The 144,179-nt window shown below is 43.0% G+C and overlaps 2 protein-coding genes across 2 annotated transcripts; one reads left to right on the top strand and one right to left on the bottom strand.

The window, feature by feature from the left end:
• Window positions 1–25,453: 25,453 nt before the first annotated feature.
• LOC132317034 (kyphoscoliosis peptidase-like) lies at window positions 25,454–44,653 on the top strand. The gene is made up of 8 exons (XM_059817777.1): window positions 25,454–25,483; window positions 28,562–29,238; window positions 31,934–32,051; window positions 32,741–32,858; window positions 33,258–33,449; window positions 34,738–34,928; window positions 39,383–39,699; window positions 39,913–44,653. Exons 2-8 carry the CDS (start codon window positions 28,600–28,602, stop codon window positions 40,699–40,701), a joined length of 2,364 nt encoding a protein of 787 aa, XP_059673760.1. The 5' UTR covers window positions 25,454–25,483; window positions 28,562–28,599; the 3' UTR covers window positions 40,702–44,653.
• A 14,519-nt stretch (window positions 44,654–59,172) lies between these two features.
• Window positions 59,173–141,363, bottom strand: DNAAF9 (dynein axonemal assembly factor 9). Its single transcript, XM_059817859.1, has 37 exons — window positions 141,278–141,363; window positions 131,059–131,138; window positions 124,587–124,706; window positions 123,617–123,741; window positions 119,384–119,480; window positions 117,738–117,844; window positions 115,213–115,290; window positions 112,875–112,973; window positions 112,216–112,271; window positions 110,952–111,087; window positions 109,233–109,314; window positions 108,165–108,201; window positions 105,395–105,482; window positions 104,904–104,980; window positions 104,569–104,613; window positions 104,063–104,108; window positions 103,611–103,725; window positions 103,073–103,143; window positions 102,257–102,307; window positions 101,346–101,433; window positions 95,743–95,846; window positions 92,153–92,299; window positions 87,599–87,687; window positions 87,269–87,367; window positions 86,887–87,004; window positions 84,922–85,010; window positions 83,524–83,682; window positions 78,283–78,408; window positions 76,217–76,254; window positions 70,665–70,800; window positions 70,219–70,305; window positions 68,981–69,087; window positions 68,191–68,265; window positions 67,826–68,028; window positions 66,055–66,120; window positions 65,306–65,399; window positions 59,173–63,775 (listed from the first exon to the last, which is right to left on the bottom strand). The coding sequence occupies exons 1-37, from the start codon at window positions 141,361–141,363 to the stop codon at window positions 63,663–63,665; spliced, it is 3,534 nt and encodes a 1,177-aa protein (XP_059673842.1). The 3' UTR covers window positions 59,173–63,662.
• Between the last annotated feature and the right edge of the window lie 2,816 nt (window positions 141,364–144,179).

The following is a 144,179-nucleotide window of genomic DNA, read 5'->3' as shown; positions in this document are numbered from 1 at the left end:
AGCATCAGGAAAGGGAAGGGGGTCCTGGAGGAGTTTGTTGTCCCAAAGCTGTTCACCACATTCAACATTTCCTCTGAAGCAGCTTTGCTCCTAAGAGCTATTTAAATCATTGCGCGGAGAACTGGGACTTCTCCTCTGCCATGTGCTGCTCTAAACCCACTGTCAATACTTAATAAATAACGGAGATGTATACTGAAGGCATTCCTGCCATTAATCACTAGCAAACCCACATCCCCAGTAAGTGCATTGATAGCACATCTAGAATCCAATTTCTGTTTCAAGATGCTTTAAAAAAATCAAACTATAAGGTTTCTTATTTTTCTGGCTTCTGCCTGACTGGTTGGGTTAGGGGATGCTTAGGAGACCGCTGCAAAATTACTTTCATCAGCTACTGTTCAGTTGGTCTCAAAATCTATTTTCCAGACTCCAAAGCAAAATTACAGTCATTCAATATTAAAGTATTTGCAGAGTGGCATTAAGCAGGGGTGCTGCTGTATTATTTACCATGGCAACTCAGGATGCTAATTTATCTTTTCCCTAAATGGGGAAGAGACAAGACACTCGGAAATACTCTCCCCTTAATGTGACAAAATGCATTTGTGTTGCATAAAGCATTTTACCTAACCAGAGGAGCCTCCCTGTCACACCAGGAGAGGCAGGGCTGGGGATGGGAAGGGTGTTTGTCCACTGATTAGATGACACAGGATTGCCCGAAGGAATCAGGCCATTTCATTCATTATCTTCCCTCTAGGACGGGGTGGAGAGGCCTCCAGGAGGATCTAGATGTCTTCTGCAGAATAACACGGGTCAGTTCTGCAGGGAACCTCTCCCTGCATTTTGCTTCAAACTGGGTCATTTTGAGTATTTTACAGTGGGTGTTTTCATACTCATGATGTTTTTATGAGTTCTCCTCAGCTCAGGCATGTCCTGAAACAACACGCTCCAACGCCTCAATTTCCTTTCATTTGATTTAGCTCTGCCAGCTTTCAATTGCATCAAGTGATCTGTTGCTTTCCACGACTGCTGTCATCACTGGTGGTGCACAGCAGTACTTGTACACATAGAAATGCTGACAATCTTGCTGAAGGAGGCAGTAATGTCCCTGTTCTACTGAGGTGACACCATGTGAAATAATTTATTCAAGTCTGCATGAGGAAACTTTTGTAGAGCCTAGGAGTCCCAGCCTGGAGGTTGAACCAGCCTTGTGTTATCTAAATATAATTTACCATTGACCCGTGCACTGTTTTGGAGCCAACAAACTTCCCATTACTTCTTCATCCTAAGCAGTGTTAGTGTCTCCAGCATCTTCCCATGATGGGCTTTTCCCTACTCTTGTCATTCTGGCGGTCTATGTTACAGGACAGGAGCGTGTCCTAGCTATGTCCCAAGTGTTCTTTAGGGTACACCTTACGTCCTTCCCCTAACAAACCCCACTGGAGGATGAACTGCAGTGCACTGCATCTCATTCCGTACCCATACACCAAGATCTCCCTTAGAAACTCATCTGGACAAGTCCCTGTCTTGTGACACAGAGTCAAAGTATGGCCAAAATGTACTGAGGAGCCTGGGGACTTTCATGGACCACTTATGCTCCGTAGAGTCAACTCAAGTTTCTGTTCACTCCTCCCAAGGAAGGAGGTCAGGACAGCCTGTTCTGTGGGAAAGAAACACATTTTGCAAAAATGGCATGATAATATGTGATTATTAGCAGAGATCTTGTCCACTCTAAATATTTGGTGTGGTTTGTGTGGTGTTCTCCTTCCCTTGGCCATTGGTGTCTGAGGATTAGGCTGACACGATATTCTTAGCCTAATTCAACATTTACTTTGGATTTGCATTGTTCATTCAATGCATAGAGAGACACGTGTCCACAGCCCAACAGTTCATGGCACTGAACCTTGCATATTCCTCTGACAAAGCCTGTGCCAATTTCTCAGCCCTCCCTTGCTGGTTGAGCCCAACATCTTCTGCTGCTCTATGATCCAACCACCACCACTGTCTTGCTGCCTTCTGACCAGAAGCAAAACACACAAGAGCTGTCAAATCACATCAGCTTCATCAAATCTTGGACTTTTCCTTCAGCTGGGGCCAAGCACAGATCCCTGACTGAAAGGTGGTTCTTTGCCACTCCTGCAAATCTGGTGGAGTTCCTTGTGGTCATGAATGCCCTGGGCTCATTACATACTCCTGTCAAACTCATCACCTCTTGTCCGTCAACATAAAATTCAATCTCCCAGGAGTTATTCAACTGATTCCCCACTACCTGACATCCAGCATTAATCCAAACACCTTATTGCTTCCCCAATGCCCTCAAAATTTTGAGATGTGGAAACAAAAAAAAAGAGCCTGGGGTTTACTTGTTCTGCAGTTGTGAAACACACACAGGGTCTGGAGGGTGGGTGAGGGATGGGTTTGGGCAGGTAAGTGCCAAACAATTCAAGAGTCCATTGGCATTCTCCTGGCTTTGGAGGAAATCTTCAGGAGAGAGAAGAAGTAGGGTTGGTGTAGTAGGAAGGCCTGCTGTGGATGAGAGCAACTTCTGTAGGGTCAAGCAGAAAGGACAACCCCTGCCCTGAGGGTGGAGGACTGGTCTCTCCAGCTCTGTGGGAAGGAGAGTATGGAGGCAACAAGTCCACAGTGTTTCTGCAGCATTCAACCCATCCCTTCTCCCTATAGCCCATCCCATGCTGGCCAGGTCAAACGCAGACCCTTCCCCAGCTCCCTCCTTTTCTCACTCTCCTTTACCTTAGCCTCCTGCAACAAACAGCACTGCCTGTTCCTCATCACTTCTCCTCCAGTCTCCACATTCATCTCTCATCCAGCCTCTCCTTTTCTCCAAGGGTCTTTGCCTCAAGTCCCTTCACCCGCCTCTCTTCTCTTTGCTGTAACATCTGTCACTTTGACACTACAGCCTCTCTCAAACCCTTCTCCTCTCACCCCTCCTCTCATCCTCATCATCTTGACTCAGCTCTTCTCACTCATTCCTCTTCATTTAACAAGCAGCCCTCCTTCTACTCTGCATTTCACTATTTCACTGAAGAGCTCGTCCCCTCTCCCTCTCCAGCCATCTCCATCAGAGTCCCTCTTGGTCACACCTGGGCATATTAATGACATCTCCCCCACCACACACCTGTGCCCTTGGCTCCTTTGATGGCCTCAAGCATCACAATCATCTGCTCAGCAGCCCTGGCTCGCACTCTGTATTCATCCTCTGCTACTGCCATCATTCCACCCATATGGTCTTAATCCTGCCACCAGGATGGCTGTCTACTCAGCAAATCCATCTTCCTTCCTCCAGCTCTTCTACCTCCCTCACTAGACTGCTCCACTTCCAAAATTTCTTTTTCACAAGTCACACTGCAGCCCCACGCTTCTTCACCAGCCTAAATAGCAACCACCTTTGCACTGCTCCTTCTCTACTGCCTTGTCTGTACTGCACACCGACCTCGTCCGTGCCCTTTTCAGTCTCAGCTGAAGCGTTCCTGCTGACAAGCAACACAAAGCCCTTTTACATCACTCCATGTGGTGGCCAGGAGGGACTTGCTTGGGAGAAAGGCAACAAAGTTCTTCTTTATGGGATCTGCATACACATGGCCCTCACAGCACTGCCAAGCGAGTGATCTGAATGGAGATGCCCCTCGCTGAATTACAACGGCACTACCAACCCCAACCCACAATGTGTAATGTAGTATAAATGTAATCGTCTCTGCAGAATGAAAGGCATGTTGCCAGGCCGCACACGGCTTGGCCCTGGACAATGAAGACATAATTATGGCTTCAGTGGGTTTGCTTTGCTTTGAGGTTTCCCCCAGTGATGAAATGTTGTTCCATCCTAACCTTAGGGAAGCAGATGATCTCATGAGCTGAAACTGCACAGGCCACGCTTACCAGAGAGCCTATCGAAATGGGGTAGCTCCAGTCCCCTTCCAGTGGGCTGGAGGAAGGCAGTCTGTGATGTGCCTTGACCTCTGGAGGAGCCTGCTTAGTCCTGGATTTATTTGCTAAGGTGCAGACTTCTGGCTGTGGTTTTTGATTTTCCCCTAACCTGGGAGGTCATGAAAATCAGCTTCCACTCTGCACAGGAATAAAACCAGAGGATGGTTGCAGTTCACCAGCAGTGTCATTGCAAGATATCGTTTCGATCCTGTGCGCATTCCAATAACAGTGGTCCCCTGAGCATGACAGCACTGTCTTCCCATCAGACAATGTCTCCATTAAGCAACAGGTCCATGCACACGCTGTGCTCAGCACCCAGTTCTTGTCTCCGATTGCCCAGTACAGCTCCTTTCAGGTTTCTGTGCCCAGGTTTCCCTTCTGCAAAATTCAGCACAGAAGGAAAGAAAATACACCCAGGATGCAGTAGCAGCCAATCTTTGTCTCCCAGGTTAAACAAAGACTTGCTGCTCAAAGTCAAACCCTGCTGACGAGCGTAGGATGAGGAACAGCACTGCAAAGCTTTTCCCTTTGGAGGGATGGGGGAAAAACCAGGCAATAGCAGGGCTGGCATGAATGCCTGTGTCGCCTCAAGCTCTTTCTAGCCACTACTCAGATCAGCAGACTGTTGACCACCTCATGGTTGGGGTGTTAAAAAGCCACCTTCTAAACCTCATCCAAAATTTATTCCTCCACTGTTCATACCACAAGTGTTTGTGCAGACAGTCTGTTATCCTCTATAACTCTGCTCCTTCCCTGTTATTCACCCCAAACATACCCTCTCAGTTCAATCAAGCTCTATAAAAACAATGCGTTAGGCAGGGCAAAATGTTGATTAGCAAATTAAACAGGGCCAAGGCCTTTTCTCTGGCCCTAAAGACAAGTGGAGCAGCATGGCTTGCGATCATAGTCTTCCCCTTTACTGCAAAATAGGATCATTTTTTCCATATTTCCTACAGGTGACAGCCCCTGACTCTTCCTGTCCCCTGCAATGTTTTCAGGCTTTGTTAGGGAGAGCACTAGCTGGCACAGACCAGACCAAAACCTATTGGGGAGATGAAACCATTTGGATGATCATTTGACAGTTTTTGAACCCATTCTCCATCCTATTTTATTATGTCATTATGTCTACTTAGCGGCACAGCGCACCTTGTAGAGCAGCCAGCTGCTGGGATCTCTCTCATGGCTTTCTGTTGGCCAGCAAAGACTCTCGTCTTTTTTTTTTCATGGGGTTTTTTGGGTTTGGGGTTTTTTTTGTAGAATAGGCTCCCTTTAATGTCATCCTATTACTTCCTCTCTGTGCCTCTTTCCATTTCAGTTCATCTTCCTTGAACATGAAGAGGAGGAAGAAAAAGGAGGAAGCCAAAGCTGATGAGTCTATCTAGATGAAATTCCTCCAGGCCCTTGCCAGCTACCTGGCTTGGCCTGGTTAGCTATCATTATCATTTGTTTGCCGGTAATTGTTCATGATGGATTGCTACTCTCTGCAGACCTACCAATGTTTCAGTGAGTCTTAACCTTTTTTCCCTGTGCCTTCCCTTGCAAAGGGAGAAGGTATGAACCGATGGCTTGGAGAGCCGTGAGTTACGCTGTTTGTCTCTATTGCAGCCCAGGCTAAGTTTTGCACTGTCTCAAGATGCCATGGGATTCAGCTGAGCTTGACTTCATGTCACTGACACATTCTGCTTTCCAACTCTGCAGCTGCTGTGACCTGCCTGAAGTAGTCTCTTGTTCTCCCTGCAGGGAAAATTGGAGAAATTAGTTGGATTACACTGCCTGATCCCTAAGGTATTGCGTGGAGCCAGGGTTTTGAGTCCAGTTTCCTCTGCCATGTAAGGATCCTGAAAAGCGGGATGGTGAGACATGCTGCATGACAAAAGTCATGGTTTTGTAACCCAGTTCAGGCAACACCAGCTTGTTTCTAGGCTCTACATTCATTTTCAACTCTGCCGTAAAAGACATGTTTTGTTGTAAAGCCTTTTTCTTTATAGGACATTCAGGGATTTTAAGAGACTACAATTAAACCCAGCTTTTACCAGCAACAAACTATTCCAGCAGCACATTCATATACTCCAGCAAACATTCCCCAGCTCCAGCCCTCCTCTCTGGCTGCTTAAATTTACTCTGAAAACAATGTATTTGTCATGGTAAACCATTCGCAAGCTCTTCCCTTTCCATGGATTTGAGTACTCAAAAAACCCCAAAATAACAGCATCAAAAACCCTAAACACAAAGTGGGCTGAACAGAACATTTTAAGACCATCAGTCTAATGAGTACATCTCCTAACAAAAAAGTACTTTTTTTTTTTTTCCCTACAAACTCAAACTTCACATCTAAACTACCTAGGTTGGTGAGGAAGAAACCATGGTAACTGCACATTTTAATTGGATGTTTGTTGGCTAGAGAGAATGGGAAAGATTGCATAATTGGTGCTTGGGAGTCTACATAAACATGACACGGTTTGGAGAGCCGAAGGATTCTGCTAAAGGGGAATGTGATATAGCACATCTGGCACTGGGGTGTATCTACTTTATGTAACACAAAATCAGAGGGTGTCAGGAGCTCCGTACGGCTCCTGCAAAACAGCACAATGCCTGATAAGTCAGCCATCCCTCACCGCTCCATCAGCGGCCTGAACCTGGGACCAGACTGGGAAACAAAAAGCAGCGGCTTCTCCCAGGTCCTCCCCTCTCCTCTGACCCCTGCTCACTTCCCAGCAAGGAGGAGCGGTGCATCGGGCAGCCCCCCCACTCAAAACACAGCTGCTTGGGAGTTGGATCTGAGTGTGGCCAACAGACCTCAAATTTCCCACCTGTGCAAGATGAACCGACAAGTTTTGGGCTGGCTTAGTGCTCTTCTCTTGCTTCCTATAAATTTCTTCTTTTCCCTCTGTTTCCTTCTGTTCAACATACAGGCTTCAGCCCCCATTTCTCAGTCTCCCCACTGAATAATATCTTATTGCCCACTTGGCTAAAATACAGCATTTACCCATCACTGTAACACTTCTGCTACAATTCTTTAGCTTTTTATACACCATCATCTCATTTGCAGCGCACACCAATAAAGAGGGCATTGCCTTCAGCTTGGTCTTCACCTCTAAGTTGTGTCTAAACCTTGTAGATTAGCTCTGCATAAAAGATCTTAAAGATTATGTCTCCAGTGCTGGTTGGGCCGCAAGTCCCAATGGACTTAGTGAGAAGCTGGTAGCTGTCTGTACCACTGCTGGAGCTCTGCACAGAAGACCTCCCAGTCTAAAAGGGCATCTGGGACTTATTTAGGCAGTGATCAGGTGAAGTCCAGCAATAACAGCTCCTATTACTCATCGTCTGGATGCTGTGTCCCTTCTTCCCATAGCTGGTAACAAACCCATAAGGAGGAACGAGAGTGTTTCCAAGCAGGGCTCTGCTGCTGGAACCAGCAGCACAGCAAAGGTGGCTTTAGTGCAGCACTCCAAATAACATGCAGCGGGAGATGGCAGCACGTGCAGCTCACTATGGATGAATGGGGGGGTTGGACTAGATGACCTTTAAAGGTCCCTTCCAACCCAAACTATTGTATGATTCTATGTTTCTAATGTGATCCATCCAAGCTGGCCCTAGATATCCATGTAGATCTTCTCAGAGCTACAGCCTTTCATCTCCACCTTCACAACCTGAATTGCCTTTTGGGCTCTGAGGGTCTTCACTGAAACAAAGGTTGGACAAATGCAACCTACTGTTGCTGATAGACCCGGAAAAGTTAGGGAGAAGGCCAAAACGAAATGAGGGTTACACGAGTCGACAGACGTCTCCAGAGTCATGAGTGGAACTGAGAGAGGGGAGCTGATTGCGGCAGGAAGATGAACTACAGCACACCCCTGACCTTGACACAAGAATCAAGCCCGTTCTTGTTCCAGGATATCTCGCAGGTGCTCAGCCCCGCTTTAACCGGCTTGTGACTCTCCCGCAGCGCTCGCTGTGCTCAAGGAGCCGTCAGAAACGAGCTGGCGTGCTCGTAGCCAAGCCTTGCGTGTTTGGGGAGTGAGCAAACCCTGCTAAGTGGAATCTGGCTGTGCTGTTTGTGTTGCTAAAGAGCAGCACATGGGCACGGATTCACTCGGCTCTGCCAGTTGGTGAGGAAAGGCTGGAACCCAGCTGCATTTCGAAACACGAGACGTAAACAATGATTTGCCAACGAGAGTAAAAGTAACTGCCTCTCAGCAGACGCTATAAACAGTCTTGCACATTGTATCCGGAACCATAGGGCCATTAGCCTTGCTATCGATACACCAATAATGTGAACCGGGGAGAAACTGCTGCCAAATTGCTCTCCTCCACGGCTCTCCTTGTACATCCTCCTCTTGTAAAGGCCGCTCTTCTCCTCCTTGCCATCGGCAGAAATTGCTTTTTTCTGCTTTCTCTGGTGCCTGGGTTTGGCTTCTCCAATGTAGTTAAAAACTCATTATAAGATCTTATTAGATATAAAGTGAAACTGAACCGAGCAGAGGCACCCAATATCTGTCAGTGGAGGATCTGTCCTATATTGGAGAGGAGGGGGCTGAACCCTTCCACAGTACAGCAGATTTTAAGACAAATTCTAGCCTTGCAAAATGGCTAGGTGCCTCCTGTCTTTCCTGCAGCACTCAGACAGAAATCTCCACACTGCAGCCTTATTTATTTTTGCACGTGGCTGTACAGGACAGATGGACTTCCCAAGACTCATCGGTCTGTCCATGAGGGTGACAGAGCAGGAGGGGATTTCACAATCAGGTGTTCGCCTCCACGCCAAGCCCATGTGCTGGAACTGAGGATGACCCTGAGCTAAAGGGAGTTGCTGACTAGCCCTGATTCCTGACAGCTCCCCTTTTGTTGGCCTCTCCTCCTTTGTTGAACCCTAGATCACGGAATCACTAAGGTTGGAAAAGACCTGTAAGATCATCAAGTCCAACCATCAACCCAACCCAACCATCAACCAAACCCATCAGATCTTCCCATCCAAGTGTGGAAGCATCCTCCCTGCTCCTCACCTCTGCCTCCTTGTCAGTACTTCAGCCTCATTTCATTGCTTATCCTTGGCGTCCGGCCCCATGCTTCAGGGCAGGGTGGGGAGCACAGAGGCAAGGACTGCTGACAAGGAGATGTTTGGCTGATGGAGACCACCAGCATGGTGCACCTCAACGGATGCTGCTGTCCACCTCCTGCTCTCTCTTTAGCAGGTTCTCCATCAGAGCTGGTGCATTTCCAAGCCTGGCAGAGAGCACGTGAAAGTGAGGGCTGCAGATGCATTCAGGATACAAAGGAGCAAAGACCATATTTCTAATAAAACAACTCACTATAGAAAGACACACATCAGTAAATCCCAGAGCTCTGAGCAGCTCTGAAAGGGGTGGGTAAAGCTTGCGCAGATTTACTTATGACCAAGCGCATCCATTCTTCAAAAAAGTTTGCTTTTAATTCTTTGCAGCAGGGCTTCAATTAAAGAAGAAAGAAAAATAAACAGCAAACCAGAAATGGCTGAGGATTATCATCTGAGAAGAGGGAGACCTGCACAAATGTTTCCTCTCGCTGCAGGATGTAATGCTTTCTTTTACCTAGCTTAGAGGGCAAAACAGGTTACAGAGAAAAGCCACCTATTTCCCATGGGAGTAAGGCACTTACCCCTTGCTGAAATCCCACGGGTTTTGGTTGTCTCAGTCCCCTTGTGGTTCCTTTAAAGTCCTGTTCAGCAACACAACATTAACGTTGCATCAACTCTGAAAGTATAGGCCCTGCATTTTCTTGGAATTTGTAGCTCCAAATGAAGCTGACACAACTGTTGCACTCACAACTGATACCCCAGGGAGATATGGGCTGCCTCTGCATGGGATGAAAAGAGTGGCCTTGAAGGTCATTTGTGTGATGAAGATACTTTCTACATTACCGGGTCTATCCTACAGGCCTGGCTTGAAACAGCCATGTCATTCCCAGGAAACTCTTGGGATGCCTGTGGAATGTGCAGAGGAGGCTGACAGTGAGGACCACATATATGAAAGTGGCCTACAGAGATGGTTCTTCACATCTGAGCCATGTATCTCCTTGCCACAGGATCGTGAGGATGTCGACAGCTTATGTGGGCTCATAGGGAGACCAGACAAATTAATGGAGGAGAAATTAACTGAGAATTGCTAAACGCATGAGGCCACTTTCAGCTCAGGAAGTGTCTGAGACAATGTGCCTGGGGGCTGGGAGGATCTTGCTTGGACTTGCACAATACAGGGGGCTTTGCTCTTCTGCGCTTCTCTAGGATCCCGCTTTTGGCCACGGTGAGACACAAGGCATGGGGTTAGACGGATGTCCTGTCCAACCCAGCGCTGCCCCTCGTATGCTCCTGTGTTACATAGTCCTGTCCCTGTCCAAGTGGCTCAGGCAGGATAAATGAAAGTACAGATCCACTTGGGCTTTGCTTCTACGAAGGACTTCGGAGATTATAATGTATATAACGAATAGCAAGACAGAGAAAGGGCTTGGGACTGCATTTAGCCAGTAGCACAAACACAGCCCCTGGGATTATGGTTCTGAGAGGCCTCAGAGACAAAAGACAATTGCAAACAATCAGTCTTAGGCTGCTGGTGAGGAAGCAATGTGTTTGTCAGCTGAGTGAAGGCAGGAGCAGGCTCAGCGCAGAGCACTCTGCCTGACAGACACTTTGCAGTTAGCAGCGGCTGGACCAGGGAGAAGAGTAAAGCAAGAAGTTGCTTTGGAATGTTGTGGAGGTTGCCATCAGAATCCACACCCAAAGAGAATTCCGTTCATTTGGAGGGTTACCTCTGTGTCTGTGTCACAAGGCACCTCTTGTCCCCTCCCTTGCCCCGACGCACTCCTTGCCTCTTCTCTCCCAGCTGCTCTCTCCCTGCAGAGCCATGGTCCTGACTTTGGGCAGTGGGTTTTGGTCTACAGATCAGGAGGAGAGGGCTTTAAAAAAAATGATGATGTATCTGAAAATTGCATGTTCAGATCTCCATTTCTTGACATGAGGATGACTTAAGTGGCCCTAGGTCACCACCCTGATCCCACCTTCCCACCTGAGCTGCCCCACCTCGCACATACAAAGCCTTGCCAGCTTTTTTGGTCATAGCATCACATTGGGCACTGGGACTTAACGTGTCAAATCCTTTTCAATCACTGCTTCCCAGACAGCATTCCCCAACATACAAACATGGCTTACCTGATGTTTTCCTGGATGTCCAACATCACAACTGACAGTGTGGAAATAAACAAGTTTTGGCCATGAGCTTGTATTTCAGTGGCTTTTCTGAGGTCTCTGAGGCCAGTCTTCTGCACAACATCATCTGCTGCTTTGTAGGACACCAAACTCTTTGCTGAAGAAACTTGTTTCGCTCCCTTTGTAGCATGCACCTTCTTGGGCTAGCACAGGAACCTGTTGGAAATAGTAGGACCACTACACAGACGCTATGGAAGTCCAAAACGTCTCATGATTATTATGTATTTCTTCTGATTCTTTCCTTCTGGGGTGGAAGTAAAGGAGACAGAACAAGATAGAGATATGCTCTTCAAATGGAAGAATCTGACGAATTAAGGCAATTGCTACTTTTATACCTGAGCTCAGATTATCCTCTGTACATACAGAGCACATGCTCATATTTCCTGCCCCTTCCATGTGTTTTCTCTTCGCTCATCCCTTAGCAGATGTACCTCCCGCTCAGCAAAGGGTTTTCAGTCCCCAAAACATGCAGCCAGAAAGACATTTCCCCAAAGCCACATCTGTTCACAGAGAAACCCTGCGTCTCCCGCTGACAACAGGCTTGCATTGCCAAACCCTGGGAGATGCTGCCCACTTTCAATGAAACCCACCCTGACCCTTGGGCTGAGCTCATTTTGGTACCCCAGAAGAGTGAAAGGATTGTGCAAAGAATGAGGATTGGGGAAAATCCATTCATCTATTTCTCCATCTAAAGTATTCAAACCCCTGTGGCAGCTGGGGGTGCAGAACCTCACAGGAAAGGGAGAACTTCAAGTTCCACTTGCTGGAATTTTTCATTGTTTGTTCGCAGAAAAAAATGAAAATAAAATATGTTATTTTCTTGCAAGTGTTCAGCCTGAATAATTACAGTTCGGGTGTATGCTCAAGCCTTTCTGTCCTGGGTGGAGGCTGTGGGGGCATCCTGCCCTGGGTTTTCTTTTTTTTCTTTAGAAATATCCATTGCTTTGTGATATCTGGGAGCAGCAACAGTGCTCGCCCTTGGTGGGGGCTGGTACAGACCCTGGGGACTGCTTGCTCTGTAGCACAGATGTTGCAGAAACTCTCTGTCCTCCACTTCCCGCTGACAGCAGGTGCCCAGGAGAGCGCTAACACCCTGCCGATAGTGGCACAAATTCATCAGCGGTCTGTTAATTAACTGACAACCAGCCAAATTCATTCCCTTATCTCGCAGTACACAAATGAGACTGGTGAGGCAATTCTGCCTGGGAGTGGGCTTTGTTAATGCAATGCTAAGAAGCCAGCAGCGGAAGGAAAGCATCCAAGGAAATAGAAAATATAAATTCTCACCCTGCTGTCTGCATCCTTTCCACCTGGGGTGACAAAATACACCTCAGCCTGTGTCTGAAAGATTGTATAGTTCAAGAGATCAGAGATTTAGGAAAGTTCCTCTGTCTTGGAGACCCTCACAAACATGTCAGTGTGGAGAAAACGCCAATTAAAGAAAATTCAGTGCTCTGAGAAATTTAGTCTTCCCTAACTCTCATCTCACCTTTAGCAAGGGGTTTCTGACCCTATACATTGGTTCATTCCCCAGCAAATGTTTTACCTGCATTTGGCACACACACATTCAATATTTTCTTCTCTTTCTGGGGCTACAGAGCCTTGTGGGAAAGTTTATCTGGGGCCTTAGTGTTAGTCTAGAATTGCAGTAGAAAGGCAGAGGCAACATGCGGCTACAAACATTGAAATGCTGTGGGGATGCAGGAAAACATAAAACTACAGAGCACATTTTATAGGCATTATGTTCATTTATAATGGGCATCAATAAAACCTGCAGGGTTTTTAACTCCCTCATTCAGCAGAGACTGGATGAAGAATCTGAAGAATTGGATGATACGATTAATTCTCCAATACCCAATAAAATGTGAATTCGTTCATGTGAAAAACCACCAAGGTTACAGAGAAGGCTGACTTTGGATAAGGATAGTGACACTGGATGGGCTGGGCTATGAATTTCTCTGCCTGTAACCTCACAATATTCTGATCCTTGGCTGTTTCAGTTCTACATTTTATTTGTTGAGCCCCCAGTTAGGACTAACCGGCCACAGAGTCAACCTTGTGGGTTCGTGCATACCTTACAGGCTGCAGATGCGTTGTGCTGGCCACCTCCCATCTCATGTCCTGCCAATATGTAATGACTGGCTGGTGCTTGCATGCTTTGGGGGTTGAGTTTTTCTGGAGTTAAGTAATCTTTAAAATGTTCACATCCCAAGATATTTGCCAAGACTTAGCCTGGAACAGTTCTTCACAGCAGCTGCAGCTTTAGTGCTTACAATGCAGGGGATAGATTAATTTCTGGCATCGCATCAAGAAAATCAGTAAGCGACGCAGTGAGTCCAGACCTGGGCCCTCAAAGACTTTGCTCTTGGAAGATCTCTGAAAAGATGGATATCCTGCGGCTCGTTGTCAGGTCTGCTGTGCAAAGCCAGGATAGAATTCTGCTGAGGAGGAAGGTGTTTTCTACAGGGGGTTGAGGGATTCACAAGCTAATCACAAGATTAAGGTTTATCACGACATTTCTTCCTTGCATGCAGCTCATCAGACCTACTGCTGCCCACTGGTACCTGCCTTCTCTTCTGAGCATGAGGGATTCGAGGTGGCTATGTTGGATCTTGCATCCGCACCGTAGACATCGAAAACCATGTAGGATGAACCCTACTTGTTGTGGTAGGAAATCAGTTGTTGCTCAAGACAAGCACGTGTTACCTGACAGCAGGAGCTGCCACAGCTGCTTTCCTCCTATACCTCCTTCCCTAATTTGTTGCCATAAAACAGTGTTTTCCTAGAAAACTGAAATATGACAGGTCTTCTGTCTGCAAACCTCAGTGATCTATTTGCTGAGATCATCCTGCCATCTTATTTATGCAGTGATGTCCTGAGAAGGATGTTTTTGGAACCTGTGAAGATGAGTGAGCACCAAGCTGAGGACAGGGTGGAGCCATTACCAAGTTTTGATGGGAGGAGAACTGATGGGTGGGAATAAAATTTCTAATGGAGTTGAAAGGAGAGACATTGGGCCCCTTTTCAAAAAAACTGTATTTTCAGTAATAGTTTGACTAAAGGAAGAACAGGGAGCTGATGGTTGCTGTGGGTACAGAGATAAAGACTCTACAGAGGGAAGAATTGGAAATTATCATAAAAGACAAAATGCCTGAGCCTGAGAGCTAAAAAGGGTGGAATTTAATAAGGTATGAAAGTGTACTGAGGGGATCTAACAAAAAGTTTGACTAAAAGGGAAAAAAAAACCAGTTTGGAAATAATGGGAGAGGAGAAAACATGGAGATACGGGATATTTATAACCTAAGTCATTGAGGCATCTGTGGAAAAACATCATCCTAGGATGTGCTGGGCAAGGAGTTTAAATGCTGGTATGGATACCTTAACGTCATTGTATCAGACACTTGTGAGCCCACAACTGAAGCATCCTGAATAGTTCTGATTATACTTATTTTAAAAGGCTGAACCCAAACTGCCAAGCTTGGAGGAAAGAGATGCTGGGGTGGTACTAAAGTGAGCAGGAAAAGCTAGGGGACTTGGAGGAGCCTAAACATGTCCTCCCTCCATCCCAGGGTGTCTTCAAGGCAGACTCCCAGCCTGGATGACCACGGGTCATCCCAAGCCTCCCAAACAACGACGTAGAAAGGACTGTTTTTATCTCAAAACCATGCAGGGAAGCAGTTCGGTGTCAGCTAGGTTGAAGGCTTGTTTAGCTGGGGGCAGGCGGGAGTGCAGTATGTTAGCAGGATGGGAATCTGCTCAAGGGTAGAATATAGGCAGGAATTTAATTAGCAGGAATTTAATCGGGATCTTACATCGAGGGGAGTGAGGATCCTTAGCTGCCCTCCAAGCTCAGTGCCTGTGGCATGCCCTGAGTTGCTTTCAGCTATGGCGTGATGCCTTTAACTCTGTCCAGCGCATTTATCTATGACAGCAGGGTCTCATCCAGACCGACATAATCCAGTGGTTCCTGTGCCAGGGCGCAGATATGGGATCGCTCCCTGCTGCCTTGAATTGCAAAGCTGTAACTTCGGCATGGTGCTGCACCCATTGCCTCCATTACCTGCCTTGGTCACAGCTCTTAGGGGCAGTAACGGCTTCTTTCTAGGACTTCATCTACTCTGCGGATGGTTTGTAGGGATAGCGCCCATAACAAGGCTTTGCAATCACAGAATCACTAAGCTTGGAAAAGACCTGTAAGATCATCAAGTCCAACCATTAAAAAAAAAAAAAACACCACACCAAAAAAAACACACACCACACAAAAAACCACCCACACCACACAACACCATGCCCATCAAGCCACGTCCCACAATGCCATGTCCACACACTCCTTGAATAACTCCAGGGAGGGTGACTCCAGTGATGCGTTGCAGAGACCTATCCTCATTCCCATACAAACAGCGCTGTTTCTAGCTGCTGTGTCAGTCTCCACCACAACAAGGCTCTTTCCTCTGTCCCGTAAGGGTATGATTTTTGCAAATCAATGAAATGGAAGTGCATCCCACGCCTCGGTGCCTGAACAAGGCGCTGGTAACAAAGGTTAAGCAGTACCAAACTCCACGGTTTAGGGTCCAGGCAGGGCTTTTTTCCAGCACAGGTATGATCTATGGAAAAGGATGCTTTCTAGGAGAAAGACATCTCTGAGCTCATAACAGCTGGCAAAGGGTCAGCAAGAAGACAGACTGTTGAGAAAGTGGTAATGCTGCACAAGCTGAGCTTTTACAGGAGAGGAGCTGCCAAATCATCCCAACTCACAAAACAGATAGATAGAAACTGGAGATCGATTTTTTTTTCCTCCTGCCATGAAAGACAGATGCGCAAAAGGGGAACCCTGTAAAAACCCCTGAGAAGAACTGGTCAAAGCTTAAATCATCTGTTTGGGTAGCAGTTCCCACAGGCAGAACCACAGCAGAGGACTCCACAGGAAAGGCAACAAGATAGCTCCCTAGGAGTGGCAGGGAAGAGAGATTACAGATACTTCCTCTGTTTGTTACTCAAACAATATAAAGAGACTTGGTTTCACTCCTAGCAGCAATGCACAACTGCCCTCTATTTATCTGCGGTGTGCACCCCGCTGTCCGAGGGTCCCTGGCTGTCCCACAGGGACAACACCGAGCAGGGGTGAAGATGACTGTAGTGACTTATGGCCATTGCTGATTCAGCAGAGAGGGACACAGAGCCCTCCGGTGATAACAGCTATCCCTCAGACACCAGCACTTCTGGGCCAAGCATCCTACAGCAAACCTGTCTACGTCTGTCGGACCTGGAGCAGCTGTAAAAAAACCCACTCAAGGGAGGTAGGAAAACTCCTCACCTCCTGCAGGGGAGAGCTCTCCAGCTGGCTTCCCAGCTTCTCCCATAACTTCCAGCCAAGTAAAAGATGTCTGTGCTGCATTCTTCTACCTTTTTTTATTCACCCAATCTGTGTGCCAAAACCCCTCAGGCCCTTGCTGCCCACATTCCCTGCGCAAGCAGGTAGAAACTATTGCAGGTTGGAGTAGATCAGAAATCCCTCAAATAATTTTCGTCAGAAAACCTCAACTCGTCCAAAAAAAATTAGCTGGGAAAGTGTGGTGCTGAGCAGAAGTGCTGTCAGGCTGTGGGAGCGTTTCGGATCCATGCCAAAGGTCCAGCCTCCCTCTCCCAACTCAACCCACGGCCACCTCTGACGGCTGGAGCAGTCACTGGACACCAAGGTTCAAGTCCCACTTCAGAGCAGAGAAGTAGTCCAGGTCCACCTTAGCAGGCACACACTTAAATTACTGTTTCAACACGATATCTACCTTATTATCCTGTTTTAGACATTTTTCACAGCTATGTCCCTATAAGGATGGAGTCCTGCTTGTCACCTTAGGGACTGCATGCAAGGTTTGGAGATGGTGTACCTAATTCAGGAATACCCCTAGAGTCTCCATTCATTTGCTTGCCCATAGGGAATGATGTTGTTTTGTACATAAATTGCTCTTGTTTTAATCCCTGACTACGTTTAAATTAAACTGGGAATTTTTTGGAGCAGGGATTGTTCTCTTTGAGTGTTTAGAAAGCTCACGCTCCATAGCAGGAACCGCAGTTCCTATGAGCCAGCGATTAAACACAGGTGAAGACTTGGACCAAGTCACATCTGGTTTGTTGCTTTGTCCATAAAATGGGCAGAAAACGGCTGGTCCTATCCATCTCCTGGGGGTCTGCAGAGGAGCTGCATGTACTTCACTGCAAACAGTTTCCTTGTTGGCTGCAGGTTTATCAGGACTGCAGCTGCTCAGGAAAATGAAGTTTTGGCAAGACTGAAATTTTCTCTTGGAAATCAATCAATTTGCCAGGAAAAAAAAAAAAAAAAAGAAAAAAATGCACCTAATGGTCTGGCTGGGAAAATGGCTGGGTGCTAACTTCATCTAGGATTTCTCCTGCCTGCCTGCCAGTCTGGCTCCCTATTTTTCTGCTTTTATTTTAGCCTGCGATCAGTTTTCCACAATATTGAAAGCAGCTACTGCTCTAATGAAACATCTTATCTCCTTGTCTGAGGTGTGTCTTGCTGCTGGAAGGGAATTGTTTGACATTTTGAATTAGATGGTAAAAGAAGCTGTTTCACTCAATACTAATTAGAGTAGCAGCTGGTTTGTGGGGTTTTTTTTAATATAACACTAAGAGTAAATTAAAAGAAAGAGAGAGGCTGATCTCTCTCAGAGAAGCTGAACATGCAGACAGTTTTTGAAATAGCCGAGAAAGAGGATTTCTGAACTTTTATTTCAGGATTCTTGTTTTCTTCGGAGCGGGTAATTCTGAATCACTGTTTTCCAGAGAATCGGATTTTCCGGCAAAAAGGAATTTCTGAGTTTTGCGCGGTGGTAATTGTAATGCATAGGCACTGCTATTAATTTTCATGTACTCCAGGGATCCTACAGATTACAATGGGGTTTAATGGGTCCGTGGAGATCCATGAAGAACAAGAGTTATGATTACAGTGCTGCTTGTTACACCAGCAACAATAATTAGGCCAATGAAAATAGTCCTGGGGTGTGTATATTGGATCCCTAGCTGATGCCAGCTGGAATCAGTCTATTGCCTTTAAGCACGAAGTACACACATAGTCCTTCTAAAGGGGGCAAAACCCCTGGAAAAACTAAGCAGCATCCATGGATCCCCATAAACCCTGCACGACCCAAGAGGAAAAGAACAAGGCACTACAATAAACTGAACCTTATTGTACGTATGAACAGTAAAAGCACCCCTCTGCTCAGGTTGTTGGCCAGGAGTTCTCTGTCCCTGATCTCCTGGACACTAATGGGACCATCAGGAGAACATTACTTTGGACACATCTCAGTCCTACACCTCAGTCCCACAGTGTCAGTAGCATGTGTGCTGTCCTTGGTCACCAAACCAGGAGAGGAACAAGTCTCTGGTTTCAGAACAAACAACAGCCCCACAACTAAGGCCATGGCCATTGCTCCTCTCCATTGCCCAGATACATCATCAGCAAACCACTCACTGCTAAGAAATTACTCTATTTTGTTGCTATAGTCCCCAAGAGGGTTTGACTGAGATGATGTTTACGTTGAACATCCCATACTACAAACTGTACTTTTGCCTTATTGCTGTACAACAGAGACAAGACACTTTATTACCCACCTACTCCAGATGGAAGTGAATTTCTGAGCTGAAACAGCCAGTCTGTTTGCAGTGGTGTATCACCCACGCAGATGAAGCCAGCTTGTCTTCTCCCTTCCTATACCTCTCCAACAGATGGCATCCAAGGTCCCTTCTCTGCTATTTTGGGACCACCAGGCCATGAAGGAAACTGTAAGTCAATGTTACAGCCCAAGCACAGCCAATGCCTGCCGTGTTGATGGCCAGGTTCCTGAGGAAGGTGAATCCCTCCTCTTAACTCTTGGAGAAGGGCTGCCTACTTGTCTCAGAGCTTTCTCCTGCCTGGTGATTGTGCCAGGGACTGGAAGCTGTCCATTTTTCTTGCAAAGTCACCTCTGAGCCAAATCAAGGCCTAAAATCCAGGCTTGCTGGTTTTCAAATACAATCTTGCATTAAAATATGGTTTATTTTTTCCCTCCCTTTCAATTTGCAAGGATAGATCATTCGTTCTTCCCACAGACTCCATCCTTGCAAAGCAGAGACAACTAAAAATAAACAGCAGCAGCACATTTCTGGGAGTGCATCTCTTGTAACAGCCTGCGCTGTCTGCTCTGACTCAGACATGACCCACGGCGGATGAAAAGGAGACGAGAAACCTGCTGTGGGGTCCATGTGGACCCCACGGACTCTCTGCCTTTGTCCAGCAAACAGATCTCAAGGACTCGGAGGTTTGGTCCATAAGTTTCCCCACCTTTTCCCTGAGACTCGCATTTGGAAATTTTCTCAATGCTGAGAGCCTTACTAGATACCCAGAACATCTCATATCTTTTAGGATACTGCGTAAACATGAAGTCTTTTGTGGTACACCAGTTCCTGACTGGGACCTACAGCTGGAGATGAAGGACAGTCGTTTTCCCTGGCAGACCTGCACGCAACCTTAGCATGTCTCTATGCATCAGCTGAGCCATGGGGACTTTTTACATCACCAGGCAACCAACCACAGCCAAAACCAACCCTACTGCTGTGTATATTACCAGACCGTCAGGAAATCCTATGGGCCATCGTGTGCTCTATATGGTAAGATACGCTATAGGGTAGAGAAGCATGGAAATGCCCCAGGGAACGTGTATGCTCTAATCCTTGGCTGTGCTTTCCCAACTACTCCAGCCTCCTCTAAACAAAAAGGTCACTTACATTGTTCCTTCACTTTGTCTGCAGCAGCCTGACAGCTTCTGCACGATGATACTGGGCCAGCTCAGTGATGTCAATTAAATACTTGTCCAAGCTTCAAAGATTTTAGCGTCAGATTGGTGCCAGGAGGCAGGCTTCAAGAGGGGACAGCTCTTTGCAGCGTTATTAGGGGCTCATCAAACACATCGTCGTTGTTGTGAGATGCCAGCGCTGTGAGTTCAGAAAGCAGAATGTGCCTAGTCTCTGCGGGGTATTTTGTGCTTTTGATCAAAAAAAAAAGTTGACTCATTTCTGGTTCAAGTATTCACCTGAAAGAAATAACAAAACAAAACAAAGAAAAGGAAAGGAAACTATGACGGAAGGGAACTGTCAAAAGCCCTGTGTTCTTCCTCAGTCTGTGAAAAATAACTATTCATTAAGAGAAAGCACTTGAAAAAGGTCATCAAAGACAGTGATGCATAAGATGAGACAACTTGGTGACAGACGTGTCTGATGCATTATTTCCTGTATTGTTCCTTAAAACGTACCTTTGCACCACAGCAGCTCCAGCTCCCTGTCGATGCTCTACCAAACCGGAGCTCACTCCCATCGAAAGGTCTTTCCACAACGCTGTAAATCTGTTCCCTGTGCTGCTGCAACAGCAGGGAAAGTTCCCACCTGAGATTGGGTCCCATGTGCCAAGCGGTCAAAGGCACAAGCAGGGCAGGAGGTTGTGAGCTCAAGTCCCTGCAAGCGTGGAGCAAGAGAAGCTGAGAAACATGGGCATTTTGACCTGTGCTCCTCGGTTGATTAGGAGACACCAAGTCCGTGGTTTATCTTACAGCCTCACATGATAAAGCAGGAATCCCAGTTTTCAATTTCCTTTTTCTGGTCTCCTAATTTCTTGTCTTCATGAACATTGCAAAAAAACCTCTAAAATACAGTGCTAGAGAGACCTTCAAATCAGAAAACACCCTGAAGCATCACCTCCTTGTCTCTTTTTTCTGTTTTTTAAATCTCATGCTTTCAAAGGCCACCCCAGAACAAAAAAATCTTTCCCCAGCTGGGATTGCTGTAAACTTCTTAGACACGAGAAGCATCACTTAGACACTAACCTCAACCCAGCAGGTATTCTGCAAACAGAACAAGGTGGTCCTGACTCACAAAGAATGCACATTTTGGCCAACGGCTTTTGAATCAAGTAGATGGATGGGTAACCAGTGTCCAGCAGCTGTCCCTTATAAACTGGAAAACTGCAGACTCCAAGTAAATCATAGAATCATAGAATCATTTAGGTTGCAAAAGACCCTTAAGATCATCAAATCCAATGGTTAACCTAACCCTGCCAAGTCCACCACTAAACCATGTCCCTAAGCGCCTCATCCACTTGTCTTTTAAATACCTCCAGGGATGGTGACTCCACCACCTCCCTGGGCAGCCTCTTCCAATGCCTGACAACCCTTTTGATGAAGAAATTTTTCCTAATATCCAGTCTAAACCTCCCCTGCTGCAACCTAAGGCCATTTCCTCTTGTCCTATCACTTGTCACTTGGCAGAAGAGACCAACACCCACCTCACCACAACCCCCTTTCAGGTAGTTGTAGAGAGCGATGAGGTCTCCCCTCAGCCTCTTCTCCAGACTGAACAACCCCAGTTCCCTCAGCCGCTCCTCATCGGACTTGTGCTCCAGACCCCTCACCAGCTCCATCGCCCTTCTCTGGACACGCTCCAGCACCTCAATGTCCTTCTTGGAGTGAGGGGCCCAAAACCGAACACAGGATTCGAGGTGCGGCCTCACCAGCGCCGAGTACAGGGGCACGGTCACCTCCCTGCTCCTGCTGGCCACACCATTTCTGATACAGGCCAGGATGGCATTGGCCTTCTTGGCCACCTGGGCACACTGCCGGTTCATATTCAGCCGGCTGTCGACCAACACCCCCAGGTCCTTTTCCGCGGGGCAGCTTTCCAGCCACAGGACCTGGCACTTGGCCTTGTTGAACATCATAATCAGGGTTTTTAGTTGCAAGAACAACATGCTGGTAGTTTCTGAGTGGCTGGGTTGAACTCAGCCCCTCCTAGATGCTTTGATTTGAGTTGGGGTTCCCTCCTGGAAGACACACTGTTGTTCAAACACAGCTGACTGCTGGTTTCAAAACCAGCTGTGGATTTCCTTGCTTGCTCTGGGCTTAGGATCTGCCAGGCTAGGAAGGCTGCTGGCTTGAAAAGCCAACCCAGACCTACATTAGGTGAAGGTGCTTGTCTGGAGGACTTTAAAACACTGCCTTTGCTTTATTTCCATGTATTCGTCCCCTCTTTCCAGGGAAATAAACTGGAAAAGCGGCTCGCTGCCAATATTTGAAGAGTGAGCAATTCTCTCTCGTCTCTTAAATTCTGGATTCCTGCTGAGTGCTTTATAAAAAAAACCCCAAAAAATAACCCAAAAACCAGCTCCCAGCTTTTGAGCCAAGAGACTCCCTGAGTCTGGAAGGCTTTACAAGTAAAATAAAAGATTACAATGAAAATTACTTTCTCAACCACGCTCTGCATGAGAAGACTGCAGAACTGCTGCCACGATCCGTACGCCTTGGTCGGGAGCCCACGGCCAGTCCCTCTCGGAGGCACCGTGTTGGACTCCAGTCCTTTAAATCCCAAGTTGCTCATGGCTCTGCAGAGATGAAGCAAACAGCGTGAGACCAGCCCCAGTTTAGAGATAGATACTCCTCTGCCTGAAATTTCTCCTTGCTCTGCAATATTAGCAATGTCGTGGCTCAGGGACGGGTATGGCCTGGGGGCTGTGTCCAGCCCAACGGGGCAGTTTTATCTGCTCTCCACCATGCCATGCAACCAAGGTGGGGACAGCACAGATATATCTATCTTGGCCTGATCTGCAAACACCCATCTACAGATACAACTGAGTATAGAAATTGGCCCTTCTTGCCATACGTGGATAATCAGAATCAAATCTATAGCAGCCTTAGTTGGCATGGGCAGTTTTTCTTACATAGCTGAAGCCTGCACCCTTCCCACCTGGCATTTCAAGGCAATGCCCTCCCCTGCCCACCCACACAGCCCACCAGCTCATCAAGGCCCTTGTCTCCACACAGGGTTACTGCCACAGCCTGGGCTGTCTGATGGCTCGTCTGGTGGCTCGTCTGATGCAAATTTGCCTTCATTGCACATGCAAAATACCTGTCTGCAAGAGCATTTTTAGCTCCTTGCCTTGGTCAGGTCAACTCTTTCTGTATCCGATTCTCTTTGCACTCTCTCCCCCTGCGGAAGGAGGGAATAACTGATTTGCCTTTGTTATCTAAGGCCTCTATCCCCCTCCCATCTCACCTCTGATCCCAACCCCATCTCCAGGTTCACCTGGTTCATCCTTTACTAGCTGCTGAATCTCCAAGCAAGCAATCTTGTGCTATTTTCCCCATCTGCACGCTGAGAAAAGCCCCCAAATACAATCACAGCAATGTCTCATCCCTCTGCTTCAAACCTTCCCTGCAAGCTCACCTTTTCCTGCAACACCTGCAAAAACCCTTTGCCTCTGTTAGATAGTCAATAGAGCTGCCCAGCCATGGCAACTGATATTAACTCATCACTTTTTGGTGAAACCCTTGGTCTGTCTGGCGTGGGGTTTTTCCTTCTATTTCAATTGCAAAAGCTTTTGTTCGCCCTTCAGACATCATGTAGAGAAAGGGTCGCACGGTAAAGACAGTGACAACTTGCTGCGTATCAGAGATCAAAGTTCAACTTCACCTTAGCTGCCTCATTGGATGTGGATGGGCTGAACCTGTTTCTGTAGTCAGTGACACTCCTGGAAGGGATGTTGCCAGCACCCAGGTGAGATGTCACTGATTTCCCAGGCTAAAGAACCAGGGTCCCATTGATGGTGTGCTCCACCATGGCCAGACTGCTGTCCATAGGTCTGCCTAGAGGCTTGAACTCATACCTTGCTCCAAAACGACATTAGCCAGGGGGGGATAATGCCTTACAGAGCCTTTTGCAGCATTTCAGTAGGTCTCTGGATTGGGTAAAGACCAGCACAGGGTCAATAATTGCAAAATAGACCCATTAATGGCCACACGTAACTGGAAACATCTTTAAGCTGTGGCGTCTCGTGCTCTCTCCCCAAAGACCCACGACCTTCCTTTGCCAGCCTCCCGCTGCCAAAACCCACTCGCTGTGAAAATTTCATTTTGAAACCATTTTCTGCAAATTAGGAAGGTCTCGTTGCTGGGACCCAAATGACACGTTGTGCTCTCCAGCAGCCGGGTGTGGTGTCCACTGCATCCAAAACCGAGCCAACCCCGCACTGAGAGGGGAGCTGGGGAGAACCTGCAGCACAGAGAGGCTGTGGTTTCTGAACCCTGGGTAAAGGGAGCCAGCCTGGGGGGGTAAGATCTGGGGGAACTTTAAATGAAATGTTTCTCTCCTCTTTTCCAAAGTAATCTTTTTCTCCTTTTTTTCCCTCCCCACTTTCAGCCAAAAACTGGGAAAAATTCTTCCAAAAATACATTTCCATTCAGTTGGCAAATATTTTTCCTCACTTATTATTTCCTTTCTGTTTGATGAAGAAAATTTTCAATATTTGGAGACAGAATTAAGATGAGTGAACAGAAACAAGGGATATGATGCCACTTAGTGGAACATAGTTAGATAATAATAAAGAACAATACTCCAACATCTGTGTTTCAAATTTTTGGTTGCCTCTATGAGATAGTATACTTAGTCCTGATGCGCACTGGGGGCTTCCCAGGGTACCAAGCTAAAGACAAGGGCTGCAAAGCCGCCCGTGCTGTGCAAAGCCTGGATAAAAAGTTCCCCTTCCAATCCTGCAGATGCAGCCCGATGGCACAGGGAATTTTGCAGAGGAGTGGAAAAATCAGGGGTGCAATAAGTTTGGGGCAGATGCAGACGATTGCAAAGGCGTTGTGAATTGCTCCATGAGCATCTCACAAGACAGGACTGTTCCTGTGCTGCCCAAGCGGTGCTAACAAGCGGAGGGAGAGCGAGGACAACGCCACCTCTGCTCTTGGCTTTCCCTACCAGCTCCCCACCAGGGTAAATCCAGGATGGTGAAATTCAAAGCACTATGACAACACAGTGAAAGGTGCCCAGAAAAAAAAAAAAAACCCAAGGTAGGAGCAACCCTGCAGAAACACCCAAAATGATAGGCTGCACTACCTCCCGCAGGCAGCTGCCCTCCCCAGGCAGCGGGGACGGACACGAGCCAGCCGGGCAGAGCCAGCCACTGCTGCCCTGCCAAAGCCTGGCCGCTGATAAGGGAAAGCCTCTTATCGCTCCCCTGTCCCTCCTGTAAATACACCCTAGCCCCTACGCTCTGCAGAAGTGCCAGGCCTGCAGAGGCTCTGGTTGGCAGCAGCAACGTTAGCATGTTCGCCAGCGCTTTACGGTATTTTTAGCTCTCCTGACATTAGCAAGGTGCAAAAATAAAAAAAAGACGGTCCTGATTTGGCACATGTATAAAAGGGATGGGGGGCCCTGGCAGTTGCCTGCCTTTGGCAAACGGTGGGGAGCCACGGCTGTGTCGCGAGCAGGGTGAGTAGGAGCAACTCCCTTTTCCAAAGGCTTTGCTGGCTCTGCTGTTAGCCCCCGCGCACGCACTGGCTCTCTCCAGGGACACCCGCCACCCCACAGACCCACCGGAGATCATTTCCCAGAGTTTTGTCACCCTTCTGCCTTTATTCCCTTAGCTCCATCCATTTCCTTGCCTGTGCTATAGCAGGACAAAGTGCCACCTCCCTACCTGGGGTGGTCAGGGTCCAGCATGGCTCTGCTTTGGTGGCCTCTTTATGGCCCCCCCATCTCCTGACCACCTCCACCTTCCTCACCCCAAACCCTCCGCACCCCAACAGCTCTTTTGCCAACTCAGTGTTCCCCACTGCCTTTCCCTTCCCCTCTCCACCCCCTGCCAGGCCAGTTACCGCGGGAGGGATGCTGCAGGGATGTCAGACGGTCTCTCTCTGCTCATCTTGCGGAGGTTTTCCACTTGACCCATTACACCTCTAAGCTGCTGCCGTTACGGCTCGTAGAGGCAAAGCCATTCCCACACTCCCAACGTTGAAACTGCACAGAGCTGCCGACGATAACGTTGCCCAGGGTACTTTAGAATTGCATTTATCTGCTCCGAGCATGGTCAGGGCAGACCGAAATGCCTGCCTGGGAACCTGAGTCGAGAGCCTGCTGATAGCACAACCGTCCCTGGGAAGGCACGGGGTGCTTCTCCCGTTCAAACCCCAGCAACAGCCAGCCCTTCTCCCACCTCTCCCCGAGCCCTCTGCAACAGCCCCTCCGGGCTGAAACGTCCCCTCCAGAGCTGGTATTTCATGGATTAACGTGTTATCGTCTCCAGGACGCTACGGGATTTGGGGAAGGGGCTGGCCACCCTGCGGGTGCAAGCGGAGGTTGCACAGCACTCTCCGAGATCGGTGCTCTAAGACCCGTCCTCTCCAGCCACAGATGAAATTTGTGGGGGCAAGTACGAAAGCAGCAGTCCCCTATTATCCTCTTCCCCGAGTGATTTGCGGACTTCTGAGCTAGGGGTTGTGTATGAAGCGTCGTGTTTAAGGCAGGGGGAGAGGAAACTGTTTAGGCTAATGACAAAGCGGTGCTTTCGCTTAAATTTCTTTTGAAGCCATAAATACGGAAGTGACATTGAACTGAAATAAAACATTTGGTTTGAACCCAAGAAAAAGTGCTCAGATTAAAAAATAAAAGTGGGTAAGTGAGGATTTCACATTTTCAGTCATCTGGAGAGAACCCGGTTGTTCCAGTATTTCTGAGGTTGTGGCTAAGCGCCAAGGGTGCATCTTCCACCCCAGTCCCAAGCTACTCCCCTCCCAAATGCCATGTGGGAAGGCAGCAGAGAGACTTGTGCTCAGAAAGCACAGCTGTGGAAAAATTGGGCTTAGAGCCCACCAGTCCCTCCAACGTAGGGTACACTTTGCAGGAGCAAGACCTGCCGCATCAAGAGGAGAAAGGCTGGGGTTCCTGGCATCTGATGGGATTTATTTTTTTGAGTTACCATGCCCCGGTTCATGTCAGGTAACGACCGTGAAGGGTTCAGAAGTGGCCTCTTGTTGCTCACTTAGAAAGTGGCAGGCAAAATCCCTCTCCGCCTGTGACAGCGGGTGTCTGCGCCTGGGGACGGGAGAGCAGCCCAGCAGCGACCGCAGCTCACACGCACAAGGACAACTTGAACGTGTCAACAGCTGGGCACAAACAATTCATCTCTTTGGGCTCAGCTGTGGTCCGGGAGTAAATAGAGAATGTATGGCCTCATCAGGCCGTGCAAAAACCCCACGGCAGTGGGGCGGTCTGGGCTCCGGTACGGATGTCCTGCAAAGAAAAGACATCCCATGCACTCAGGACCTATCTAGGGGACATTGGGGTATCCAATGATATCCAACTGAGCATCCAGCACTGGATTAACTCATTGGTGCTGTTTGCATCCTCTCAATGTTTGTCCATGCATGCATGCATTAATAAAAAAAATTGGCAAGCCTGGAGTGGTCATGATCTCTTATGCCTTGTGGACAAGGCTGTCCTACCTCTACAAGCCTCGATCCCAAGTAGGGAGGAAAAAAACAGGGTGGCAGAGAGAGGGATGAGTGACATCCCGCTTTCCTGGAAGAGCAAGGCCAGTGCCCCAGCGCAGCTGTTGAAAACCCAGTCTGCCTCCGCATGGGAGAGGCTGGATGAATATGGAGAGTGACATTTCTGGGCTACGCTAAGTGGCTCACAGCAGGCTCTGCTATTTGCATTGCACAAATAGTCATTTTATGATTAAAAACAACAACAGCAAATAGAAGCTAAACCAAGATAAAACTAGCGAGCGCTGTGCAGATGTTGAGGGCATGCAAGAGTTGGCTCTACCCACAGCTTTAACCCAAAAACCTCATCAGTCCTGGATTGCACCTTTCCTTCCGCTTTTTCATGTATTTTCTCCCGCAAACTTCTCACTCAACACAGCTACATTTCAAGTGCAAAGCAATAATACAAAGAATGACGTTTTTCTGCAGAATCTGAATGGCAGAAGTGAACCTGAGCAAAACAAAAACATACTGGGTAGGAGGTGAAGGTCCTCCTAAAGGAAAGATTTTTCTGGCAGGTGTACCTCTCTGGAGCACCAAAACACTAATTTTATTAATTCCTTGTTCTCCTTCATTCCTGGCTCTAGGGGCAAGGAGAAATGCTACGTGATTAGTCCTAGTTTCATGTAGGGAAACTGAGGCACCCACCTATTCCCTGCACCTGCTTGCAGACCCTTCCAACACACGTAAATGTCTCCTTGCCATTTCTTTGTAAAAGAAACAACCCTGATTTTTCCATTCCCTTCCAGTGTAGAGATATAACTGCTGATAGCCCACTACTGGATCTCCAACTATCCAAAAAAAAAAAAATTTATTTGCACTTGGAAACGGGCCAAGGGCTTCCCTGTGGCATTGCCATCCACCTTACTTCTGGAATTAGGAAAGAAATCAGTACTTTTGGCTAAACCCAGCTGACCGAAATCCTGATTTGCTGTAATTAACCATACAGACAGGCAGGCTCTGAAGTAATCGGTGCAGCGTACATTCTTCTTTTGAAAAAAGTCATCTGTCTTTCCATCCACAGACCTCCGTCGTTTCTTCACCCCCTTACCCACTGCACGGATGAAGACAAGCTACGAGAGAGGCAAGTCATCCAAATCCCAGACTATCAAAGCAAACGAGCCGATTCCCTCCCATCGCTCCAGGAATGGCAACCACCATGAAAAACAAACCACCCAAAGCACATCGAGACGGGTCCATCCTAGGAGCCACAGAGAAAACGTGATGCCATCCCGGGCAGAAAACATCTTGCCTGGCTGGAGGGAAGCTCAGATGTCAGATGTTTGTAATGGCAACTTTCCCCTGGGACACGTTTCTGAAGCGATCAGCTGCAAGACCTCAGAGAAAGTCCCCCACCGAGTCACCAACGTGAACAGGAACAAGGAGGGAGTGCTAAAGAAAGTCTCAACTACACAAAAAGTAAGAAATGAGCCTGAGGACTCCCCCTCCAAGGCGGTTTTCACATTTTGGGCAAACAAAGTTAACAACAGCAGTCAAAGGACTCCCTTGCAAAAGCTACTGCAGAAGCCATCCGTGACTGCGGGAAGCTGCTCTCCAGCCCCCCTTCCCAAGGACGGGCTTAGCAGCTTGGAAGAAGAGAAGCAGGCTAAAAATCCCCGGAGAAAGACCAGGAGAGATCTCTTCTCTGACTCAAAGGTTTTCAGCCACGTAGACACCCATGTCCTACACGTGAGCCAGCAGGTAGGTCCTGGTGTCCTTCAGTAGGAACACAGATGGTGCCATCAGCAGACAGTGGCACCAGCAGATCCACATCCAAACACTCAGCTTTTCTCACCGTATGCTCTGCTGACAGCGGTGACAAGGTGGTGCCTTACAGCAAACCTAGGAGATCTCACACGGCCCTGGCCTGTGAATTTGCCCTAACCACGGCCAAAGATCACTGTCCTACCTCTGAAGAGCTGCTGCCTGTTTCCAGCCAGCACCGGTGTGTGGCTGCAGTACGCAGCGTTTGCTGCAGCTCATCATGCAAAATGGGAAGAAGGGCTGGTTTCATCATGGGACAGGATTTTTTCAGGGTCCCAAAGAGGATTGCAGTGGGGTAGAGGGATCTTGGAAACCCTTCTAGGAAGGGTGCAAGCGGGAGAGGAAGAGACTCAGACCACAGGATGCCCTGAGGCAGCACAGGCTGTGTTTAGTTAGCCTGGGAGCTGGTGAGCCAGCGTGCTTCCTGCATAAAAAGCACACAGAGCTGGCAATAACCATATGGTCTGGCCATGTCCACCAACCTCTTCATATCTGTGGCAGCCCAAGCTCTGCTTTTTCTCAAGCAGGAGGCATCGGTTGTGTCCTCATTTCAGGCTGTCTGCCGTTAATACGATGCTCCCACTTTCTGGATGCTCGGGAGCCCAGAAGGGGAGCACTGAATTTTGTAATTCCTTCCTGTTACCTGAACCACATGCTGCTGGTGTAATTTCTGCCCCAGGTTCAGCACAATTTGCCTAACCAGTGAATGCTGAACAAATGCAGGGTTTGCAGCTTACACATCAACTTGTTAGTGAGAGCAAAGAGGCACAAGGAATAATTGTGCTCTCCGTTATTGTTGAAACCTGTAATTTGTACCTAGCCTGAGGCTAATCTCCCTTGGGAAAAAGAATGCTTGAGGATTTCAGTGTCTACCTAGTCTATTAAAAAGAGAATAGAGGGGAGGGAGTTGGAAGATAGGAAAAAGAAGGCAATAAACAACCAAAAATACCTCCGAGGCAGTGGGGAGTCATGGGAACAACTTGTTTCCCTGTTTATTCAAAGCGCTAGCTGCACTAAAACCTGGTGCACTTCGTCTCTTCCTCTTAGCCGTGAATTCTTGGTGCCAAGAGCAGCAAGAGAGCAGTTTACTGACCACCTATGAGTAGGACATTGCACCTCTGGTGACGGCTGCTGCTCGGCCATCAGTGCCATGGGGTTACAGGATTGTCCCCTCTCCCCATGCACCAAGCCCTGCTGCCGGTCCCCAGGGAAAAGGTGGTTGATGGCAGAGCCCCAGGCAGTGCAGCCACAAAGTCGAACCTGTTTCCTGGTCATTTAGGAGTAGTCTGGGGACTGCTTGCGTGCATCCACCTTAACCACGTGAAAAAGTCTTGGCAAGGTCATTGCCTGGGTGGTTTTGGAGAAAACGGCTCCATCCTTCAACTCCAAGCACTCTGGTGGGGCCAGCAGCTAATGCAACACAACATGCTCTGACCCCTTTCTTCAGGGTCCTCAGGCATTGTCTGGACCAGGATTACTTGGGAACATTGCAAGTCTCCATCTAGGACCTGCTTCTTACCATCTCTGACTGAAACAAACAATAGGATGGACTCGGGCTGGATTCGCAAGACGTGTCAGCAGGGAAGCGGGTAGCTAGATATTTAATGACTGAGTATTATTTTTTTTTCCTTGGGAATAATTCATATTATTTGTTTGCCTAGCAGCTGCACGCTCGTAACAACCTCATGACAGAAATGCAGGGGACCAGCAGGAGCACCATCATTTTGAAATAGGTGCTCTCCTGGCTGCATTGTCATTTTTAAACCCACATCCCAAGGAAAATGCCACATTTCCCACAAGCAAAAAGAAAGAAATTTCCATCTATGTGAAACTGTCTTACAGATGGCTGGGGCAGGAAAGTCATTGAGGAATGAAATAGCAGGGGCAGGAGTTTGGAGAAACGAGCTAGGCTAAATTTAACTCATTGAAAGAAAAGCCTGCTGCTAAAAGTGCTTTTTTCTATCACAAAGAGGGGAAGAGCCCAGAAATGTAAATGCGTGAATGGGAGGAAAGGGGCAGAAAGGCTTTCGCTGGGGTCAGGTATGGATTAAAAAGTTAGTGAAAATTTAGTGGGTAGGGGCAAAAATCTTCTGTCCACCCATTCTGGAGCATGGGTTTGAATGAGGTTTCACAGCCTCCAGAAGAGCATCTGAGCCACAAGTCTGCTCCTCTTCTGCATAAATACACTGAGATGTTAATCGGTGCGGGGCTGGCAACCCGCTGTCCCTAGTTAAGTGTTGCAGAGCAGCACCACTGGAGAGACCCACCTCTAGGACAAGACCTTCTGAGCCAGAGGACACACTGGACCGAACAGAGAGGGCACCAGAGCAATGACACTGTGCATCCCAACCAGCTGCTCCAAAGGAATGGGAAAAGCCACCTTCATTTCCTCCAGCTTGCAACTCCAGCCCTCAGGCTTTCGTAAAACCATGCCTAGGAAAATGGGAAAAACACCCTGTTCTACCACAAATGGTATTTTTGCATTTTAAATTCTGTGGGGAAAAAACCACAGCTTTGGGGGGGGGGTTGGTGTACATTTTCTTTCCAGAGAGCCCGCCACGTGGAGCAGTCACCCACCCGCGCAGTGGTGTCACCCAGATTCCCTTTAACTCACCCGTCCTCTCCTTTGCAGCTCAAGTCTGGGCACACCAGGTTGTCCATCCAGACCATCGTTCCCCTTATCACTGCCAAATCCCAGAACAAACTGGAGACGGTGCGGGCAATATGGTTCTGGCTCTGTCACAACATCGGTAAGTCTGGTCCCACTGTTTTGCAGAGACGTGAAAAGCCCTTTCTTCATATGCCACCTCCTGGATTGAGGCTCTTCATGCCCTGCAGAATAGCGACTCCACAGTATTCCTGTTGCAGTCATGAACTGAAATGTCCGCCTTCTGAATTCAGGAAAATGCCAGGAGTAGGAGCTGGTTCCCACCCCGGGACCCTCCATCCTGGAAATGACACCTGCTTCACTGGCATTCGGGTGCCAGACCTCCAGAGACACTGGTAAAGCCCACCTGCCTCTGGTGCACTCAGCTTCAACGCATCGCAGGCTGTTTCCCTGATAATGCAAATTCGATGAGGCTGAGCTATGCCTGGCAGCAGTCATCTGGGGACACAGGAACCACAATGCACTCGCTTCGTGCTACTTTACCCTACTACATCCATGTGTGGGAGACAATATGATTGTCACTCTACCTCACTTGAATGGTGCAACGGCTGTTTACATACACTGGGAACCCAGCTCCCCCAAGGCTTTGGCAATTCTTTGCGCATATGGGGAATTGTCAAACTCTTGAATAATGATGGATAGAAGAGCTGTCATGGCTTCCAGGGCGGGTAGGGAGAGAAACAGGGTTGGGCAGGAGAAGGAATGGGACCATTTGGGAAATAATAAGCCCTTACGCTGGCCTCAAATTGCATGGTATTCTCCCTTTCCTAGAATATGACGTGGATGGCTTCTTGGGGCTGTCTCAGAAGATCCACATGCCAGAGCAGGTCCTGCAAACGGGAAGAGCTGTGTGTTCTGGTTATGCCCATTTATGCCAGGAAATGTGCAGGTAAAACTCACCTTGGGCTTTCTTCTCCTGCCCCCTTGAAGATCTGAGGTAGGGACATACATCTGGCATGGGGCTTGCCACACAACCAGCATCATTTACCCACCACCTCCCCGGGAACAGCAGCTGCCTCCCTCCTCCTGTGCTTGGATGGAAGAGTATATATGGCTTTGACAGATTAACCGGAACCAGAGATACGAGGGATGAGGGTTGGGAGTAGCTGTAGGGAAAGCAGGGGGCTGGATAAAAGCTGAATTTGGCCAACCGCTTGCACAAACAGGGCCCTGGCTTTAAGAAGGAGGAGGTTGTACTTACCATGCGGGTTGCGTTTCTCTCCAAGAAAGCAAGCACAAAGCAGTGTTTGGTCTGCAGTTATCTCCCTTGCTGGCTCTCCCTGGACAGGGAGGCGGGTTTGAGCTGCGTGGAGGTCCCAGGGTTTGGCCGGTGTCCGGGCTCCCGCAGAAGCCGGTGGTGCCAGCAGCAGAAGAGCAGCCACATGTGGAACGCGGTGGAGCTGGAAGGACAGTGGTGCCTCCTGGATGCTTGCTGGGGTGCGGGGACCGTGGATGCAGAGAGCAGGTTGTTCATGCCCAGGTGAGACACCTCTTCCCCTGCCATCACTGGAGACATGGTCCCCAACACAAATGGACAAGGCTCAACCTGACTTTGGATACATCCCATAATGGCAATCCCAACCCTGCCCAGACTCCTTAAAGTCTGGGTTGAACAGGCCTTGAGCCCCTATTTTCAGGTACACACCCAGAGGCTACTTGCAGAAGGTCCAGAGAGCTATTCTGCTCATCCTCAACTATGGTGGGTGCTCAGGGACCTCATGCAAAGGTGGAACATGTACACGTAAACATCTACATTAAGTGCCTTATTCCCTGAGCTGGGGCAGTAGATTTTCAGATGATAACTTCCCTCCACAACTTGTTTTTAATCTGTAATGAGTGTCACTTATGAAGTAACAAATCCTCATTTTCACAGCAACTTTGCTTTTATGTGGTTCCATATGTAATTACTTGAGATTTCTCAGCCCATGCTAAGCAAATAATGATTCTTATGAAAGTTATTTGTACAATTTAATAATTTCCATTAACTGTATTATGGGATTGTATTTTTAATTTTTTTTCCCTCTAATAATGCATAATGAAATAATTGTGGCATTTCTAATAGGCAATTATCTTGCTGAGAACAGTTTAAAACACCAGTGAGTGTGGGTTGTTTATAGCTGAACATGGGGAAGAGAGAAGGAGGGGGAATGAAACATCACCTAGAGCAACAGGCAGAGATAATAACTTCTTGTGGGTCCAACACAGTATTCTCAAAACCTTCAGGTCAACAGGTGAAACAGGGCTTCACAGGATGAGCCCCGGGCCAATACAGGGCTGAGGATGCATCTGCATGTTGACCCACTCAGCAAACACCTAAGCAGGGGTGATGTTTGGAAAGTCAGGTTAGGCACATTCAGATTGGAATCAAGATGCATTTTGTTTCTTAAATCACACGTAAATTCTTGGAAGAGCTTTAAACCAAGGTCAGATGTCATATTGAAATATATCCTCAAGTAACAGGCATTGGTAGAGGAATCACTCAGCAAAATGATCTCTGCAGCTCATAGGGTCATCTTAACTGGTTGCTGGAAGAGGTCTCTGGGAACTGCAGTTTCAGCGCTGGGCATCTCTACAGGAAAAATAGAGAGAAAATAAGGGCAGCAGAAAATGAAATGCCAAATGAGAGCTATGTCCTCCCTTACTGAAGTTGGGGCAGCTCTGATGGTGTGGAGGAAGCTCCCTTCCCTTGCAGCAGTGCATCATGACCACTCAGGATGCTAAGGGTTTTTTTCGCTCCTTCCATGGTGTCTCCTCCTCTCACCTTGCAGGCATGACGATTTTTTCTTCCTTACTGACCCTGAGCACTTCATTGAGACCCACTGGCCAGAGGACCCCCAATGGCAGCTTCTGCAGCCCCCCGTCTTGCGGGAAGACTTTGAGCAGAGAGTTTTTAAAACTTCAGAGTTTTTCAGACTTCAGCTCTCCCTCCTTTCTCCAAACACTTCCCTGCTCAAAACAGGTAAATGCAAAGCGAGGGCTAAATTCTAGTAATATAAAAGCTCGCTTGCTTTTAAGAAATAAGTTTGGGTTGAGGAAAACATTTCTCCTTCAAAAATGGCCCATCTGTCTATTTTTATGCAGATGTTTAACATCTAGCAGAGCAGAGGCACATATTTAAGCAATTTCTGAAATCATGGCTATTGTGTGATACTGTGATTAGTAAACTGGGAATTAAGATTCATGAATTATAGTTAATTGAGCCAAATCACTTAAGCCCTTTTGTGCCTGGCTTTTCCCATCTAAATTCACCAACAGTAGCAAACTAGCATCAACGTACCTGAGACACAATCCTCATTGTGTTCATAAGTGGGGGAGGGAGGATCCCAGATAAAACATGGCCTGAAACGTTCATGTCCCATTTTTTGAAAATGAAGGGAGGGGCGTGGAGTTGATCTTCCTCGATTGTAGTTTTATGACGATTTTTCAGGTTGGACACAACACGATCTTCTTTTTACCTGGACACCCTTTGTACATACATTCCCCTGGATAGTCCCAAAAGTACACGGATTTTTCCTGCAATTTATTTTATTGAGACAGCAAGCTAGGAGATAAAGCAATCTCAGATTGAGGGGAGTTGTCAGGCTTACAGAAAATGAATGTACGACAGACAAGGCACACTGTAAAGCTTTTGACAGAGGAAAGTTATTGCTTACCCAGAAATCAAACTCCTGCAGTATCTCCAGGATGCTGGGGCTTTGCCGAGATGGGCTATCATGCACCTTTTGAGCAGTGAGTGGCCTGTGCAAATCAAATTAAATTTGGAATAGCTGAAAGGTCAGTGCTGCCTTTTATGCAAAGCTCTCGTGGTGCTTCGCCGCCACAGAACCTCAGAGCATCCTGGGGAGGGGACTTTGTCTACCTCTGCCCAAGATCACACAGCACCTACGTGGCAAATGCAGGAACAGAGACTTGGAGAAACCCCTTTCAGGTCCAGGTCACCAGGGAGGCTCCAAGGCAGACAACCAAACAACACAACGTCTGCGGTCTGAAAGGAAAAACGGGGTATCAATAGTCCAACCAGCCCTTTCATCTGGGTGCCAAAGCGATAAATTGCAAAACATAGACTCTCACCAGATATCATTAGTGGTGGTACAAAAGCCCAAAGGGAAGAATGAGGAAAAATAAGTATTTCATTATTCTCTCCCCTCCCTCCCCCGGTTTTGGTAGCCAAAAGACATAGGGATGGAGCCTAGAGGCAGCTCAGGGCTTTGGGTCCTCACTGGCCACCAGCTGCCATAAGCCAAAACGGACCTGGAGATGTTAGAGAAGGAAATCTGCCTGGCACATCCCAGCTACATCACTCCTTTTCACCCCCTTGGCTGGAGGAACTCCTGTCCCTCAACCACAAAACTCACTGCATGACCTGGGCTACAGACACAGTTTTCTTTTTTTCCTCCAAAACTGAGATGAAAGGAGATATTTTCCATCAGAACGGGGGAAAAAAGTGCCAATTTTTTTTTTCCCCTGTGAATTTCTCATCTTGTGGAGGGAAAGAACTGTATTCCTGGACCTAACCTGAACAGTTTCACCACTGCAATTAGCCTCAACAGCCAGCCCCATATCAGAAGTGTGCTTAAAACACCAAACTGCAGACCCAGATTTTGAACCAAACCAGATGTCTGCTTTTGTTGATGCAAAATTATAGTTATATTGATCTAGATTGATGGAAGTAAGCCATCACCTTACGGGGTACACTTAAGCACCTAAGGCAATCTCAGTGCTAAAACACTCGAGATCTTCGGTGCAAAATCAGCCTATTTTCCCTTTTTGGCTACTGTCGCTCAATTCCTGCTCTATTATATTTGAGCGGCTCCCATCTGCTTAAAATGCTTAAAAGCTTTCAGCCAAGATTCGTCCCACAAATCACTGTCTGATGGGAGCTGAAGGTGGGACACCTTGCAAAGGGACATGATTTGTGGAAAATACCCGGCACCCAGCCTCTGAAAACCCAGCCCTTTTAATTGCTAACATTGCCCGGGCCGTTAGGCTTGGTAACCGCAGCGATGAAGGGCATTCGGTCCTATGGAATTAAGACTTTATTTATTTTTTTTTAGAGAAAGGCAGTTATTGGTGGCATGCTGTAGATACAATAGCTAGGGTGGGAGAGGGGAAGGGAAGCCTTTTAAAGAAGGCTTTGAGAAATTAGAAACATGCCTGTACTTTAATGGTGGTTTTTTTCCCCCCAAACAATTAATGCATACATTGACCTCCTGCAGCACTGAGCGTGCTGACATGGGAACACATCCCCGGCTTCACCTGGCCTCCCTGGAAACCAGGAATCTCTAGTGCATGGACTGAATTAACTCAATAAAACAAACAAATGTTTGTTTTAAACGTAGCCATTAATTATCTCCTTGGGTCTCCTTCCCAAAGCGAAATGCATTGCTGGCTTCCCTATCTCATCATCGTTGGCTCCGCTGCATACAATGTTCTGTTCTTTTCTTTCTTCTTAAAGATCCTAATACGATGCAGCCGGCCAGGCCAGCAGCTTCGGAAACTAGCATAGAGCGAATTTAATAACAAGCAAACCTGCAGTTAATAAAGTCTGTCATCAGTAATGTCTCCACTGAACACTTGCCAGGAGAGAATTGTTTGCACTTACTGTGTGAGCCAAGTCACAGCTTTAACAGGCAAGGCACAAATAAAACCCAGCCTTCCCATTCTTTTCACATCTCTGTTTCAACCTACCAAAAAAAACTATGGGGCAAACAATGAAAAAATCCAGATTCAAACAGGGGAAAAAAAAAAAGCCATCCCCCCCATTATTCATTAGATTATGAAACACGTTTCATAATCTAATAATTAGCAAGGGACAATTTTTTCAGCATGAATCTGGAGTCTTTTGTCATTTTGTGTTAGCACCCAAAACAAATGAACATTGTGCACAGCGCGGGTGCTGATACCAGCCGTGGGCTCCCGCGGTGCCATTGCTTGGTACTCCCCCCTCTCCAGCAAAAACGTGGTGAGGATGAGACGATGCAGAGCAGCCGCACTCTGGATGTGAGACAAGCCATCCTTGGGCGCTTAGGGACCCTGGGTAATGAAAAGCAGGCTTAATTTCCACAGACCTTGAGGATGGTGGGTTTAAGTACGCATCTCAGTATGTCTGTGTGCCAGTGCCAGGCTCCGTGACGCACTCTGGGGTCCTTCAAGGGCAAAAGGACTCAAAGTCTTCTTCTCTGTGGCCATTTTTCTCATGCTTTCATCTATACCTGGAGCAAAAAAAGTATAAAATACCATTAAATCAGGGTTTTCTACCCAGGCTGCCCCAGTACCTGTGGCTTCACATGGAATGATGTAGCTCACCACATGCTGAAAGCAGCCTGCTGTCTGCTGGTTAGACGGTCCCGTCTTCTTCATGGCCAAGACTTCGGGGCTTGCGAAACCTTTCCCTGTCCCCATTGCAAAATCAACCAACCGCCCCTTCTGCCCCGGAGCAGATGGAAATCCCTTGGGAGGGTTTGCTGCACCGAGAAGTGCCCTCTTTTACTGCGGTATGGGTTTACACACAGCAAGACGTGGCACATGGAGGGTGGGGGTGAAACCAAGGCCACCACGACTCTTCTCCTCCGTGGTGACCTCCCCCGGAGGTGCTTTGTTTCTGGGTGTGAAGGTGGGTTCAGCTTGGCTTTAAAGCCACCTGCTGCAGCCTGCCTGGGGGAGCAGGTTGGTTTGCTGCTGGGGATGTGTTGGGTGGTGTGTGGTGGCCCTGAGCAGGAGACTGCTTTGGTCCACCAAGTAGCAAAAGTCATTGGGAAAGAGCCCCAGCACCTATTCACCAACCATGGTACCGCCACCAGATACCCGTACCAATGCACATTTCTTCTGGACCTCCTGCTCTCCCCTCCTCCCAGGTTAGTGCACACTCCAAGCCAGAAGCTTGTGGATTTTTGTGATTTGGTGAGGCCAAAATTTAGAAAAAAATATCTTAATAATAATAATAATGGGAAAAATTAAATTCATTCCTAAAATGTGGCAGTGATATGGGATCTCCTAGCAGACAGGCTGGGATATTTTGATCCTTCCAGCTGCTTTACTGGTTTGACACCACAGTATAAGACCTGCAGCTTAGAGAAATGACTCCAGCTCCAGAAGTCATGCAAGAACTAAGCCCCGTACGGGACATCATTAGTTTAGTTTTGGGTGTCTCAGGGCTCAAAGGATAACTATTTGTACCTGTCCCCTTCATCTCCAGATCTGGTGGTATCATCCTTTCTCTTTCAGCAAAGGGAGAAAAATGGATAAAAGGTGAGGAAGGGTCTTGCTAAGGTCCTTCAGCAGGTAGAAGCAGAAAGAGAAGGAGAATCAGATCTCTGCCTCTCATGCAGATGATTTGGGTCAACACTGCAAAAGTGAATGTGTTACACCTCTGATGAAAGAGTTGTAAAAGATGCTTTGTTCACCCTTCTGCAGTCCATGGGGAGGTGTCAGTGATGCTGGGGAGCACCCACCCAACAGAGTTCACCTACCAGCTCTCCAAACTCCAGGGCACCGCAGCTGTAGAGGATGTAGGCGCAGCTCACGGGATGATGACCGTGTCCAAGAACAACATGACCATCAAGGTGACTCCCCCAACCGAGGGCTTGTTCGACCTCATGATCTTCGCACGCCACGCTGACTCTCAGGACCCGTACAACTGGGTGTGCTCCTATCAGATCCAATGTCTGGAGCCACACAATGGAGAGAAACTGCCTGAAAACCCATTTCATTTTTGGGGCCTTCACCAAAAGGTGAGAGATTTTGGCATCAAGGAGAGTAGCCACAAAGGGGAGCTGCTTATTGCTCCACAGGGAACTTTGCTCTTGACTCTCCAGACATCCCGACCCTTGCTTGCCGTGTATGAGCTGGTTAATAAAAATTTAGATGCTGCGCTGAGCAAGAAATGCTTGGCTGCTCAAGCTGAGGAGGAGAAACTGAGTTGCCATGTGCTCTGCCCTTTCCAGGGTTACTACCGGCTCTCTGTGTTTGTGAAAGATTTAGGAGGCAGCACCTTCAGGAACATGGCCAATTTCCTCATTCGTTGTTTGAGGCCCATCAATCAGAATGAACTCTTCCCCTTGGGACTGAGCATGCACTGCGGGAGTGGGATCAGCTCTGGTGGCCATGGCCTCTCCAACCCCAGCCACTCTGCTCCCATCATCACCACCAAGCTGGGGAAGTGCAACATCACATTCCAGACACCCACCAACATCGAGGTGACCGCCAGCTTGAGTAAGGACAAAGTCATCAGTGCCAAGTACCCCCTGGAGAGGTATGTCCTGGTCACCCACCTGAGGACTAAAGTCAGCGTGTGCGTTGTGCTCCCTGAGTCTGGTGTCTATAAAGTGGGGCTTTTTGGGAGAAGCCAGGACCACAAGGATTTTGTCCATATTTGTGACTACATTATACGCTGCTTCTCCGATCCCAGCTGGCCTCCCTTCCCCAGGGTGTACAGCCTGTGGAGGAGAGGGTGCGTGTTGCTAGAGCCACGCACGGGAGTGCTCCAAGAGCGGAGCTGGGTTCGGTTCAGGGTCAAGGTGCCAAAAGCCTACCAAGCTGTCGCCCTCGGGCAAGAGAAGACGGTGCTGCAGCGGACGCCGAACATGATCTGGGAAGGGGACGTGTTCACCGGGGCTGTGGGGACGCAGGTCAAACTGGCAGCCAAGTTCAGCCAGCACTGCTCCTCCCTGGAGGTCATCCTGGCGTTTGAGGTGGAGGGTGGCTCACCTGCCTCCCTGGGGTGTTCGGGGTAAGCCACAGAAGTGCTGGATGTGCTGGGAAGGATGAAAAAAGCTGGGGAAGGAAGCAAATGCTCTTAAAACTGGAGGATGTTGAGGAGACATGGAGAAAACTCCCAGAACTTTATGGCATGTCGGGGGGAGTCTGGGTGTTACCCGCAGAGCTTTTCTTCCCGCAGGATATCCAGATACTTGCTGGGGCCTCCTATCCCACTCAGAGATGTTGCCGCCGTTTAAATCAGCACCAACATATGGAAGGCTCCTAAAATTTTGCTTCTGTCAGAGGAAACCATTGTTCAGCTTCTCTACAGGAAGGATGTCTCACTGCTTATTACCAGCTTGAATAATTGTTTGGAATGTTTTATTTGACATTTATTCAAGAACTTGGAAACCCACATAGTTTCTTTCTCCTGAGAGGATAACAACAACAAAAAAAAAAAAAGAGAAAGAAAAAAGCCCAAACTGGAGCCAACAGCTTCAGATGGTAGCAAGATTTTTAAAACATAAATATATAGTAAAGCAAGTAAAACCTCCTTGCAGAGAGACTCTGTGCTTGGGCAGAGGAAAGGGGAAAGGAAGTAAAGAGATGCTGTATTTTATCACCTATGTCTAAAATATCTTCCAGGTCTTTATTATCAAGGGTGACATGTAGATATATACTTAAGAGCATTGAGGGCTTGAAACAAAGAGAGGGAACAGGCAAGGAAGCAGCTCTGTAGCCAAAGCATCTAATCGTTGAGCAGAAAGCACAAGCAGGTCTGCTCTTAAGGTCTGACACATGCTGCAAGGCACCGCAAACATGGACTTACTGAAAGCAAACTCCATGTTCATACCTAGGTGGGCTAGAAGATACACAGTGGAAATACTTCTTCATGCCTGCACTGGGTTGATGCTTGAAAGGGGGATTCTGGTTGCCATAATGAAGAACAAGAACTGTGGGTTATTTTTGGATGCTGGCAAAAGATAGTGGGGGAACATGGTCTGCTTTCTTCAGGTTCAGCAATTTAAATTTGACTTGTAGCAGAAGTTCAAGTAGACTTGAACTTTTTCTGGGCCTGGAAATCAGTTAATGCAGCTAACGTATCAAGATCCACATTTCATACCAAACTTGCTGGAACCATGCTGGCATGTTGGAAGATTCCCCTGAAGAACAAAGTACAAGGACTACTTTGAACTAAGGGAGCCACTTGCAACGGTAGACGTAGGATAGACTCTTGCCTGTGGTGCTAGAAACAATTTAAGAAGTACAGACCCCTACATCTTTCTCTTCTGACCCATGTTCTGGCTAATCCATAGTGGGCCATCCACTTGGATGGATAAAGGAAAGAGAAGCACAACGTGACTCAGCTCCCTTGTGTGTCTTTCAGAATAACCATAGACAAAAAAATTCTGCTCCCTGTGAGGCTGAGCAGACAATCCAGAGCCCAGCCTGAAAAGTCAGAGCCCATAAAGTTGCTGGCAGTCAGTGTTGTCCTCTGGACTCCCCTCACCAGCTGAGTACCTTTGCATGCATCTTCAATGACCAACCATCTTCTGACCATGCTGAGCATGGGGATGCTGCAGCGCAGCTCTCCAGACCTCCTCGGTGCTTCCCAACCTGTGCATTGTCCACAGAGAGCGCCGGTAGTGAAATTGTATCTGCAGACTCAGCAGGCTCCCAAAGACTGTGTTTTGGCTTGTTTTGTAGAAGCGGTTTGCTCAGCAAACAAAAATGACTGACAAGTGAAATGACTCTCAGTTCCCACTGCCATCTTCCTCTCCATGTCCTTTTCCTTTCCAGTCAGTTTTGCCATTAACTTTTCTCAGCTGTGCCCCACTGACCCTCTTGGACCACTCTACGTATCTGCATGTACACACACGCTGTTAGCTGAAACTGTCCCATCTTTGCCCAAATTTAAGCAGTCAGGTCATGATCACATGCCTCCAGGGAAAATCCAGCTTCCAGCTCAGCGATTAATTCCTCTTTATCCATCATAATGAGGTCCAGATTAGAGTTACCTTGAATTGGGGTCCAAACAACTTATGTCAGAATATAATTACCTGGAGGTGCTGAGAACTTTAATGATACTCCCACGGGGGATTTTTTACTTCAAGAATCTGAAGTTGATCTGCTCGTATTTCCTCTCTGTGCACACTCGGGTATAGCATGTAACCTATTTTAAATGTCATTCTTATTTAGATTTACATACCTCAAAGCCTGCGCCCAGAGCTCTAGGAGCCTTCCCAATAAACACGAGCACCAACTGTCCAAAAATAACAACCTGGGGCAAACGTCACTCATGAAAAAACCATGATAAGCAAAAGAACAAACTTGGATGTCTCTCCTCCTCTCGCCCCCTCTGCCCAGCACGATTAAATTAGGTAAAGATAGATTACAACACGTACCTGCAGCTATAAAACACACCTAATTTTGAGCAAACTTAGTTCAAAAAGTCATTAGAAGGCCTCCAGGCACGCATCGAGCTGTGGACGGCCAAAAACCAAACAAGAGTGTGGTGGGTTGACCCTGGCTGTGCACCATGTGCCCACCAAAGCTGCTCTGTCACTGCCCTCCTCAGCTGGATGGAGGAGAGAAAATATAACGAAAGGCTGGTGGGTCGAGATAAGGGCAGGGAGATCACTTACCAATTACCATCACGGGCAAAACAGACTCAAATTGGGGAAATTAGTTGAATTTATTACCAATCAAAATGAGAGTAGAATAATGAGAAATAAAACCAAATCTTAAAACACCTTCCCCCCACCCCTCCCTTCGTCCCGGGCTCAACTTCGCTCCCGAATTCTCTACCTCCTCCCCTCCAGCAGTGCAGGGGGACGGGGAATGGGGGTTGCGGTCAACTCATCACACACTGTTTCTGCCGCTCCTTCCTCCTCACACTCCAGCGTGGGGTCCCTGCCACGGGAGACAGTTCTCCACGAACTTCTCCAGTGTAGGTCCTTCCCACGGGGTGCAGTCCTTCAGGAACAGACTGCTCCAGCGTGGGTCCCCCACAGGGTCACAAGTCCTGCCAGCAAACCTGCTCCAGCGTGGGCTCCTCTCTCCACAGGTCCACAGGTCCTGCCAGGAGCCTGCTCCAGCATGGGCTCTCTGTGGGGTCACAGCCTCCTTTGGGCATCCACCTGCTCCGGTGTGGGGTCTTCCATGGGCTGCAGGTGGATATCTGCTCCGCTGTGGACCCCCATGGGCTGCAGGGGCACAGCCTGCCTCACCATGGTCTTCACCACGGGCTGCAGGGGAATCTCTGCTCCGGCGCCTGGAGCCTCTCCTTCCTCTCCTTCTGCACTGACCTTGGGGTCTGCAGAGCTCTTCCTCTCACTTATTCTCACTCCTCTTTCTGGCTACAGTTGAGCAAGTTTTTTTTTTCCCCTTCTTAAATCTGTTATCCCAGAGGCGCTACCATCGTCGCTACCGTCAAGGCTCAGCCTTGACCAGCGGCAGGTCTGTCTTGGAGCCGGCTGGCATTGGCTCTATTGGACATGGGGGAACCTTCCAGCAGCTTCTCACAGAAGCCACCCCTGTAGCCCTCCCCCAACTACCAAAACCTTGCCACGCAAACCCCATATAAAGACTTTGCACCCAACTCTACCATTGAGAAACTCCCTTACAATCAAAGTCAAAGCATGTAAGAACAAGAAGGGCTGAAGCAGAAAGCTGCATACTAAAAATGTGGGCCTTTCCCAAGTACACTAAGACAGCAGTCACCAACTGGACTGAGCTTTTATTTTCCTCTGTGGACCCATATATGATGTCCAGCAAACATTGTGTCCAGACTCCTTGGCTTTACACATTTCCCCATGCTGTGCCTGTGTTTATCTTGTTGTTAGTGTAACTGTGTTAATACTTGTTTAGGCTGAATTTATCCAATGAGGCTGTACCATTGAGGTGTTCATGCAAATTATGTTTTCTTGAGCTTCTTCTTGTGCTTCTTCACTTCCATGCTATTAAAACCTGAGATGGCCATACTTTCGAACCTGTATTTGGACTTCACTGAGTGTGTTGGGTGGAGAGTGAGGGTGTTGGAGTTTGCAGAAACAAAGAGAGATGTGTAGTTAGCTGTCAGACTGCAGCAAATGAACAGCAGGACAGTAGGACATGAGTTAAAGTCTTCCCGTTTGCACGCTACAGTTGGGATGAATTGTATGCTCAGGGTACAGCCCTGTCCATATGTGTCCATGGGTTTCCTACACCGGGAGGTCGTGCCAAGGCTGCAGTACTGCAAGTCGGCATGGCAATACAACAATGCTTCACAGAATCACAGAATCACTAAGGTTGGAAAAGACCTGTAAGATCATCAAGTCCAACCTGAAAAAAAAAATAAAATAAAAAAAAAGCAAGCCAACCACCACACAACAACAACAAGGCACAACACACCAAAAACCAACCCACCCAACACCACACAGCACCATGTCCATCAAGCTACATCCCACAATGCCACATCCACACGCTCCTTGAATACCTCCAGGGAGGGTGACTCTACCACCTCCCTGGGCAGCCTATTCCAATGTTTCACTACTCTCTCAGTAAAGAACTTTTTCCTAATACCCAGCCTGAACCTCCCCTGGCGCAACTTGAGGCCATTTCCTCTTGTCCTGTCACTTGTCACTTGGGAGAAGAGACCAACACCCACCTCTCTGCAACCCCCTTTCAGGTAGTTGTAGAGAGCGATGAGGTCTCCCCTCAGCCTCCTCTTCTCCAGGCTAAACAACCCCAGCTCCCTCAGCCGCTCCTCATCAGACTTGTGTTCCAGACCCCTCACCAGCTCCGTTGCCCTTCTCTGGACACACTCCAGCACCTCCATGTCTTTCTTGTAGTGAGGGGCCCAAAACTGAACACAGTATTCGAGGTGCTTCTTCCACCCTTGGAGCAGGTCATGGCTATATACCTATGTACGCCTACATGTGCACTGCATGTTCATGCATGTCATGAACCAGCCTGGCTCAGCTCCGGTGCAGATGTCCTTGCATCCTCTTACAGCTCAGGTATCGAGGGTAGGATCCAGCTGTGGGGATATCTGCACTGGGGTAGGATTCACTGACTTTGAAAGCCCAGACCAGACCAGATTAAATGCCTGCACATGATCAAATAAGTCCCACAATGAGTATGAGAACAGCAAAAAAGGGCTGTATTTTGGTCAATCAGGCCAGAGAATATGCCAGGAGAAACAATCCTTACATTGCCCAAATGTCTTCAAAATATGGAAAGACAAAAAAAAAAAAACTACATCAAGTAAAAAGTCAAGTAGATGTCAAACTTTTCTTCTTTGGCCTGACAACCAGGATTGCATGGCAAAGATGCAAGAAAAAAATGAGTGTAGACAAGAAGAATATGTGTAAGAAGTGTATCTCTCGAAGCAGAGCTAAGTTCTCAGTCACAAGAGACATGTAAGTGACAACAATCTTGTACAGCAAGTCCCTGGGGATCTGGCTGGGAAGACGAGTGGGAGGGAGGAAGAGTTAAAAATATTTTTCAGAGAAAGCTTGGCTGCAGCTTCTGTCTCTACAGGCTGGCATACAAAAAGGGACTGGAGATAAACAGACTTCTGCTGGAGGTACCGTTCCTCCTCTCCCGACTGGCAACGTAATATTGATAGCGCAGAAAATATGAATCCGGAAAATCCCTGAAGAGGAGTACGAGGATGCAGCACAAGTAACTCGAGTTGTGGAAGTCTCACTTTTCCACAGAAAAGGGGAGGAAATGATGAGCAGGCATTTCTGCACACGGCAGGAGAGAGACCTTCCAGAACCGAAGGCTGGTGGAAAAGCCGCAAAGGGCATTTCTATAACAACAGAACCAAGAGATTAGCTCCTGGGTAGGCTAAGCACCAGGCAAACATATCTCCCAAATCCCACATTATTAAGGATTTAAGCTACAAACCCATTTTACAAAGCTATCCGACCATGGACACCTCGTTAGCATTTTCGTGACTGCAGCCAAAGATGTTTCATCTCTAGGAGCTGCAAAAACAAATCACCGCGGGACGTAAGTTGGGCAAGAACAAAAGAGAAGGAACAACTTCCCATTGTATCAAAGAGCTGACCTCCTTAGGAGAGACTCGCCAAGAGCACTGGAGTGATGAGAAAACCATGACATCACATTTACAACATTTTGCTTGCTTTACCAAAGCCTTCCTTGCCCTGGCTCTGCTGTTTTCCATCGGTGGGTACACTGCGTACTCAGTACATGCATAAGAAAAGGACTTTTGCTATCAGCCATTCTGTTTACCGCGAATGAAAGTGTGGTAACCAAGGTTACTCGGGTTTTGCTCCTGTCATTTTTGTTCCCAGAAAAAGCAATATACTCTCCTTTTGGTGGTGCACTGACAGCAGCTCCTCAGATGAAACAGGGCTCTGTTGTACTAAGCAACGAGGGCAGGAAGATGGGGCCCCCCCAACAGACCTTCAACCAAGAAATAAGAGGGTACCCTGGGGTGAGATGCTCCAGGGGTTGGCAGCCTCTGCATGGTGGTGGTGGAGGCCAGTGCCTCCTGGGCAGTTACCTCCAGGACAAGCTAAGCTGTCCCCCAGACCCTGCTGCAACATCTCCAGGAACGGTGTCACAGCCCTGGGAAAGTCACAGAATCACAGAATCACTAAGGTTGGAAAAGACCTGTAAGATCATCAAGTCCTCTCAACTCTTCCCAAGACCTGCATTTGCAGGAGGACACCTGGGCTGTTACAGCCATATCGCTAATTAGCTTTTTGTCTTGAGAGGTTTTTGATGCAATAGCTGTCTCGGATCAGACCAAGGGTTCACCAAAGCCAGGGAGAAGCCACAACCAGTGCCAGGGGAATGACTGCAGCCATACAGAGATGGTCACCTTGCCTTACCCTTATGGTTTCCAGCAACCTGCAGTCCCCACCCTGGCAGACACCAAGTTTAGCTCCCTGTTACTATACTTACTGGTTCTTGATGGAACATTTCTTCTACAAATCAGGCTTTCTGGACCTAGTTATACTTTCAGCTTTGCCCCCAGGAAAACGTAGGAAGGAGTTCCCAAGCTGAGCTGCAGATTGCACAAAGGAGATCCCAACGAGGATCCTGGTAGCTAAACCCAGCCCTGCTGGGAAATACTGCATTGCTTCTGCAGGTCAACCGCAGCGAGGTCTTCTGATCTCGAGACAGTTCCTGCTGCAAGGAACAGTAAGAACTGACTTAGTCCTTGCACGTAATGCTGGATTAATGGCAATGCTGACTCTCTGGCTGGAAAAGAGTACGTTGCGTTCTCGTTACTCGGCATGACAATGAGCTCGGCTAGTAACGGTGCTCAGCTCCGCACAGCCGAGTACGATCTAAGCAGAAAGGACCAAGCATCTGTGAACCTCATGGGAAGAGGCCAGCAGATCGCAAGCAGCAACAAGGGAGCCAGTGGTGAACAAACCTCCTCGTCAGGCTGTTTAACCCTGATGGACCCTTCCTAACCTTAAATTCGAAGGACAACGAAGCATATCTCTGGTTTCCCATTTCTGAGATACAAGAGAGGACATGAGGAAACATCCAGCTTCGGCACACAGACCTTTTATTCACCTATGCATTATAAACACAGCAGAAAAGATTTTATCTTTTTTTAATCATTGTTTTTAGGTTTTTCTTCTCCAGAAATACTTCTTTCCTTGGAGAACTTGGTCTCCTGTGGTCAAGGTGGCACCGCAAGATGGGACAGCCAGGCTTGGGGTCTATTTTCATCCCAACTCCTGTTTAACATGTAAGTTCAGTTTTTATTTCAGTATCTCTTCGCTAGAAGTGTGCTTAATCTGTTCTTTTTCTTTTTTTTTTTTCCCCTTAGGCCTTCCCCAGAGACAGTCTGAATTGAACTTTTCGGGTATCTCAAAATGGGAACAAAACATAGCTCAGATCCCAAAAATAGCTGCCATCAAAGAGGCAACACAGAAGCCAGAAAACAAAGTGCACAGCTGTTTCCTTTCTCCTACCTTCTTTTTATCTTTGCCTGGGAGGAGAACAGAGTAACCTCTGCTCCTGGCCTTGCACTACTCTGCTAATTTGGGGGAAGGGCTCCACACAGGGATCTGAAGCCCCACATGACTTCAGACCCATGCTAGGGTCTCTCAAGCGCTCTGACCTGGATTTATCACACTGAATCAAGGCTATCCTCCTCCTTACATCATATGTAGGGTCAACTAGAAAGCAGAGGTTTGGTGCCCAGAGTCTTCTTGAGCTGAGCTTTTCCTTCCAAGAGGAGGGGATTCGCTCAACATCTTTTCCCCATTATTTTGCTTTCTTTCCTGCTTTCCTCCTACGGGAGCTCTACAACAACATTCAGGCTAAGAGCCTATTATTTCCAACACAGTAGAAGTGTTAAAAGTCATCTCTGTGTGGCATGGCTGTCTGAACACATCCATGGAAAGAAGGATGAGTCTTCATGTGCACCACAGATGTTTGGAAGCAGAGAGGGAAGGACGAAGCCAGAGGGTGGCAAAGCCAGGCGAGCTGAGGGCAGCCTTCAGCAGCCCTGGTGCTACCAGGCAAGCCGTGCAAACCAGGCACGATACCGCGGCAAAAAGCTGGTTACGAAACAAGGGTGCAAGCAACTCAGCAGCAGGGTTGTACTTTGAATCAGCAACCAGCATTTCCCCTGTACCCCAACAGCTTTTCTTTCTGAGCAGGGTTCACCAGCTCCCTTTTCTTCCGTTGGAAAGGAAAGAGGAAAAGTGGCTGCATATGATACATAATTAATTGAAAGACTCTTACTTACAGAGACAAAAGAAGAAAAAAAAAAAGATTTTAAAAAAACCCAATTCAATTAAGTTATAAAAACTAATCTGTGGCATGATGCCCTAGCTGACAGGTTGAGACCAGCTTTCTGTGAGCTTAAGTCTTGTACAGGTATCAGGTAACTCTTCAAGGGCTGACTGACAGCCTCAAGGCTTGCTGCAACACATTAAGGATGCTGAGAGCATCCTTCACATTCACTGAGCTTCCCTTTCGCCTTCGAGCATGGCCACTGCCAGCAACCCCCATGCTTCATGGCAGGGGACTTTGGGGGCAACAGTTAGGAAGGAGAACATGGGGAGGGACAGCATTGCATGGACAACTGCACATCCAGAGCAGAAAAACAGGGAAGTAAACCATTACAAAACCTCTCAAATCTCCAGATCACAAAGAAAATGCTGATTTGCTCCTCACCACCCTGTAAGTAGGATACGAGTGTAGATTGCTAGCCTGGACAGCAATGGGAAAGCTGCCGGGAGAAGACCCAGGCAGAAGACCATGAGCCCCATAACCAGCGGCTTCATGGCTCAGCCTTTGAAGGCTGTCTGCACCAGTGCACAAATTGTGCTTGAAATGTCAGCTGGGCAGGGCTACTGAAGGCAGAAAAGGCATGAGAGCACCTCCGTGGTGAGCAAGAGACACTTGGCCACGGCAGACTTGCTGCAGACAATCAGAAAGGTTCGCTTGCAGCAAAGAGGTTGACCAGGGCAGGGGGAAAATGCCTTCCTGGCCCACTCCAGCGGCTGTCTTTCCCCACGGCAGGCTTTGCCAAAGGAATCCTTCGGGCTGCTTTTTGCGCACATTAAACTTTGATTGAAAACGACCGTTATTTTCCTACCCTCACCGGCTGCCAAGAAAGCGGCAGATGGGTGAACTCAGCGCTGTCTGCGAGCCAGCTGAATCAGAAGCTCTCCGAGAAGTGAACTTCTCCGTGTGTCCCAGAGGGACCGGCGAGTTCAGGACAGAGTTTAACATATCCTGGATGACGCCGGTGTGTCCCTCCTCTGTTACCACATCCCACGGCACTGGGTAGTGGGCTGCCATCTAGATCTGTGAAGAAGGAAACTTGCAGTTTGAGTCTGGCTGAAGTGGGAAGAAACCAACCCCACAGCTCTAGTACATGAAAAGACCTTCACCCTGCTTCCCAATGCCGTAATCCCTTCCTAGATATTGACACCCTGGGCTTGCAACGTTTCTGGTTTCCCTTCCTCCTACTGGAGATGAGCTCTGCCCTCCACCGCTGCTTTGGGATGTCACATCCATCCCAACAAGGCACCGCCGAGGGAGGCTCCCACCGGGGTGATGCTGCACACCTCAGATGCTTCCAGCAGTGAATCCCCACAACTTTCCTCCCCACACCCAGCAAAGCAGCCCCATTGGGTTTTCCTGCAAGGGGAACCAAGGGAGAGACTTTCCTCGCTTGGGTGCATTGATCTGGGCTTAGCCTCATGCTAATGTCATTGCAAGGCACTGGGTAGATGCAGTTATGCACACAGTCACATCCAGATAAGACCATGAAAACACTGGTGCCCCACATTTCACATTACTCCAATGAATCCTAGCAAAACCTGACCCACCACGGCCACTCTGCCCCTCTTCACTCCAGGGATGCTGCTCTCCTCTTTGGCAGATCTGCACCAACCACGTTCTCACATCTGGAGCACATTTCCACTTCGTTACTGAATCGAACAATAGCTTGCTTGTTCCTGCTGAAGTCGGTGGGAAGCAGGAGCATGGTGCTCCTCAGGGTCCCCAGCAAGGACAGCAAAACCTGACAGACAGCCCCATCACCGGGGGCTCAGAGGGATCACACCACCCTTCCCCAACCCACACAGGTGACATCATTGACCCAGGGCTGATTTACGGGTGTTTTTCAAGGAGTGGCACGAAGGGTCTGTTGTTAGTTTGCAGGAGCTGTGCTGCTGCGTGTGGTGGGGACTTGGAGTCAAACTGCTTGGCTGTGCCAAAATGCCCCCCTCCTCCTCCTCCTGGGGTCCCTGTTCAGCTCTACGGTTCAAGAGAGGTGAGTCAGACATCAAGAAAAGGCTTTTACAGGAAGGAATAAGCCAGGTGGAGAAAACTCCACGGTTGGATGCCCCAAGGAGCAGCAGTAACCTTCTCTTGGGGCAATGGTGATAAACAAGATGACTTCTCATGGGTCTTCCCATCCTTCTCTTCATCCCCATCTTCTCTCCCTCTACACTGATTTAAGCCCTTTAATGCCCACTTAGCTTGGGAGAAGAGCCTGAAAGGACTCAAGAGCCAAAGCAATACCCATTGCTGCCTGCAAGATGGGTAAGACAATGGACAAGGCACAGGGACGGTGGGAAGGAGCACACCACACTTCTTTCTGCACCCACCCCATCCTCCTACGTTCCCCACAGCATCCCCTCCACTGGGGCTGGTTTGTTCCTTTGCTTTCACCTCTCTGTGAGCCATCGTGTTCCCAGGAAAGTTTATTATTAGAGCTTGCACCCACCTAACCTAACCAAACAAACAGCCTCTGGCAGAAGGGACACTCTGCCCAAACCAAGCCAAACCTAAAATGTTTGTGTTTCATTTGCTTTGCAGCAGCTATTTGAATCTGCAGCACAGACCAAGCAAGCGCAGTCATCCCTTCCCTGCTTCCCTCTCCCATTTTAGGGAGGGGAATTTAGGGTTTTTACTTGTTTCTCCGTTCCTGCGGCCAGAGAGAGAAGAAAGCCATAGGCCTTTGCTTTAAGAAGAGAAATCTCTTATCAATCAGCCCCACTCTGTGATGACCACGTCCCACTGCCAGGGAGTAGGTCCTTGGGCAGGGGGACAACATGGCCTTTTAGCAGATTTATTTTAGGGGGAAAAAAAGGCATAATTCCAGGAGCTTTTCAACCCCATCTCCTAAAGAAACAAAGCTGCAGGTAATCAGAGAAACATAGAATAGTTTAGGTCGGAAGGGACCTTTAAAGGCCATCTAGTCCAACCCCCTGCAATGAGCAGGGACATCTTCAACCACATCAGGTTGCTCACAGCCCCGTCCAACCTGACCTTGAATGTTTCCAGGGATGGGGCATCTACCACCTCTCTGGGCAGCCTGGGCCAGGGTTTCACCACCCTCAGCATGAAAAACATTTCTTCCTTAAAGAAAGGGAGTGGTTTGTAGTTTTGTCACTCTCCACTAACACCTCCTGAGCTCCTGGCCAACCTGAGCTGGGCCTGAAGGAAGGGCTCAAGGCTCACATAGCTAAGCCGTTTCTGCAGAGGAGAGAGATCTGAGCCATGCCCACCACTGGGGATGCATCGCTGAACAGCAGAAAGCCGGAGCCAGGCACCCCTGCATCCCTGCCTGAGGCTGGACCGGCAGCTGAGAGGTGTGGGAGGATGCGAAGATGCTTCCCTGTGAGCAGGATGGCTACTGCCTCCTCTTTCTGCTGTACTCAGGACCAGCCAAGTCCAGGAACAGCAAGCAATTTCTTCATTTTCTTCCTGAAGTTTAAAGCAGAAGTTTTCTGTTCTCTCCACGGCAACTTCTAACAGCATCTGTAGTCACTAGTGCTAGTGAAGATGCGTGTTAGGTAGATGCATGTCATCTTGGTGGTCCGTTCAGGATGGAATACAGCGAATAGAGGCACGTCACCTCTGACAGTGCAAGGCACATAAAGACAGAATTAGAAATTACGGTGCCTCTTGTGTTCTTCTTCGTGCCAACAAGGGGAGAAGGGATGTGTCTGCTGGTACAGGATGAACTTCAGCCCTTATCACAAGAGGTTCCACAGGGAAATACAACAAAATTCTCTATTGTTGCACAGGAAATACATCTTTCAACAGTCTTCGGCATCAAACCTGCCTCTGGGACCTTCCTTGTCTGCTGGTGACATGCCTTCTGACCTCGAGCAAAGCACTTCCTCCCCATTTCCCCGCGACGCGGCAAAGCCTGCAAATAGCCTCAGAGCACTGGGAGGGCAGCGATCCCCAACCCAGCGCCACAGCCGGGAGGGTGCGTGAAGCCTCCACATCCTACGCTGGGTTTTAGGAAAGAGGAGACTGATGTAGAGGGTGGGCACATGGGGCTAGGACCTGCTTTCCTCCCTGTGCTCGTACAGGCCAAGCTCCAGCAGCAGGACTCTGAGCATATCCTGCATGTTTGCAACCCCTTGACTTCAGAGGCGACCTGGAGAAACCCACCTAAATTCTGATTTGATGCACACAAGCCACCTTAGATACTCTGCATCTCTCTCCAGAAGATCCTGCAGCCCATCCATACCCATAGCTGCCCCCTTTTCCAACTCCTCAGTTATTCTTTCTCCGGGGCTTCACCAAGCAAGCAGATGCGCAAGGAAAGACGGCGGACAAAACCAGCTCTTAGGCTGACAAGATAAAGAGTTAAAGCAGGCAAAGCAAAAGCTTTGGAAGAAAAGCGGTTGTGTAATAAATCAGATATTAGAAGGCAGGAAAGTGCGCTATATAGAGGAATCAAAGTCCGGAACAGGATGTATATAAAGCAAATATTGAACTAACTTTGATAACACAGAAAAATAGAAGATTTTTGGTGGGGTTAACTGAAGGCTCAATTTTAACTATTATAAATTTCCTGTCTTACTCGTGTCGGGCAGTTTTACAGTGATCTATACAATACATTGTGTGCCTAATGATTTCCTAGCCATGAATGGGTCACTCAGATTTTACTTTCCATGCTTTTTTTTGCCTGTCCTGGAGCAATAAAGCTATTGAAATCCTCCAGGCCTTGCCCATTGGGTGTTTTCTTTCCTACCAAGACATCAAACTACCCTGAAGGTTTATTTTAAGCAAATTCAATAGGAGGGATCACACAAGCACCTTGTTGAAAGTGTACAATGGGAGCCGAACCCAGGGCTATTCAATTAACAAGTGCTCCGTTTTCATGCAATTCCTGTTGTGAATTCGTTACTTTAATTAGGCTAGCAATTTATGAAGCTAACAAGGTACCATTTGTCTACGGACACGTAGGTGAAGAAATTCCTGATCGATTCAGATTGGGAAGGCAGAGGAGCTCATGAAAAGCTAAGCAGAACTGGAAACCTCTGCAGATACTACCAGACTCGCCAACATGGAAGAGATAATTGACAGCAAAGAACAGGGCTACAAACCCTGACTCAAGGGACATGTTCAGATTCATCTAGGAAAACCTAATTCATCTCTCTTAGGAAATGAAACTCATATAGTAGGCATCTCCATTACCTACTCCCTTTCAAAGCATTTTAAGCTTTACATCAGTTGAGAGTTTTGCTCTTCACCTACTCTTAATTAGTAAGGGAGCACGATGTTCCTGCCATTCGAGACCTTCCTCCCAGCATCTAATCTGCGTTTTCCCTTGGCCACTGCATGCCCCCTTTGCTGTCAGGCCAAAGCAAGGCTCATTTTTAGTGTCCCTGGATGAGACAGGATCTCCATCCACCCTGGTCACTCTTGCTTACACATTTTTGGAGTATTTATTTTCTGAGCACAAGTGACCTGAAAGACACAGGCTATCCCAGTGATCTACAAGTGTCCAGGTCATCCCCTACCACGCTGGAAATACTGGCACCATTCACATCTCAGAACCTATTTGCATTTTTCAGAGCTGCTTTTGCACCAGCCTCATATTCAGCTTTTCTTCCTCAGTTCTTTGAGTGATATATGAGCTTAAATCCCTCTATCAGTATCTTCATTATGTGATTTTCAGTGCTACTCCTAGGTCCTCCACCTAGGACAATTTCTTGACCCTCTCCTCTGTCTATAAAAGTCCTCTCTACATTACATCCTTAGTCAATTTACTGTATAAAAACTCCTGTGACTAAGATGATTTTCTTTAAATACTCACTGTGCACATTCCTCAGGAGCTCTACCATGTTACCTTCCCTCAGCCCAATTCTCCTTGCAACACTGACCACTCTCATCAAACCTTCAGCCAATTCCTGACTGACTTTGTGACTCTTCCACCAACCCCCTTGGTCTCCAAATTAACAGCTTCCCATCTTGAAAACATACCAAATATCCTGCCCAAGTCCAGGTAGATGAGATCTTCCACATTGGCCTAGAAAAGGAGTTACTGAAGGAGAAACTCCAGTTCATAGGGAACAGTCTGAACGATAAAGGGGACAAACCAGCCAACCTCCTGAGGTCCCTCCCGACCAAGATTTTGCAGGTCCTAGGACACCCACCTGTGCACCCCTTCCATCCATACCTGTAGGCAGTAAGAAGTTCTTTTGGACCAGAAAAAAACCAAAACGAAATCAAACTAAATTTTAAGATTGTTAAGGCAGAAAAGATCTTGAGAGCATCAGCTTGGTCTTGCCTGACCTGCCAAAACAGAGATTTTACCTGTTACGTTCCCTGTCTCTGCACTGAAATGTGGGTGTAAGACACATTACGTAAATAAACATCCCTCAGTTGGCCAAATTTGGAAGCAGTTGAAGCCCAGGAACCTGGAGCTCAGCTTCTGGCATCCACACTATGAGTTAGTTCCACCTTCGCTCTGCCTGCAGATCCCACCAGATGAGGTGACCCATCTGAAAGGGAAAATGAAAGGACAGAAGTTGAAGCAGGGAGATGCACAGCTATGCCCAGAGATCCTCCTTTGATGGGAAGGGGAGGAAAGAAGTCCTCAAGTTCAAGGCGACTGGAAGAAGGATTTGGGGAGGAATGGGATCCGTACACTGACATTTAGCTTCGAAGGTGAGAAGAGTAAATGTCCATTAGCTGGAAGGTTTGTTTCTGCTCCACAATAAGTAGAGTACAAGGGAGGGGAGAAGAATAAGCCACTTAAACCAAGTGAAAAAGGATGCACCTGCACAGCCCCTTACGGGAGCTGGATCAGAGAAGAAACCTTCTTTGACCTTGGTATTTTGTTCCTAAAAAAAGAGGCTGTAAAAAAAGACAAGCTTATAAGTGCACTCACAATATTTTAAACATGTTGCACACTCTCCCCCTAAAGTTTTGGCTGCTAAAAATAAATCAACATTTCAACAGCCTCAGCCTGAAAAGGAGAGCTGTAGATTAAGGCCCAACGGGAGGGCAAGGGGGCTGGGCAGAGAGTGGAAGCTGCAGCGGGTGAGATACAACACTGCGTCAGCACTGCCAGTTCACCCAGAGGAAGGCCAAGGGTTTTAAAAACAGGAGCAGATAAACCAATCACACCTTGTGTACTCTCCCGCTCAAAGCTTTTATTGCTCTTTACGTTTTGCTAACGCACAACGTAAGGATATTGCCTCCGATCCTATAACACAGGAATTTCCCCCAAACACCGTTCTCTTGTAAGATTTGTTGATGTAACTTCATACTTTCACAGACACCTTCAATCCCTCTGGGTTGCAGGAGCTACGTTAGCAAATGTTCACAAAATGAGGGCACCAGGAGCAGAATCAAACCTGAGCCTCCATGGAGAAAGCACTGCTGGCCCATCGGGCGATTCAAAGCTTATCAATTATGGCCACCACTTTCGGAAAGTTTTAAGCTAAGTATTCTTGGGATGGAGAAAAATGATTTTCCTTTATTCTTGCCATGGAAAAATATTCCAATAGGATGGAGCACCCCAGGGTTACCATGCAGGGGACAAACGCTGCAGGTAGAAAGGCACATCTGTGTCATATGGAAGAGTCACAGGAAGCACAGAAGCGAGGGGATCAGTAGCTAGCAGAGCATGTAAAGAGGCAAGACAGTGCTTGCTTTAAAAGCTTCCCCACAAATCTTATGGTACAAGTGTATACAATTAATAAAACTAAACACAGAAATTGGTATCTGCAAATTAAAAAAAATAGAATTAAAATCAACTTGCCCTGTATTTGTAGGTGATGTTTCCTCCTTTTAAGTGCTCCAGACAACTCGGTTGCAATATACCTTTGTCAAGCCCAGGGCTGATGTCTGCAACACGTAGTTGGGTAGAGGCACGAAAGCAACAGATTTGAGCGCTCAACTTCCTTAAGCACCCAGCACAGCTGACTGCACCTCTAGGGTGCAACCAGAAGCCTAGGATCACACGGACACACAAGAAAGCTGTAATTCCTCGTTTTTGTGGAGGAGAGCATCCTGAATTCAGCCCAAAATGATTGCTTAATACCGTATCGTGCTCATGGAGGGGACCATAATTAAGCCAGTGGTCTCCAACATCAGATGTTCCAGCAAGTCTGGTAAGGGACATGTGTCTCTTCTTGAGAAAAAAAAAATCCCAGTGCTTCAGTATTAGGATAATTGCTAGAAATTCCCAAATCACAAACAGCTCATCACTTGTCAAAGTTTTTCTCTTTACTCTCAAGCTAAAGGGCTGTTACCAACAGAGCTCTAGAGATGTATTCCTCCTGGCCAGAGCTCCGGAGAACTACATGTACTGAGCTGACAGTCTAATTTCTGTAGCCTTCCTGTAAAAGCATTTCTTTGCAAAGAACATCTCTTAAAACCCTAGTAAGATGATGACTTTCACATTTTAATAATCAACCACAAACTGATCTCAGGTTAAATCTTGAAAATCCAAAGTGAATGGCAGCTGCAGATACCAGAGCACAAAGGCAGCGAGCAGAGTTACGCACCAGAAAAAAAGAGCAAAATTCTCACTTGAAAGATAATCCAGGCAGGCTTTAAAAGAGTAATAAAGAAGTCAACTTTTCTTTCATTGACCTTCAGCAACTTAGTTGCATTTGAAGGGCATCTTAAGGATAACCGCATGGTAAGACAGGAATAAAGCCATGGGCCAAGACTCGAGATTTCCCTACTCAAGCACCTGAGGGATGGTGGAAACCCTCTTAGCTTCTCAGCCAGCACTAAGATCTAGCCCAAAGGCTTGCATTGAGAACACGTGCTCAGGCGTTGGTAGTGACAGAATCCAAATGCTCTTGGCAAAGCTGACACGTCAACAATATTGTGTGGTCTGTAGTCTAATACCGAAGGGATAACTGGCTGCTTCTCTCATACGATCGCTATATGATGATGATAATACGGAAGTTGTTCAGCGTTGTATTGACAGCACGTAACACAAAGTCAAAGGAAACGGCACGTACTCAGCAGTTCAAAAGCAGTAAATGCAGTTGAGCTGCATCCGCAAGTGGAAGAGTCCACACTTCCCAAAACTAGCTGCGTAGCAAGGGAAAATTCCTGGATTTCAGCCAAAAGTCCATGCATCAGAAGCTGCTATTTCTTGTGTGAATACCTGGAGTATGCAAAAGAGGCTGAATTTAACATACTGTTTTTACATAAACAGTTCATGAAAAACAACTTCCTACAAAAAAAAAAATGCAAAAGTGTTGTCAAACTGAGACAGAAATAATTCGCAGATTCAGTTTAATCAGCAAACTGATCTGACTCATACACAGCCTCCCACTCAGCGACCGAAGCAGAAAAAGGAGGGTAAGGTGGGATTGCCCTCTCAACAGCAGCCTGATTTTAGATCAGCCAAAGCTGATCTTGAAACTGCATCCTCGTTTGTATGAATACAAGGAGTAGGATTTAGCTCTTGCATTTGTATATATGCAACTATCAACTTATGCTTACGTACAGTTGTTGAAGGACAGCGACAGCAGGCATAAAGCTGATTCGTATCCTTCATCCTACAACTAATTTTAAAGTTTTATGCAGTTAAAAGCCCAAGCAAGAACGTCTAAACCTAAAATAGCAGCTTAAAAAACCCACCCCAATTTCCTTAAATCTTTACATTTTAGTTTGAATATAAACTAGTCACCTTTCTGCCAGCTTAGAAAACTAACAAATTTTAAAAGAAAACCACTCAATGCTTAAAAGGAAATAGTAAGTTATATTAAAGAAGTCAAAGACAGACAGCAGATGGATACTGTTTATTGATTCTTTCCATCACATCTGAGTTACAGGTGTAAAAGTCACACGAACTGCAGGTATAAACATGTAAAACAATACAAAAATAAATGGAAAGGTAAATTTATATTTACTGAATCAAGTTGTGTAATAAATACAACAGGCTAAAAGCTTCAATCACACAATTCAGTTTAACTGAAGTTACAGTAGTGTTTGTAAATATAAGTTTTTAACTTACAGTTGCAAATATTAAAGCATTGCAAACTAGTATAAAAGTGAATTTTGGCACATTGTAAAGTGAGAAGTGTTACATTAGTATCTGACCGTTGTGTAAAAATGAAGCAATTTCTCACTAGCTCTCTGAGGTACATTTTTAAACAATCTAAAATTAGATCAACAATGCGGTTCTAACAACTCACAGTTTACAATTCACTATACTAGTTACAACTTTTCCCTTTTAAGAATACCAAAGTATTCCAGAGCTTAAATCTGTGCAAATTCAGAAAAGTTTCAATTAAAAAACAATAATTAAAAAAACTTATTAGGGAACTTTTACATGCAACTTAAATCCTCCCTGCAATCACTTTTGTTAATTGCAAAGTGTAAAATTGGACTAATACCAAATTGCACAGCTTAATATAAAATACTCCGAGACTGCAGCGCAGTTCAAGTTGCAAACGTTCCTCTCCTAAGTTTATCACATTTTTCTCCCTATAACTTCAGTAACTTCTGATCACACTCATTCTCGGTGAGGAAAAAAAAAAACCACCACCACAAGCTGCTAACAATAAGGTCAGCAAAGCATGTAAACCCCTTGAGGACTCTCAGCACTTCTTCACAATATCAGAAATGCCCAGACACAAAGTTACTGTTACCAATTTTCAAAATACAGTAAAAGATAAAGGAACAGTGTAATGGCACTTTTGCTGTATCCAAACATTTGTCGTTTAGAAAGGGTGCTTTTTTTTTTTAGTTTTACAGTAGCTAAAAAAAATTTGCAAAACTAGATCCTTAGAAGTATCTCAATCCTCACCTCGACTTCAAAAGAGTGAGGAAACCAGATTACCCTACAGATGGGGTTTGATACAGTATAAACATCTCTGACCAGAGTACAAAAGTTACGCTCTTCTCCTAAAAAAAAGGTGCTGCTGATTGTTAGAAGTAACTCCAAAATAATCAGCAACTGCTATTAAACTATCAGCAGCATCAGGCATTTACACATTTTAGTCCTCAAAGAGTTTTCTTTGAAATAGTTTAACCATTTGTGCTAATATTCTTCACTAGGTTAATTCTAAGTCCTTTCACCAAAACCGTTTTTCCTTTAAAAAAAAAAGAGGGTGCAAGCAATACAACCCATGACATCCATTTATTTTATGCTTTGTGAATAAATGGTGTCATCTGCAAGGCACTACTATGTTTAAAGGATACCATTGTCACAGTTTCACTATTTCGGTATTTTTTCTGTTTTAAAGTCACAGTTAAAAACCAAAAACAAAAAAATAATTGAGGTAATCAAATTATTTCAATACCAAAAGATATTAATTGAAATAGTACCAGTATGGTGAAAGGTCTTTGTAATACACAGCTATTACCATATAGCATGCAGTACAGTATATACGTATACTAGGCCTTTGTTCCGAGCTCTTCTGCTTCAGTTTTTAAGGAACAGCTCAATTTGCACAGTAGCACGCCCATTTTGAATACTTATTTCCTTTTTGTTCACAGGGCATCTCCCCCTGTAATTACAACTCGCTACGCCAACCCCCGACCAATTAGCCCCATCAACATTTATTTGAGAGCTGCACAAATTGGAGTTCTTAAAAAGAGTTCAGCAGAGCAACACCAGCTACAGGATCTTCACTTATTGTTCAATCAATTGCACTTAAGCCTACTCTGTTATTGACTCCCAAGTTGAGACAAGGCACCGACGACATGCCTGCTGTCCCAACCACTGGTATTTCTTGTGACATTACATCGTCATACCGCTATTCTAGAAATATGGCTTTGCAGATTAGGTAATTGTACTGAAAAGGAGCACACTGGGTTTACACTAAGTTTATTGGCAAAGAACTATGATTTGTTAAGAATTTTCTAATGCCCCTTTTTATTGCAGTGTTACGACCAGAATTTGGTACTCTAATAATCCTGGTCTAAATAGTTTCATGCAACCAACTGTACTTAGTTTGTAAACACCCGCTAGCCCCCCAAATCCACTGCTAGCTACGGTTACTCTACCAGGCACTACAGTATATTAAGACTAAAGTATAGCCATGCATAGATAAACTCACGAGCCTTATCATGATGCTCTATACCTGTAATACGGGTTACCCCAGAAAGCCTAGAAACAAACTAATCGCTGGCTTTTATTGTACTTTAACAGGATACAAGTAGTTTATAAAGTCTCGTGGTGTGCAAAAAAAAAAATTTTCTTAAATTCAGACAGCTTTTTAAATCTAGAAGGAAAGCTAGTAACGAAACCTTATCAACATCTATATCCCAATCTGCAGCACCTGGAATTCCACCTCTGCACTGTATAAACACCACAGCACAGGCACGGAGCCAGCTAGTAGCAACATGTACTGAAAGTCTACCTAAAAGGTGTTTCAGTTTTTGACAGGCTTATTGAAATTTCAGCTATTTCAGATTCCAAAGGTAAAAAATATATTCCTTAAGTAAGGCATAAAACTCTATGTAGCCTTAGGTTTGATGGTAGGAGTTAAATCTCATTTTCCTGCCACAGAAAGAGACTGCGTGGACATGTTGTAAGTATTGTAAGTGTATATAAGAGGCATTACATACCTCTGACAAAAAAAAAGTTGCACTTGTATTAAAAGATTGAGCTGTTCCTAAGGCAAAGGAATATGAAAATAAAAAATTCCTCTTGGACTGTTTTCACTTGACTAAATTCTGAACACACGGCATGCTACAATAATTTGCTTATTCAAATAAGCTTCAATAACTACCTTAAAGTAGCTGCTAGGGTACCTTATAATCCTTCAGTGATCTATGAAGTCTCACTTAAAATTGTACTAAATTAAGTTAAAGGACAAGTTGCCAGAATTCCTATTACGGTATCATTTAGTAACTATAAAGGTTTTGTTGCAAGTATTTAAAACCTGGTGTATCAGTTTAGTGAAGTGTTACGGCGTGCAAATTCTTCTGAAAGCTTCACAAACAAGTTGTTTCATATTTCAAGTGTATCTTTTGATATTTTTTACCTTTGGAAATAGGTCATTTTTATGAAAAGGAATCCTTTAGCTAAAGAATCTCCCTCTTCTCTTGCTTTGCTTAGTTTTCAGTACTGAAATAAGAATCTTTCAGAGATAATCTTCTAAGCAACAGCAAGTTGCAGATTACTGCCATTCATGTCGCATTTTCTAGAACACCAATAACAACACTAGGAAGCAAGCAAGATATCTCCACTTATTTCGTTTCACCCTGAAATGTATGAACATCATCTCTTTAGAAAAGTCAAAATTTCGACTGCAGAAGTTATGAGACATGCCGTCCTCTCAGAAAAAAAAGCCGATGCTGAAGTGTTCCCCCATTTCTCGCTTTGGGAACAACCTAACAGCTGTAGGAACAGGTCCTCTTCTGAGCTTTTGAAATGTTCCCCCATTTCTCGCTTTGGGAACACCCTAACAGGTATAGGATTAGGTTCTCTTCTGATTTTTTCAAGTGTTCCCCCATTTCTCGCTTTGGGAACACCCTAAAAGGTATAGGATTAGGTTCTCTTCCGAGTTTTTTAATTGTTCCCCCATTTCTCGCTTTGGGAACACCCTAACAGTTTTAGGATTAGGTACTCTTCCGAGTTTTTTAATTGTTCCCCCATTTCTCGCTTTGGGAACACCCTGAAAGGTATAGGATTAGGTTCTCTTCCAAGTTTTTTAATTGTTCCCCCATTTCTCGCTTTGGGAACACCCTAACAGTTTTAGGATCAGGTACTCTTCCGAGTTTTTTAATTGTTCCCCCATTTCTCGCTTTGGGAACACCCTAACAGCTGTAGGATTAGGTACTCTTCTGAGTTTTTGAAATGTTCCCCCATTTCTCGCTTTGGGAACACCCCCCAATCCCACATACTGAAGTATACCACTGCTCATCAATGCTCCCGCGCAACAAGTTTCAAGGGACACCCAGAGATTAAAGCGGTTTGATTATCTGCACGACAGACCAATTCCACGATTACATTCTGACCTACCAGGAAATACAGTTTTGCTTCTTTTCTTCTTCTGCTTTTAAATAAGTTTCCACTACTAGCCAGAGATTCCAGGTGATGCTTTTTACAGTCTGGAATTAAGGTGAAGTGGAAGCAAACCTGACAGTACAAAAAGCTAAGCAGTTACCATATTAAAATGCCAACCTTACAGGAATGATCTCTTAGTTTTAAAAGGAGTGCTGAAAACTGACAATTCACTTAATTTTCTAGTTAACCAGCAAGGACAACAGCATTTTTGGTTACTGACAGTAGGTGGTTCAGAAATACACAGGACGGACGTGCTTATGTCTTCTGCTCAAAGAGATCATGATACTCTTGTTCTTCTAGTTCTCTGTTGTACTTCTCTATTTCCCTGTTGGCTTCTTCCAAGTAATCGTTCATGAATTGGTCCATTACTGATTTTGAAAAACTAAGGAAAAATATTTGTGCAAATAGTGTTCATTAGAAAAGAACATACATGTTTGAAGGATGTGCCAGTTCAGGGACACTTACTGAAAGCAGAAATTCAATATATTACCTTCCGGGAGTCCTGCAGTCAGACCTAACCACAACTCCTCTGCATTAATGGGGAAGAAAGGACTTGCACAATAGACATTTCCCAATCAAGAGGCAGAATATAAGAACAGCAAAAACTACAGCAGGTTTGCAGATGTTTACAGCTATTTTCGTTAAGCGGAAGTCTAAAAAACAGTGCCCGAAATACAAACCATCCAGTGCCTGTATCTTTTTTTGCCACACACCAAGACGATGGTGGAGTAAAGGTCCAGTAAGCATTGAAGTCCAAGTTTGCTGTTAGGCGATTTTCTGTCCGTATACCATAACTAGGAGCTTACCGTGCAGACAGAAGTCTGCTGGTTTAAAGTTTTCAAGTTGTCCCATAGGGCATAGAAAATAACTGTTCTTATTCCAAAATGGAATCACAGAACCCGCTGGGATTTTTGTGAAGTTTGCTGAAGTTAAAGTGAACAGCAAACTGGGAACATAAAACCAAATTTGAAATTTCAGTAATAAAACAAAAGACAAAAGCAATAGAAAGTTATGAAAACAAAGAAGAAGAGGAATACAATGCAACATTAGCAGTAGTCTGGCATTTCTTGCCAAAGACAAAAATATCATCAGCTTTAAAGTTAAAAAATAAAAATAATTTCTGGAAACGAATCCAGAGGACCCTACTTCAGCTGTAGTTCATGTTCTGTAAGTGATAACCAAACAAGACCAGCAAGGACAGCACTTTTACAAATGCTTATATGCCACAATTTGATAAGTAAATCATACTGCTTGCTAAGCTGAGGTAGTTTTAAAATAAGGTTTTACTTGCTTAAGTGAGTTTAAAAAGTGATTACAAAAAATGCACCTCCACACCTAATTCTGAACACCCTGTTCATATTATTACCTTGCATCCAGTAAGGTTTTTCTCATACCGAGTTACAAAATGAGAGCAATCATTTAACATCAGCTTCACCACAAAGATACTGTAGGAAAAACTAAACCAAACCTGATTGTTTTTACTTGAGCATGCGCACGCACATGCATGCACACAAAACTATATTCATTTCGAAGTTTTATCAGTCATGACCAGGCATTAAGCAATATTACAGCATTATTTGGTTTGAAAAATATTTCTTTGACAAGCTGTGGTCCATAAATTACTCTCTGCGTGAGCTCACGTACAGTTTTGGGATTGTTTTGTTGGTTCTATTCTGCTTCTTAGATCGTATCTCTGAAAAAGTGTTTTAACAGTAAGCTTTAAATGGCAACAAGCCACGCACAGATTTAAGGAACAAAACTTTTCACTTTGTATTACCACCTGCAAATCAAACTGGCTCTTCACCATATCATCTGCTCTGACAGTCTACATTTCAGACTTGCATAGTCTGTTGCCTACCTAAAACCTTCACCAAAAACCTCCACATTTTAAAGGATACATGGATGGTAATCCATTTTGTCACCAAAAAAATTCACAAATTGAGTCCCGTTGTAAAAATAACCAGCTGGAAGCGGATCCAAGTGGCGTTTCACCTACATGAAGAAAGAATATACCATACATGAAACATTTAAAACTCAAAACTGCTTAGAGACAGTCCTAACAAACTTAAATAGGTAAAAGAAAATTCCTTCTGCTGAACTTATCAGCCAGGGAGGAAGTTATGGCTCCTGGCTATAAAGGATCGCTCCACAAAGACAGTATGACAAATGACAACCAGATAGACTAGGGGAGTTAGGTACAGCAACACTACTCATAGCCATACCAAGCTCTTAGGAACCCAACTCCAGAGACCCAGAGACAGCACTAACAACCTAAAGGTAGTTGATGAGGGCAGGATTAGGCATTTGGGATCCTAATTTTGCAAGTGACAACCTGCACAGCACAGAATAGGGAGAAGAGACGGGGAAAGACCATTACCGTAACCAAAAGCATATGCTTGTCCAACATCTTACACCTCTCCCTACTTTTCAGAGCTAACTTGAAGCCCTGAGATAACACCAAGATTTCTATCTCAAATCCCTCCTGGACAGCCTCAGCTGTGCTTCGAGTATATAAAAAGACAGCAAGTGCCACAGTAATTTCGTGCTCAGCACACTTGTTACGGCAAGTATGGGAGGTGTTCTATCATACAAATGGATATTGAAGAAAATCAGCCAGAAGAACTTGCTATTAATTGCTTCTACTTACATGAATGTTCTTTATTTCCTGAAGGGTTAGCATTCCTCTGGTTTTCAGGGCTTTCCTCTGAGGTTTCTGCATGAAGAATTAGACCCCAGTTATATACCGAGTAACAATGTGATATTACACTTTAGTTACATTAAGAAAAAACCCAAAACCGCAGAAAAGTAAGTTCTTTCTTGAAAATGTGGGTAAAGGCAGTGAAATCTATGATCACATGCTATCATGCTCAAGCCCAGCACAGAAATACTCCTTTTAAAAGCATGTATTTTAAAAATTAATTTCTAGACAGAATTATTCAATTATATTAAGGCACTCACAACTATGTTCTGAAAACAAAAGTAAAATTAAGTGATCTTACATAAGGCATCGTTAGAGATGACAAATCTTAAAGGATTTTAAATAATACAATTTTAATACAGCTCCACTGCAAAAAAAGAAGAAAAAACTGGCACATGAACAGAAGAACAATCTATTTTTTAGTCTGAAAAGCTTTATAATTCATTTCTTTCAGGCAGCATGCAGTAAGTCTCAGAAACCCTTAATTAGCCATGACTAGTGAGACTGTACAAAGACTATTTGTAGTCTTGAACTGCTCAAAGAGGAAGTACTTCACACTTGAGAGAGCATTTAAGTTCCAAGTTTTCATAAAATTAAAATAGTATTCCATAGAGTGCTTTCTTACGTATCAAAAGCATTTGTCTCCATATATTACCCATGTGATATGTACAGAGCATGAGATATCATCACAGAAAATGTATACTTCCCTGAAGTAACACAACCTGTTGGGAGAACAGGGGCGAAAAACCTGAAGTTGCTTAGAAACAGCTCCAACAACGGTCTGCAGGAAACTTTCTTCCCCTTCCTACACAACTTTTTAGAGATACTATGCAAATCCCAAGCCCTAAAGAAGTAACCATGAGTATCTTTAACTAACAAATGTTCCAAAACGGGCATCACGAAAGGGCACAGTTGGAACTACAGGCTCAGGTTCCAACTAAAGTGCTAAAATATGCAGTTTGTATGGTTGAACAGTTTCTGCGCAAGTATATTTCTAAATCAAACCTCAAGACTCACTTCCTAAGACCTTAATGTGTAAAAGTAATACCTGCTGGTATTACTTAGATGTGTAGCAGCAAACCATCTCGTCCTGCACTTCTGGTCAGGTCATGCCAGTCACTGTGTGAAGTTAGCAAGGCACCACAACTGCAAAATGTGCCTTCTAGGCTTCTTACGATATGCATATTCCCTGTTCCCTACTCCAACCTCTATTGCACAGGTATGTTAGCTGTGCAGAAATACATGAAGTCTTACACAGCTGCACACTTGACAAATTAAGCAAGACAGAATGAAAAAAAAACCCTATACCCTCCATTTCAGTGGATTACTTCCAAGGAGGTTTAATTTAGTGAATCAAAACAAGTTTTCAGCTTTGCAGTGTTCAGGTACTTCAAGAAGATTTATTTCATACTACACTTTAGCTTTTGGCAATCATGTCTCAGCTAAATCATCTTGTGTTTATTCTGGACGTACTCCATTTGCTCAAGTGTTCAAAAGCAGATCAATCCATGAATATGCTGTAGCAGATATTAAAACAATACACATTTGCAAACTGTTAGTCCTCTGTCTGAAATACATTTACACCCTGAAATGCTAATACCTTGGTAGAAGAAAAAGGACATTAAAAAAAAAGTTTCATTGAGACACTCAGATTTCTCCTTTTGCTGTTAAGAAATGCCAAAACAGACCACACGGAACAGAAATAAATATGCCCACGAACCTGTTTTGCAGTTTCTCTGAGCCAGTCTTTTATATCCTCTTCCTTAAGAGAGCAGCCAACGAACACAAGGAAGCACTCCTGTTGACTGCCGCAATCTCTGTTATCGCTTCTTGAATCAGGAGGAGTTGGCCCCTCCTGAACAGGCACAAGGCTTAGTGAATTCGATGATGTGTTGTGACAGACCTCAATTACTTTATCAGAATCTAACAAGGAGAAGACAGAAGAAAGAAATGTCTTGATAATTGCTAATTTAATTTAACATCAACACATCGGTGTAGACAGAATACGGTACATGAACAAGTTCTCAAATATATATACATGCAGTGCAATCACAAGACAACACACAAGTAGTAATTTGCCCTTACCTGAAAACTTAACTTTGCCCATGATGTGATAAATGTTTCCAGAAAAAGGACTTGGCTTGAGCAATGACTTAATCGCTGTTTGAAATGGAAGACAAAGAGATTATCTCACTTATTTTTCTTCTCCTTGGTGTAGCTTCTGGTCAGACCTATGCTACAGGTCTCTAATCCACATCCTAGTGCTTCAGGGGAAAAAGCTGAAGTGTCCCCCGGAGCCCCACTACATAACATTTCTATATGTTCTCATTTCTTTGCTATGGGGTAGGTGGGAAATAACATGTGTTTGGCATAATGAACGCTTACAGTGTGTGTGGAAAGTAAAATGGTGCTCCTTAACACTGATTTGCTAAGGAAAGAAGGAAAGGCATGATTATATATCTGCTCTAGTAGCCCAACACAGAGTTGAGCCTATTTTCTGAGCGTATTTTCTAGTAGCTACAAAGAATTATTCGGCATAAAAAGTAAAAGCTGATGCTCACTTACAAGCTGTATTTCAACACTACTAAATAAAATTAAACGTAAAATAAAAAGCAAACATATAAAGATAAGTGTCTCGGCCTCCAGAAACCCAAAATGAAATTAGATTTTCATCTGAACAAAATCATGGGCCAGTTTTCCACAGCAGCCACTGAAGATAATTTACTGTACTTTAAGGAAGGAAAGCTGAATTTTCAATTAAAAGTTTACTTCAGCAGTAATTAAATAACAGTGCTACGTCAGTGCCTTCCTTCCCCCCTATTCCTCAGTATTTCAAACTTGGATTTACATCAAGTCAGTCAAAGTTCATTTGTACCTTTACATTTGGTCACAAATCGTGTTTTTTCCAGAGGACGATTAAACCATACACAGATCTGAACCATCGGAGGGAAGACAGACCCAGCTCTGTATTTACCTTCATACCTTAAGACAGAAAGAAACATACACCTTCAACATACAGAAAACACAGGCACTTGTGCTTTTCATCTAACAAACTTCTTAAAAGGAACATCTATTATTTCACCACAGCTAAGCCTTGCTCATAGGAAGAAAGAAGATAATAAAGCTTTCTTCTCTAAGACATCCATGAAAATGTGATATTAACAGCATTAGGTTGTTCAAAGCAGTCAAGACTCCTTTTGATGCTCTTCCTGCTGCAATTTTTTTTTTCTTATATACTATCTACATACTCTTCTTGCATACTATCATCAAATAGATTAACAGCTGTCCAAAAGTTTTAAATACTTTCTTTTCCTGCTTTCTCTCTCTCCCTTTAGCTCCATGCAATCCACAAGCAGCTCTGACATCCCAAGCTTCGTGCAGTTTGCTTTAGGAGCCTTACTTGCATCCAATTTAGAGTAAGAATTATGAATAAAAAGATATACATACATACAGGCCTGGCGAGGTATGGTAAATAAACCATGCTTCCAGCACTATAAACCTAACTAGAAAACAGTCGTCCAGGAGTTATGGCCAACAGGTTTACATTTTCTGCCAAATAGGTGCAGCACAGATAACTGCAACAAGATGCGTAAAGAAGCCTGAACCATGAACCATGAAAAATATCCCTCAGTATTAAATTGAAAGCTTGGTACCATGTATTATTGTGCCCCTAGCCTCTGCCAAGACCGTCAATAAGGTTGCTGGTTTTTATGAATAATTGTTCTGCTAATAGCTAGACTGACGTAGCAAGTTCATTCCAGTAAGGCTGAATAGCTGTCAGAATGAAATTACTCTAGTCATTATTGACCTCACCCATCCCAATCCTTCCCAACTTATTCCCAGAGGGTTCTTTTCTATTCTTCTGAAAAGCAACAGTAATCTTGCCATTGATTTAAATGGTGTCCAGAAAGGATCCTTTTCCCCATAAAAGGATAGAAATCGTGTATCTACTAAGAATACTCATCAGCTCTCTTTTAGAAATGATTTACAAAGCTGTTGCCTGTTCCAAATGAGTAGTCTTGAAAAAAAAATATAAATTAAGTTAGTGAGACTTTTTTATTTTCAAGTTAATTAGAAAAATAGTTTTTAATATTTCTCAGTCTAGATACTTGCCAGCCAGGATACATTAAATATCGAGCTCTCATCATCTGAGGATTTGAAAAACTGCTTTCTGAGAGAATTAATTCAATATCCTCATTCCTATAAAGAGAAAAAGATGAAGATTTTTAACTTTATAAGTTCAGTAAAATGGCCATTATCTGTATGCTACTTACATAAAATAGAATGTGTTAGTCACAGCAAAATTAAGAGTATCTTTCCCTTAGTATGACAGTAACAGTAACATGTCATACTCTGCAAACAAAAACATGCATTTCCTAATCCCTACATTTATACGACCATAAATGTAAAGGGAAGATGCCTTTTGCATCAGAAGCAATTAAGAAAAATCTGCATCTCCTTTGTATAAGTTACCAGAGTAAAACAAGAGACTACAAGTTTTTAAGTGCATGTGTCCCATCTGCCAAAAGTGACAAATACTAGACAGTGATTAAGGTTACCTAGTTACAACTCCATTTTCTGCCAAGATGAACGAAACAGCAGGATTTGCCGCTCGGATAAGGCTCTGCAGTTGCATAAGGAGTGGATGCTTCTGCTCCGTAGCATGACTTGTGAAAACCACGTTACTCACTAGTCCTGTGTAAGGAAATCCGAGAAGAGTTTACAGGAGTCAGGCATGCAACACTGACTAATAAACAATTAAGTAATATAAGAGCTGCTTTTCTCTTATCTTCCTTCCATCTCACTACATTAAAAAGGAATTACTAAGGAAAAACAAAACAAAACAAAAAAACAACAAAAACAAGCATGGAACCTTTCATCTCTTGCCTGCCCAGCAAAAACCCAGAAGCCCATCTAACTTCACACATGACCACTGTGGAATAACCAAACACAGAATTATCGTTAACTATTTATTTTGCAACTGCATCTAGAGGGCAGCCAGCTCAGAAGCCCATTCTGTCACAACCCGTAGACACGCAGGAATGATACCTCCTGAAGGAGACAACCCTTTCGGTCACCAGAATGACTCGAGGGGGAAGAGGCAGGATGTTGTAATCGGTGGGTTCTTATGATTCAGTGAAAACAGTCTTACCAAATTAAAAAAAAAAAATTAAAAACATGAGCCTACCAGTACAATGCCAGTCACTGAAGATGACTCAACTAATGAGGAAGGCCTGCTTTGCCAAAACACAGCTATACCAGGTCAAGACATTTTTCTTTCAATTAGACAGGCCATGTAACAGAAGTAATTTAGACTCAGTTAATCAAAAGAATCAATTAATTAAAAGAATTCATATGAGAATCAATTTGAGAAGGACTAGTTTAATAAAAAACACTAATATTTAAAGCCTCTTGGCAGATTCAGTGAGTAGAAAGATAGACTAAACAGCTAAAAAAAAAATATCAGTATTTTGGACTCTGACAGTTGCCACTTCCAAAAACATGAGAAGGGTTTGGGGGTTTCTTTTGTCTCTGTTTTTAAAGTAAGACCCCGAAATGGTATTCAGACAGGAAGTCTGAACCCACAAGGCATCAAAAAACAGAGAAAAACAATAGGATAACTATTTGTCCCAAGCCCCAATTCCCAAAAAGACTCAGCTGCGTCACCCGAAAAGCAATTCCTTTTTCAGACTTAACGGTATCCCTTCACATTGCACCTAGTGCGACCAATTTCACTGCAGAAGCGGTTACTCTTGTTAAGCAAAAACTTTCTGAGATTTGAAGATGGCAACACAGTCTTCATGTTATACCTGCTGTCTTGCCAGGTATAAGACAAGTTTCATGTTAAATGAGAACCAACTGCTGCTCCTGCAGATGCCTCTGAAGGCAATCAGAAGTAACACACCAACGATCGCAGCCGTCAAGCCGTGGGCACTGGAAGGGATCTCATTAAAGGAAAAAAAGCGAGATGACATATCGCACTTATCATCCGACTAATTTCAGTGTTATAGGATCGCTGCTTTCCAATTATATCAAGAAGGCGTTACATCAGAATGAATTCAGCCCAGTCGAAAGAGACTGCAGTGCCAACTCTTCAGGATTCCCTAGGATGTCAGTATTGTCCGGAACGTGTAAGGAATACTATTTCTTTGCTCAAGGTGTGCACCTCATTTCAGATGCTTTCTTGTAACTACAAGTAGAGCGCAAGACAGAACAGTAAACTCTCGAATATCCACGAACAATTGAACGAGGATGCATTTCCCCTGCCTCTAACTCATCACTATCTAAAGCAGAACATGTAATGAAGCTCACACCATGAACTGCTGCCTGTAGTCATTCCTGATCTTTACAGAAGTCTTTAAAGTACACCAATCCTTGCAGAGGCTTCTTTACACAGATATTTCTATACCAAAGGTTTCTGGGCTACTTACATATGCTCCCAGTCACTGTTACTTGCATCACTGACCCTTTCAAGTTAGAATTTTAGTAACAGCCCAGGCAAATTTCCATCATTAGTATTTCTCTTTTTTTAATCCCCCACAGAAGTTTCCACTCCAATTTCAGAAACATCTAAGTTTTCTCCAGCACACAGTTACTCTTGAGAGAGACTGGGTGAGAGAACAGCAGGCACGCTTAGAAATTTAAGTCACGCGCATGCTTGAAATTATTATGTACATCATGTAATTAAGATGGGAAGTATGAATAAGCTAATCAACGACCACCATATTGTGGGTGTGCTACGCGCGCAGTGGGTTTTTTTTCCTTAATATCCCCAAACTTGATATTGACTTAAAAGTCAAGTTTAATTAAAAACATAGTTATACTTTCTGTGAAGTTGGCACAGAACAATAAAAAGACTATATAACATAAATGCTGCAGCGAAGCATATATTACAGTTAGAAGCACTATGCCTCGGAGAGACTAGGTAATTATCAAGGACTAAGCTGGCAAAGCTTAAAGTTAAGAAAAAGATTCAAGGAATAAAGTATCTAGCAAATCAGAAACCTATGCATCTTGTCTCCTGCTCATCACCCATACTCTTTCTCCATCAATCTTGCTTCATTTGTGCTTGTCTAAGGGGAACAGCTTTCGGGCACTAGCTGTCATTCTTGCTTGTAAACTCCCACGCAACATTGGAAGTAACAGAAGACTGCTCAGAGCCTGGGGAACTTGCAAGCTTTGGCTCCGCACACACCTATGCATAAATCTTGTAGGCGTCAGCATCCCACAAAAATTGGCCCTGTGTTAGCAGGCAGCAGTCCACGATACTCAACTGACCGACAGGTAGTGTAATCCAGAAGAAAAATAGCTTTCCGAGAACTGGAAGATGCCTACACAGTTTTAGTAACAAGTAATTTTGACCTTTTCTATTTGAATTGTCACTGCCATCTCTGCTTCTATTGCATTCTGAAGACCACCCAGTTTTGTTTAATTCCTTATTAATACAACCATCTAAAGAAAAATAGCTTTGCAGCCTGGGGAATAGCATGTTCAATAGAAGCAGTAAAGAAACAGGGATAGATTAAAAATACGAATGCTTTACAAAAATAATGGATCGTCTTTGCTCCCAAACGTACCATGGGCATATGGAACAACAGTGATGTCTTAAAATCTGTAAAACAACTTTATATACAAACACAAGAGATGCCAATGTGCCCTTAGACTAGTAAGGTGTCATCTTACAGCTTCTGTGCAAGAAAGGAAAAAAAAGAAAGGCATATTTGGAAGGGGTGAGACAAAAGGAAATTACAGCACACAGATGGTGGCAAGATTTTTTTGAAAAGTTTGAACAGGCATGAAAGGGAAAGACAAAGCAAAACTGCTAACATTGGTCACCCTGCTCAAGGCTTTAGCAGTTCTTGGCTTTTCAAACAGAAAGCGTCACTCCTGTAAAATGATGTCATGTTGCTAACATACATAAGTACCCCTTCGTTACAGAGAAAGCCACACAATAGAAGAGTCCTGGAAAGCAGCAGCAAAAGGCTAACCCTACTCACTCCCAAAATTTGCAAGATAGTTATGTGGACAAGGCAACCACCCAAAAGTCTAATTAATTCCTACTTGCCTATACCTGTACTTGTCTTGTCTTACACCCTCATTGCAAGTTTCTGTTTTCAGATTTGTACAACGCCCAGTACGACACTGTCTTGGCCCACTAACGCTACAGCAACACAAACAATACTATTAGGGCGCATGAGACAAAAAAAGTAGGACAAATCTCTCTCAAAGTGAATGTCTCATTAAATATTACTATTGTTGCACCAGAAATGAATTCTCAGTTATGCGGAAGTAAATTCTCTACTATATGTGTGATACAATTCCACATTTGTCTGGAAAGTTTAAGAGTGTACCACATCTCAGTACAAAGCATACTTTTCCTCTTAAACCTTTTTACACAAAAATTGCCCCTATTCACATGAAACAATTTGCGTTACACGAACTGACCTCTGGGCTATCTAATGTCACTATTTATATCTGAAAACTAGGTGACAAAACCTTGCAACGTGCAGAAATAATTCGCTGCCAGAAGAATATTTTTCTAACTTCTGGTATTTTTCCTTCTTTCAGTGTTTGGACCATAGGAAAAATTAGCTATGCTCGTCCTAAGCATTTTCTAGTTCCTCCTTAACAATGACAAATTCTTACCCAATCAGGTCTGTATAACTGCACTTAAAAAAAAAAAAGATATCTTTGAGTGGTTTTTTTCTTTTATTTTTTTTTTTATTCTGTCATAAAACAAAAAGGCATGCTTGCACTCTTAACTTCTCAGTAGTTACTGACACTTCATTATATTCTTAACTCCTAACATTCTCCTGCTCTCTTCAATTTCACCCATTGCTATAATCATGATCGTTATCTATTGGTCAGTTCCCCAACTTGTAGCACCAACATTTTTTCCAAATAAGAATAAAATAAGGATTTATGTAATAGCACCTAGATACTTTCCAGCTTGTTCACAACTTCATTTTTTTGGGTTCTTTTGGATTTCATTCTTTTGCACTCCTTTCACACATGAATAAGTGGTGGCATAATTCTGGCAGCAAAAACAGAGCTCTACAGAGTCTAAATAGCCACAAGAAAAGTGCAGCACCTTACTCTGACAACTGCATTTAAATACAAACACAAAAATTAAGAGTCCTGCAGTTCACTTGGGAAGACATGAGCATAAGATCAAAAGTCATGCTGCAGTAACCGCAGTCTGACAGCAGCTTAAGATATTGAGATATATATATATGTAGATATAGATATCTATCTATCTATCTATATCTCTGTCTCAACTGTCATTGGTCTACTCAATTTCAGGCGGAGCTTATAGTCTACCTAAAATAAAGATTATCTGACTGGAGACATCTGTTCTCATATATACACATACCAGATGTACTGGTCTCAATGTTGTAAATCAGCTATACAACTGTTAAAACAATTGTAAAGGTGCTATAGCCGAATTTGCTTCTGCTTTTGAAATTTAAAAGAACTTATTTGACGGTAGGTCAGGAAGGATGGTGTCCCATTTATGCCAACAGCTGCTCTAAGTTCCAAGCCTGACAAAGAGGACGATGCAGACAATGATTCATTTCAGAGTCAGGATATAAAACTGATTACACAGGTAAGAAACAGTACTTTTGCAAATGAGCTTTTTTGTCTGCTGCAATGTCAAATGAACCCTGCAAGGATCCTCCATGCTGCATTAAGAAGAGAATATGGGGAACAAGGTAAACAGCTCATTTTTCCCTTTCTAATATAGCAGAAAGAAGAGCTCCATTTCCTCATGCCTCCCCAAAAGAGGATGGAACTCAAATCCAACCCATTTTGCTCCTAGATTAACAACACAGCACGAGTTACAACAGTTCAAGGTAACAGGTCTTTGGAAATCCATCCTCCCAATGAGGACAACTGGAATGCATCACACTCCATATTCTTACATCTTCTCCAGGCGCCTTTGGTGTTTAATAACGTAGGGAAAAAGAGATTATCTGTTCTGCACACATGGTTCTTAACTCCAAGAGTTTATCATGATCCTTTGACTACATGCATTTACAGTGTATTTATTTGGCCATATGGCTCAGCTACTTGTGCTGTATAGCTCAAAGTCAAGAAAAGTGACACATACCTTGTGAACACTGGTCCAAGAACTTCGGAAAAAGAAGCCTAAAAAACCAAGAAGTTTGTATATCAAGAATGGATATTATTATTTAAGTAAAGCATTTAGATTCATTTGGACACTGACAGCTGGACTCTTACTATCCAGCCCATTTTCATGTTTCCTTTCCTCAATCCATATACCTGGAACATCCCCACAGGTTATGTCTTTCAGGAGATCTTCCTCAAAAATTAGTTTTGTAGATGGCTTTAACTCTTTAATGGATTTAAGAGGTAAATCCCACCATGCAGTCTATTCTGTATTTTAGGAAATGAGAAAGGCTTCAACATTACTTTAATTCCTACTTAAACAATAGGAATTTTAAGCTTGCCCTAAAGAATTGTGCCTTCCAAATATGGTGGGAACTCTCCATGGAAAGACTGTATGTACAGAATGCTTTCTGTACCTATCATACCAATTTCTGGTACTGTGTCAGAAAAGTGACAATTATTTTTATGAGATTTATCATGCACACAAAAGCTTCAGATATAGTACTTTATCTGTCCCCCTTCAACTACCTTTCCCTTGCCCTGGCTTGCTATTCAACACAGGGAAGAGCTTCATCCTAGGCTCATGAAAGAGCCAGATCTCTACAATAATGAACTTTGAGACAAGAAAGAGTTTTGATTTTCTTGACTGCAAAAGTTTCCAGTCAGACATTTAAATCACTCTTCTCAACTCTCACAGTCAAATCACCGAAGCTTCCCAGCTGAAAGATTTGTCATTGGCAGTACGTCGCTACTTGGTAAGTTCTTATCAGAAGAAACTTCAAAGCGAGACACAAATAGTCTACAGCATAGGCTAAGCCTCTTCCTTCAATTGCTACTGCACTTCAGGAGACAAACAATGTTAGTCAAAGGATTGCAGGCTACTGCTGCTATAAATACTACCCAGTACCATGACCAGTTACACATTAGTAAGTTTAAAAAAAACCCCTAAAAATGGAACTTGTTCTTTCCAGAATTATAGGAAAGACAAGTTGAAACAGCACTCCAGCATCAATTCAACAATATTTTATGTAGTCTTTATCATTTATTTACAATCTTTGTCACGGAGACAAAAACAAGCAGTAAGGTAACGTCTATTTATTGACTAGTGCAAAGCATGAGAAGCATATTGGTTAGTGTTTTAAAAATAGCTAGGAAGTTTAAGGAATGCACTTTTACAAAATGATTGGGCAGATCACCTCTAAGCTGTGATGCACAGAGTTTTATCACAAATAGCAGCAACTCTAAGAGCTCTGAAAATTATAACTGCTTCAACTTTTATCAAATCAGCTGCAAGGCATAATTGCAAAATTTCAGTATCATAATTTTACAAATAGGTCTATGAAATTAGTTCCATCTTTGGTCAAGTGTGGAACACACACATATACCATGAAACAGCAACCATACCAGACTACTTGAAAATGTCAGTGACTTGGCTTTGCTACCGTTTCCTCCCCACCCTGCCTCTGCAGTAACCCAGGATATCAGATTTTAATACTTGCAATGCTTTTGCTTCTGTGGTTTGTTATTCTCTTCCACTAAATTTGGGACTGCTTCCCATAAGCTCCATATTTTAAATCTGTAAAATCTTCATTTAACATCCAAATATAACATAACAAAAATAGTGACACAATCAATAACCCAAACTGAGATGCATGTCTCAATTTTTAGTCACACTTACAAAAAGATCGTAAAAAAAAGAATGATTTAAAAAGCACACGACAGGACAGTTGACTGTCCAGATTTTATAAAGTCCTTAGTCAGAGTATATGTATTTAAACAATATGCTAATGACAATCTTCCTTTATTCTTCCACAAGCTAAACTTTCATTAATATTATATATAATTATATACCTACTGGAAACCAAGTATCACCCTTATAAACCAAACAGCACTTCAAAGTTCACCCAAGATGGATTACATAGCAGTTTTATGAGATTTACGACAGTTCAATGGCATATAACCATCATATCTCTCTAATTATTATTAAAATGATCTCACAAACTTACATATCTATTTTCAAACTAGTAAAAATATTTTAAAGTATACCTATGTTCCATATAGCAACTCAGTGGCTCTACACAAGTATTAACTGCTCCAATGATGAAAGACGACTTCACATCTGGGTCAGGATGAGTTTGCAGAGCCTGTACAACATCAATAACATCAGTATATCTGTAAGAAAACAAAATGAAATATGATTTCAGAGAAACAGAATGACAGATTTCAACATCTAGTAAAATCAATTGCTTGCAAGAAGGTTAGATTTATAAAAAAGCCTACCAAAATAGTTAAAAAGCAGTTCAAAACTTGGCAAATCCAGACAAATTAAGTTGACTGCAAGTAACATTAGAAATAAATTATTGACAACTACAGAGAAAAGCATTATAAACTTTGCAAGGAACAACTGAAAAGTCTGGCTTTTAGGAAGCACAAAAAGCATAATGTAATACAAGCATGTTATGCCTACTGCCAAGCATATTAAGCACTAAGTATGATTCAAGTAAAAAAGACATGAAAAAGCAACACCTCTCACTTATCAGCATTCCAATTTAAGTGTGCTTCTATAATTAACGCATCCATTTTTTATCAGTACTACAGCCACTGCTGTATTATACGTCTGTTTAGATGAACCTAAAAAGTTTAGGTGAACCTGAATTTTTATTCTAGGTGTTTATTTCTCAGCCAGTTACAATCTTGTCTCAAAACTGTACCGTCAGTTATCAAGTTAATGGATTATTTAGAGAACTCCTGCTATTTTAATTAAAGCTGTCTACACCAACACTCGACTACCCAGAAAGAACGGAAAACCTACAATTAGCCATTCCTGAAGCCAGTGCTGCTACCAGAATATCAGTTATTTTACACATCACTGGACTTCGTACCAGTCGTATGAACTTCAAGAAAAAAAAAATCTGACCCTAACCTGGAGAAAGTTATGCTTTTTAGCACTATCAGAATGGACCACAATGAAGAAAATGCTAAGCTCCATATATATATACCCTTAGTGAAAAAGATGAACACTTGGTAGCCTGGGAACCAAAACCATTCCGGCCAGGTTAGGGTAGCACTTCCCTCAAGCTAGTTTATGTTACTTGCTAGTGACTCAGAAACAGAGTGGGCAAATATACTGCAGATGATGCTAGTTCTCAAATGTTACACTTGAGATGGAAACGTCAAACGGAGATGGCTCAGAGTCTTCACCTTCATTCCACAAGATAACTGGCATTTATCCAAAACATGTTAATTGGTCTTACTTCAATATTGCCTGCTGTATCATGTGAAAAGCATATTTTTGACAGCCTGCTTTCTGCTAGTAGTTTTAGAGGTCATAATCATAGAGTCATACCATAGTTTGGGTTGGAAGGGACCTTTAAAGGTCATCTACTCCAACCCCCCTGCAATGATCAGGGACATCTTCAACCAGACCAGGTTGCTCACAGCCCCGTCCAACCTGACCTTGAATGTTTCCAGGGATGGGGCATCTACCACTTCTCTGGGCAACCTGGGCCAGTGTGTCACCACCTTCAGTAAAACATTTCTTCCTTCTATCTAGTCTAAATCCACCCTCTTTTAGTTTAAAACCGTTACCCCTTGTCCTGTCACTACAGACCCTACTAAAAAGTCTGTCCCAGTCTTTCTTATAAGCTGTCTTTAAGTACTGAAAGGCCGCAATAAGGTCTCCCCAGAGCCTTCTCTTCTCCAGGCTAAACAACCCCAACTCTCTCAGCCTTTCCCCATAGCAGAGGTGTTCCAGCCCTCTGACCATTTTTGTGGCCTCCTCTGGACCCGCTCCAACAGGTCCATGTCTTGTACTGAGGACTCCAGAGCTGGACACAGTACTGCAGGTGGGGTCTCACCAGCGCGGAGAAGAGGGGCAGAATCCCCTCCCTCGATCTCCTGACCTCACTGCTTGTGATGCAGCCCAGGGTACGGTTGGCTTTCTGGGCTGCAAGTGCACATTACCGGCTCATGTCCAGCTTTTCATCCACCAGTACCCCCAAGTCCTTTTCTGCAGGGCTGCTCTCAATCCATTCATCCCCCAGTCTGTTCTCATACTGGGGATTTCCCCGACCCAGGTGCAGGACCTTGCACTTGGCCTTGTTGAACCTCATGAGGTTCACATAGGCCCACTTCTCCAGCTTGTCCAGGTCCCTCTGGATGGCATCCCATCCCTCAGGTGTGTTAACGGCACCACTCAGCTTGGTGTCATCTGCAAACTTGCTGAGGGTGCACTCTATCCCACTATGTCATTGATGAATATATTAAACAGTACTGATCCCAGTATGGACCCCTGAGGGACACCACTTGTCACCAATCTCCATCTGGACATTGAGCCGTTGACCACTATCCTCTGGATGTGACCATCCAACCAATTCCTCATCCACCAAACAGTCCACCCATCAAATCCATATCTTTCTGATTTAGAGAGAAGGGTGTTGTGGGGAACTGTGTCAAAGGCCTTATAGAAGTCCAAATAGATGACACCTGTAGCTCTTCCCTTGTCCACCAATGTAGTCACTCCATCACAGAAGGCCACTAAGTTGGTCAGGCAGGACTTGCCACCGGTGAAGCCACGTTGGCTGTCTTGAATCACCTCCCTGTCCTCCACATGCCTTAGCATAGCTTCTAGGAGGATCTGTTCCGTGATCTCCCCAGGCACAGAGGTGAGGCTGACAGGTCGGTAGTTCCCAGCATCCTCCTTTCTACCCTTTTTCAAAATGGGTACAAGGTTTCCATTTTTCCAGTCACCAGGGACTTCACCTGACTGCCGCGACTTTTCACATTTCATGGAGAGTGGCTTGGCAACTACATCAGCCAGTTCCCTCAGGACTCTGCGATGCATCTCGTCAGGTCCCATAGATTTATGTATGTTCAGGTTCCTCAGGTGGTCACGAACCTCATCTTCTCCTACCACTGGAGGGCCTCTGCTCTCCCAGTCCCTGTCTTGTGGTTGATCCACTCGAGAGGTGTGGGAAAAGAGGTTGCCAATGAAGACTGAGGCAAAAAAGTTGTTGAGTACCTCAGCCTTCTCCTCATCCGTTGTTACCAGTATGCCAGTCTTGCTCATCAGAGGGGGTACGCTTTCTTTGACCTTCCTTTTCTGGCCGACATAACTGTAGAAGCCCTTCTTATTTGCATCCCTTGCCAAGTTCAGCTCCAGCCATGCCTTGGCCTTCCTGACCCCATACCTACACTACCGGGCAGCGTCCCTATACTCTTCCCAGGATACTTGTCGCTGCTTCCGCTGCCTGTGCATTTCCTTCTTGCCCTTTAATTTGACCAGCAGGTCTCGACTCCACCATGCTAGTCTCTTGCCTTCCTTTCCTGATTTCTTACACCAGGGGATCGAGAGCTGTTATGCTCTATGGAAAGCGTCCTTAAAGATCTGCCAGCTCTGTTCTGCTCCCTTGTCCCTGAGGGCAGTTTCCCAGGGGGTCCTATTGACTATCTCCTTGAAGAGCTGCAAGTTTGCTTTTCTAAAATTCAGGGTCCTGACTTTACTCTTCTCCTGACCCATATCTCTCAGGACTATGAACTCACTTGACATCACCAATTAGCTCACTTGCGTTGGTGACCATCAGGTCCAGTATCACATCCTCTCTGGTAGGGCTGTGTATTACCTGGCTTAAGAAGTTATCCTCAATGCATTCTAGGAGTCTCCTGGATTGCCTACAGCTCACCGTGCTACTTTTCCAGCAGACATCAGGGTGGTTGAAGTCCCCCAGCAGGACAAAAGCCTGCGAGCTCTTTATGGAACTGTTCATTCTGAAGTACAGAGACTCAGAACATATCATATGAGAAGTGATGTGCAAAAATTACACAAATACTTATTTGGATAACAACTCGCATGCATGCAATATTGCCTCCCTCTCTTCTTGTATTTTATGAACTGGAACTTTGAAAGTTTGTGTCATTTGTTTTATAGCTAATACTGCCAAAGAATCAAAGCAAGGACTACCAGAAATGCAAAGAAAAAGCAAGCATCTATGCACACAAAGGTGCTAAATACTTGCAAAAAAAGCCAAGACTGGTTCTTATGCTTACGGTACCACACTCATTCTCTGTTTAAAAAATTCAGTAAGAGTCATGGTAGCTTAGGCTTTTAACTTTCTATTTGGAGGAAAAATTATTGCAAACTGAATGGACCATTTAATTCTGGAAACCATGAATTTATTTATTAAAGATTCTCTAGCACTCACTGATGGTTCAAAAGTTTAAGGTACTGTAAGCACTTGAGAGATATAATCACAGTCTTTATATCACACCATATCACACCTCCTAAAATTAATTTCTATTCTGAAGCAACGTAAATTAAAATTTACCAAAATGCACCCAGTCATCTAACGCCTTAAAGACAATAGATCTTCCTCTGAAAGAAATAGGGAGGTGCTCCACCCCCATTTTTCATCAAAACAATTTTAACATTTTAGCAAAGTTTCTAAGAAAATTATACACGAAAGGTAGGGTGAGAACTCAGCTAACACGCTTTTCTGCATTCTGTAAAAAGTTGTGCATTTATTCCATGTCTTTTTGCTTTGTTATCAGCAAAATACAGGTCTGTTGGGAAAAAGTAGCAATAATTCATTTGTGTACCAACAGGGACTACAACACGTAACACTCCTTCTAAATATTAAGATAATGCTAGAGCAGATAATATTCAGTAATATTCACCTGCAGCTCTGCAACACAATCTCAAGCTGCCTCTTCTACATTGCCCCCATCTAGATCTATGGCTTTAAAGACAGACAACCACCACCAGTACTCTTACTTTGCCACTGGAAATGCAAGTCTGAAGTAGATATGAGAATATGTGCACGAATAAGTCTCATCAGCCTTTGAAGGACAAGTACCTCTCTATCTAGGACCTCCCAGGGAGAAAAAACAAACAAACCAATCCCAAACACAAAACCACACATCTGCACCAATAAATGAAGCACCATTTAACAGTCTAAGATGCAGCTGGAAAGGGCAAGAAAACTTTTGAGAAGCTAAAAATCACAGTCAATCTCCTAAATAGGGAAGATGAACCAAACGCAGTCTGTCCTTCCTTTTGATTGAAGGAAGACTTGGGACACCATTGTTTCAATGGAGTAACAAGCAATAAAATTAACAGGTTGCAGGAAAGCTGAGTTTAGTACATACGTAAAACAGAATTCACAGAGTACCACACTACAGCACAGAAATTTGATTGCTTCAGAGTGATGAGAAAGTTTAGAAAAGCCTTGGAAATAGGGAACAGAAAATCCCTTATTCTATGCAACAGTTCAAACAGTTTCAAACATTTACCCTTGCAAGACCACTAAGAGACGCTTGTTCTTTTTAGTGTAAGTGGACTGACGGACGCTGTGGTTTTGCTGAGCCTCCAGGACACTGGAGAGGTAACGCTGGAAGTGGGCTGCACTGAAACATTCCGGGCTATCCATAGTTTGCCGATAAACTATCCACCTAAACAACAGAAAACAAGGAAAGAAGTTAGTGTTCTATGACATAATATTTCTGTTTTCTTTTTATTTCAAACCAACAACCAAAAATAAATTTGACAAGCCCTAAGATTCCACATCTCATACCACATGGGAAAGAGGAATTTACTTGGCTTTCTGTCATCTCCAGCATAAGCACATTCTTTACATTACTGCTTCTTCAAAGCAGGACATCATCTGAATAATTCTGATCTTTGATAGTGATGCAGTAAACAAAAATTGTATGAATCCAATTCAAAAGACTCTGGGCATGAAAATATTTCACTGCAAAAATAGAAAGTAATGATGACATTTGCAGTAAAACATGATAAAATGTATTATTTCAGAACATTCAAAAGTCACTTTACTCATTTGTCCTAAAAACAGAACCACAAAACTGTTCTGAATCAACTTGCTAATATCAAGACACTGAATCAAATGTAATACAAAAAAACCTGTCCAGGACATTACTAAGATTAAATGCTAAGGTGTTTGGCTGTAAGATTTAAAAAGGATAAGAATTTATTATTTATTTTTCCAGAACCTATATCAACATACAAAATGTCAAATTCTTACAGTAGATTTATCTTATTACCATAAAACAGATGTCCTGAATATATCTCCTGCTATTGTAGAATAGAAACCAGGTCAGATTAAAAACAATGCTGTAGCAAGAACTGTTAGTATAGTCTTTTCTGCAAGAAAAATGCATTTTAGACTCACTACCACAAAAGTCAATAAATGGAAGCTCTTCACCTATTTCCTTCAAGTTGTGGCGACTTCCATACTTGCTTAAGGCAGGATTCATTTGGCCCTTCTAAGATTATTAACTGTTTGTAGCATCAGTGATAGTTCCAGACACACGTCATAGACCTACAGTGATACCCGTGGAACATCAAAGAAATCTCCTGTGATATTTTTCTTGTCTAAATGTCTAAAATCTAAGGGCAAATCTACCTGGCATAACACAGTTACATGAGATACCCGAAGTAGTAGAACTGAAGTAATATACTCTACCCTACAGTGTGCTATGCAGAACTACTTAAGGTGCCTTATAATATTTACTGAATTTATTACACATTTGTTTGCAAATTAGAAATGGGGATATAAAAAACAATAAATAAATAAAGTGAAACATTGATAGTTTCATTTCCTTCACGCTGAGCAGTTCTTCGGTGATTAGTATAACCACTGCTTTGGACTGTAAAAGCAGAACTGTACAAACCTTCCATATTCCTTGTTAAAAGTTACAAGAAAAGAGCACAGATCGCTGCAGCGACATCCTGGAAGACCAGTTATAATGGTGATAACCACCTAAAACACAGGGAACAGATTAAGAAGGGGGGCAACTTGAAGACTAGAAATGAGCTACAACAATTGCACACACATAAGATTTTATCAAGATAGCGAGCCTTAAGTCTAAACACAAAATTAAGTGACACTAACCACAGAAACAGCAAGATAGCTTGGAACTGTAATTGTGTTCATGCCATTACTCAGATATGCATCATTTTAGAAAAATATGTTTGCTTTTGGTTTTCATACATTAAATTTAGTGACAGGATAATTAACAAATACAGCAAACAGTATTATCTAAACCTTTATGTTAAAATTAAAGTGTAAGTATTAATGCAAATGCCAGACAAAACAGAGACACCAAATAGGTTGCGCTTCCTATGGTGAAAAGGATACATCCAAATATATAGAGCAGTATTTGAGCAAAATGGCTCAAAAAGTGATGGTGTATGTCAAACAGTCTCGTCAAACACAAAGAGCAACTCTAGGTTTCTGATACTTAACCAAGCATGGTAATCTATTCCAGCAAAGCTGCATTTTGAGTAGGATTGGTAAGAGGCTGCACAATAACAGCTCTAACATACCAACAGCTTTTCTGCATAAAGCAGCTCTGTGTTCATGATGTGTATTTCTTGTGGTATTTAGAGAGGAATCATAGCAAAGAAACACTGAGAAGACGTCAGAGAATATCTCCAAAGTATGTAAATATAGTTCTACACTATATAGTGGAGAGTGCTAGAGAAGTAAGCAAATGAGCTCTGGAGGAAACAGGACTAAAACAACTCTCTGTGCTGAACTTAAGAAATTATGTCACTGGTAATCAGCCATCACACTGCATATCATCCTGTTACTAACAGACAAATTACCTCTTCCAGTTTCTACACGATATTTGAAGATAGCCATCTCCAGACTGTTTGCATCCTATCCTCGAAATCACTTTTGGATGCTCACAGAAAATGAGTATTCATGATAATAGATATAGAGCTGGAAGACAGGTCCCTGAGCTGTTCTACGACTCTAAGTAACTCAAAAATCAGAGGTACTAAGTTTGCGTGTTTTGTAGAATTTGGTATTAAATTGTAGAAAGGGTTTTCTTTCTTTCTTTCTTTCTTTTTTTTTAAACATTCACAAAACCAATTAAACTAACCTTAAAATCAGATTTTAAAACATTAATAAAGGTTTACTAATTAATACTTAATTTAGGTGTCAGTATAATCTCTGAACTAGATCCCAGGACATAAGGCTGCCACCATATTGCAATATTCAAAGAGAAAGACTATATTCCTCTGCTTTGACTTTCTTGCTCACAGCAGATTTCAAATGCTGGAAAGTTACAAGGAAATATTTTCTCTGAAAATGCTATTTAAAGCACTCCTTAAGTTTGACAATTGTTATTGGCCCTATAGAGAACTGAGTGTTCTACAGATAATATCAGCAAATGTTAAATATCATGTGCTACCTCTATGCTATTTAAAGAACTTCTATGTTCCAGAGAACAATTCAGTTAAATTATTCAGCAATTCGTAAAAACAAGCCACTGCTTTAGGGCTAACTCTCTCTGGACATTAGAGAAAACTGTCCATTTGAAGACCTACGCCTCATTTTCTGCCTCTATTTTATCAGGCTGAAGGGCCATTAGCACTTCCAAAAGACTGTTTAAATGAAAAGAAATTAAGTAATGTAATCAGGAAAACAGGGCAGAGCAATTTATTCTAAGAAACAGACTTGAAGCAAGTTCAGTGTGAACTGGTGGTATTGGAGGAGGCGGCAGAGAGCGTGGTTAAGCGTACATCAGTATTTTACTGCATTGCCTGCAACAGAACTAATGACAGACAGAATATTTGCTAAATATACTATACTACGGATAGGAAGTATTGTCGGGTTCCTTCCTTACCTTATCACTTTCTGCTTTGCTATCAGGAATTATTTCTGACTGTTGCAATAAAATAGGAAGATGTGCTCTCATTACTGGCTCGTGACTGACGCTGCTGACAGTAAAATGTTGCACAAACCTTTAAAAAACAAAAGTATTTTTCTTACAATCAAGATGAAATGACTTCATTCATATAAATAGTTGGTAAATTACTAAAATAAGATTGTTAAAAGGTCAAACAGAGGCTTCCTAGAGAGGAAATAATTCACCTCAGAATAAAAATATCTAGCGTGAAGACAAAGTCATTAAATAAGCAATTTTTAGATGAGTATTACATAGACCAAAATATTTTTGTATTATTTCTGACAAAACTGATCCCTTGAAAAGAAAAATAATTTCTCACCTCTCTAATTCTGGCAGGGTAGCAGATATTTTCAGCTCCCTGCATCTTTCCCCAGAAGGAAAAGACAAGGCATTAAATAGCTTCTGAACACTGGAATGCCTAAAACAAGCAAATTAATTAATCGGTTAGTTAAAAAAGAAACCTAGAAATTTGTCTTCTTTAAACCAGATGGCTACATAGTAACTAGTTAAAAAAAAAGTGAGTGTTGCACTAAGAATGCAGCAATTCCTTTTTGAATCACTATCAAAATCTTCAGTGAGTGACAGCATTTTTCTGACTGTAGCACACAGTTAATGTATAATTACACTGGAGTAAGTGGCATGAACTTACAGTCTCTTTTGTTCCACAGACAGGAATTCCTCCTGGACAACCCTTAAAGATAATCCTGAGTTTGTCTGGTTTTGCCAAGAAGAGAAAACCTGGAACAAACCAGACCTATGATAAGTGTCATTGTTTTGCAAAACTTGTTTTGAATTTGTTTAGGCATTGCTTTTGTTCACCTAAAAAAATACATGCATTTTAACTAGCCATTAAATATTTCACAATACTGGTTTTGCTGCAAGAATTCAAAATATGGACGAAGTCTCCACAGATCAGATTTTGTGAGCTCCTCTTTGGCTAGACTAGAACTGCTTTAAGAAGTAACTTTACTGAAACGGTCTAGTTTTCCCCCCATCTTCATAGCTGGGAAAAAAATCCTAGGAAAAAAATTTACCCACCAAAGTAGCAGTAACATTCACGTGTATCTTACAGTTATAGCATACGCTAGGTATTTATAGTCCAACTGCAGTACAGCAGGAACTGAATTAATATAAGTCTCCTTTAAGTAGTATTGGAATTTTCAGGAGGCAAGATTACAGCAATCATTTCTAGAAATTTAACAAAAACTCTGTTCCTTCGCAAAAGAAAAGGGAGCCCTTCGTTTCTCTAGGGAACAGTGTTTTGGCTCGCATCCTATTGCTCTAGCCAAGTCACATTAATATGAATGGCACTCTGAACCTAGAAATCAGATTCAGATGAATCACACAGTCATTTAAGTGTTCGGTATTTCCCTTCTTTAATAAGTAAAGGCAACAGCCATTGTCATTTTTCACAATAATTTGCTGCAAGACAAAACAACTGCGGAGGAAAGACTGCTTTCCATTAACAAATCTGCATCCTAAACACAAGGGTACTGAGATAAAAAACATCAAAAAAACCCCTTTTGATATTAAGAAAGACAATATTGCTTGTGAAGAAGGATCCACGCAACCAAATAACCACTTCAAAACACGTATAAGAGACTAAGGAGAAAATGCCTACAAGGAATGGAAAGAAGGACTGGAAAGAAGGACTGGTCAACAGAAAATTGTATTCTTTAGAAGGCAAAGAGCCAGGGATAAAGTGAAAATGCAGGTCAGATTGAGACAGAATGCAAAGGAAATAAATGGGTCCTTTTTGTATAACTTAATGAACATTTTTAAAAAGAGCTGCTATGGCATTAGAGAAGGTGGAGAAAACCAGAGAAATCAATACATCCCAGAGCTTAAGCAAGTTTTCCTCCACTATCAATTAGAGTGAGGACATGAAAAGTACTGTCCTAGCTTGTCTTCGCAGGATCTGCAAACCAGATTCCAGTTCTGTGTGCTCAAAATCTTGCAAATGTCTCAGTTACAAGGAATTTAATACACTCAGACCTGGAGGAAGGGGTAATTGTCATTCCCTATTTCAAGGAGGCTTGGAATAATTGATGCATAGGTCCAGTAAAGTGAGGTATCATGCCATACGATTGGAGAAGAGTAAAACTAGTGCCTACATTTTAGTGAATCTTTGTGATTACAGGTCTGTAGAATGACTACTATGTCTGTGCAACTTCAATGGTATGCAGACTTTTAGAAAAAGTTATTTCAGAAAAAAGTATTTACCTGAAGGTAAATACTAACAAAATACAGTAATATGTTTCCATGGCTTACACAATCAGGTACAGTTGATCTTATGAATAGTCTTCGTTCATGAGATAACATCTTCAAGACAAGACATGTTTCATCTACTTGAACTTGAGCAAAGCAACTGATATGGTGCCAGATGAGAAACTGTTAAACTGCAGAAACTGAACCTCAGTACAGAACTGTTCGGCAAAAAAGCTAACTCAAAGGAGGACAGGTCTAAATAGCACCAAAAAAAGCAGCAGAAGGCTGGGGACATTCACCAGCAGAGTTGCTTAGGGAATGCCCCGAGACACCCTTTGCAATGAATTTGGCATAGAATGAAGTGAATTGACAGCATTTTGGGGAACTAAGTTGGGAGACAGTCTACACAGCATTGAGATGCTTCATAGAAAAATAGATCTAACTGTAAGAATAGATGAAACAGAATAGAAAAGTGAGCGCTTGCAGCCCAAAAAGCCAATCGTATCCTGGGCTGCATCAAAAGAAGTGTGACCAGCATGTTGAGGGAGGGGATTCTGCCCCTCTACTCCACTCTGGTGAGACCCCACCTGCAGTACTGTGTCCAGCTCTGGGGTCCTCAGTACAAGACATGGACCTGTTTGAGCGAGTCCAGAGGAGGCCACAAAAATGGTCAGAGGGCTGGAACACCTCTGCTATGGGGAAAGGCTGAGAGAATTGGGGTTGTTTAGCCTGGAGAAGAGAAGGCTCCAGGGAGACCTTATAGCAGCCTTCCAGTACCTGAAGGGGCCTACAAGAAAGCTGGAGAGGGACTTTTTACAAGGGCATGTAGTGATAGGACAAGGGGTAATGGCTTTAAGCTGAGAGAGGGTAGATTTAGTTTAGATACTAGGAAGAAATTCTTCACCATGAGGGTGGTGAGGCACTGGAACAGAGAAGCTGTGGATGCCTCATCCTTGGAAGCGTTCAAGGTCAGGTTGGACGGGGCTTTGATCAGCCTGGTCTAGTGGAAGTAGTCCCTGCTCATGGCAGGGTGGTGTTGGAACTAGATGATCTTTAAGGTCCCTTCCAACTCAAACCATTCTGTGATTCTGTGATTCTATGAAAAAGAGGAGGAAGGTAAGTATGAAAGCAAGAATGAGCACACAAACACTTCTAGAAACAGCTGGAGTATTAGTGGGTAGCAAAAGAGAAGAGGACCCGAAGGAGTTTCTCAAAAAATGAGCACAATCTATTAATTCAAGGCAGCAGTGAAAAGTAAAGGCAGACCAAGGGTACCTCTGAGCATTTTCAGAAGAGAGAACTATTATTGCCTCTGTACAAGAAACAAACACCCTCATCTCAGATACCACACACAGTCTGGAAATCTACAGCCAAAAAGCAGATCAAAAGAAAAGTATTATGACGATCAGAAGAAAGAGAACTTTTCATAAGCATAGATATAAAAAGATCTGGTTTTATTTTATCAGGCCAAATAAGCCAGAAAGAATAGGTCTGAAATTTCTGAATACCTCAAGGATGTCAGCTGGTAGAGCAAAAGAAAAAACAGATATAAAATTAGACCTAATAAAATAGACTGAAAATTCAAAAACAAACAAACAAAATACTCCCAACCACTCACATACTGGAACAGTGGGAGTAATCTAAACACTTAAGATAAAAGGAGGAGAAATTTTATAGTAACATTAATATTACTAGTGGGGACTGTACTCACTGAGCTAGGTGGTCTTTTCCAATCCAGTGTTATGATCGCATACTAAAACCCTTGTGAAGTCCTAAAATCTCCAGACTCGTTTCCTCAAAAGTGCTATTGTTACAAAGTTTTCTTTATTAAAAGCCTCTGCATCACAATGCATGAAGCCAATCTACTTAGAGAATAATACAATGCCATATGGGATACTTAAAGACTTTAACAAAACTTCCCTAAGGATCACAATCCAAATGTGTCTAACCACAAAAAAACACAATAGAACCTCTGCCACTACATACAATTGCTGTAGCCGATTATTCAGCAGTGCTACGTTTAAAATGCAACTACTAGAAAATAAGCTTTTAGAGCACTCACTGGCTTCAGAAGACAAAACGAAAGCACATGGTCAGCGTCAAACTTAACGACCAACACAGTCGCTAGAAATGCATACATAAGTTATAGTTTCTCACACATGCAAGGTCCTAAGAGCAGGAGCAATCATGCCCCTGGGAAGGACTAGCAAGGTCTACATGGCAGGGCAGTCCACTCCACAACAATGTCAAGTCTGCAAGGCAGATGCCATAGGTCACAGAGAGAATCGGAGTTTCTGGCTGGAAGAGAGCCTCTGGAGGTCTCCAGGCCCACCTCCTGCTCAAAGCAGGACTATTGCTGGCAGTACAGATCAGCTCAGCCATCACTTTGTCCAGCGAAGTTTATAAAATCTTCAAAGGCAGAGATTCACGGTCTGTGTGACCGGTTCCAGTCACTGAACCAACCTCCTTCTAACATTTAGTCTGAATCTTCAACGCTGCAATCTATGGTTACTGCCCCTTGTTATGTTATCTGCCACTACCGAAAAAGTTATCTGTAACAGTCCTTCCTACTGCAACACCCTGATTTTATATAAATGATACGCAGCCTCAAAATCACATCAGCCATCTCTCTCAATACCCTCCGTGAATCCCATCCAGCTTCACAGAGGAGGTTTTCAATGTATTTCCTAACTTGTTCCTCCCTCAGTATTAACTGCCCCTTCTCCTTTCTAAACTGTGCTTCTTCACTGCGCTATAGGAAAAGGTTTTGCTTGAAGACTGATGCAAGAAAGACCTTGAACTTGAACCTTTCCTGTATTTACTTATCATGTGACAAGATTTAGTGGCTCAACTAACATGAGAAATAAACCCCATCTTCTTTCCAAATTTAATTAGTAGGACAGACATCAACAAATTCACTCTTGCCTCTCATCTGAAACACAAAGAGTAATTGTGTGGTTTTCCCCCTACCCAAACCGATCTTTTTTGACTTTACCTGTGAATAAAAAGCTTTATAAATCTTTGTTTTGGGGAAAAGTGCAATCATCAAAAAGTTGTCTCGGGTATGGAATTCAATTGGTAGATGAGCAAGCAAGGAACTTTTGATGTCTATAAAGAGAGCAGCAACAATACTGGTTGAATCCTAGAAAAGGAAGAGACAGGACAAATTATAATTAACAGTTATTGAAAGTGAAAAAAGGCTTAATACATTAAATAGCAGAGATCAGAAGAGAACTACTACAGTCACAGCTGGGCACGCGTAAAGATCCGAACATTCATTAGCTTGCATAGAGCAGGTATGGAGCAGAAGGTTCAACTGCAGCCACTTACAGTACTCCTCAGTTTCTACTTTGCAACTATTGGATATATCATAAGCTTCAAAGAAAGCATCTGAGATTGTTGTAAGTACCTTTGTCCTGTCTTGAAAAGAAAAGTTTGCATTTTAATATCTACTCTTTTCCCTCCACCAAAAACTAGACCTTTAGCCCTTTCCTCTGCTAACCCTTCACAACAAAGCCACCTTCATCTGTACCCACACATCTCCTCTGCCACAGATACATGGAAGAATGAAGTAAATGTCAGCTACAAAGATTAGAAGGATGGCATGGTGCTATTGCAAGCTTTTTCTTTGTTTTTTTTTTTTTTAATACACCATGCTCTTGAGCTTCTGCTCTGAAAGGAGCCATCCTGCAATGAGATACAATTCTCAGGCCTGCAATTTAAAGTGTAGGTCACTTGTATGTTGGAAGTGACCTGTTTCCTCTCAGATTCTTTAAGGAGCACAACTTCTTCTAAATCTATTGCTCCTTCACCTGAATTAGGTCTTCACCTACAGAAAGCTGAAGCCCTCAAGATCAGTCTCCCTCAGAAGCACTGAACTTTGGTTGCCCAATTTTTTGTTCTAATAAAACAACACTGACCCTTGATTTTCTGGTTTTCAAGTTAGGCATTTATGTACAGCTTTGCAGGATGCTGAAGTGTTTTATGCTCAAGCTTTGACTTCACACCAAAGTATTAGAAAAGCAATACAATTCAGCAGTGTGAAATATCCCTGGAAAATGGGGATTCCATTACTTAGGGTTCAAATCAGAAACTGAGTAATATCCATCTCCCTTCAAACAGGAGAAGTGGGCAAAGAACTCTACTTACTAATTTTCAAGAAAAAGCTCAAATTATGGAACACTTACATAAGAACTGGTATCAGTTCAGAGACATTTGCAAACAGAATCTCTACCATTTGCTAACTAAGGGATTAATTATAAAAGTAATCCTCTCAAAGTCATTGAGGTTACTGAAGAACTTACAAAAATGTTCTCATAAGAGAGGACAATTTCTTTAAAGAGAAAATGGCTTTTGGAACATGGTCCACAGATCCTGGATTTTGCAGGACAGCTTGCAGATTGCATGAGAATTGGCTAAAAGGCCAACTCATACATGCTGCAATCTGCATGTGAAGTGTGCAACAGAATGTGCTCCTCCTCCTCCTGGAGAACATTTAGGGTTCCACAAATTGAAAAAAGCTGAAAAGAAGCAGTAATAATCCCCACGGACATAAGGTTAAAAAGAATCCATTTCAAAGTTTTACAAGATGTTAATGTGAAATCTAAGATTTCACAACAACAACACAACTAAGTATGACTTAATATTTGTTCACTTGATTAATGGCCAAAATGAACGCTGAATTCAGGTACTTACAAGCTGAAATATTTGTCTTAAAGAAGACCTTAAAACCAAGCACATAGCATTTTAAGCTCTACACAGTAAAGATGCCTTGATACAGTTTATTGAGACACTGAACAGCTACAGAAGGAAAAAAAAAATAAAGCTGGGAGTGTGAAGACTGGTGGCAGTGTAGCCTGTTGGGTTTTCTTTTACTCCCAGGATGGTTAGTACTAAGCTAGAATAGTGCTGCCTTAGGAGATGGGATATCTATGTTTGACTCTGCTAAGATTAGGATGCTTTCTGCTTTAGACCTTCATGGGACAGTTTTGTGAGGAATCTACCCTGTCCTCCACACACTCGATGTCTATGAGCCTCAAGGACTTCAGGAGCTTAGGTGGCAGCTAGGTGCCCAGCTTCTCAGAACAGAGAAGCCTGCAGCACGTGTTGGAGGCAGAAGCGCAGACATTTTTAAGTTAAAAAGAGAAGCTCTAGCAGGCATAGTGATAGAGCTGCTAAGGAACTCTACTTTGCATCACTTAAAGTCTTTGTAACTTTTATTTTAATCGTAGCATTAAATTATTCTTTCTTTTCCATCAACGTTGCTGTTGCAATAACTTTTGGAAAAAGTGTACTAACAATTACCCTTCTTCTCCTGTCACTTCTTAACGTTTTAAGCTCTCCACCCTTGTATTATGCCAAGTCAGTTGAACAATAAAATGCTCTCTGTCAAGGTTTAGCTTTACACAAAAATCTGGCATCGGTTCAAGAATGATAGCCAGGTCCCATAAATAGCTAGTTTTATGAAAGTGAGTGTCTTGAATCAAACAATAGAAGGAAGGTCAGTGTTAAAATAGCTTCTTAAACTACCAAGGGGCAATCAATATGATAAACAAGAAAAGGCAGCTAAGGTAAGATTCTCTTCACTGTTGTGTTTTCATCTCAATTGAATCACACACTTTTATTGTATTTTACTGGTTTCCTCCATTATATGATGAAATCATTACAACACAATGCTTTCTGGAGGTCATTAAACAAATGCATAATACTGTACCTGAAGAAAATAGAAACTAAAGGAAACAGAGATTATTTTTTTTTTTAGTGCTTAGGAAACAATAACCAACCAAAATAATCTCTTTTCCATTCTGAAAAAGTGATAGTTAACCCAGCGTGTCTGTCCTGAAGAGGGGAAAAAAAAAAGCTGAGTTGCCATCATTAACCTAACTCCTAATTCCCACTAAGCCAGAAGACCAAACTCAGTGTGGCAAGTTGGCCAAGTGAAGTGATGTAAGTTGATGACAGGAATGGCAAAAGTCTACACCTAACATTGTGTCTTTTACTGTAATTACTCAGAGTATGTGTAACTACATGCAACATGCCTTTCCTTCTCACTTCTCAGCTTGGGAAACGTGAACCAGTCATTCCCTTCACCCTGTCAGTTACACAATGCTCTACGACAGTAGACAGACACTGCTCGTGACCTCTCCAGAGATAAGTGGTACACTGCCATGAACATTTGGCTAAAGGTTAAATATATTTTGAATAGAAGGCAGCATTTCACCCTCCAATACACCACACGACTTCACAATGCCTTGAACTTTTCTCTATCCATCTCTTAAGACTGCTGGATGTTTTATGAATGCTATGTTCTGCAATTTTTCTTTTAATAAAAAGCAGTTTTCCACACTATTAAGACCACATTGATAACTCAGTCTAATACAAAATTCTCTCCTCCCTACAGTTTAGATAGTCAGTAATTGGTTAAGCTAACCAATACCAAAAGTGTAGAGATTTGCATCAGGTATTAGGTTTTACACACACACACAAAACTGCAACTGAAATCTAAACTTTGTACTAGTACCCTACAGAACTACTGTTAAAAATTGAGAAAAAGTTTATGACAGTAGGAACAAACAAAATACTCACCCCATCATAGAGAGAAATGGAACTCATGTGGTTCTTTGAAATGGAAATGCTGCCATGGTGGGGATCAGAAAAGAGAATGCCATCTGAAAAGAAGTACAATTTGCCTAGAATTTGAAAGAAAAATAATTATATTAGGTATATGTCAGTATTTCAGCATCATGTGACAAATGCCTGTTCTTTCTGAGGAATAAATCTATGTTCTTGCAGAATTTTGTCATATTTAACATGCAGTACATTTGGGTAAAGATTTGGGATAGTATCCAGACAGGATTCAGAGCACAACCATTCGATCTTTACTGGATCTCACTATCAAGGGCAGGAATCATGACTATGATTGCATTTGACTTAATCTTATCCCTTGGAGTCCACTTATTGTAAATATTCTGTGGCTTTTTTCTTTTTAAAGCCAAAAAAAATTCCATCATGTATAATTGCAGACTTACAGAAATGTAAAACTGACGGAACAAGAACTTAACAAAAACTTACATCCAAACCAACTGAAAATTTAAACATTGTAACACTATTAAAGTTGGTCAGATTTTCAGCTAAATGTCGACATACTAACACATACCATGCAGACAGGAAAAAAAGTATAAGACGACAGTTTTCCTTTCACTTCCTCACCAAGACAAAGTTTAGAACAAAAAAGCCTTTTACCTACAGGCCTGTATTTTCTTTTGTGTATAGAGAAACTGTTACTAGGCTAGCAATTTCCCTGGAAGCTAACAATCTAGTGACAGCCAAGAGAGACATGGCATTCATTCTATCTCCGTTTTTCTTGCCATCTTGCAGACACTGCGGCTCCTAACAAACCTGCGTGACCAGGGAAAGCAGCTGGAAAATGAGGAACAGCAAGGCTAGATGGTATAATGGAGAAAAACAAAATTCCACCAAAGCGCTAGAAACTGACATCAGCAAAAAGCTAATTTCCGATGGTCATAAGAAAGCCATGAACAAATGACTAAGCAGCGGCTGCCAGCTGGACCTCTGCTACGAGTGCTGGACCATGCACTACAAGCAGGATCACATCCCATACAGGGAAGCATGTGAGTCAGCAAAAGGGAAAGGTTAAATACTTTAAAGGGAAAATAAAAAAAAAAAGACAAAAAGAAAAAAAAATGGTGTTAGTGTGTTACACGTCAAGAAAAAGCAAAGCCAAGCAACAAACCAACTAACACATATAGCTAAACATGACTGCACATCGAGCTCAATCTATCAAACAATGCTCGGAAGAAATGATAAAGAAACTAAGACTTTTTCCTCTTCAAATGGCAACTTATTCTAAGTTCTTCAAAATTGTTCAGTATTAAGGCTTTGTTTTAATAAAAAAGAGCTTGATACAAAATCAAATCACCATAAGCAGATACACAATTTCCAACAGTTACCTAAAAAACATATAGGCTTTGCTAACCATGAATGTAACTGTTTTAGACTGAAGCTTCTAGTTAACATAAAAATTGCACTGGAGAAACAGCTCGTATTAAATTGGGAAACACCGCAATCACAAATTCAAGCTCCAAGTTCAGAGCCAGTAGAATAGAGACAAAGTCATACATAATTACAGAGATGTGGAGGTTTAGTCATTTACGCATACAAGATGTTCACTGTTGATGCTTCCAGTGCTCACAAAATCCAAGCCACCGCACAGGCATGTGCCCTCTATTGAGTGGTCAAGGCAGAAAAACGCAAATACAACACCTGAAGTACACTCCTGTCAAATCTCACAGAATACCACCCTTCACAGAGAATGTGTCAATGGAGAAAGAAAGGAAATCAGAGATGTTAATACTTTTGTAACAGAAAAACAAGCCAAAAAGAGCATTAATTAAACCAGACTAAACCAGCTTCCTTTAACATGGAAGTCAGTGAATTTTACCATGAACAACTTGCTATACTACTCGTATCTTTTCCACAAGTGATTCATCACAAAAGAGAGTTTAACTGGCAAGACTGATTGACTCAGTTAAGTTCATCCTACAAAAATCCTACAACAGAGCAGTTGTATTAGCATACTAAGGAAAAGGTTTAACAGCTTGAAATATTTGGATGCATTTTAGTCATGATTACAGTAAGACACAAGTGACAGAGAGGGAAGATGAGCACCTGTGTGACAGCACCTTTTTTGACCTAATCTCACCAGACTACATGGCTGCAACCTCAGTAGAGCCCAAATTAGAGCACAGCAAACTGTCTTGCAGCATACATGAAAGGGAAAGAGATCAAGTTCATTTTCACTTAACACCTAAGAAAATATCTCGCTCGATGAAGTGTTATGTAATAGTCCTTATACCACCTACTTAAAGCTCTCCATCCCAAGAGTTACCAAAACATTTAACTTCACAAATCTCCCCGAAAAAGTAAATCGCTCCACTAAGGCAGACACAGCCAGTTTTCACAAAGCCAAGAAAAAAAAAAAAATCACCATTCTTTTCCTTAGTTATTTACTGAGTGAACCTGTGCCCACAGCACCATATTGCAAAATAGCTAAATAAGTTATCTTGCATTAACCTTCTTTCTTTAACATCTGTTCAATTAGAGCACAAGCAAATTCCACTATGTGAAAGTCACTGTTTAATTGCCTTATACATCATTATTTATCCTCAATACTCTCTTTGCATAACTACAAAAAACAATAAAGCTGAAGATTTTTCTCCTAAAGATCATCAGCTTACACTAAGCACTTAGATATTAGTTATCTTCTGTTGTACACCAACACTGTGACAACAGTACTTTCTCTGGACAGCAGAATATAAACATATTGTGCCTTAAGAAATATGTTTTGATTCAACAACTTCTATTTATTCTTCTGAGAGTTTTCTCAAAGCAAAGCAAGGCACGTTAATGCAAGGCTCTGGAGTGAGGGAAACCCCTCCCAACAGTCCTCCCAAATTGTCTTTAGTCCTATTATTGGGATATTCATGTTACTTAAGTTCTTGAAGGAAAAGGCACCAGAAGAAGAGCAATGATCTAAGACTGTTGCTAACAATCTCGTGTCAGAAGGCAATAACTTGATTGAATCTGAAAAGGACCAAGATCGAGCATCTTTCTGTAATACAGTGAGCATCTGTACTAATAAACATTGAAGTTCCTGAGTGAAAATGACAATAGAAAAAAAACAGAACAGCATGTCAGCTCCCGGAGGAGGCTTCGGTAGGAGCAAAGAACACAAGGCTGTAAATAAATTTAGAAGCAAATCATTCCAATCCCCACCTACATCACAGCCAGCGTATCACGTTGCCCAAAAGGTACATATTTGCCTTCGCTTCTTGAGCTGAGAGCCCATGGCATACTGTCACTACTATAATGCTCAATCTTTCCCACCTAATGTTCATATCGGTACAGAAAAAGCAGACAACATGGCACAGAATCACAGAATGACAGGGGTTGGAAGGGACCTCTGGAGATCATCTAGTCCAACCCCCCACCAGAGCAGGGTCACCCAGAGCAGGTTGCAGAGGAATGTGTCCAGGCGAGTTTTGAGTATCTCTAAAGAAGGAGACTCCACAGCCTCTCTGAGCAGCTTGTTCCAGTGCTCTGCCACCCTCAGAGTAAAGAAGTTCCTTCTCATATTTAGTTGGAACTTTCTATGACCAAGTCTGTGCCCGTTACCTCTCGTCCTGTCACTGGGCACCACTGAAAAAAGACTGGCCCCATCCTCCTGGCACCCACCCCTGAAGTATTTACAAGCATTGATAAGATCCCCCTCAGCCTTCTCTTCTCCAGACTAAAAAGACTCAAGTCCCTCAGCCTTTCCTCACAAGAAAGATGTTCCCGTCCCCTAACCCTCTTCGTAGCCCTTTGCTGCACCCTCTCCAGCAGCTCCCTGTCCTTCTTGAACCGGGGAGCCCAGAAATGGACACAGTCCTCCAGATGTGGCCCCACCAGGGCAGAGTAGAGGGGGAGAATAGCCTCCCTTGCCCTGCTAGCCACACTCTTCTTGATGCACCCCAGGATGCCACTGGCCTTCTGGGCCCCAAGGGCACATTGCTGGTTCATGGTCATCCTGTTGTCCACCAGGACTCCCAGTAAGTTTCAGCCAGTTTTCAATCCACCCCACTGTCCCTTCATCTAACCCACGCTCCCTAAGCTTGCCTATAAGGATGATGTGGGAGACAGTGTCGAAAGCCTTGCTGAAGTCAAGGTAGACAACATCCACTGCCCTCCCCTCATCTATCCATCTAGTCCTGCCATCGTAGAAGGTTATCATATTGGTCAGACATGACTTCCCCTTGGTGAATCCATGTTGACTACTTCTGATAACCTTCTTCTCCTCCAGATGCTTTGAGATGACACCTAGAACGAGCTGTTCCATCATCTTTCCAGGGATGGAGATGAGGCTGACTGGCCTGTAGTTTCCTGGGTCTTCCTTCTTGCCCTTTTTGAAGGCTGGAGTGATACTGGCTTTCCTCCAGTCCTCAGGCTCCTCGCCTGTTCTCCTGGACCTTTCAAAGATGATGGAGAGTGGCCCAGCAATGACTTCTGCCAGCTCCCTCAGCACTCACAGGTGCATCCCATGAGGGCCCATGGACTTGTGGATGTCCAGTTTACTTAACTGGTCTCTAAGTTGATCCTCCTCAACCAAGGGAAAGGTCTTCCTTCTTCCAGACTTTCTCCGTTACCTCCAAAGTCTGGGACTCCTGAGGGCTGGCCAGCAGTACAGACTGAAGCAAAGAAGGCATACAGTAACTCTGCCTTCTCTGCATCATCTGTCACCATGGCATCTGTCTCATTCAACAGTGGGCCCATATTTTTTCTAGTTTTCCTTTTGCCTGCAATGTACTTGAAGAAACCATTCCTGTTGACCTTGACATCCCTTGCCAGGTTTAATTCCAAGGAAGCCTTGGCTTTCCTCGTTTCATCCCTGCATACTCTGACAGCATTCTTGTAATCTTACCAAGTGGTCAGTCCCTTCTTCCACATGCTGTAAACTTCCTTCTTCCGCTTGACCTTTTTCAGAAGCTCCTTGCTCAATCATGCAGGTCTCCTGCTTCCCTTGCCTGATTTCTTGCTCTTAGGGATGCACCGATCCCGAGCTTGGAGGAAGTGGGACGTGAATATCACCCAGCTCTCTTGAGCCCCCCTACCCTCTAGAGCCCTAACCCATGGGATTTCTCCAAGCAGTTCCTTGAGGAGATCTAAGTTAGCCCTCCTGAAATCCAAGACTGCAATCCTACTTGTTTTATGCATACCGCACATGATCCTAAACTCTATCTTCTCATGATCACTATACCATCCATTAAGGATAGAAGCCAGTTTGCACGTGCTTTTGAACTTTAACCACGGGAGCAAGTCATCTCCCAGGTCTGCAAAGACTCATTCTCAATCATGTGAGGCAAGTCCCGTGTGCCTCAACAGCAAGCCTATGGCTCTGACAGGAATCCCGCTTCTAGGACTAGAAGTTTCAAGCAGAGGTTGGGGACAAAAAAGTAAAACATGGAGTTTAGTAAGAGAAAGTTGCAAAGGCAAATGGAAAGAAAGCTTAAGATGATGGCATAGGTATGCTCACCAGATGTGTAATTCCCAGAAACTGTGCATCTCTTTTTTTTTTTAAAAAAAACATAAGTGGACCAACCCTATAAGTAATTCAAAAAAACACATCTCACCTTCCGCAGGGACAGCCTGTGGATTGCTAGAATAAATATACGCTCCATCACCTCCAGTGAGTAAAGTGCCCAGGAAAGATTTGTCTTCCTAAACAGGAAAAACAAACAGTAATATCACAGACTGCATCAAGGACTGTGATCCAAGCATGAGTATTTTCTCATGCTTCTGCTTCAAGAAAAAAAGATTTTTTTTAAACAGCATCTGTGAGAACTTCTTTTAAAAGAGTTTTAAACTGCATCGATACAGAAGAACTAGTGAAAGATAGCATGTGAAGAGTATAATTTTTAAAAGCACTTCCCCCCGCTTTTGGTTTTGCCAGCAGCTATTAAGTTACAAGTTATTGTCACAACCACAAGGCATAGCTTTTTGTTTTTAGATTGTCAATCTACTGAACTAAAAGTATATTACAGGAAAATAAATCTATTTGTAATGAAGATTTCTGGTAACCACAAATTAAACCACAAATGTGAAACTCATGTGGTTTAAGATGTTCCCAGACCCCAAATTCTCTTCTTTTTCATAGTGCTTAAAGTGTTTTCCTTTAGACATTCAGCACGCTAATTAAGTTAAAAGAAAGTCGCATGTAGAGTGGCATTGAGTTTGGGGGTTTTTTGGAAACACATGAGCTCCATGGGTAATACTTAGTGAGACTTCCACGAAATCGTAGCTTTATTGGAATTCTTTTTGCTCTTGGGTTTTGTCATTCTTTGAAATAAAGAAAACCTCAAACTTTTATACACAATATATTTTTTTGTAGGTCTAAGATTAAAAGAGACAGGGTAGAAGAGGCAAGTCTTTCGTAGAAGAGGAATAACATAATAAAAGCCAGTTTTACTAGCAGCTAAGATTTTTTGAATATTGGTTCTTGAAAGTGTAACTTATATAGTTTAACAAAAATGTTTAATTTTACCTTCAATATATGCTGTGCCTTTTCAGACAGTTTCACATCACTATCTTCAACCTGTAGCCAGAAACAGTTTCCATTCGTATGGTTAGTAGATAAAGCAAGTCTAACATTAAATAAAAAGCATTAAAGAAGATTTGAGGCAAACAAGAACCTTAGGTACTACAGATAGATATAGTCTGGACACCAGAGTGCTTCAAAAGACAGCTTTGTGCTCTTCAATACCATGTTACCATGGGACTGAAATATTTCCTGAAACACATTCAAGGGGATACTCCCCATTAAAATGTTTTATAGACTAAAATGATACTGTACAGACACAAAGCAGTGTATATCATTTGGTCCTATTTTTTATTAAAGTGTTTAAGAAGTATGGATTGCCAAAGGGCATGATGTTGCCCAACTTCATAACATTCATTGGAATGACACCTCTAACACAGTGTAGTACATTAGAGGTCTGAAAGCCAGCCTTTCTTTCTGTTGGGGCAGACATTTAAGTGATCTAAACTGCCCCACAATAAACAAAATTTTCAAAAGTCACACTGTGTACTTGAAAAACACACAGGCCTTTACACAGCTGAAAAATTGAAGTGGTGAAAATGAAATAATTTAAAACTTGTGTTATGAATGGAACCATCAGCCTGTTTCCACTTACTAGTTTTTCACTTCATGTCCAAATTAAAAAAAAAAAAAAAGCAGAATAGTATTAATATTCTGTCTCAATGCCCAAGCTACATACTTTTTCCTCAAACATCCATACAAATTTTCATTTGTGAATCTGTATGTATAGAAAAAAACTCAGATAAGTTTTTGTGTACTAACCAGCCAAGAAGCGTATCTTGGGATAGCTGCAGTCAGTATTATGTGGCTGGTTTCCGAATTAATGCTGCCATCTGCAGGGAAGTAAATAGAAAGCAAAGTATTATAACACCATCCATATACTTCAGACTGTTCAATAAGTTACTTTGAGGACTTGACATGTCTTTAGGAAGTATGAAAATTTCCTCACTGTTTTAAGGACTTATTAGTGTTTAAGCGAAGCTTTCACAGATGACTAGCTCCCAGTCTTCTTGTGCTCTAACACACGCAGAGCTGCTATACAATACCAAAGACACCCTGCTCTTACTCCGGTCTTAGTATATGGCTTCTTCCTTTGCTCTCCCAAAGTCCTTTCAGTGAGATTAGAGGAACTTGACACTTAAGATATTCATTGCTAGCAAGCTAAAACATTTAGGTCTTTTAATTAACCCAAAGGCTGAAAACCGTAACGGTAATAACATCCATAGGAAGCCCTTTTGCTCTTCCATCACACCAAAGCTAACAGAATGACAACGCTGGTGTTAGAATTTAAAATAGTTACCTTTTTCTTTTACTTGTATCTGTGATGTTAGAAAGGACTCTGAAAAGACAACAGATCCCAAGCATCCTCCTCTTCCTGTGAGCAAGTCTGGAATGTCAAATACCATCATAGATGCCTACAGCAATCAAACAGTTGGGCAGAAAGGAAGAGAAAACAGAACTTGAAACATTTCAATTGAAGCAGCAAAATCCGTGTCTTTTAAACCTCCTAAAACACCACTTCTATATTGTGATGGAAAGTCTGAGAGCGTAACTCTATGTTAATGTTTTTTTCCAAATCCCACTGTCTGACTTCATGTTAAAACTCAATCTTACCTCGGCTTCAGCATCTGAAATATCTTTCATCTCTTCCCTTACATTTGTATTCACGTAGATAAAAATCTCAGCACACCCCATAAAAAAGCTCTATTTTCTAATAAAATATATAATCAGAATACTGAACGGCTTACTTACCGTTTTAATCAAACTCAGGCTATCCTCATTATCTAATGGAGTAATTCTAGAACAATAATAATAAATATTTAAAGGTTAGATCATTTTGAGTGACTTCCTAGCAGCTAAAAAAGCTAATTAATTTTAAAATCAACTCTTATTTGTGTAGGCCATTTCAGTCCATTAGACAGCGTGGGGATTAAAAAAGCACAAGCTTGTGATATCAACTAAGTTAAAAGCACGGTTTTAAAAAGAAACTCTTAATGGGCTCATGCTGCTTCTACTCATTAACAGTTAATAAAATAGGTCTGCCCAGTTGTTTTAGATTTTTTTAAATGTTTGTAAGATGCCACAGAATTACGGATATGAAATCATTAAATTGCCTCATACACAGAAGCATTTAGTACATCTTGTATGAAATAATCAAATGCAATGTTTTCTCAGAAGTTTCAAGACAAGAAAAATAAACTTCTTACTGTATTAAAAACACTAATTAATAACAAGAAGTGTAAGACAGTGGTACAAACCTTCCATGATTATTCACAGCCTGAATTTGAAAAGCAATTTTGGAGCTGTAGAACAGAAATTGTACTGGTGAAAAATGTGTTTTATATTTCTTCTACATGTAAACAATAAGCAATAATAGATTTAAAGTAAAATAACTGCTGAAGTGATTACAAAAAGCAGGAAAAGATAAATGGAATAATTATAATGATTTTGCAAGTCTGAATGCATTATGAAGCCATGGAATTTGGCAGTCATGCAAGTTCAGTTTAAAATTAACATTTAACACATTTTTTCCCCAAAAGAAGCTAATACAGTGACACAATACATAAATCACTAAGTATTTGAAAATACATACCGTAATGCAGTTTTAAGTTGTGTTAAATGAAGGGTATCTAATACAGACATGAGCATCTGCTCTGCTACCTCCTTTGCCTGAAAAAATGAAATTGAGAATAAAATATCTTTTCCCATACTTCCAAATCCCAGCATCTACAGGAGCACCCGTAAGATAAACAAGAGACCATACACTAAACAACAACACACTGATGCACCAGGCTAAAATTTGTTCTTTCACATATCTGATTTTCCTTATTATAAGGTTAGGAAAATTCATGAAAGATGGAAAAACAATTGTAGATGGATGATATTCAATATACTCTGAAATTTCTCTTTTTTAAACAGAATTCAGAGAGACTGGTTGGAGGCCACGGTATTAAAGTCATTAATGTTATGCAGTTGACTGAAATATTTATATTTTTTTTTTTTTACTTTTGGTTTGCATGTAATCTTATATTGCAAGCAATCCAAATCAACAATTACAGTGTACAGAATCGGTGCTTCATTTACCTTGGATTCAGTGGAAGTTTTAGCATAGCACTCAATGCCAGCAAGCACAGCCTCTACAACAGCAGTATATATTTGCGACAACAGCGTACTGAAGAGAAATACAAACACAACATTTACTAGACAGATAGAGTTTTCTTCCTCCTCTGTTTAAAGGAGCAGTTTTTCCTCTCATAACACAACACCCTTATGTGGAAAGGGTCCTTGTTCAATTAACCATAGAAATAGCTTTATACTTCACCTTTCAGTTTAAAAAATAATAAATTAGAGCAAGTAAGTTGCTCAAATTACAGAATATCTTGGGAAAAAACCTCTTAGCACAAATGTATCCCTGCTCTCATCAGTCAAGACAAAAAAAAAAAAATAGTTTTATTGTTGACTTTCACTGCAGTTGTGTTGAGGATCACATCCTAAATATTCCAACAAGAATAGAAGGGTAGCACCATGTTCCGCAAAAGCAAAACTGGAAAACAGAGTGAACCAACTTCAGAGACTGACTTGTTCTGGAGCGCGTCAAGCAAAAAAGATACCAAAACAAATCAGCCACTGCAACTTTTTGAGCACATCTACATCACAGCGTAGTCCAATTCCCTTTTAAAAAGGGAATTGAAAAAAATTGTACAGAAATAAACAAAGGTTAGGTGAAGCCAGAAGTGACTTATAGCTACTGACATCTTTGTAGCTCCAGAACTATTGGAAAAAAAACACCTGTACCCAACTAAGAAACATCAGGCACTGTATTCCAGCTAAATTAGAACAAAAAGATAAGTAGATTGACAAAACAGTCCTACTTCCCCAAACTTTAACTCCTCTCATTACTCCTCTGCAACTGCTAGGTGTTGAGGGAGGGAAGGGCGGGGGGGGAGGGGAGAGAAGGATACAGCATTTAAGCCATATGCAAAGCACTCCTGAAGGATGGAAAAAAGCATCTGAAGCTCCCAAACATGGCACAATATGGAGGAACCTCAAAATGAACCAATGCTTCTCTTAGAACTTCATCCCCAACAGCAGTAAGAGATTTTAAAATTGAACCTTCTTACTACCTTTTGCAGTTTCTTCTATGTATTTTCATGTACTAACACACTCATTTAACTTATGTTTTCAGTACACACTCATTACAGGAAATGCGTATAATTCTTTCTAACTCTCTAACCGTTCCTATTTTCACTCAAATTCACATATATATTGTAAGAAAACACCTCACAGTAGGCTGTGCTTTACATTAATATGCTATGGTTACCCTAATCTTCCCAGTTTAAAATTTTAACACCAACAATGAAAAACAGAAGATGGTATTTTCTTAAAAAAAAAAAAAAAAAAAAACCAAAAAAAAACACCCACAAAAAACCCCACAAAACAAACCACCCACAAAGTTTACCCCAGGGATACTTAAAGTTACACAGTCTGTTTATGCACTCCAGCCAATCTGCACTCTAGGTTGCAGTTCTGCTTTCTAAATACAGGCAAATTTTGCTTATGAAATATTTTTCCACTTTTTTATTTCGTTAGAAATAAATATGACAAATATAAGAATGAGTTACAGGACTCAACTGAAAACTATTTCCAAAATCATGAGGTCAGGTTTGCCAGAAAAGCTAATTTTGCTGCTGCTGTTGAAACTAGATTATTTGACCCAATACAGGGACGATTCTAAGAAAAAGTTATTATCATAAAAAATACTGCCTCTATCAACTGACCCCTGCTTTGCTTAGAACTTCTCTAGCCATCTCGGTTAGAACTGTTTTTAGTACGAGGTCTTTTAGAAGTAGGACAAGAAGTATTCTGTATGTTTGAGCAGAACATGCATGTAAGCAAAATTACCTGTCGGAGTCCACTTTACTATAAAAAAATGAGAAATTTGCTGCTCAGTCTAGTAACTTCACTTTTACATCTTTTAGAACCATATCACAGTCACCAAAAGTCAACAGTACTTCGCATGAAAGGTCACCACTACCAACTCCCTCTGGCACATCTTTATTATCTCGCTAACATGTCATGCAGGCTGGCAAACTGCTCCGCTGCAGAAACAAGAACAGGCTCCTAAAATTATCCTAACTAGCAAGAAGGACAAAATCTCTAAGGAAAGGTCTGGTTTATCAAGATTGAGAGCAGTACCAAAGCAGATTATCTAGCATGTTCTTAAAGCTTGACAGGTATCTACAACATGCAGAGAAGTGGACGTCAACACGGATAAACAAAGTCTTATTTTGTGAAGGTCAAAATGTGCAGAAGCTTTGTAGCTTACTAACAAAAAAACTAGGAAGTTAACTTTTATCTATCCTTTAACATAGTGAAATTTCTTTGCAAGTTTGCGTGCCCCCTGTTGGCATTTTCACTAACCATTATAAATCTTATACATTGCTTAGTTTAATGAAACTAGTCTAAAAATCACTTTTACTTCTATCTGTGGAACATGCTCCTATTCAGTTACAGACACTTTCCCCTTCAGTGTATATGAAGGGGACATTTTAGAGTGATTCAAGTAAGCGTTAAGATTAAAAAGTTTTATTAAAATTTAAGCAAAATTTACTAATATTTCCTGTCATACTTAGGCGTACAGCAGAAGGGACGTCACACTAACAATTGCTAGTTTGCTTATTGAAACCCTCAATGAGCAATTTGCCTTTGAAACCCTCCCACGTTCTCATTACTCTAAATAAAAACGTAGCTTTGCGAATGCCAACAGCCGCTGCTGACCAAAAGCAGTTTTGACCTCTTGCCACAAGGCAGAAAGAGTGAAGAGTTAAGGAATAATAAAAAGTTGGCAGCTTACACTTGTTCAGCTTGCTTGTGCATCTCATTGTCATTTCCTGTATTAAAAACAAAAATGTTTGTTTTAAGCACTTTTAGAAGCATTCACACAGAACTTCTTGGGCATAGTATTTCTGCTGCATCTCTTACATGACATTTATCCAATATTCTCTAACTGCAGCTTGTTTATAGATTAAAAAAAGAGCAAAGCACAGGTTTAACTCATATCAGTACAGCCAGTACATATTATGGCCAAGACTAAGAGCTGCATCCCCAAAAACCAGCTGCATTGGGTCAGAACAAAAGATCTCTCTCACACCGCATCCTGTCTCCCAAAGCGGCCATTCCTGGATGCCCAGGAAAAAGCACAACTAGAGCAAACGTGTGCTATAATTCCTTCGGTTTTGCAAGCCTCCAACCATCTTCTCTTCAAATACTTTCTGAGCTGGATATGGTTTCAAGATATATAGTAACGCTAAGGAGACTGACTTTATCCACGGACTCATGCAGCCATTTAAAATGGGTAAGAGAATTGTTTTTAAAAAATTCACATGGCTTGTTTTTATTAGGAAAGACAAGTATTATAACACTCTATTTGACCCAAACCAGATGATAAAGGATAGAAGTCAAACAATTTTCTCTATCCTTTTAAAATCCTTAATTATTTTGTTAAAAAAAAAAAAAAAAGCAGGCTTATTTCACAACTATGACTTTGAATTACTAGATTTTTGAGGACTGTTTTTCTATCAACCTGTATGGAACACCAACTTAAATGTTTGTTAGTACTTGCAAAAGGCCTGCACACTCAGGCGCTCTCCACCTTCACACTGCATTCTGATGCAAACACAAATTCTTAACCTTTGAATCATTCTTTGCAAATATCTGACAGATTTTCGCACATGAATGTAGGATGTGCAACAGAAGAATGTTCTGCTATGATTTCACACACCGGCTACAGAATTACACGGTATCTACCACTCCATGGCCTAATGCTCATAAAGGAATCAAAACCATCTCTTAATCACTACAAATTTTAAATAATCAAAGAGAACTGCTTTAAATTACTGCTTGGTACTCTTAACATACTTACCCAGGAAAGGAACGTGAGTGGTTCCAAAAAAGTAGGTCCTTGAACAAGCCAGAGGTCCCTTTGGAGATACACACTGCACTACCTAGTTGTCAGTTTTAATGAGGTACAAAAAGACATTAGTGAAAAAAAAATTGGTGCAATAATTAACAATAAGCTAAGTTCCCCTTAAGTCTTCTAACCACTGACATACTACAGAAGGTGCACAACACAGACTTAACTGGATTTTAAAAAAGCAACTTACATTTTCAAAGATATATTTCACTTTTGACTTGACCTGAATTGTTGAAAGACTTTGGAAAGGAGATGAGCTCTGACTTCCGTAAGTGTTAAGCATGTGTTTTCAATTTCCTATGTCAACTGCTCTTTTCATGAAGAGGAAAGTGTGCCAGATTCCCATAACTATGCTTGCACTTGGTCTTATTTACTATTTTCATGACACCCTATTAAAACAGTACCACCTGTACCTGTAAATAAATCACCTTTTGAAGAACAATGTCAGAATCTGAGGACAACAAGATGGGGCAAGTACCACATCAGAAAAAAATTGTACCTACATTATGAAAGATATTGAATGGTCTTAACAAGAATGTTAAGAAGGGGAGAAAAAACAAAATTGGAATTGTTTTTACAGAAATAGGGTTAGATAGAGCAGCAAATGGAGGATGAGATTTCACTGGAATGCTAATACGATCCTTTCTCAAGCTTTTGATCAATGTAAAGCGTCCAGAATACCCACAAACATCCATTCCTGAGGCAGCTATGCACGAAATGTTGTCACAAGACCGTAAACTCATTCCCTCAATCATACGTTCACTCCACAATGACCTGTACTCAACCACATCCATCTCCTCAACAGCACAGACTTTGGACTCGCACAACTGACGGACACTCCCAGAGCCCATGGAAATCGGCTAGCAGGGAGAACTACACAAGGCAATCTGCACGCTACCTCTCCTCCTTCGCTGCGAGTTACCTTCTTGATGCACCCAGCCCAGCCAGCCAGAGGATCTGAATTCCCTGGGGTCGCTTCCCCAGTTAGGTCCCCTGCGCGGCAGTGCAACAAGCCATCGACCTCATCATATGTTTTAAAACTAAGTTTTTACTTGAAAATGGAAACAAGTTAATTTTACAACTTGATCTTAACATTCTTTGAACACCAGAAACACTTTCAGTTTGATGAACTGTTCAGTTGCTGAAGCATACACTGAAATTTGGACACACATTAAGTATCCTTTGTCTATTCACAAAGTCATTATCAAAAAAAGTGTCTTTCCATTTCTTTTTAAGAAACAGCTAAACAATTCTGATTAAAATAAAATCTGTGCGTCAGAGTTAAGTACAGCATATGCTACCATCAGGAAGATTCTCACTTTATGGCTAGGACAAATGTCCTCACAAACAACATTTCCCTCTCCCCCACCCCACAGATTTACAGCATCACAACTGTTAAGAAAGTTGTGTTTTTAAAGGGGAAAAATATTTTAACTCATTCAGCAGTCCCCAATTAAACATCCAGTATAGTTTGACTTGGAAAGAGAGAGAAAAAGAAAATTTGTTCCTTAAACTGACTGACTGTTAAGGTAATATATGCCTTTATATGTTAAAAAAAATGGGTATTTAACTCAGGGAAGGTAAAAATATTAAGGGCACAAAAACCCCACAAATTAAAAAAAAATATACACTGCTTAAAAATGTCAGATAGTTACCTAAAAGCCTTACCATATGCTTAGCAGTGCTTCCACCAAGGCCGGTGTTTCGAACAAGATGTCCTTCTGATGGAAAATTAAAGTTACCCGAGTTCAAGTTTTCCTTAGTTGAGTGGCAACCAAACAGAGCGAAGGGCTGCCGGCTAGGGCTAAGAGAAAAGAGGGTATCACCACCAAAAGACTTGAAGAAAGTTTGCAAACAACAAATGAAATCAAAGCTTTCAAGTCTGACGGACCAACTATTGAATTTCTCACTAAAAGAGCAGGACAAAAAAGTTTGCTGCAGCTTCAGAAAGCTTCCAATTGAAAAGTCCAAGTTCCAAAGGAAAAATCTACTTGAATTAACAAGACTATAATTTCTTTCATATACAAGAACGTATCTCAAGGCTGTTTCCCAAATGATATTAGGTTTTTTCCCCTCTTTTTTAAAGTAAATTGCCTTGAAAAGCTGACTAGGTTAAAACTTACCATCTTGAAAAACCCTGAAATGACTATATTGGAATTAAACAAAACTCTTTTGGTTTTAATTCTGGCTTTGGGCCCAAGACTCAGTTGGAGAGGTCAAGGTTTTTCTTTTTGTTATTTAAAAGCAAACAACATAGGATGCTGAAAACAATAAACGGCATTGAACTCCACCATTTAATTCCAAATAAAGAAGAATCTGCAGAGACATTCAAGTAGCTAAGCAACCTTTATTTAGCTCAAAACAGCAGAAGGCTTGGTTTTGCAACATACAACAAACGACCTTCCTCTCTCAGTTAAAATTCTGTGCTGAAGTAAAATAAAGCTGACCTGTATTGTCCAGTTTATATTGGCTAAGATTTGGGGTTTTAACTGCCCTGCTTTAAGCGTTGGTCGTGTTCATGTTGTTATTCACAGCACAGTGACTTCAACCTTCATATTTTAATTGGGTTTGAGTATCATATAAATAGGGCCAACATTTTCAAACATAGCTGTCCTGTGTAATAAGTTCACGAGTTTGTTTAGATATCTGACCATGAAGAAATTGATCATTTTAGAATGTACAAGGTGGATGGTTTCAAACATATTGACATTGTATATGTAATAACTACAGCATTAAATCCCACGAAGATTCAGCTTATCCTTCCCAGGAGTGCCTTAGCACTTTTTTTTTTTTTTTTACATAGGCAAAGATGAGATGTGATATACTGAGATGGTCCCAAAAGGAATTATAAGCATTATCGCATCAGAGATAAGGAAATAACATATTGAGGTATCAGCAACACCACAATTTCACAGGGAATAATGAGCAATACCTGTTATCTGTTATATGGCTTGAGATCATTCCGTGACTGAAATAGCTTCTAAAAGGCTGTGAAGAATTAAAAAAAACTGATTAACAAGTAGATGAACAGAAAGCGTGATATATCCTCCCTATCATTAAGAACAAACCTGAATTAGCCTTCTCAGAGAAAACTCCTGAACCCTCAGAAACTACTTCCAACCTCCATAAGCAAACCCAAACACCATTAAGTCTCATACACGCTTAAAAAGCAACAGCCACTACCAAAAAGCACTGCGCTATTTTCACCCATGCTGTATGTTACCATCAGTTATGCTTGAGATTTAACACCCGCAACTTCAACTTGTTAGGAAGTGCACATACTGGAGCTTCCACCAAAATGAAAGTCGATCTACCTACAAATAGGGATCTGTTGTGCAGACATAAATCAACTAAGTTCAATTATGAGTGAACACTCAACTGTGAATTACACCAGGCAGTCCTAAGCCACCATACCATGGATAGGTAAGGTGGGTGGTGAACTTAAAAAAACAATAGGTTTCTACTCCTCAAACATGAAAGGTGAGATGGCGTAGGGAGAAAACTAAAAGAAAACAAAAAAACAATGCTGAATACTTATTACTTTTGCATGGATGACACTAGCATTTCAAAGGATTACTGAAGCAGGCATACCTCTCCCGCCTGAGATTCTGATAGTTCCAGAATGAAGGGAATTTCAGTATCAAAATTAGCAAAAAAGTTGGTCCACTGGTGTTCAAAAATCATTAAATCCTAGAAGAAAAATATTCAACATTACTTAGTAAGGCAAGTGTTATACCAGAGAAAGGGAGTCTCAGATTGTACTGAATGAACCCCAGTTACTGTAGAACAACATAGATTACATTTCACTATGCAGTATACTATTGCAGTCTGCCCAATGAAACAATAAGTACAAGAAAAAAAACATCTTTTAAAAGATAAGGACTTTGTGCTGGGGTTTAGGGGGTCCTTTTTGGGTGGGGGGTTTTTTGTTTGGGGTTGGTTTTTTTTTGGAGAGAGAAGAGGCAGAAGAAGGAAAAGGACCAGAGCGCTGCACTACCTGCTTTTAAGCTAAGGAAGTACACTGTTTTGAGATCACTCATAACTCAGACCTCATGTTACGCATAAGACTTCCAAAATGAAAACTTGGACAGATTTAATTTTTAATTTTTAAATCTGTATATGGTTCTGCAGTAATTTGTATCTGACATTAAGTAAGCTTATGGACAGAAAATGAGGAACAGGGTGGGGAATTTGGGAAGCTCATGATATGCAAACATGAGTGGCAGACAGTCATTTCTTCATCTGTATTTGTAAAAAAAAAAAAAGGTATGTGAAAAAGGAAATATCACTAACACCTCACTAAAGCAGAATAAAACAGGAAGATGACCACAGGTAAGTGTTGCATTCAAATTAATTAAAAAACAGAGAAACAAGAAGAGTGTGTCATGCTGATAAAGCAGAAACCTTACAGAACTAGGCAATTTTAAAATGCTCTCAAGATTACTTTCAGTTAATTGTCACATCTTGAAAGATGAGACAGACATACTGATTTTAGAAAGTGTAGTTTTTCAGACATATAAAAAGCAAAACTAAAACTATGATTTTAGCAGTGGTATGAGTATTATACAGTACTTGATTTCAGTCACTTCATTAAAGCAGTAATGAATGAAATAGAGAGAGTAAATGTTGATTAAATCTTACAATCCTTCCAAAATACTAATAAAGCTTATATCAGAGGTTTAAAATGAAGGTTTACATTTAAGGGAAGAAACTATCCTTGGAGAATATTCCAGTCTCAAATAAGCTTTTCATAGAAGCTAAGAACTAAAAAGTTCTTTTGTCAGCTTATTAGGAACATGTCAATATTGTACAGAATATTCTTTTAAATTCCAAGTAGAGTTAAAATCAGAACTTCTTGAAATCAAAGCTGTGTTAACAAAGAAAAAAAAGTATGAACACATACCAGCTTCAAATGCTCTTTTAGTGTACCTAGCTTCATTCTCATGGAGAAAATTAATCATTTTTAAAAACACCAATGTCTATGAAACCAGAGTTGTATGAAAACCCCATTCATTAATTTTAATTTTTTTTCCAGAAAATTCGAAGTCAGTTTAAGAACAACTTTCAGGCTCAAAACTTCAAAATCGGATAAATAAGTCTGTTCCAGGGTAGACTTAGCAGATATAAGAAAACAGTCCCAAAGCATTTATCTCACTTCCACAGGAAAAGGGAAGTGAAGTATCATCGGGTGACTATTTAGACTGACAGCCTTGTAAACCGCATGACATCTTAATTTTCATTACAGCAGTTGATTAAACAACCAAATTAGTGTGAACTACCAATATTTTTTTAATAAAGGATACTTACTGCTGAAGTTGCTATATATTAAAAGCATATTTTGCTGTCAAGCTAGAAACTGATGAAAAAATTAACTGAATAATATATACTAACACTCACACGTTGCATTCTTCTCTAGCACTGAGATCAGACCATTGCATTAAAACGAGGAATCACTTTACACTGTATGCTTGTATTTCACAAAGCATCAGGGCAGCCACTGTGTGTCACTGTTACCCACTTAAAGTAATTACAAAGCAATCCTGAAAGTGTTTTTTCCTGGAAGAATGGCTGTATGGATTTCCCCCCCACACCTTGCTGCAAAAGGAGGATTAACACACACAAACATACCAACTTTCTGTACTCTGCATATAGTCCTATGACCTGAAGAATAGTCACACCATTTAGAAAAACTTTTAGGAGAATTTCAGGCGAATTAAGGAATTCAAGGAATCCAAGACAAGCTATTTTAACGTTTCGCAGACTTTGTGGTGGATTTGAGGAAGGGAAATAGACCCTGTGAACAACAGTATGCAGAACCAGTAGATTAAGTACATAAGCACTATTAAAAACACACAAACAAAATAACAATTTCGCTCTGCAGCTACACTAACAGACTGGAAGTCGATTCAGAATATTTCACCCACATTACCTCAAAGAGCAAGTCCTCCAAGGAAACAGGATCCATTTTGCTGTATGTCTTCCACAAATCAACACTGACATCCATTAACTGCAAAATATTTTAAACACAGTTCTGTGAAAAACACTATAAAGAATGCCACAGATGCAGGTTTAAGCCACGCTGAAACAGACTTGCATACAGTGCCCAGTCCAACAGTCCTCCTTAACTCCGAACTCAGAAATATTTTTACACTACTGGTTACAAAAGAATTAACCAGATGCAAGTGTTCTGGATGCTTCAGAGACTCATCTCCTCATGTGAGGTTTTAAAAGTACATGCAAAGTTTTGCTTGCATCTTTCAAACAAATCATTTCAAAGTTTCTCAAAATTGAGTTAATAGCAAAGACTAGTATCAGCTGGTGCAACCAAAAGGGAAAGATCAGCTTTCTGAGACAAGCAGACAAGAAGCAGATTCCAAGGTTACTCGTCCTACGCAGCAGCCAATCCATGCTGTAAGCATAATGCAAGTTTAGGCAAAGCTACTTTAACTTAGCAATTAGCAATACCTTCTTCCAAGTAGTAAGATGATGGATATGGGAACACTATTCAAAAATATAATCTTAAGGGACACTTGTATCTGAATAATTTCTGCATTTATAGGATTCCACACCACCCACTTAATTAAAAATGCAACACCAACTGGAATTTTCTTAAACCACTGATTTACAGTTATTCCAGTTACTCATATTATTAGATATGGCAATAATGATTTTCCCAGACATTCCTTCCATAAACCTATTGGTACAGTAAATTCTCTAGATTACAGCACCTTGAGCAACTCTGACTTCTGTAGTAAGACAGCAACTGCCCTTAAAACGTGGAAAAAAATTACTAATTTCTCTTCAAATCTAACAGCATAGAACACAGAGCAAAATCAGTCTGAGGAGCTAAACATGCACCAAGAACACCCCCTTTTAATAATGGCAGAAGTATTCATTTACAGATCGTTTACAGTGATCCCAAATGTACTTCCTCCCATAGATTGGTTTTTCCTCCCCATCAGTGACATATATAGCAGCTGCCTAACAGATAACCATGCATAAACAGTTACATAAAGAGTAAGAATGCCACTTCCCACTTGAAATCCCCTTATGACTTTAAGGAGGAAGAAAGCAAGAACTCAAGCTGGAACTGGCAGAACCGCCAGAGCTAACACCCTTACTCTTAAAAACAGATACTGAGAACTTGCGTTGCTCCCTTTTAAGTCTGCAAGAGTGCCGTAAAGACAGTATCAACTCCCCCAATGAAATAGGAGAGACTCCATCTTTACAAAGTCATTGCCACACTGTGTCTACATATTTTCTCAAAGCCTCTACGGATTCATGAAATGAATTGGCAAGGGTAATTAAAAAGACCTAAATTGAAGACCCAAATAACTCCTGAATCCACCGTCAAATTTTCATTGACTAATTTCAGGGCTACTGATACTCAGGCAGACCTCCACAAGGATGCTCATCTACTTGTACTTTGTATTTAACAGTTTTGACAGGTTCACACAACAAGAGGATTACAGTACTAGTGATGGAACGAAGGAAAAAAAAAAAGCATGAAGAAAGGTATCAATGGGAAGAGCGGAGTGCTCAGAGAAAGGCACACTTGAAGTCACATAATAGATTTTTAATCACGTGTGTACAGTACTACATGTGATGAGACTTTAACAATGATACTATTAATTCTTTGGGCTTTTTCCAGTTGTCCAAAGTCAGACAAAGAACATTCTGGCTATAAAAATGGAGGAGTGACAAGAAAAATAGGACATCTGCATTTCTGTGGCAGAGGTCCAAGAAAATCAAATAAAAGAAGCTTCAAACAAGTACACAAATACAAAGCTGTCCTCTGAAGATGCTGTTCAAGTATATTTAATAAATAGGCAAATCAAATGACACAAGTTGCTCAGAGTGGAACAGCAAATCATTATCGAAACTAGGAGCATCATCCAAAATCTTGACTGTTGCCCTATTCAGCAGGCTATGATGACCCAAGAATACATGTTAATGAGGAAAGTAGATGCATGTCTGATGTCAAAAGTAATGACCCAAGAAATACAGTTATTTCTGATTTTCTCAGTTAATTTCAAGGCATTTGTCACTAACTAGCTTCTCTTGCACCGATCTTAAACATCTATACCCATCTAGCAGTGTTAAAAAAAAAAAGTGTTTGCTGTTATTGCTAGAGGATCTAGAAGAGAAGAAAAAAAAGTTCTAAATCACAACAGGGAGGCTGGGGGGGGTGGAACAAAACAATCATGGTTTATCCAGGACAGACTGCTGTGTAGTTCATAAGAGTCTCTCAGCAAGACTGTGGTGTCTCCATCCTTGCACATTCAAAACTCAGCTTCATAAGATCCTGAAAAACTTCATCCAACTTAGAAGCTCACTTGAGTGGTGAGTCAGGACTAGATGATCTCAAAAGGTACTTTCCAACTGAAATTATTTCATGACTCAATTTCTGCTTCAGAATGGAAATGGAAGAAAATTAAAAGTGTCACTACTTACTTCATATTTCATTGTAAAGAAGCCATCACCCCCAATTCCTTCCAGTGCAAAAGCCTGCACTATTGGCCACTTTTCAACAATGAACATATCAAATATCTGTAGATGACCTGTAAAAGAAATGTTTCACAGACACATTCTCTCACAAATACTGGCAGTTTAACTTTCTGTGAGATCTTGGAGTTGTTCTGAGATTCTAATAAATGAACTCAATTATCCTTTCTTCGCACAACTTAAAATCTATAACTGAGAAATGTTTTTTGTAAGGACGGTAGTTTTTAGAAACCCCTTTCTTAACACCTCAAATTTCGTCCCTTTTTTCCCAGCTATCACTCTAGTAAAAGATATTATGTCTCCTTGCTAATTTCATTCCAAGATCATTAGCAAAACTGTGCCCATTAAAACTCAAAATACTGAACAGGGAGCTTTGCTTACTCCAATTTCTTTAAATATTTGGCCTTAAGTCAAATACCGTCAATGTCATCCCTATATTAATGAGAATTTTAAGTTGGGGGAGAGGAAAACTATTCAGCCTGGTACTCATCAGTGAAGTTGTAAGCCATCTGAAGCGAAGTGTGATTATCATCCTTAAGCTACTCTCCTTCTTTAGATACTTCCTAACAAAGACCCACCATCCTTCCCCATGCCCTGAACCATTAATGATTTTTCAGGCAGTCAGAGCATATTATCCACATGATGATCATCCACATGAAATGGCCACAAGTTGCGTCAGGGGAAGTTTAGACTGGATACCAGGAAAAATTTCTTCACTGAAAGGGTCGTCAGACAGTGGAAGAGGCTGCCCAGGGAGGTGGTGGAGTCACCATCCCTGAAGGTTTTTAAAAGACGTGTGGATGAGGTGCTTAGGGACATGGTTTAGTGGGGGACTTGGCAGGGTTAGGTTTAGGGTTGGACTTGATGATCTTAGAATCATTTACATTGGAAAAGACTTTTATGATTCTATGATCCTTTCCTCAAGGGAAGCAATAAAGAATAAAAAAAAAAATGAGGAATAAAAAAAAAAAATCCCCAAAACTGAATTAGCTTGGTTTGAACTTACATGGTTCAAAAATAGAAAGCAATTTTCTTTTTTTGTTTACCTCTCACCTACTGTACTACGGACCAAAAACCCCACGCGCTCGTGCTGCACAGAGAAGTACATGCACTGCACTGCTCTCACCTCATTCACTGCTGGGGATACTGCAAAGTACACTTTACTGAACAATGTAAGATTACACTGTTCAGGCTGCAAGGCTGGCTACAGATCATAACAGGAAGTCATGCAGCCCAGTTTTTCAGTGCTAAAAAAGGAAACTTGCATAACAAAATGTTTATTCTTTCCTTACATAAAGAAGTATTTATCTGGAGCTCCCATCTGAACAGAGAACTTCTGTAGCAGCAGAACACACTTCTCTGAATGCAAATTATTTCTTTGCCTCACGCTGTGAGCATTCACTCTTCAGATGAACTCTAAAGCCTTACATTTTTCAGAAACAAATCCAACTCTTAAGTAAAAAGAGGCTAAAAGGAAAGTATTGACATATTAATCTTTATTTCTTACCAAAGGCAAGGAAATCTTCATTCCCTGAACCGCATGACTTGTGTGCTGCAAAACACTTACCCTATAAGCATAAAACAAGTCAACCTACCTTGGCAGCTGTATGGAATACCAATGCGACTGCAATCTCGAACCATATCTACAAAGCTGGAAATTTTGAATTCCTCTGCAGCTTCCTCATCTTCATACTGAAAGAAATAATTAGAAATCAGATTTTATTAAGCATGCCTAATTTGATTGTTAGCTTTGCATTAAAGAGAACATGTATTGTACTGCTTTAATTCCACGGCAAATGTCACTTCATGTAATCCACTAAAATATTACCTATAGGTTCCAAAAGCTAAAGAATCTCTTTAGCCTCTGTATTTTAGAAACTCCATCATGGCAGGGATGTATTCAAGCCAATGGGAATTGTTCTTTAAAATGAAACTTCAGAGCAAGGTTTTTAATAAGGTTATATGAAGGCATAATTATATAATTTCAGCTTTCAGTGAAGTCTTTCAACATCATCTACTAGATTCTGGACAATTTTTAAACAATAAAAGATATTTTGAGAATATCAACTGGTGTGCCATGAAAAACTTGCCACTGAGGAAGAAAAAATAAAATAACCGGAAAAGTCAACTAACAAGATATGCCTCAGGTCACAGAACAAGCAGTGAGAACCGACTGCTGTCTGAGGGAGAGGTATATGTCGGAAAAGGAGGAGTAAAGAAGAAGAGACACCACCATGCAACACTATCTTGCTGTTTCACCCTAGGAGCAGACTGAAGAGCAGGAGTGAAGGACAAATACCATACTTACGGCTCAGAAAAGCAGAAAAACTAGACTGAAGAGACAAATCACACAAAAATAGTTCTTAGGACAGAACAAAAACCTAAAAGTGCTCTCTGATTTTTAGCTGAAAAGGTACAGTTTAGCAGCAAGTCTGACACCAAAAGGCCTAGCCCCGCTGGGTACTTCAAGAGTCACTTGATTTCCGGAGCAAGATCAGAAGGTGGTGGTGTTTTATCTATTTTTTTTTTTTTTTTTAATGTACAGTGCTCTGAACTTAGTATCAAGGTAAATCACATGATTATGAAATTTTTGTATATAGCTCTTGTGAGCTTCAGGGTACACCCAGCAAATTTATTTTAAGAACTAGTTCTTTTAAAGACAAGCCTGAATTTAAGATGCAGCCCAAGTTCCTCCATGAGGTGTTCTTTCTTCAATCCCAGGAAGCCAGATCAAAGTTTCAGTTCAAAGCCAAGACCCAAACAACTGCCAGTTTCTCAAGACTTAAAACGCCATTAGAATAAGAACTTGGTATTTGGCAGGATGCTAAAGGCTTGCTCGCTATCTGCTATTACAGGTATAAATACAGCCCGTTCCATATACAGTACAGTTGTGACACCCAGAAAGCTTATACAGTTGGCACCAAATTTCAGTACTTTATCTTATTTGGCCATTTGGAAAATGGGCATTCTTTAATAATATGTTTTTTTCTTCTGATAACTAGGATATTCGCTTAAATTCCTATGGTCTAGTTAAAGGCAAGTAGGAAGGAAGAAAGGAAGGAGAGGCTATAGGTTTTGCCAGATTCATCAAGAGCTGCACAGAGCCAAGTACGGCATTGCTTTTTTTATGTCTAAAACTCTTGACCTTTTTTGGTTTCGTTTTTATAAAAGCAAGCATAAGTTATTTCTATCACTGAAAATAAAAATAAAAATGCTTAAAAGCCACTACAGGCAATCCTGCTGTGAACAGGATGCACTTAAAGCCTGACACAGCAATGGTTTTTTGTTTCTCTTTCAGAAGTAATCTAGGAAACTGGCAATTCTTATACATTAGAAATGTGACTGGAAGTGCATCACTCAGCTCATTCATAGCAATGAAGTAATGTCCTGGGTTTGGCTGGGATAGAGTTAATTTTCTTCATAGTAGCTAGTATGGGGCTGTGTTTTGGATTTGTGCTGGAAACAGTGTTGATAAAGCAGGGATGTTTTAGTTACTGCTGAGCAGTGCTTACACAGAGCCAAGGGCTTTTCTGCTTCTCACACCACCCCACCAGCGAGTAGGCTGGGGGTGCACAAGAAGTTGGGAGGGGACACAGCCAGGACAGCTGACCCCAACTGACCAAAGGGATATTCCATACCATATGATGTCATGCTCAGCATATAAAGCTGGAGGAAGAAGAAGGAAAGGGGGGACATTCGGAGTAATGGCGTTTGTCTTCCCAAGTAACTGTTATACATGATGGAGCCCTGCTTTCCTGGAGATGGCTGAACACCTGCCTGCCGATGGGAAGTGGTGAATGAACTCCTTGTTTTGCTTTGCTTGCCTGCGCAGCTTTTGCTTTACCTATTAAACTGTCTTTATCTCAACCCATGAGCTTTCTCACTTTTACTCTTCTGATTCTCTCCCCCATCCCACCTGGGGGGAGTGAGCAAGCAGCTGTGTGGTGCTTAGTTGCCAGCTGGGCTTAAACCACAACAAGTAAACCTTGTATTTTCAACTTCAGAAATCAAACTTTTCTATTCGTTTCCACAAATAGCTAGGCATACGGTTTACCTCTCTTGTTACACTATGATTCAAGCCAATACTGTGTGATTAAAGTTACCACTTACCATGATAAATCATAAAAAAGCCCATAAGCAGATGCAGCTTAAAATTCAATAGCTGAGATGGCAGTTGTGCTACCATTAGTGCATTAACAACTACTCCAGTCTTGACTCCAAAATGCGCATGTTTTACCACCCTCAGGTATGCTTCAAGACTTGCCCTTTCAGTAGCGATTTTGGCAACAGAAAAACTTTATGAAGCCAGGCTTTAGATTTTGCTACGGCATGCTTTAACCTGTAGGTCAGCTGTTTACATCTTAACAAGAAGTAATTATCTCCCTCTACGCAGCACTCATGGGACTGTATCTATAACACTGCATCCAGTTTTGGGACACACGTACAAGACAGACATTGACAAACTGGAGCAAGTTCAGTGGAGGGCCACCACAATGATCAGTGGGTTGGAGCACTTGTCCTACAAGGGGAGACCCAGGCATCTCCGCCTAGAGGAGGCAATGGCAGGACCTCATCGCTGCCTTCCAGCACCCACAAAAACATTACTGAGATGGTGAAGCCAGGCTCTTCGCAGTGGTCTGCAGTTGCAGGATGCATGACAAAGGGCATCATTTAAAACAAGAGACATTCAGATCGGATAAAAGGAAACACTTCTTCACTATTAGGACAGTCAGGTAATGGAGCAGACAGTCAAGACAAGTTCTACAGTCATCATCCTTGGACACTTTCAACATCCAACTGCAAAAAAATCTGATCTGATCGCTGATCTCATCGCTAACCCTGCCTTAAACAGGAGGTTGGACAAGATGATCTCCAGAGGTCCCTTCTAACCTGAATTATTTCGTAATTCTGTGATCTAAACTATCAAACAGCCACATAAAAACACAATCAATCTATCATAAGCCCCATCGCTTTCAAGCTGAAAACTCAAGGGAACAAAATGGTTTCTTTCCCTGACCTTCCCATTCATTCTTCCACCAGCTTCACCCATTGACTTCGCAGGCTCCTAACCCACTCCCTTCAGATTCAGCATAATTTTAATTTAGAAAAGGAAATACACAGAACTGAACAGAGGGGGAAGCTTCCCATGACGGCATTCAGGAAGAAGCATTTCCAGCCTCAACTGGAATAAAAATGTTCTTATTCTACACCTAGACAAACAATATTTTCATTCTTTACTCCTCTGACAGTGCTTCACTACAATAAACATAGCTTTTCTAAGAATGCCTTGACTTTTAAATGCAAGATGAAACTCACATCACTCACATGGTCCAACGAAAGTGAGGTTAATACCTCTTGAAAGGAAGAGTTGCAAGTTAAAATGAAAATACATAATGAAGTTTCTTGATTTTAAATGGCTTACTAAGCCAATCTTTTCTAATATTCTAAAACTATTGGCAAACAACGCATTAAAACACTGCTTTGGTAGCAAATAAGGCTATCATTGGAAATCTCAGCATTGACTGTGGTACTTGATTCAGATTCTGCATTTCTCACAACCCACATGTTTTTCCTCATTAAAAGATCATTGACTCATGTCAAAACAATAGTAATTAGTGGGAGAGGAGTGAAATATATCTTCATGCTCCAACAAATACACAGTATTAAAAACATTCTTCTTGCATGCATTAGCAAAATTATTAATACCCATATATGCATGCAGATCACTCCCCTGCTGAGTATAAAAAAGAAAAAAAGACTTCTGGAAGGAATGTTAAAAAGGATATCAGTTCATTAGCAATTCTCATCCGTATTCATTTTCCACTTACCTCATTTTCTGTTAGACAGTGAAAATGCAAGTTTCTCCAGTATGCCACATACGGCAAAAGATGATTATAATTCACAGGGTTACAGTACAGATGGACACTGTCAGGTTTTATTAATATGATTATATCTGCAACAAGAAGAACAAATATTATTCCAGCATCAAGACTCCATACACAGAAGAATTATACGGGCACAAAAAAACAACCTCACAGGAACTGAACAGAAAACACTTTTCCCATAATGGACCTCATTAAAAGAAAATTGTTTAACTATTTGAATGCACAATCATTCCCCACTTCTTTTAAATGAAGAAACAGTTAGCAGTCAGATACAGTTCCAAGTACAATAGTACTTCTTACTGTTCTGAACAATTGTGGGTTTATTCCAAAGTCTTGCACAGAACTTGCATCAGCCTGTCCTGAAAAGCCAAGAGTGTCAGCTATGAGTCCTTACAGAGCACTTACAAAACTGTAAACTATAGTTGTTCTTGCTTGATATTACATCAGAAGGTTGCTCCAACTAAAAAGTAGTGTTACAGCATATGGGGTAGATAGTCAAAGTTTCATGCAAATCAGGGAATGATAATCTATGATCATGGTGACCGGCCACCTTTCAAATATTACAAAAGTGAGTTAATACATTAAAGTAAAAAAGAGCACAAGTATTTTAGAACTCCAGAGGTTTGATCTCACAATAATTGGTAACACATGTTAACATACCTACCACGACTGAATAGGACTTCTCATAACAGGTTGTATTTGTCTAAGTTTAGAACACCTGGCGGAATGTATGGAGGGGGGACATGTTTAAAAACAAGAGCTCTTCAGCAGCATTTTCAAGAACACTTTTTCAGGTGTATATACACATTTAGAGATTTACTGACTTTTTTTTTTGAGGTATGCCCCTTTTTCTGTTCACCCTCCCTCCAGAAAGACTGAAGAATAGGTAAAAAAGCTTGAGTATGTTACTCACCATCCAGAACTTCTTCAGGAAACCCAGATCTTTCAAAGTCGTTGTTACTCTGGTTATACAAGCCAAAAAGCAGATAGTTTGCCAGTTCCCTGCAACCTTCATTGTATCGACTATCTATTCCTGCAAAATCAAAACGGTATGTGAAGTGTTATGTGTCCCAACACTGTACACCTGAAAAGTTTCTTTTCTTCCCTAAGAAGAAAACTTTAAAACAGTAGCATTAACTCAACTCCCTCACGTAGTCGATGGGCACTTACACCCGTTGAACATAGTGGGAAAACAGGGTAGGGGAAAAAGGAGGTTTTGCAAGTTCATTGCCACATGCAGATATTCCACTCTTGACCTAAATCCACAGGCATTGCTTAAAAAAATGAAGTAAGTTTAATTTTCTGCAGTGCTCTGCATCAACAGAAGTTCAATTTTATCTAGTAATTCGAACTTAAACATCTGCCTCTATGCAGTATGCATTCTAATTAATATGTTCTTGATTGAAGCTTCCTAACAAACTAATCCTGTGACCTAAATCTCCTGCTTTAGAATACATGATTAAACATTATCTTGACAGTATTACAGTGCAATCCCTGAGTCACCAGAAAGCCAGTGCGGACCTCTAACAAATCATGAAAAGATATTCTAACAAAACATATGGTATACGAACAGCTTCCAAGGACAGCCTTTTCTGGTCCTTGGGAAAATAAAACAACTGAAGATCTGGAGCATGAAGAAATAGAAGATAAATACAAGAAGAAAGGAAACAGGCCATAGACTTAGGAAATGTTTTAATCTCTCTTAAAGACAGCCACAGTCATAATTCCTAATTCTGCTGTAATAAATCAAGTTTTCTCCACAAATACAACTATGCATGAAGAAGTATCCTTGACATCCACATGCAACAGAGGTCACCAGTCTTGACTGCTACAAAATTTCTCATAAACGCTAACATCAAGTTTTCCTACCAAGTTATATTAGGATACAGTTGGACGGTTACCAGCAAACCAAGATTTGTTACCACTGTCCAAAGGAGAGATCAGTATACTGGTAATGTAATAACACAGCCCACATGTCTGGGTTTCAGGACTTGCATCAGAAACCAAACTACTCAAGAGCGACCTGACCGTACCAGAAATCGGAACAAACCCTAGGCTCTCCTAACTATGTCCCTTTTTATAAGTCATGCTTCAGCTTTGAAGTGCTAACCAGATGCCACGTCCACATCCAGCTACTGAATCCATCTTAATAAACTCCCTTGTTTGTGTAGTAATTGGCCTTTGGATAGCTCATGTATTTTCCAAGATATCAGATATTTGGTGTAAGGCTGCAGAAGAGACAAATTCAATCACTTCAAATTGTGCTGAACCTCTGTAATACTGCTCCCCGCTCATGGCTTCATGGTTATTAGCACCAATAACACACTATAGCATCGCATTCCTTGAACTGTGTTGGGAAAGGGGGAAGCTGCATCACACCTGCCCCAGCCTTCTCAGCCCTCAAAAATCTTCCCAGCCACAATCTTTGAATCTTCATTCCTCTGTTATCTAGCTTCTAGCACTGATCTCCCATTCATATACACGTCCTTGGAGCAGGCTCTTCTTAAAACGAGTCACAATTCTGTGTGTTAGGAGGCATCCCTTGACAAAGGGAGTATCAAGATCCTTAGCAGTCAATCTGTAACTCAGGTTATGGCATCGATAAGACTCAGCTAAATAATGCTCAGACCCAGTCACTCATTCCCCCCCGCCGCTGCAATGTTCCATCTTTGCTGTGCCAATAATTTTTTGCACAACCAGACTACCCTAGATCTGTAAACTCAAGAGAGAGGGGGCACAAGAGGGAAGAGGGAGAACACATTGTCTCTTTATTTTATTTTATTTCCAGCCCCATGAAAGCTGGCATACCAATGTAATCTAGATTTCAAGGGGACTCAACACACTAATACTGGTGCCAAAGCCACCGTCTTTAGGTGGGATTTTAGTTACAATCAAGTGTGGAGACTCTATTCTTCCAGGAAGCAACCGTTCCATTGTTCCAGGAAACTCCATTTAAACTTAATCAGTCTCCTTGAAAACAGCTATAGCCTTAGAGAGCTAGCACACACAATGTCCTGAAGATAATCTGTTTTACTGATTACTTTCCTAACTAAGGCAACTTTTGAAAGCAATCTGGTACAAAGCAAGAGTTAGGACAGTCCCTTTCAGTGGCAGCAAGCTGTTAGATCAGTTGTTCTGCAAGCAGTATTACTTGTGTTTCACAAGCAACCATCACCTATCACATCAAATGACAATCTAACCAGGCACCCTCAACTACAGTTCAAACAGCGTGAATGAAAGCAGCCATGGCATTTGCACTTTTTCCTATCAGGCTCATTGCTAGGGTCTCCAAAGCCTAAACAGCCAAGGTGGTGTGCTCAGGCTGACTGAGTAACACATAGTGAAGCAGAAAAAGTAATAGATGATTATAAAGTCTGGAAGATCAGAAGAAAAATGAGAAACCGTCCTCATTAAAAAAAAAGTTAAGATGTCGCCATCACTTGAAGAGTTTGAGGTGTTATCTGGGTGCACCAGCTCTTCAGGCTTGAAGCAGAGAAGATCTTCAAAGCTGAACACCAAACCCCTGCTTTTTCAGTTAAATACAGAAGAAGGGGAAGAGAAAACAAAAAGATGTTAACAAGGGGGGCAAGCTGATAAGCTTAACTCTTACAATAGGGGACATGGGTGAGTTCATTGCTTGCAGAACACTGACAGGCTAGCAGGGAAGTCATTAGCTTACTGTAAAACCATTAACTCTGCAGAATACTTGGGTTTTGTGGTTTGTGGTTTTTTGGGGGTTTGGTTTGTTTTTTTTAAGTATCCACTACAGACAGGAGCTTTCATACTGAGGCTTTAATACTATTCTACAGAAACATATGGAGTTAAATGAACAGATCTAGTTAGCGGAAAATAAACAGGAAATGAAACAATGACAGAGATAAGATACCTCCAGAAAGCGTATTAGGAGTCCTCAGCAGAACAATGGGGAAGGCTATTAATTAGGAAACCCCCACGCCTGTCTCCATCTGAGCTGGGAGTTCAGTAACTCCCAGCCTGTTCCCAACTCATCACAAGGGTGTAGTTAGACAATGACTCAGTCTAACAGCTCACTGCTGCCCGAGGAGCCATTCCGGCTCCTTCTTCTCCTGCAGTCTGAGCTTATCTGACCTCTCAGCAAGCTGATTCAGTTTGCTAAATTGGCAGAAAAATAGTCTGGCCAAATACCGGGGGGGGGGGGTGGGGGTGGGGGGGTGGGGCGGGGGGAACCCTGTCTGTTCAGTAAGATGAAGCGGGTGCAAGATATCAAACAACCACCAGCACTGATGCAAAATGCATGTGGGCAGTAAAGAGCGGAAAGGGAAAAGGAGCAGTCTAGGGGCAGGCTGAGACTCCCCTTTTGTGCTCCAAAAAGCATTTAGCTCAGCTACCTCTCATATCTGCGATTTCACAATTGCTGTGCTGACTAAAACATAGCCTACAGGTGAAAAAAGTCCTGCTTTCTTTGTGCCAGCCATGCACTTCTGACACAACCTTGAGCATCAAAACAAAGAATAGTTGTTCCATAACACACTGCACAGCCATGAGCTCTAGGGACACCAGGGAGGCAGCAGGAAGGTGAGGCTGGAGAGAACGGACCCATCACCTTTAGTCAGCTGCCCAAAACCAACATGCAGTTGTGGAACTGCCATCTAAGAGAAGTGGCACAATAATCATTAAAATAGTCTCCACTGGGAAAGGGAATGGGATGAACAATCAGCCTAACGTACTAAACACCGGTGAGGTTTCTGCTACATCCTAAGAGCAAGAGCTCTATGTGGGATGGATATAAAAATCAAAGTGAAATAAACTAAAAGATTTACTGGCACAGCCTCTGAAGTCTTCCTATCCTCTTCAGGGAGGATAAAAATTAAATATCAAGGTCTGTAAAAATTTAGCTTAGCTATGCTGAACTGCAAAACAGTTTGATCTACAATTGGAACAGCTACAACCACAATCAGATTTATAGATGCAACCTACTGAAACTAATAATACACGTCCTCAGAAATCAGATCAACTTAACCGTGAACTGAAAATCTCTGTTGATATGTAAGATGCGAGAAACACCACTGTCAAAAAAATAGTTTAGAGTATAATTTAAGTAGTTCGACATACTGTTCTCTTTAACAACAACACACTCCAGTTGACAGATCACAGCTTTTTAAAGACGTCTGACATGCCAACCTCCAAATTCCTTTTTCCTGCCAGTTGTGATGACTTTTCTCGCCGGAAAAAGAATGCAGGCATGCTACCATTCAGCCACTTTAAAATAAGATGACAGCATTCTTTTAAAAAATCAGATATAACTACATTTAAGTAATTGTATCAGTAATTGGTCAGTTCTCATCTCTCTTTGGAACCTCACAATGCTGTTTTTAATTTCAATATAAATATTAATCTACTTGAAGCAAAGCTATGAAAGTTTATATTGGTTTTCTCTCACAGCACAGTATGTAAAATTAAAATTGGGGTGAAAGTAATGCATTAACTCTAGGTCATTAAAGACAGCCAAGTGAAATACAACATGCACTGACTGTAAAAATACATAGTTATAAGAGTATCTGCTTTCCATACAGGTCAACAGGACTCAAAATGTAAGACAACATATTTTTGGTCACCTGAAGCTTGTATTTGAAGACAGATTTACTGCGTTTATAACAGTGACATGCCTGCTTAATCAGAAGTTATGCGAGAAATTCGGCAGGCTACATTAGACAGGTCAGATTAGACAACAACAGTCCCATTGTGGGTGCTGAGAGAGATTAGTGCAAAGCACAAATCTAGTAACAAAACACACTTCCTATATTTCCACAACAGAAATACTTATTTATTAAGAGGTATGGTCTTATGCATGGACTTAAATACTCCACATTACACTGAGGATTACACAAAGCAATTCCTTTTGCCTATAAAAGCCGTACAAAGTTTGAGTGACTTTCTTTGCGTGGGACTTACTGCAGCTTCAGAGTTAACAACAGTCAAGAAATACTACAGTGTCAATAGCAAGATGGCACAACTTGATATATTTTATAAAATTAGACTAGCATCAAAGGCAAAAAACAAGTACTTCAGCCTGTATGATTTTCATTGGAAGGTTGACACTGTCACCTTACAGACCTTCTAGTTGTAAAGTTACTACTTAGGTGAAGACTTCTTAAACTCTTCACCTAGAGCATGTGGGATAGGAAAAGTCACATTATACAGTTAGCATTGACCAAAAGAGAACTAGGTTATACACATTTTCAACTTTTTTGTGATTCAGTAAATGAGTTTCTTCAAGTTTCCTTGCTACATCATTAAAAAAACCAACAACAAAAAAACATCATGTTTTTTGTTGTATCATTTGTAATCATTTCTTAATGCATTTGTTGTATCATTTCTTAATGCAAGCCTGTTACTACACATAGCTTCTTTAGGGCTACATTAGGTGCCTCCATCTTTAACTGTAATACATTATTTAAACAATCGCTCCTTAGTCCTAGTCTCTACAGAATTTCAATCATCATTCCTTTTTTCTTTAATATCTTGATGCTGATTATATAATAAGAAACAAAAGTCAACGTTACATACAGAAATGATATTAAAGCAGTACAAAACACCTGTCTCTTTCCTACAGCACACTTGAGCATGCAGCTTTATTTCGTATCATCCTTTTCTCCCAAACCCAGAAAAAATAAAGCACTGAAACCACATGCCATTTATATGCCACCATTTAACTCCTAACTGCTTGCCGGGTTTCTCATGCGACTCTTAAAATTCATTTTGAATTACTTCTCCTGAGGCAAGTCCTCCCTCCTTCTAAATTCAGGTTTTATTAATTCTGACATTTTTCTGTTTATTCCTCTCCTCCGCCATCTCTTATGAGCCAAACCTGTTCTCAACCACTACCCTCCATAGCTCTGCATATCACCTTGGCGCTCCTGGGCTCTTCTCCGCTCCCTTAACCTCAGCACCTTCTAATCCCTTCCACTTCCCCGCCTCCATGGGGAAACCAGCTGCAACGCATGTGCCTTCAGCCTTGAGCTTTTATGCCAAGTGCCAGCTAGAAAGCAAACACTGCCTAGACAGCTGAATGTTTACTCCAAATAGATATGGACTAAATTCTCCCCATCTTTCCTTCAAATTGAACATTAACAAAGATTCTCTCCTCCCTCCGTCCGCTGAGTTTTCATAAGGCTTGCAAGAATGTTGATATTATTACTATTGTAGCAAGTTTGCCTGAAATTAGTAAATAGGCTTAAGAATTATTTAGGGAGAAAAGAGTGTAACAATCAGACAGCTGTCTATTCACTGAGAAACAGGGCTGGGCTTGGGGCAGGAAGGAGATGGTCTTCATCTTTCTGAAACTCATGGTATCTTTATCAGTACAGTGAGAACAAAAGGGGGTGGAAAAAAAAAGTAAAACTAACCTAAAATGCAAAGGATTCCATCAGGTTGAGATTTGCTGCTCTGTGTCAGGATACTCTGAATGTTTCGAAGGCGGCTGCAGCTGCAAAAGAAAGATAATTCATCCTTAAGGTCAGTGTTTTGAAGTGCTCAAATTTGGTAGGCTAAAGAGTTGTCCTAGCTTTTTTTCTTTATTATATAAACTAAGAGGACACACTTCAACTTGGGTACCTTTTGTTTGAAATACATTTAGACCTCGTATCAAACCACCCCCAGATTATTTATTTTCACCCCTAAAAGATGAAGTACACAGCACTGCGAGAAGACTAGAACCTGTAACTATCCCTTCTAACCCTGTGCCCTGTTAATCTCTAACCTCTAGCTAGCAAACATGTCTGTTCAAGTTTCCTCTCACCAAGCCAGCAACACTCCTTTCTCTACCAGAGAAGTAGAGAGCAAAGCGACATGGGGCAGGCGATGCCCAAGTAGAAAGTTGACACGGGAAGGGACCACAGCAGCTCCTACACCCCAAGATGAGTTTGCAAAAGATGAGTTTCAGCAGCTCCAGCACCATCAGACCGCTTCCACCCTGTGTAACTACGTAATATGGACATATCCCAGACCTCTTACAAGATCAAAGCGAAAAGCGTGATATTCATGTAGGGGAACCATGTCCTCAGTTAATAAAGCATCAGTGTCATGCCATCTGCGGTATCTCAGCGATGCTTTTGCTCACGGGTATCACGAAGACTCGAACACGTCACCCTGTCATTATCACAAGCACATACATAAGCAGAAATGCAGAACCGAGGGAACTTTCAGACAGCAGAGAGAAAGCAATTTTAGTGAGCAATCTGAGACAGACAGCTCCTGACCAGGAACTCTCCTGTTATTTAAGCTTCAGGTGCTACAGTTTTTCCTTGCATCTGGCATTACTCTCTAGAGTTTTATTTAGTCCATAATGGAAAAGTATAGAGCCAATATTCTCATTTAACATAACAAAAGCTGAACTCCAGAAGAGTGTCACTTTTTAAGAGAGATTTTTTTTTTTTTCCTGCAAGACAAATTAACAAACTGAACTTATACTAGTGGGTTTCCAGTCAGAAAGTAAACCACAGCTTAAAACAACTCTAAATGAATAATACTTAAAGCAATCATAAAAGCAGGAACTTCTTCCCCTCTATACCCAAAGAAATACCTAGATCATTTTCATAAGCTGCATGTTACCTCTCTCTTGACTTCTGTAGTAAAACCATGACATTTTTCTAAAATGAACAGTTAGGCGAAAATTATAAGCCTAAAGTATAATCTTTGATAATCTACATTTAAAAAAAAATAAACAATACCAAGCCTTGCCATAATCAAAATGAATTGTTTATTATATCAAGTTTAATTTAGTTGTCCAATATGCATCTTCAAGCCAGGCGAAAAATTCAGCTACAATAGCCAGACAGAGAGCAACATAATTTGTGCTTCTAGGCAACGTTTTGTGAGCTTGCTTTAATAATGATAGAAGGCAAGGAATTTCACTGCTGATATTACTGAATGTGTTTTCTTGTTTATATAGCTATGAGCTGTTCAGCTCTAGGAAACAAATGTCTCTTACAGAAACACAGAGCTAAATTATGATCATCTCAAACAAACAAGAAAGTAACTAACTATGAAAATAGTGATACCTGGCCTTAGGCCAAGCAAAAAGCAAATAGATCCTTCCAGTAATACTACAATTATCATGCCCTGCTTTCTCTGAAAGACAGAATGAACACGAAAGGTTTACATTATAACTTTACATTATAGCTAATCTAAGCCCAGTTCGAACATCCACAGTAAAGGACAGCCAACATTCGAAAATACTTTCATAGAAAGTATGAAATTGGTGGACACCACTCCGGTTTTATTTTTCCCCGTTTTTAGGTTGCCTATTTGAGTTCTGAACCCCTCAATTATTCTTTTTTGCTTGAAACTTCCCAATTCATAGTCTACGCTGTACTGTATCACAGTCCACTGTATGTATGAATAGATGTTTTGATCCAGTCTTAGATACAGAAACAGAAATTAAAGCCACTGATGACAGCAAAAAGACACCTAATCAGGTACTATCAGATATTGCTGCCAATGCAGGTGATGCTATGAAGGCCATGAAAGAAACATTGAACTTTATGCTGCACATTTTAACAACTTCTAATTATTAGTTCTTTAAAACATATCCTAAAACTGAATCTCACAGCTATACAAACTTAAGGTTTTGCATCTTATTCTGGAAGATTTTTGTCCCATCGTTAAACAGGACCCCAGACTAGCTAGGAGAGAGATGATCCACTACGGCATATTTTTATACTTCCCATGTCAGAAGACCAAGAGTAGGAAAAGTTGCTAGGCTCTTCACTATGGGTACAAACAAATTTGACTTACTTCATTTGTTAGCACGCAAACAAGACTACAGCTATTTAAGGACCGGCTGCAGGCAAGACAACTTGACTTGCTAGAGCCTCTGTCAACCACGAGAAAATGGAAGCAACTTTATGGACAGAGAAAGCCTGCATGAAAACAAAAATGCTTCTCAACCTATCTGCAAAGGACTGTTTAAGAGAAACCGCCTGAAGGACAGGTTGAAAGGACTGTGAGAAAGCATGCCCAAGGACTTCAGCAGTGACAAAACAAGCAGCTTCCAGACTGACTTTTATTAAAACATTTACCATATCAGCGGATGCATCTTCCTGCTCCTGCTCAGGGTGAGAAAAGAAACCGTCATCAGAAAAAAATACTATGAATGCTTCCAAGCTGAAGGCATGAGACAGATTTTCATTCTCAGAAACAAGATTCAAAAATCCCTTTGCTACTCGTGTTCAACTCTTACTCTCAAGGCAATTCAAGTAATTCTCCAGCCAAAGACAGGTTTGTCTGGATTGTAAAACATTTCTAAAACCTCTTATGCATTACAAACACAGCATGAATACATACCTTGATTTTGCTATCTTTTTCCCCCTATACTGATCACTTCTTTTAAAAGAAAGGAGCAGTTAGAACTCAATTTGACAAAGAACAAATATGGAAACTCCTTGTAAGAAACTCATGGGGGAAGATACTCCCATTTATTAAAAAATATTACTATATGATACAAGGTAAGTTATTCCTAAGATCTTTAAATTTTAACTTCACGCTAACAGCTCTGACAAAAGGGAGACCTTATCAAATGCATTTATCACCTGAAAAGAAAAATTAGTATAATGAGCCTCTGCAACAGGACCAGAGCAGAGCAAAGCAAAACACACAATGTTTTTGTCTTCTTGAACTCTGTGAAAGTATTTTTTGATCTGGTCAAGTAAACTGGGGGGGGGGAAGGAACTGGAGTCGCAAAGTACTTGCATGTGTGTTCTAGGTTGGGTATGGTTTTCCCCCTCAAGTTTTGATTTAAGGTTAGGAATTTTACTCCCCCACAGTTACTTTCAGTATCTTTCACAGATATTATACCTTTGGTGCACCCCTTAAAAATATATAAAATTCTCAGATTAAGCTGCTACGAAATTTCTGCCAAGCAAAGCTGAATGTCAGTGCTACATCTCCTTCAGGAGACAGTCCTGACAGAAAAGGAAAAAACGTAGAGCAAATTATAAGTTCATTATGCTGTACTGTGATGTATGACCATAAAGACAATTATTTCAATCTTAATATTAAACAGCCTTCAGCAGAGTATTTTTCCTTGCCTGGTTTAAAGAGTGGTTTCCATGAAAGAAATCTTTGGAAAAGCTTCTTCACAGAAATATTTTCAACGTCATTTCAAGTGTGTATAAATCATGACATTCAAAGGCTGACATTAAAAACAGAAGACTTCTGTGCCTGAAGAAAGACATTATTCAGAAACAGTGAAGAGAATAATTAGAATTCTTACTACATGCTTTTAAACAATACAGGCTAAACTCTGTATAAAGTCAGAGGGAAAAAAATAGCATTTTCTTGTATTTCACATTAAACAGTCATCTGACAAAAACAAAGAAACCGTCCTGGGAACAAAATTCCATTACTTTTCCCGCCTCCAAAGCAAGAGCCTTAGCAAGGGTACTGACTTTCTACTCCTTTTCATTTTACCACAGTAACACAATTTCAAACGAAGAACGACCTCCACACAACGGCGTAGCCCTCTGGGCTTCAGGATACTTTCCTGGAAGATGTGGCTCTGGATCCACCCACACACATAACCACAACTAAATTTTACAGTAGCTTGCGGCTGAAAAATCAGCATTAGGTGTGTTCGAAAACACAATTACATGAAGCCCTTCTAAGGAATCCCCAAATTCCTGGACTTCAATGAGACTTGGACAAGATATGAGCTGCAAGCTACTTATCCAGCCAATGAGACAACCACAGACAACCAGGCCAGGCTGCTTTAGAAGTGGATGAGAAATTGAAATAGGTGAAGTGAGAATTTTTCCAGCATGCACTTTTGAACAGAAGATGCGATTTCTACATCGTCTTAAGCCAGTTTAAGAGCCCACGGCGCTGCAAGGGACGATCTCACCCTTCTCGCTGCCTTTGCGTCGGCACCAACAATGTTGAAGCCATGTGTCAAGTCAGATCAGCTTACAGATCCAAACTCTAGCCCAGGAATTAAAAAAAAAATAACGCTTTCAAACATCAGCAAGCTGATCTGACTGCTGATGAAGGCGGGTCAGAAGGCAAAGCCACATTTTTGGGGTGGCATCTGGCAATCAAGTGTGCTTGGGCCAATTACGAAACTATATGTACGTGTATTTGATATTCTGCTAATCTTGGATTAGATCCAAAGAGAAAGGGGATGATAATTGACAATCATTAACTTCTAAGAATTAGTGCTCATCTGTTCACACGTCTTCATACTAATTATGCAAAGTACCTTGCTTTACAACAGTGTAGCCTGTCACAACTTAGTAACAGACACGGCGCTGCAAGCCATGTGTGTTGGCAAATAAAGAGAATATTAACAACCATGCCTTTCTCAATCAGAAAGAACAAACACATTTTTTAAATAATGCCACACAACACTTTAATTTTCATTTTATTTATGTTTCCACAATGCGTTACTTTTTTCTGCAACCCTTGCTGCTGGCTGAATTTATTCTGTGTGCAAGTTTCCTTTTCTTGACGTTGTAATCCAGTGGTACTAATGCAGCAACGATATTAGCATCGATCCCTGATTGATTCCCGATTGATTCCCATGGGCTGGCTTACCATACGGCTGGGATGGCCGCCGCTCTGGTTAACGTGCAATTCAGCTGACAAAGGATGTGATTTCATTGCATTGAGTATGTTTTGCTTCATGTTGGCAGATGTTACGCTCCTCCCCCACAAAGGCTAAAAACCCACACGCGGTAAAGCTTTGGTAGACAGCAGCGAGCAAGGGGAAAAAAATCTGAGACACCCCTGGCAAGCTTGTGCAAATCCTCACATTAACAAGATTCATCTTCAGGGAATGGCTTGAATAGATTCATGCTGTCTACCTAAGACAGACACTGGTTTTAACATTAAGTACTTGATTTAAAAAAAGAAAATAAAACAAATAAAACGGAAAGATAAAACAGTTTATTTTTTCCCCAATCTCACTTCTTGTTAGCTTGCTGCTACTACCATCTGTTTCCACTCTACCCCCAAAATGTCAAGCTTATTTTGCACAGGCCTTTTGTTGACCTCACAATTTCTACCAGAAACATTATTATTGCCTGCTTATATTAGAGTACAGGATTTCCCTGGATTTCCCACAGCCTGACAGTATCACCATCTTAACATATTTGTGAGAACAGAAACCAGAAGTCAGACTGAGTTGAAGACTCTGAGAATTTCATTAATTTCCAAAGCAGTTTATTTGAAATTTACCATCTAACTTGAACAATAACACGCCTTCTCAGTTTTATTTTTTGTCTTAGCTCACCAAAATAACTCTGCTTTACTGCTTGGCACTCACAAAAGACAATGGAATTCACCCACCTCAAAATACCTGACAATTTTCCAGCTATTTTCAAAATTTCTCTGCAACGAACATGGGAACTTGACAGAAATAGGAGATCTAGCAACTTTAAAAACCCTTAGCATGTTTAGCAACAGTAAGTAGCAAATATTAAAACTGGATGAAAAGGAAGAAATTTCAACTCTGTGTGCATTTTACAGGACCAAATTCCTTGCTTCTTGACTTTAAACAGACAGTAATACTCAATTCTGTAATTCAGAGACCTCAAAGCACATAGGAACAAGCATGAACCTCTCCTTACCAAACGTTTGGGACTACCTGATGCCGTTTGCAAACTACAAGCTTGTTTGGGATCTTTGGCACTTCAGCACACCTGAACAGCAGCACTATTTATTAAGAACGTACATCAATATTCATACCGGTATTTTCTGTGACCACGCTGGATAGCACAGCCCTTTGGAATACTTGTTTACTGTGCGTAACTCACAGACAGGACCTCAACATCAGCTAACGGGCTGGAAAAGAAGTGAAGTTCTTCCATGGGTGTAATCAAATGATAGGTTGCCCATCACCTACACACAGGTATGTGCCAGTTAGACCTGCTGCCTTGACGCATTCTCTGTTTAACAGGCTGATTTAGGAACATCAGCTCTGTATTTTCACTTTCTTCAATTGCAGCATGTTATCGAGGATGGCACCTATTCCCCCTCAAAAAACATTATCACCTGAGAAAATAAAATATTTGAAGAAGTAGGAAAGACTAGCAGCTGCAACGTAATTATTCTGCCATCAGTCAATCTCTCATCAGAAAGACAAGGCAAGTGTCTGGCACTTCAGCAGAAATCAGAAGTTAAGCTACAGTGCCTTAAGACTAAATTTACTTTCCGGGCCCACTACTGGACCACAACCACGGCAGCCACGTGGCCACAAAGCTCGAAGCCAGATGCTTTGCCATCAGTTCAAGCTGAACGATCACAAAGGGGTAACTTCGGTTGAAGCTCCACAGGCAGCAATAGCTCTGCTCCTCTCCTTGGCAATTGCTCCTTCCCAAGCACTTCTTCTACCTTCCTATTCCTAACAACCATATAGTCCCACATCCCTCTTAACTTTGGCCGCAGCCTAGCACTCGACAGACCCTAAGCCATCTTACTTCCCTATCATGGTGGAAAACCATCCATATTCAAGGAATGGGGTGTGTTTCACCTATTTTCCCTCCAGTACTTCAGCAAGTTAAATTAGCTCTCTCTTTGCATAGCTAAAATACAGTGCATTCCTTAAACAGATTTCGGTGAAACTGAGCTATTACAAAATCCTGAACCTCGGCATAACGACATAAGGACCACATGGATACAAACTGTGAATCTTTCAACACAGATATGTCCCCTGCTAAAACTGGTTGGGAAACCACAACAACTCTTTCGTCCCTGCCCCACCGCGCCCCCAAACACCCCACCGACTGCTCCTCTGAAGCCTTAGGAAAAAAGCCACATACTTAACCGCTATGTGATTAAAACCAGAATGGTTTAGAGGATAAGAATATTAAGCATACGGGTTCATTTTTATGTTGTCTCTGCCTAAGTACTCATTTTGCATTTCCTCACGTAGACACATAGCAAGAAATAATCTGTGTTACGTTACCGGCATGGGTAATTAATAATGAGGATTTGCCTACTCTATTTTACATAAAGGGAATGCAAAATTGGGTGGGTCCAGAGCGCTACCAAATAAAACAAGTTTACATTGATTTTCGATGGTGATCTTTAATCAAAGCATTGAACAGAAATTTTGTTCAGAAACGCATGTATTCTTAAGGAAAACACTCCTTCCCCACTAAACACAGACACATGAAACATGACATCATCTTCTAAAAAGGCATACCCTTTTTTGGGCAGTACTCATCTCTTACTTAAGGGATTTTTTTCTTTTTATTTACAAAACCATTCTTTATTTGCTTTTGTTGTTACAATGCTGAGGGTCGCCGTGGTAAACACCAGCTCCCAACACACCCTACGGCAGACCAAAACTCTGAAGTATGTGGAAGAACTCCAAGAATTATCTCTAGCCGTTTCTCTATTCTTTATATAGTCTTGAGAATTTTTCCATTCCTGTTTGAGACTTGGGGGCGGGGGAAGGAGGGTAACGGATTGTTTTGTTTTAAGTTATTTTTATTAACTGCCTGGTATCTGCTGACTGCTTGGGAAATTTATTGCAAACACTGGCCTCCCTGCCTCCATCTGGCCTGAAAAAAAACCTGTACGAGAACGAACGTTGAAGAGGAAAAAAATTCTCGGATGACATGCCTCCTACAAACACGCCAAATTGTAGATGCTGTCTGGATCTCCCAGTGGAGCTCAAAAGCTTGCAGATGTTCACAGAGAGTCTGAATGTTCTCATGACAACTCTAAAACAGGATCTCAGATTACAAAATCACTCATAAAGAGAGGGGCTTGAGTGGAAACCATTTTCTCTTTCAGCTCGTTTTTTTCTTTTTTACCATCTTGGTATTTTGTTACTGATCATGAATTTTTAGATACTTTCCAGCCATAAACAAGTACTAAGCTCTTTCTAAACACAGAAGATAATTTTTTCACTTAATAAATTAATTTGAAAAGGTCACTTTTCCTTCCATCTTATGATCAATTCGGTTTCTAACTGCAGGCAGAGGGGGAACACAATCATCACAGAACAGCCATGTTCATGTATTTCAAGCAAACAGAACGACCTCCATTTCTCTTTCACAGTGCATAATTTCTCATTTCACAGGCATCTCGTCTGACAAGTCAAAATGCTTTTCTTCCCTCCTTGAACAAAATATCAAAACCTTTTTTTTAAAAAAAAAAGTAAACATAACCACTTAAATACCCAGGTAGCTTGGCCAACTGTTTGTTTGTGATTTACACGCAATTCTGCATTTTATGTGCAATGTCCCAGTTGTTCTATTATCTGACTTCATGCTGGTGAATACTTCCATGTCTCATGCTGTAACTATTGAAAGCATCTGCAAGCATCAAGCACTTCAGTTCCTGGGTTGTTCTTTGTGATATTCAGACACTTCAGATAATACACTGTAGCCTAATACACACACGGGTGAACCTTAAGCCTTTAAAAGGAAATAGAGCTCTAGCAACCTAAGGATACCTGAGCTGACACCCGAGCTCCCATAGAGCCAACGCTGTCACCTAACACGTCCCCACGCCCCATCTCGTCAAGCCCTATCCTCCATATTTCTGAAGCTCAGAGAATGTTATTGCCTCCATACCCTCAAGCAGTTCTCCACAAGCCACCCAGCATGTGCCCACACAAATATACGATCTCCTTTCTCTCCATTATCCCTCAACCCCTCCCAAATCTCTGCTATCCCTACCCTAATTCAGCTTTCCTGCCTTTCCCAAGCCCTTTTTCCCTACTTTCAAGGTAGCCCCACACCCATTCCCTCCCAAACCAGGCCCAGGCTTAGCTCCCCACAGTAACACTACCCCAAGCCCACTCTCTCCAGACCAGCCCCTCTCAGAGGTCCCCAAACCCCTCTGTTCATCCGTCACAGCCTCCCACACACCCTCCTCCAGCGGGATTCAGGATTCGCCAATCCCTACACCCACAAGGTCAAGCCAGGCCCCCGCCTGCCATCCTGTCAAGGCCATCAACACTTCTCCCCCAGCAGTCACCTGCAAAATTAGCCACCCCCCATGATGCCCCATCCCTTCCACCCATAGCCCCAGCCACTCAAATGCTGCTCTTAATGCTCCAGGCCCCCATAACCACCCCAACCTCCTTAATGGCTCCAAAACCCCCTGCAATACCCCCCAAAAATCATTAATACCCCCTGCATGCCACAAAACCTCTCCTTAACACCCCCAACCCCTCTATTCCAGCCTATCTCAGCACCTCCAAAGCCCTTAAGCCCCCCCCCTTCCCACCAGCCCACCCCAACGCCTTCAACATCCCCTTTTCTTCCCACTCACCACCTTCAGTGCCCACAGCTCCCTAAACACCTCGTATCTCCCCCCACGCCAAACCCCTCAACGCCCCCAACCCCTCCCCATCAGCTCCCCCAAAACCTCTGCATCACCCCCCTCGGTGCCCCCAGCCCCCCTAACGCCCCAGCCCCGCTCCATGCAGCCCCTCCAATGCCCCCAGCCCCCTTCACAGCCCTGGCACCCTCAGCGCCCCCCAACACCCGGCTCGGCCCCACCCCACCAGCCCCCTCAGCGCAGCCCAAAGCCCGGCCCCTCCCTGTCAGCTCCTCAGCGCCCCCCCGCCCCTTCAACGCCCTTCCCCGGCGGCTCCCCCCCGCCCCCCGTTACCTGACGAAGGCCTCGGCGGCCCGGGGGCGGCGCGGCGAGGGGCGCGGGGCCGGCGGGAGGAGCGCGGAGCGGCCGCACAGCGCCATGGCGACGGCGATGCGGCGACGGGAGGAGGGAGCCGGCAGCTCTGCGGCCTCTGCGCCCCGCCCCGCCCCGCCCCGCCCCGCCTCGCTCCGCCCCGCGCCGCACGCACCACCGCGCTCCCCGCCGCAGGGGGGGCACGGCACGGCCCCGCTCTCCGCCTTCCCGGCCGCGCAAGACGCAGCCTGCCCTTATCCTCGACTGACATGGAGCGAGGTCGGAAAGGCTTCTCCCGCCGACAACGGCTGGGCGCAAACACAGCGGGAGATACAGCTGGCTCCCCCCTCCGGAATGCATGGGCTCGTCCAACTCCTGCCCCCGCGCACACACCCCCGGCTCAGCGCTCGTTCCACCCCCCCCTCCCCCGCCGCTCATGGGCGCGTCCAGCCCCACCACAGCCCCCCCACCCCCCCCCCCGCCGTGCCGTGGGCTCGTCCGATCTGCCGGAGCCCCGCGGGACGGTGTGTCACGGACCCCCACGAACCCCCCCCCCCCGCCCCGACCCCCACGGGACGGTGTGTCACGGACCCCCACGGACCTCCCCCCGACCCCCGCGGGACGGTGTGTCACGGACCCCCACGAACCTCCCCCCCCCCCCCGCCCCGACCCCCACGGGACGGTGTGACACGAAGCCCCACGAACCCCCCCCGCCCCGACCCCCGCGGGACGGTGTGTCACCGACACCCATGGACCCCCCCCGACCCCCGCGGGACGGTGTGTCACGGACCCCCACGGACCTCCCCCCGACCAACGCGGGACGGTGTGTCACCGACACCCATGGACCCCCCCCCGAACCCCATGGGACGGTGTGTCACGGACCCCCACGGACCCCCCCCGACCCCCACGGGACGGTGTGACAAGAAGCCCCACGAACCCCCCCCCACCCCGACCCCCGCGGGACGGTGTGACACGAAGCCCCACGAACCCCCCCCACCCCGACCCCCACGGGACGGTGTGACACGAAGCCCCACGGACCCCTCCGCCCTGAGCCCCGCGGGACGGGGTGACACGAAGCCCCACGGAGCCCCGTGGGGCGGTGTGCTCCAGACACCCTCTCCAAGCATTGCCCCCCCAAACGCCCTACAGCACATGGACATGCCCCGGCCCCCCATCACCCCCCAGCATTGCACCCCCCATGCAAACCACTCCCAAATTACCGTTCCCCTCGCTGCCATGCCCCAAAACGGCAGCAGCCCCATCCGGGCACCCCTCTGGGGCGAGTCACCAACACCCCCACTATCTCCCGTGGTCCCTTTCTTGTTACCCACCCCCAAAATACCCCCCCTTTCCAGCCAGCGCCCACCCGCACATGCCCCGCTCTGCGCTGGCCGTGTCCTCGCACCAGCACAACCGCCCTCGTGGCACCCTGGATTCGCTTTGCACCCTAACTCCGGGGCGCGAGGCCGGCAGAGCCCCCGGCCCCTCCCGCAAACAGAGCCCGCTTTGGCCTCCAGTCCTGCCCAGTCCTGCCCAGTTTGCGGGTGCCAGCCTCGCCACAGGCCCTGGACTTCGACCCCCTTTCGCGCTTCCATTTTACCGCTACGGCGCCTTCCCCCCGTCCCCTTGGGGCCGAGCGTCGCGTCGTTGCCAAAAACCAAATGAGGCAGCACGCCCCGGCTTCCCGCACCCTGGTGCCGGAGCAGGGATTTTAGGTCCCGCACCCAAACACCTCCAAATATCTATAATTAAAGGATTGAGGTCAACACGATGCGGGGAAGCCGGGGTTTAATGAACGGGGCAGGGGCACATGGCTTGGAAGCACCACGCATCCCCCGGCCGCAGGGAACACATCCCTCTCCTGCATCCTCCTGCCTCGTCATCACAGCCGGGGAAAGGAAAGCTGCCCCGCGGCATGACAAGCGGTTGAATAAGCATTAAGGAAACCCGAATTTGCTGTCGCCGCTCTCATCCCAGCCCTGTGTTAATCCATGACGGCCGAGCTCTCTGCATCGTTGCCGTTCCCGTTAATCACCCGGGCTCCTCATCCCTGGTGGAGAGCGAGATAAGACCACTTGTCTGCATCTTATTTTAATTATGCTAGTATTTGCCAAAAGCAGCATAAAGCCCTAAATCTGCAGCCTTTGGGTGTGATGGAGACACGGGCTGCTAAGAGCAAACTCCTTTTTGCTTTGCAGCGGACCCCAGTGCAAAGGGGGGGCACACGAGGAGCGATCGAGGGCTCTCACACAGACCTGGCTTTTAACTCGGTGCAGGCGAGACTGCGTTCCAAATTTCTATCTCTGTTTTTTTTCCCCGAAAACCAAATTGGACTTTGCTCACTGCCGCAGAGCAGAGAAGACAAGATAAATACGCTGGGCTGTGACCCAGCTGCCTTTGGGCTGCTGGGAGGTGTTTTAGCTGGCCTCACCGGTAAAGCTGAGATGGGTTCGATGCACCAATGTCCCTAAGCCATGGCTTACACCACCCAGCCCCATCCCACGTGCCGACGGGGAGTTGGCACCATCTCAGTCCTGAGCTCTTCTTATTTCTTGAGCCCCTGGACATGCTTTGAAATGAGCTTGCTAAGGCAAGAGCAGCAGTGGGAACTGAAGCACCGAAAGGAAAAGCAGACACCTTTGATGTCAGCATTGCTAAAAACCCTCGGCTGCCCTCCAGAAAACCGCTAAAACACGTCTCTCCTGCCTGTTGTCTTGTATGCTGAATGGGGCAGTCCCCTGCAGAGCTCCTGCCGGTTGTCCCCCTCCTAGTCCATGGACCACCAGCCTCTGAAAGGCTTTCCCAGGCTCCCTCCGCATCCATTGCTCATGCAGGGAAGGGGACGTGTCCTAACAGCGTGTCCCTGCTGTCCTTTCCCTGCAAC

Source organism: Gavia stellata, chromosome 5, assembly GCF_030936135.1.
Source record: "Gavia stellata isolate bGavSte3 chromosome 5, bGavSte3.hap2, whole genome shotgun sequence".
NCBI lineage: Eukaryota > Metazoa > Chordata > Aves > Gaviiformes > Gaviidae > Gavia > Gavia stellata.
Note: the sequence above shows the minus strand (reverse complement) of the source record. Positions and strands in the feature narration are given on the sequence as shown.

Coding starts and splice junctions, on each gene's coding strand:
- LOC132317034 (XM_059817777.1), top strand. CDS start 28,600: ATGAAGACAAGCTACGAGAGAGGCAAGTCATCCAAATCCCAGACTATC. Junction 32,859..33,257: donor TTATGCCAGGAAATGTGCAG/GTAAAACTCACC, acceptor CTCCCTGGACAG/GGAGGCGGGTTTGAGCTGCG. Junction 39,700..39,912: donor TTTGGGGCCTTCACCAAAAG/GTGAGAGATTTT, acceptor TGCCCTTTCCAG/GGTTACTACCGGCTCTCTGT.
- DNAAF9 (XM_059817859.1), bottom strand. CDS start 141,363: ATGGCGCTGTGCGGCCGCTCCGCGCTCCTCCCGCCGGCCCCGCGCCCC. Junction 109,315..110,951: donor GAAGCACTGCTAAGCATATG/GTAAGGCTTTTA, acceptor ACTGACAACTAG/GTAGTGCAGTGTGTATCTCC. Junction 95,847..101,345: donor ACAGGCTGTCCCTGCGGAAG/GTGAGATGTGTT, acceptor TTCAAATTCTAG/GCAAATTGTACTTCTTTTCA.